The sequence below is a fragment of the Oreochromis niloticus genome, linkage group LG15, assembly GCF_001858045.2.
Source record: "Oreochromis niloticus isolate F11D_XX linkage group LG15, O_niloticus_UMD_NMBU, whole genome shotgun sequence".
Classification (NCBI taxonomy): Eukaryota; Metazoa; Chordata; class Actinopteri; order Cichliformes; family Cichlidae; genus Oreochromis; species Oreochromis niloticus.
In genome coordinates this window covers 3,127,207-3,270,614 of record NC_031980.2, presented here as the reverse complement: position 1 = coordinate 3,270,614, position 143,408 = coordinate 3,127,207, and the positions used below count along the sequence as shown (strand labels likewise).

At 40.9% G+C, this 143,408-nt stretch overlaps 6 protein-coding genes and 4 long non-coding RNA genes across 17 annotated transcripts; 5 read left to right on the top strand and 5 right to left on the bottom strand.

The window, feature by feature from the left end:
• Window positions 1-2,506: 2,506 nt before the first annotated feature.
• On the bottom strand, window positions 2,507-11,988 carry tbx18 (T-box transcription factor 18). Its single transcript, XM_005449785.4, has 8 exons — window positions 11,314-11,988; window positions 9,946-10,105; window positions 9,463-9,564; window positions 7,246-7,417; window positions 6,678-6,845; window positions 5,617-5,681; window positions 4,218-4,312; window positions 2,507-4,008 (listed from the first exon to the last, which is right to left on the bottom strand). The coding sequence occupies exons 1-8, from the start codon at window positions 11,546-11,548 to the stop codon at window positions 3,467-3,469; spliced, it is 1,539 nt and encodes a 512-aa protein (XP_005449842.1). The 5' UTR covers window positions 11,549-11,988; the 3' UTR covers window positions 2,507-3,466.
• Window positions 11,989-14,986: 2,998 nt separating this feature from the next.
• On the top strand, window positions 14,987-16,172 carry LOC106097908 (uncharacterized). Of its 2 annotated transcripts, none has more exons than XR_001223960.3 (2): window positions 14,987-15,128; window positions 15,261-16,172. It is a non-coding gene; the product is annotated as an uncharacterized LOC106097908 (long non-coding RNA). The 2 variants fall into 2 exon arrangements; XR_003214330.1 differs by having other exon boundaries at window positions 14,987-15,183.
• Window positions 16,173-42,198: 26,026 nt separating this feature from the next.
• Window positions 42,199-55,261, top strand: LOC100702431 (hormonally up-regulated neu tumor-associated kinase homolog A). 2 transcript variants are annotated; one of them, XM_003440812.5, is made up of 11 exons: window positions 42,199-42,866; window positions 44,625-44,747; window positions 44,940-45,109; window positions 48,222-48,277; window positions 48,392-48,530; window positions 48,681-48,808; window positions 51,789-51,924; window positions 52,490-52,667; window positions 52,786-52,869; window positions 53,686-53,962; window positions 54,052-55,261. In XM_003440812.5, the coding sequence occupies exons 1-11, from the start codon at window positions 42,609-42,611 to the stop codon at window positions 54,813-54,815; spliced, it is 2,313 nt and encodes a 770-aa protein (XP_003440860.2). In that variant the 5' UTR covers window positions 42,199-42,608; the 3' UTR covers window positions 54,816-55,261. The 2 variants fall into 2 exon arrangements, with proteins under 2 accessions (XP_003440860.2, XP_005449843.1); XM_005449786.4 differs by lacking the exon at window positions 42,199-42,866 and adding an exon at window positions 44,303-44,446.
• Window positions 55,262-62,982: 7,721 nt separating this feature from the next.
• Window positions 62,983-73,831, bottom strand: selenoi (selenoprotein I). 3 transcript variants are annotated; one of them, XM_013268806.3, is made up of 11 exons: window positions 73,717-73,831; window positions 73,284-73,563; window positions 71,223-71,291; window positions 70,713-70,821; window positions 70,019-70,093; window positions 68,328-68,590; window positions 68,132-68,240; window positions 67,997-68,045; window positions 67,720-67,900; window positions 66,337-66,516; window positions 62,983-65,818 (listed from the first exon to the last, which is right to left on the bottom strand). In XM_013268806.3, exons 2-11 carry the CDS (start codon window positions 73,338-73,340, stop codon window positions 65,711-65,713), a joined length of 1,200 nt encoding a protein of 399 aa, XP_013124260.2. In that variant the 5' UTR covers window positions 73,341-73,563; window positions 73,717-73,831; the 3' UTR covers window positions 62,983-65,710. The 3 variants fall into 3 exon arrangements, with proteins under 3 accessions (XP_013124260.2, XP_013124259.2, XP_013124258.2); XM_013268805.3 differs by having other exon boundaries at window positions 73,673-73,776; XM_013268804.3 differs by having other exon boundaries at window positions 73,648-73,775.
• On the bottom strand, window positions 67,200-67,713 carry LOC112842393 (uncharacterized). Its single transcript, XR_003214142.1, has 2 exons — window positions 67,529-67,713; window positions 67,200-67,435 (listed from the first exon to the last, which is right to left on the bottom strand). It is a non-coding gene; the product is annotated as an uncharacterized LOC112842393 (long non-coding RNA).
• On the top strand, window positions 73,609-75,237 carry ost4 (oligosaccharyltransferase complex subunit 4 (non-catalytic)). 3 transcript variants are annotated; one of them, XR_003214141.1, is made up of 4 exons: window positions 73,609-73,626; window positions 73,757-73,867; window positions 74,492-74,629; window positions 75,108-75,237. XR_003214141.1 is itself a non-coding variant. In XM_019353523.2 (3 exons), exon 2 carries the CDS (start codon window positions 74,493-74,495, stop codon window positions 74,604-74,606), a length of 114 nt encoding a protein of 37 aa, XP_019209068.1. In that variant the 5' UTR covers window positions 73,752-73,867; window position 74,492; the 3' UTR covers window positions 74,607-74,638; window positions 75,108-75,237. The 3 variants fall into 3 exon arrangements, 2 of the variants coding, with proteins under 2 accessions (XP_019209068.1, XP_025754556.1); XM_019353523.2 differs by lacking the exon at window positions 73,609-73,626 and having other exon boundaries at window positions 73,752-73,867; window positions 74,492-74,638; XM_025898771.1 differs by lacking the exon at window positions 73,609-73,626 and having other exon boundaries at window positions 73,786-73,867.
• Window positions 75,238-75,405: 168 nt separating this feature from the next.
• On the bottom strand, window positions 75,406-94,709 carry agbl5 (AGBL carboxypeptidase 5). 2 transcript variants are annotated; one of them, XM_005449787.4, is made up of 17 exons: window positions 94,592-94,709; window positions 93,504-93,788; window positions 93,246-93,417; window positions 92,947-93,113; window positions 92,638-92,815; window positions 91,708-91,886; window positions 89,571-90,102; window positions 89,222-89,391; window positions 88,884-89,019; window positions 85,191-85,408; window positions 84,906-85,093; window positions 82,615-82,794; window positions 78,881-79,023; window positions 78,695-78,747; window positions 78,322-78,509; window positions 76,803-76,936; window positions 75,406-76,689 (listed from the first exon to the last, which is right to left on the bottom strand). In XM_005449787.4, exons 2-17 carry the CDS (start codon window positions 93,716-93,718, stop codon window positions 76,615-76,617), a joined length of 2,928 nt encoding a protein of 975 aa, XP_005449844.2. In that variant the 5' UTR covers window positions 93,719-93,788; window positions 94,592-94,709; the 3' UTR covers window positions 75,406-76,614. The 2 variants fall into 2 exon arrangements, with proteins under 2 accessions (XP_005449844.2, XP_013124257.1); XM_013268803.3 differs by lacking the exon at window positions 82,615-82,794.
• Window positions 94,710-97,918: 3,209 nt separating this feature from the next.
• On the top strand, window positions 97,919-106,953 carry LOC100702969 (poly(A) polymerase type 3). The gene is made up of 18 exons (XM_005449791.4): window positions 97,919-98,270; window positions 98,519-98,680; window positions 98,809-98,875; window positions 98,984-99,065; window positions 99,248-99,357; window positions 99,436-99,489; window positions 99,598-99,709; window positions 99,832-99,921; window positions 100,297-100,435; window positions 100,556-100,628; window positions 100,734-100,854; window positions 101,081-101,165; window positions 102,457-102,510; window positions 102,680-102,799; window positions 102,892-102,998; window positions 103,076-103,305; window positions 103,886-103,965; window positions 106,876-106,953. The coding sequence occupies exons 1-18, from the start codon at window positions 98,263-98,265 to the stop codon at window positions 106,886-106,888; spliced, it is 1,707 nt and encodes a 568-aa protein (XP_005449848.1). The 5' UTR covers window positions 97,919-98,262; the 3' UTR covers window positions 106,889-106,953.
• Window positions 106,954-121,260: 14,307 nt separating this feature from the next.
• Window positions 121,261-126,599, top strand: LOC109197773 (uncharacterized). Its single transcript, XR_002058839.2, has 4 exons — window positions 121,261-121,508; window positions 122,105-122,283; window positions 122,772-122,877; window positions 126,225-126,599. It is a non-coding gene; the product is annotated as an uncharacterized LOC109197773 (long non-coding RNA).
• Window positions 121,618-130,404, bottom strand: LOC109197774 (uncharacterized). The gene is made up of 3 exons (XR_002058840.2): window positions 130,134-130,404; window positions 122,786-122,903; window positions 121,618-122,157 (listed from the first exon to the last, which is right to left on the bottom strand). It is a non-coding gene; the product is annotated as an uncharacterized LOC109197774 (long non-coding RNA).
• Between the last annotated feature and the right edge of the window lie 13,004 nt (window positions 130,405-143,408).

Below are 143,408 nucleotides of genomic sequence, written 5' to 3'. Positions count from 1 at the left end.
AATTACAAATGAGGCAAATTTGTGTTTTTCTCATGAACAGCGTTTGTGTCCCCCTTAATTTGTATTTTTTTAATTCAGTAATTGAAATTGAAATCCACTTATCAAGTTGTAATTCTTTACAAACTTTTTGTTACATTTACCCTTTTTAAAAACCTTTAAATAATAAAAATGTGACAAATATTATATTTGTACTTTTTTCGATTTTTCTGAATTTTGATCTGTGACACTGACTGTGAGAAGTTTTTGAGTGATTTCCAGCACATTTGGTTACAAAGTGTGCTGAATAAACATGTGAGGAAAGATAAGCTGTGGTTGTAGATTTCATAGCGCTTTGGTTTAAACAAACTTTTGGTTTTAGCTGACAAGGCGTACAGGTATTCATGGTCGTCAAGGGACTTTGGCCTATTTCGTTTTTTGTTTTTTAATTGGCACCTCTGTGTTCAGGACATTGTAAGTCATGGTCATAGCATGAAATATGCTAAGAATGCAGGATCTGGGACGATGAGATCGGAGTAAAATATTTCCTCCTGTGATGGTGTTACAGATGTAATCTTCTTTAGATCCTGTCTTGGTCCTCTTGTCTCAGCATCAGTCTGTTTGATGTGTGGATACTCCTACACTGTGCTGACAGTGTTCTTCGTCGCCAGATGTGACCTACTGGCCTTTCTACCATTGCCATGAGATCCACTGACATGTTACTCAGAGCACCTGATTAGCATTTGGGAAATGCTACTTTGTAATAAAAGTGAATCTCATGGAACATATTTGTTTTTTTGTGCATGTTTAATTTCTGATTAGAGTTTGAATAGATTTATATCAGGATTCCATGAAAACCTCATGCTAAAGAGACACATACAGGTCTTAAACACGCAAACACACTGCTCCCTTCATCCTCTGTCCTCCCCTCCTGTTCTCTTCCCTCAGGCAGATAGCATCAAAGATCTGTCACGTCGGCACCTGGTCTTATGTAAGTGTTAATGTCCCCACCTCAGCTGAGAATCACCGGAGCACTGACGCCACGCTGAAGTGTGCCTCTGTGATTTGGTGTATTTTAGCTTTAAATGTATTTTACCATTGCACCTGAGATCAGAAGTCTAGTAAAGCGTTCAAAGTTTTCAGAAAGAAGGAGATTTAAGCAGCATTGTGTTTAAATATCCGTGTACGCACAAGGCAGAGTTCCATTTCCTGCCACTCGGACACAACAAGCCAATCATTCCTCAGTTCTAAAATAAGCTCTCCTCCCCCCCGCCATCCTCCTGCTCTCCCTTCACATGTGCTCCTCTCGTCAGCACCTCTCACCTTCAGAGTGACAGGAGACAACTGATGAGGAGCTGAGGAGGAAATGGGTGACATCAAGAGGGAGTCAGCAAACTTCGAAAGGGGAGAAATGGGGCCGAATAAATCAGTTTTAAATGGGCGGATTACCTTCTATCTATCACAGCTAGCTGCTAAAGAGGCTATTGTAGTTGTTGGCCTCATGCGAGCTCAGACAGTGGACTTACACAGTAGTTACAAATACCACCAAATTTATATTGTACCTTGAGTGCATTCTGAACATTTCTCCATCCTCCATTGATCGGTGTTTTCTAAGTGTGTGTTTGCTCTCTATTTTAGGAGCCAGTGCAAATAATTTCATTGTGTAGTTTTGTCTTAAAGACACACAGCTCACGATGCAAGTTTCCCATTTTGGGGCAGCTGCTACAGTTTCTGATGTTTGTGTAGCTTTAGTATTGACAAAGCCTCTCAGTATTAAGATTAGCTTAAGAAAGCTGTAGATGTAGTTCTCTTCTCACATGAAACCCTGCTCTGTCTGGCTTTCTTGGAAACTCTACTTTTTCGGGTGTTAGAGTACATAGAAGACTAAAAATTTTGGCGTGTGCTTTCACACACAGGGTATTATAACTTTGTGTGTGCTTGTGTGTGTGTGTGTGTGTGTGTGTGTGTGTGTGTGTGTGTGTGGGAGAGGATGGGGGTGTCAATTCTCTGGGATCTACATGAACTTTGAGACTGTGAGGTCACATACTCGCTGACAACTCAACCACCTGTTGCCCCACACACACACACACACACGCACGCACACACAAGTGTGCACAGGGACACACATATCCACATCCTTACACCCACATCCACATTCATAGCACACCCTCTGTCGTAAGATTAGTCACTTCTGCAGACTTGGAGTTGTAATGAGTGGTGATTGTGACGATGGTGTTTGAGAGTTGTGCTTTCTCTCTTTTGTTCTGGGATGTTTTTCATTTTTCTGTGGAAAAACCAACTACTTTGTCACACAGACACACACACAGACACACACACACACACACACACCTGCAGTTATATGCAAATACAACTAGGCGTATTTTCTTGAGGAAATACTGTATTGTGATTGCTTTGATTTTAAAAAAAGTGTAAAGAAATTGTCGTGCCCACACGAGCATACATTGAATTTCATTACAAAACCATGTGAAATCAGTTAAATTAGTAAGTTATTGATTACATTCAAACATCGTGACATGTATACATATATTTTATTTGGCTCAAAAAGGTCACAGAACATGTTAATGTCCTCGGGCCAAAGGGCTTGTTGTTATAGCGTATTTGCAAAGAAAAGCTTTTCAGTCAAGTTCAGGGCAGCGTGTCCCACACCTGACCCAGTCTTAAGAGCAGAAGCAGGTGCATTGGGGTTTTTACGTGCGAAGGGTTGCACAGCCCTTTATATACAGAAATCTCCTCCCGCCCACCTCCCCCCTTATATATACAGAGTCATGTACTGTTGCTTCTCTGACATGAAAAAATACATTTAAGCCTTAAATCTTTTCATTATCCACACCTCTCTACAGTTTTACCATTAGGCCTCGACTGCCACCAGGATAACTCCTATGGTCTGTTGTGGCTATGACGTCATTAAGTAATTATACGTCAGACCCCGAGTGTTGTATGTAAAAAGTGTTTTTGAGTGGTGAACAGGCCCTGCCATTAGTGCATAGTGATCGAGGGAACAATCGTGCATGTAATGAGAAAAAGTTTGATGGTGTTTAGCAGTCCCACCCTGTGTAGGCAATGATAGAGACAAAGGCAGCACTGTATCATGGTGACTGTTTCAGGGCAGGGGATGAAGTGCTTGCTTTGATTCTCTGGGCCACAACGGTTTGAGCCCAGTCCAAATTCAGTCAGTGTGTTCATTCGTCTGGACTCCTTAACCACCACTGCTGCTTCTTTAGTGACCACTGCAGGTCCACAGGCATGTCATAGAAATCGTGCGTGAAAATAAAAGTAAAAATTATTTCCTTCAGGTAAAGCTTTAACAAGCTCATATATTCACAGAGGCAAAAAAGCCTGCTCTGTCACTTCTTTCTGTCTTCAGTTCAGCGTGATGCTTGATCGTTAATTCAGAGAGTGTTCTGGAACAAAAGCAGCACACACCCAATCCAGGGTGTCACTGTGTGTTTGTGACAACCCAGAGTCAGAGTCAGCCCATGTGAGCAGTGACCTGTGAGGCCCCGCCTCCCGACTGGCTCCCTGCCAGTCCTAAAGTCCGAGAATCGAACAAGAAGCCCTGCTGTCCTCCGCCGAGCACACCCAGACTGTCCGTTAAAGTCCCACTGGGCGACGAGCCAAGGAAGGCACTCTGATGATTGGCCGTGGCAGTGGCGGCCATTTTATCAGGACTGGCAGCGAGGCGCGGTGAAGAGGGAAATGTGTAACCATACAGGCTGTAGGGCGGCGTGTGGAGGCGAAGACCGGCATAGCCCTGTGAGGTGGGGTTGGAGAGATAGCCGAGCTGAGAGGCAGGGAGAGGCAGGGAGCAGAATCCTTCGGCTTCATACGCAGATGGACCTCTGGGTGGGGGGAATGGCTCTGGGGCGTTACTGTAACGGTGGAGGGGGTGTGCGGGCCGGCTACAGGTGTAGTCCGGTGGGCTGAGAGGGCAAACTTGGAAAGGAGATGAGCACGGGGATGTGGAGAGCAGGTGAGACGATGCTCCAACCCCTGCGTGAGTTCCTGGGACTCCTACAAAACAAGAGCAGGATAAATGTTTACAGGCATGGCAACCTGTAGTTGGTATTACCATAATCTTTTTTATGGTCTTATAGGATGTGTGAGTGACTGATAAACACTTTCATGGCGTGAATAAGGACGCCCATCACAAACAAAGATTTTGTATTTAGGTTGGATGGCTTATGTTCACCATCCAGAAGCATCCTGTTGTTGAACTTTACCTTGCTTGGTCATGCCAGGGATGTCCTCAAATGTGAGTGTTCGCAGGGATGGACGCCAGAATGCATAAGACTCAACCAAAGCCTCCAAACCCATCCTGCAAACACACACAAATGCACACATTAACACTTCACCGTGAGCTCTACCAACCTTTTCATGTCTGATGCAGCGGGAACCTCTCTTTCTCGCTCTCTCTCAGCATGCCTCACTAAATCGTGCAACCACCTGGCGGCCATCTTAGTCGCCTGTGGGGCCCTCCTCGCCATCTCCATGGAGACCGCAGGTAATGAGGGGCATAAACGCCAGGCTTCGATTGGCTGCTGCTGGTTGGGTGCTCGTGTGTAATTGCTTTCACACGGCTTTTACGGGCGAATCAGGACGAAGGAGCAGGAAGCCGCAGCAACGATTTATGAGGTGGGACTCTCCTTCCTCCTCCTCCCCCGCCCCAAATCTGAGCCTCCGTGCTCCTCTAGGTGGGGCGGAGGGTTGCTGTGGCGGGTGGGTAATGCGAGTGCTCTGTTACCCCTCGTTAGCGTGAGGATAAAAGTCTTCCCCCCTGCGGGGTTGTAGCCACGGTGATAATTTAGACAAGCTGCCCGGAGCGGTTCTGTGTGCTCCAAAGCAGCCTATCAGAGCAGAAGTTTATTTAGCAAACTGCTAAACTCTTCCTGTAATATTTAAGAGGAGGGTTTTTTTCAGCCTTCCTGAGTTTAACTTTTATAGGGTCAGCTGTCAAGGTGCCTGGGTTATCCAGTTTGCCGTTCTCTACCTTCCTCCCTCTCGCACATTCCCTCTGCTTCCCTTCCTCTGGCTCTCCTCTCCTCTCTAATGATTTCTACGAGGCCTCAGGGGAGTGGCTGTTTGGAGACTGCTGGAGTTTTACTGCTGTGTTGTTTTAATGCTGTGTTTATATATGTTTAGAAATGTGTTTATACAGATTTTCTTTGGGACACTCTTGACTTTTATTATTTTGCTGTTGATGTTTATGTTCCCGAGGCTGGCTGGAATCTGACGCTCCATTTAGGCTCGCAGACAAAGTTACAGCATGTGCCTGTAACAGTGCAATTGCAGGAATTAATTTGCCTTTAAAGTTAGCACATTTGAACGAAAACGTATCACCACTCTAACCATAATGCTACGTGCCACGTCTTTTTTCAGCTTAGTCCATTTCTTTTTCCTTTTTTTTTGCCCTTCAGGACAAAATTTAATGGGAGGCTGTAGCACATTTTCCATTAGGAAAAAAATAAATAAATAAATACATAGCTTTGCTCCCCATAAAATCAGACTAAAATAGCAGTGACAAAAACCACATGCAAGCCAAAATATGAAGCAGTCATGCATCGCTCACTACCCCTAATGCACCAGATAATGTGCAAATCTCTGCGGTTTAAATGAACTCACCGGTTTCTGCCAGAGTCTCTGAAGCCTTTGGCAAACGGGTTTCTGTCAATTTTCAGCCTTGTAATCTGAAAAAGCAAAATAAGACTCTAATTATTTCCCGAAACTTTGTTATTATGAAGTCAAAGATAACGCACTGCGCTATATAATACTGCTTCCAGCAAAAATGTTTTCTTTCTCTGAAATCTTTCAATCAGGTCTATAAACACATTCATTCGTGAGCATGCGTACTTGTATGTGTCTTTGCACATTTATGTGACTTTGTGTGGGTTCATGCATGCATACATGCATGGAGTTAATGTCTGTGGGCCTGCTCAGACTGTGGGTGGTGTTTAAGGCCCAGCTCTGTGACCCTCATCCAAAAGGACTTTTATAGACATCACCACCATGTTCTGACTTCAGCCATCATGCACTGCAGGCCAGCAAACCTCAGCTAACGTCCTACTTCAAAGCTCACATGAGTGAACATGTGCAAAAATACAGAAAAGCTGCAGCTTTCCTTCACTGAAAACAGAAAATATAACAATCTTAAGCTATGTGTGACAACTTAAGCGAATATCACTATTATTTCTTAACAACCCGTCACATAAGCCTTTATTTGGTAAACTGCTTTAACAGCCTGCAGAGGAGTTTCCAGAGGACTTTATTCTGTTTATTTTGTAAAGCATGTACATGCATAGACATACATGCCTGCTGACAGTTAGAGAGGAATCTGCCTTTAAATGCAAAACATACAACATGTGTGATGTATTTTTAATATCCCTGTAAAGCGCTTTAAAATAGATTATTGTCTTAAAAAGTGCCATATAAATACATTTTACTTACTTACTTATTAGGAATTAAAATAGCTTTTCTTTACACTGCATGATGAGCTGCACGAATGTACAATAAACTTCTAACATCAATCTCTACTTCACAACCACAACATCCAAAATTACATCATGTGTTTTCAAATTCACAGCACATTGTAGCAGCACACACTGGAAATGTGAGTTTCTTGGCGACTGTGGGTATTTTGTTATATTTAGTTTATGGGTCTCTACAGAGGAGTTCAGCTGAGCTACCTGTTGGTTCTGATACGCCGTGACGGTGGTAAACACGGTCTCTGGGAACGAGAAGGTGCGCGTGCCTTCCCCGGCAGGGATGGTCCTCACTGGGGATAACTCTTCTCCGCACTCCTTACGGATTACGTGGACCCGCGGCTGGTATTTGTGCATGGAGTGCAGAATGACCTGAGCCGGGGGAGGAAAACACATTGATTGAGGCTTGGGTTATGTAACTGCTATTTTATGTGTTTCATAAAGCATGGCTGGGGTCAATGGACATATAGGCTTGTGGGTGCACGAAATGTACAGACCTACACAGTAAAAATAAATAAAGAACATTTAAAAAAACATAAAAATGCACAGAACATTAAGTCATGTTCAACTCAGACTATGAGACTTTTACTATTTCATATAAGATGAGACTTTTTAATATTAGATTAGAAATTTACATTTTGAATAATAGCTCATTGTGTGTTGATTGTAAATATTATGTAGTCATATTATTTGCTACAATAGTAGTATGTCATTTCATATAACAGAGCCACATTAGAAAAGTGTCACACAAGTGTGATGTGCTGCTACATACATGTCCTTGGTCATCCAGCTCGTTGTTGGTCAGTTTGAGTTTGTCGAAGCTGACCACCTGACGCATCCACGTCTCTCCTGAGGCCGGGGAGTCCGGATGGATGTATACTCTGGGAGGCACAGGGGAGTCGGCATTCCCCGCTACCATCCACTTGGAGCTGTGATACACGTACCTACACAGTTCACACACATGACAGTGAGTGAGCACGGTTTCTGTCTGAATGAACAACTCATTTACAAATCAAAAGATAGACTCGATACCTCAATAACTGATGAATAAATATACAGTAATAAAAAATAACAAAATGTTTTGTTACAAGGGAGCGAATGTACAAAAGCATAAAACCTTAAAACTAAAATCTAAGTTGATATTTTACTCTTTATGACTTTAGGGCCGGATTGGACACCCCCCTCCAGGCCACAGGTTACACTCCACTACAGGATTAATGCTCTTTTTAAACAAATAGTATTTTCCTTCTGTTTGATCCACGGCGCTTTGACACCGGACGTTCTTAAGTGCGCCAATGCGCACCAAAGTTTACATAATGCATTTGTTATATGTTCTATAGGCAGATGGACCAGTAACGTGCTATCCGGCATATCATTCACTTTAAAACGTGGTAGCCTAAAACTGAATTTTGAACCTTTGAAATGACACCCACGCGGTTTATATCACGCAAAGACTTGGCTGCACGGATACCGCTGCAATAACACGCCGTTTTCTTCTGCTTTGTAACGACTTTTGCTGGTTTGACCTTCTAGGGTGGAGAGGTTAGGTATCCAAACGGTCCTCTCCAAAAGGGACGACAAAACCGCCGTGACAAAACACCGGTGCCAAGCACCATTTGTGGAGGGAAAGCTGAGGTTGCACAATTGAAAAATCCTGGGTTGTAGCAGGAACAGAGTGTATGGAGTCTAAATCAGGACTACATGCTAAAGAAAATTGCTGTGCTGTTCCCATTTATACAGTACACGCGTGTGAGAGTGTATATTTAAGCTACAGCGCTGTAGGGTACATTTCAGCTTGGGGGACTTTTTTCGCGATTCATTTTTTCGCCTCAAAATCGCTTTTCTGACATTGGTTAAATCACACGACGCATTCCCAAATTCCTTATATAGAATGAATTTGTTTTTTCAGGGCTGGATGACACAAAACTATTGAACTATTTTACGAATGACGTGTTTGATTGCTTAGTCCTTTAAATCCTAACAGCACATTTAAAATAATCATAATCATATTAACAGTTGTTTTTGTTAACATCCAGCGTGTTTGCTTCACATGATGCATTAGCCTAGTTTGACGTTTTATTATATCTTAACAGATTATTACGTCAATAAATTGCCTTCTGCTCCATAGTCTTGGCTATTGATAAAGGTGTTACGTTGATCCAACATGTTTAAAAAAATATGCAATTTTTACAAATATTTTCTAGAGTTTTTTTTATTTTTTATTTTTTTATCAGTGCATAAATTCATCCTCTAACTTTTGGCATTGAATATATCCAACCAGTTCATTATCATGCCCAGTGATTCATCAAAACAGTTGAATATAAGGTTTTAAGGATTAAAACAATTCAATTCGACATCCAATCACAAATCAGTAAAAAGTCTGACTGTAGTTAAACGTTACGTGGGACTAGAGGATTACATCACTGCCACACTTAATCTACCTTTTAACGTATTACTTTATCTGAAAAGTTCAGTCAGCAAATGAACACCAAGATTATGCCCTCATTTAAAAAAAGTAAACATTATCTAAAAATACTTTTTAAAATATTTTGTACACAATTATAAAATCAATAAGATGGTGTACATGCTATAATTGACATTATTACATATTATTAACTTAAAAAGTCTATCTTTTTATTAAAATAAAGCTGAATGTGTTCTTTTAGTTCACATTTAATTTGTTTTTTTGGCGCCGACCACAGTCCCTCACGTGACGTCGCAGGACTTGTGTCATGTGACTTTGTTATATATTTCGACAGGGATTGCTTTGACAAGTCAAAAATAAAATGGTGTTTCAGATATCCCAGTGTACTCGGATTCACTGGCACTCTATTCTGTTTTTACTTTTTCCTTCATTACGAGATTTGAGAAATAGCTTTTAAAAATTCTGACAGCAGGATCTCAAAGTTTAAGAAGCAGCATCTTTACGATTTACGAGCTTTGGAGTAAGTGTGCACAGGCCTGTGGTGGAGCTTTTTGTGGGTCTTACCTATATCGTTTATTGTCCACGGGGATTATATCCATGGCGATGTAATACTGCTGATGTGGATCCAAACCCGTAATCTTCACACGCATAGCGGGGAACATCCGGCTGCCAGGAAAACCAAAATCATTCTTTTGCAACACTCTGTCATTTTTAAACTGGTGAATAATATATTATTCCCCGTCACAAAAATGCATCAATAATAGCTTAGTTAAAGAATTAATGCCATAGAGTTTTGTTTGGCTTGGTTAGCGAGATTAACTCTAAATAATTATTTTAATAGCAATTTTGCTGGATCACTTTTCAAATTATCATCTGGTTCAGTGCCTTGCTCATCTAATTTCTACGAATCGTGCGTCTTATTTCTTCTTATGTATTTAATACTGTTTTCATCCTTAAAAATGTTTTTTTTTCTCTCCTCAAGTTTCTCATTTCTTATTTTCTTCAGTCACCCATAAAGTTACGCATTCACGCGAACCCCTGTCTCACCGTCCGGCCTTGGTGATGATCATCTCCGTGCCAATCTCGTGGAACCTTTTCCACAGGTCTGATCCCTGCAGGTCCACGCGGGTCTCCTCTCCGGTCCCGGTTACCGGCGCCGTGCACAGAGCTGCGGGCTGCGGGCTCTCCAGCAGCGCGTCCTCGCTCTCTGCCGCACCGGGATGAATTGAGATTGGCACGTGTTAATTGTAACATTCCATCACAAGCCAAGCGTTGTTCACGAGGTGTTGCATTTCACTTTTGTTTTGTGATTCATTAAAACAAAAGAAAAAGAAATCTGAACGGGGTTAAAGCACGGTAACGTCACACGGTAACGTCAGAGCAGAACAAAGGAAATAAGTTAAAAGCCTTATGCATACATTAATTTACAACACACAATTATTTCAAAAGGACAAGAGCGAAATAAACGTTTTAAACCTCTGGTAGTTATTTCTGTCTCTACGATTTAATGTCACGCTATTGGATATCCTTTAAAAAAAATTAAAACTATGAGAAAGTAGAAATATCTGCATGCTTAAACACTGCCTCACACTCAGTACTGACCTCAAAAATTTACAACGATTTTCACGCCAATGCTTGAGTTGAAACCTGTTTAAATACTGAGGATATGTTCAGAGGAAACACTAACAGCGGTGTTTATGCGTCTCGCCGCTGTTGTTATTTGTGCTATTCAGCACAGGCCTCCCCAAGTGGTAGAAATTTATGGACATTAGACATGGGCCTAACGAGGCAAACTAACACAGAGACAACTCCTCAGCCAAATGCATTGTGAACTTACAGCGGGTTTAAATCCTAATTTGTCCGGGCCAGTCGGTTTATTTCGTTTGCAGACCTCTTAGTATCCTTTCCGTGGCAGTTTCCCGGCCTTTATACGCTGCTAATTGGCGTGTTTATGATTGCAACACAACTCATAAAGCCTCTCACATTAGTCACACTCACACCGCTCATATTTACTAGACCAGAGCAGTGATGTATCACAGTCTCACCGTGCGGCCCCGAAGGAAGCCTATTGTTGCTTTACTTTATAAACTTCATCTTTTTTTAAGGCTTATGACCGAATTCTAGTCGGTGACGAGAAGAAGAGAATATGAATTATTATGCAAACAAGGGAAAAATGCTTATGAATAAACACATAAGCGAGGATCAGGATTTTGGTCGTCTGATATAATAACAGAATAACAAGTGTGCGCGGGCAGCAGTTGAACAGTAATTAAACAGCTTAAACAAATGCATCTTATAATGATGGAGTATGAGCGTCATGTCATCATTTTATAACGCTGACATGTCAGACACCTATTTCTATTTTACATTATTATTATTTCTATTATTACTAGTATTATTATTATTATAACTTACGGGATCCGTCACTTCCACATTCAGCTTCACTGCCCCGGTCGCCGGTACACCCTCTGTCCGCTCGCAGTCCCGGGCTCCCGGTTACATCAGTCACATCTGTTTCGTCCTCGAAGCCGGGGGACACGACCTCCTCCCCGCTCGTCCTGCGGCGTTTTTCCGCGCCGATCAACGCTTCTACTGAGAATGCATGCGCCTTGACGCTCAGCGCGCACGGGGACCTGCGCTTCTCTGCCATTTCTCCGTGTCTCGGGACAGAGGAAGGAGACGAAGGAGACCGCTCACGAGCTTGCAGGCCGGGAGCAAGAAAAGCTCAAAACCAAGGAAGTCGCAAAAAAAGGTGATCCACGCTGACAATCCCGCGCCGAGGGCAGGGTAGTTTCTCCGTGCTTGCACGGAGCAGCTGACAAGACGGAAGGGCCTGGGACGAGCTGTAATGGTGTCTCCGTTATCCGTAGGTGCTTTGCGGAGTTTTGGAGAGTGTCAACAACCGAGCTTAGAGGAGAGTCGGGGAGAGGGACCTGTCAGTCACAGCGCAGAGCAACCAATCATGAGTAATCACAACCCCCCGGAACTTTTCCTTTGGTCCCGCCCGCTGTGGGGGCCGCTCGTGCCGCCTTATGTGGTAAAAGTAGAGCTGGTGAATGAATCATGTCTTCAGGCCAAGGAGAGCTAGGAGCGTCTCTCCGGGGCATTGCGCGCATTTTGACACACCGGCCCAACATGCTTTGCATATCTGGCCATTAGTAGCTCCTGCACGACTGAACCCCCCACCCCCAATAAAAAAGTCCTGACAGAACTACCATACAGACTGAATCTTATACTGATTATTTACCTCAAAATATGCATGTGATGATCATAATACGAGTATGGAATTAAATTTTGTTGTGTAAAATACTATTTTTGTGTCTTTAACAAGTCTTTGAAAAATCCCAACTATGTCTATTGAACGAGCCTCACCGAGCAGCGAATGTTTAGAATACACAAGAGCTTTGTTGTGTACCATTTCACGTGTATTTTGGCATAAATGTCATGGCAACAGTGCCATTAACTTTAGTTAAATTTTGTTTTTTTCTTTTTCTACAACAACTCAAATATGCAACTGTAAAAACAGAAACTAGGCAATTGCTGCACTAAAAACAACCGCATGATAGCTGTACACATAACCCTGAATCTATAGACTATTTAAAGGCTAATGCAAAAAGTATTAGTCTCTTAGTCGATAACGTAATATCAGATATGATGATGCCATTATAATGATCATGATCTGATAGGCGTTTTTGCTATTTTCTTATGAAAAAAGTAAATCACGAGGTAATATTTCCGTCTCAAACTGAACCCGAGTCTAACATAGCTAAATGAAATATTTGGGAATATGCTTGAAATACAAGGGGAAATGAGTGAATGCAACCAGCTGGATAAAATACATGGATGAGTTTGACTTGCTCTTACTGCACGTGTGGAAATAATCGTGCGCACTTTCAAGGCCGTGTTAACGAGCGCGGTCACGCCGGGAATGCGCGTTGGTGTGGCGGTGAGATATGGAGGGGAGACGCTGGCTATAAATAAACAAAGCACTGAGCCTACGAGTGTGTGTGTGTGTGTGTGTGTGTGTACGGGTTTCTTTAGTTCTTGATGCTCTTTTTAAGACCTAAACACGCCATTTATTCCAAGTGTAATATGCACCGCGCGTGCTGCAGTTTGCATAAAATGGGCCAAACCGAAGGCCTAATGAACCTGCTCATTTGTTAGTGTGTTTATTAAGCCGTTGTCGGAGTTAGAAAGTACAAAATGCCATTATTCACAACAGTATTTAAGCCTCCCGCTTACCTCCCCGGCTCCTTCGCCAAAATCAGCGTGAACATCGGGCCTCTGCTGGCTTGTTGGTCACGTATCCGCCGTTTGTTGGCGTAAATTTAATGTTAATATCTGGACATCAGGAGAAGTCCCTTGCCTATATACTTTTGGGTTATCAGATCAAAATCTGCCTCTTTCACTTCCTCTTGGCGTTTTCTTTTTTTAAATTTAAATGTGGTAGGTTATTTATAATTCCGTCACATTTACAGAGGTTAACATTTGTTTAAAACAAAATTTAGATTGTAGTCGATGCCAGGCCTCCCGACTTAACCTGACACTGTCAAAAAAAAAACTTCAAAAGGAATATTTTTGCTCCCTTACCAGCCTTGGAACCAATAAAAATGCATGTAAACAGATGTACTTAAGAAAAAAAAAAAAGACAGGGAAAAAACGAAAAAGGGGCAGAATTTAGTAACAGCACAAAACGGATTTTTCCCTTTTTTCCAGTTTAACAGGAATGTGTTCACAACTGTAATCTCAACATTGTTTAAGTAGTAATTTAAACTGGTTTAAGTTTATTTATCTTCACTCGTGAACAAAGGTTCTGTATGAATTGAATTTTGAATTTTTTTTTATTAATGCATTTTAGATTTTATTTGTAAGTTAAATGTTTAGTTTTTTTTCAGAAGAAACTAACATTACTGTATTGGCTGGCTGATTGTTAACAGAGTGTACATTATTTTCCCATCATTTTCATGAAATACATAATATTTAATAATAATAATAATAATAATATTTCGATTGGTATTGGTGATTTTTGAAACAGTCATTGCGTGCATGTCGTTGCTTCCAGAGCACTGTAACTATTATTATCACATTATCGTAACTTTATTATGTTTCGTCGCAACAGTGTATTTAGGAATACAAAAACGTCGGTAAGTCATGTGATATTTATTTATTTACGAAATTATTTTTTATATTATCTGATGCTGGTGTGATATTCTTCATAATAATATCTTCGCAAAGAAATTTTTCTGCACATTTTAGTGACCTTTTTGTTTTTATTCGACGGGGTTTTAAAAAAATGTATTTTATGTATTTGTTCATTTTTATTTTCCCCCTTCTATCCGGCAGCTCCACACGTCCTTTAACATTACTGCGTTTTGTATACAAGTCAGGCTACAAGATTAAAAAATAAATAAATAAATAAATAATGTATTATTTACGCTGTTTTAACTAAGTTTGGCAGCTTGCCCTGCTAGTTTTGTTATTTGTTTCAGTTTTTCATCACCCGAGGCTGATAGGATAACCTGTTCAAAATGAAATACAATAAAATAAATAAAGTAAAAACCGAATGTAAGTTTTAAGCATCAGCAAATATTAACGTGTGGCCATTTTCTAATGTAGCTTTTTTTTAAAAAAATAAAATAAATAAATCAATAAAATTTCAATATAAATCACAGGTTGCTCGCGGCAGGCTTCGCCTTCATACATGAAACGCTGTCGGTGCCGCTATAATAGGCTCAAGCTGTTGCTTTGATTTATCATCCTTCCCTTTAGTCTCCAGTTTGTGAGATATTGAACGAAGGTAATTAATTTGGGAAATAAACAAAAATAATAATAATATTCAGTCCAGTTGTGATTGACTATATCCTTTAGTCAAGTTCAAAGCATTATCCTTAATTACCCGGTCACATGCAGGTGCGGGGTTACCTGGTGGCTTTTAACGACTTTGAGAAGACTTCAGCCAATCAGAGCCCTGCGCATTTGTAACTTTATCTAAAGGACAGATTTTGCCACTTTGAAGGTGGGCGTAACCCGCTGCACCAAGTAGCCTCAGCTGTTTATTAAAAACCTTTGACATAATTACCTGTGAGCTTTGAAGGGACCCGTGGAAGGGTAGAAGTGCCTGAACAGGGGAGTCTGGGTAATACATTGTTAACAGTTATTTAGCGCCTGCTAATGGGCACGTGGAACACTGCCAGGCATTTTATGGCGGAAGTGGCATGAGAGCAGGGAAGGTGTGTGAGTTTCTTTCTGTGTGCGTGTGGGGAGAGACCTACATACAAGGCAGCGGTAACGCAGTGCATTTTATAGGCTTCGGGAGTGATAGCTTTCCACAGTTTTGTAACGTGTCACACTGATCTTTCCAGAGGACATGGTTTTAGTGCTGCAGCTGATCTGAGGAAAAAAACAGACATCACACAGATGCAGTGTGGATGTCGTTGTACGGGGAGAAGTGCAACATTCATCTTCAGCCATCTGCTTCCCTCCAAAATCGAGGGTCCCTGCTACACATCCGGCATGTCCTGGGGAGGCAGACCCTAGTCCGAGAACTGCTGGATCCTCTGCATGCCTCCACTAAGAAAAGCCACGACTTGAACTCCGTGCCTATCTGCAGTTGAAGCAACACTGCAAAGTAAACGACCGGGGCCCCTCCGAGCGTATCCTGCTTATGCTGGCCCAGAATCACTCGTCATCCAAGTGAAGTGACCCCCGCGTTCTTTCATAAAGTTAACCTTCCATTCAAAATGTGGTATTTACTGACACACTTGATAGAAGTTGACGGATCTATGACATTTATTGATTTTCTTTTTACGAGCCGGTTCTGGTCTCGACGCCGTTTATTCAGGCCTCTGTGCGCCTCGGATGCTATTCTAGTTGAACTCCTGCTCTGGCTGCAATAGCTTGTCTCATTTGCACAAGCGCAACAGACACACAAAGACTGAAAGAGAGAGAGACAGATGGCTCTGTGCACCTCTGAGTTACAGCCCGAAGCAGCGGGAGTCATTTCTTATTCAGAGATAAAAAAAAATGCTTTGCTCAGCTTACTAGGCTGCTGCTACACACATCACATTATTGCTTTCATGCTATCAAACTGAAACTTATTTAGTATAATTATCTCACTGTCTACAGATAAAACGAAAGAAGAGGGTTCAATATAAGAATTTACTACTGTAGTTAAGAAAAAAAGGAGTGTTTAGAGTAGGGAGGTGAGAGGAAGCAAAACTGGAACAACGATAAAAATTGTAACTAAAATTGCAACTAGTCTGAAGTCTGTCCATGATGAACAAATTTAAAGTAATTTATATCAAATCCTGAAGGACATCTAACTGTTTGAACCTCTTAATGCATATTTTTTAGACATAAGCTGACACTCACAGGTGGTTTGCTGACCTGGTTTGACCTTCTTTAGAGGGATTACATGCACGACTCATTGCTAGCTTTTGTCATCATTTCTAGCTGTTGATGGTAAATACTGTGTCTCAATGGATCGAGAACAGAAGATTGCAGCCTCCTGATAGGCTGGAACGGGCAGAGGAACAGCCTTAAAACTATTCTGTAGGTGCGATTATGATTCCGTTACACAAACAATATGTTTTTGATGGTGTTGTGACTTTTAAACCACATTGTGAACATACATTTCAGAGACACAGATAAGAGAGATATTTTGATCTTATTATCAGCAGAGTTTGTTGGATTGTTGGAGGAACGTCATACCAGGGATCACCGCTTTATAAAAGAGCTTCAGTGAGTGATTTATCCAGTGAGAGCACATTTGATGTGCCATTACTTCTCAAGATTAGACGGGGTGCTAAAGGACTTTTTTAACTTTAGGGATGTTAGCCTTTTGCATCTTGGGTTTATACTTTAAACTTAGAAAGCTAAACGAAGGAGTTTAACAATGAAAACGGTCCTTCCTGATTGTCTGTTGAACGCTTTATGTAGCGGTGCTGTAAGTAATTGTCTCTGAGCTCAAGGGAGGTCAACAGAGGTCAGCAGCTCCGCAGGATTGGCTCCAGTCATATTTATCCAAGTCAGCAGGAGACGCAGTCATACGTGTTTCTCGGGCTGATCTAAGGTCTGTTAATTACAAAGCATACTCATAATTTGCGGAAGTAAACAGTTCATTTTCTGGCACTGAACACACTGTTAAACAAGCATCTCTCGTATCCAAAAAACAATCTGGTCCAATTCCACAGCGATGCACCAGTGATCTGCGTGTTTCCTCACCTCGTAGCCTTCACATGTGCAGTGATTGGTGGCAGGGTGCCCTACCGCTTGACGATATTTGAACTTGGCAGGTTTTATTGACCCCATCTTGTGGCCTCGAGGAAGACGCCAAACCCTTACCTGTCCAATCAATTTTAAGATGCAAATGTAATGTTTTTAATGCCGTTAGAAAGCGGCCAAACAGCTCGTCTCATTACCTCACTGCCTTCTTTTTTTTCCTCCCTTCAAAGACAGACAGACAGATGGAGGAGGGGGAGGGCGGGAGGAGCAGTTGGGATGGAGAGAGAGAACGAGCGAGCAGGTGCTGTTTTTATGGTTTTTCTTCATCCAGCGAAGAAGAGGTGAAAACTTTTTTTCCTCTTGTAACCCGTGAAAGCACGTGAACATCTGAGCGTGCGTGTGTGTGTTTGCATGGGTGTGCATGAGATCATAAGAAGGAAGGATTGTGTATGTAGTGGTTTGATTACCCTCCTTGTTTCCTGCTACATAATTTTGAAATATATAACTTTATGTGTGTGTGTGTGTGTGTGTGTGTGTGTGTGTGTGTGTGTGTGTGTGTGTGAGTGTGTGTGCATATATAGATAGTCTATCATCGTGTGTAATCACCACTACAGCTTCCTGCGATCAGTCTGCATAATAAGCTGCTAAAAAGCACACAGATTAGAACTATGGTTAATTAAACTCAAAATACTCGGGTCGTTTTTCTTTTTTGGAAGTTCCTTTCTCACTCACGCACGCAAACGCACACACTCTGCTAACGAATGCAAAGCTCATCATAGAAACACCGCAATTTGAAAATAACAACAATCATAAAAAACCATACAAACATCTGCAGCTCGTAACTAGCGTCTCAGGCCAAACCCAGCACACGTGCCTCTTAAAACTGGAGAACAACGGTTATTTTCATCTCTTAGAAGTTGGAGTTTTATTTCTTTTCTCTTTCTCTGGCTCAACTGGAACCATTTAAGCATTTTTTTTAATCAAAGAGCAAAGTCGTTAAAATTGAGGATTGGCGGCGAAGGCGTCCGTTAAGCCTGCCTCTCGTCCCCGCCTGCGCTCGGCGCTCAGGCCAGCACTAACTAGCATTTAGCGCAAATGTAAGGAATGCTGTTTTATTACTGTATTTAAGGAATGTCTCCATTATAGTGCACAGAAAGCATATATATGTATATACGGGATTTTATTACCTTGTTATAAATAAGCGTTTCAGTGTTTTCGGTGTTTTTCTCCTGCTGCCTGGTGCTTACTATTTTTAAGCGTTTCTGAGGCTTCGAATTACACAATTTTAGCTGGAGAGAGAAAGAACAATTTCTAAAGTAAATTCAACACATCAAAAGGTTTAAGGAACTTTTATCCACACCAGTTTAATAACCCCCCCCCCGTCTCTGACATCCATTTTTCCTCAGTGTGGAACAACATAGGCAATTTCTTAGTTGTCAGCTGCAGGTTAATACATTTTGTAATCTCTGAGCCCAAATTGATCAAACTTCTTAGAGCTGTACTCAACAGTGCTTTGAGGCAGCTCTTGATGGTATAGGAGGGACGATAAGGCTCTAGTGCTCCACTTTCTGGTTCTGTGATAGGCTTACTAAAGACATAACAGGCAGTGCCAGGCTCAATTATGTCCTTTAAATCCAGTTATAACCCTCACAAGTCCTCCAGTTGTTTGATTCTGTTGTCGGCTTTTTTGGGAGACAAAAACTTGAGTTTTGTCTGTTACCAGTTTTAAGTTTCATTCACTTGCTGCTTACTTTTGTTTGGTGTAAGAAAGATCTGTTTTCTGTTTTTTTCCAGGCGCAGAGTGAGTTTCGATTAGTTGAGGCTGTGTGTATACACTGCCCATATTGCAAAGAGTGAAAAGTGATTGCAAACAAAAATAGTATCAACTTTATCCTTGTTTGCATCCCAGAAAATGCACGATAAAGGAAAAACAATAAAAACTGGACTGAATTGTAAAAAGAGGGGCAGATATTTTATCATTAATATTTTCCTTTTAAACACTTCTCAGAAGATGTAGCTCTCCACTACAAGCTGAACTGAAGAGCATTTTTAAAATATACAGACTTTATCAAATGTCACAAGTTAAAGTCCTTCGTTTATTCATTTATTTGGCTCGTTGATAAATAGAGGGCCTTAATTTGTGACAATACCTGTCACTCGATGTACCGCGGGACCTTTTACTGATAGTGACCAATAATATCCGACAGTAGATTTTGGCGTGCAAAGCTTTCACATTCACGCACGAGTACATAAAAACGTATGCCTTTATATACAGTGTGTGCTGGGTTCGTAGCCGTGTGTCTGCAGTGATACAGCCTCGGGTAGAAATGTGTTTTTGATATAGAGTCTCTTCCTCTCCCTGCATGCGTCTAATACGCTCCCTCTTCCCAGGATAACAGGGTCACAGCATGGAGACCTCAACGACTCCACACCTGGAATAACACCACCCAGAATATCCGCTCCGCTCTGCCCGTGAGCTTGTGTGTGTGTGTGTGTGTGTGCTTGTGTGCGCGCGTTGTGTTTAAGGGAGATCGAAAAAAAGGAAGAGAGTGAGGGAGGCTTTATGAATGACAGAAGGGAGGTGGTCGTGCGGCGCTTTCAAGTCATCTGTCTCACTAATTTCTTTTTCCTTCTCTCTCCGTCTCTCTCTTTGACACATACTCAGACACAAAAAGAGCTCTGGTGTTTTTTTGTGATGGTCTGTTTTGCAGCAGAGGAAATATGAAACACCCCGAGGCATTTGTCAGTGGTCAGTTGCATGTTCTTGGGCTTTCTTGTGTGTGTGTGTGTGTGTGTGTGTGTGTGTGTGTGTGTGTGTGTGTGTGTGTGTGTTTTTGAGTGTGTGTTCACGGAGCACGTTTTAAACTCACAAACCCATGTGCGTCACTCTTCCCCCTGACACACTGCTGAGGTCTGATTAATAAAAGATGAGTTTAGGGGAAGTATGACTGTTTTGTTTGCCCCCCCCCACACCCACCCCGCTGCAAAAAGAAAAGACGGGATGAAAGATGGAGAGAGAATGAAAGCAGAGCGCGAGAGGGCAGGGTCCACTCTGATCACCCCAGGACCGCACTGTGAATGGGCCGCTGACCCAGAGTGAGGGATGGATGGAGAAAATAGAGGGATGCAGCGAGGACGCGGAGGAAGAGTGGGAATTCATATATTCACAACTGTTTGATGCCTGCGGTGTGCCTGTGTAACTATAGCTCTTTTTCTTTAGCGCGCTCCTCCTCCCTGATCCCTCTTCTCCCCTCTCTACCTCTTTTTTTTAAATACCCCTCTCTTTGCCCTCTTCCTGCTGATCTGTGCCAACCACCATGAAACCACCGCCACATTAGAGCCTTTAAAGGGCACTGCCTGGCATCCTGCTCCCACCAAACATATTATAGCCTAGTCGTGCAAACACACACACGTAAGAGTGTGTGTGTGTCACATAAAGTTTCTGAATTCACATCTATAGGGTTGCAACATATATTAAGTGCTGGGGGATATTTTTCATCCCTACAAAACTGCCACGTGTTGTTGTGGCTCCAAATAAACTCCAAAGATGTTGACTGCTTCTAACAGACTGTGGACGGGGAAGGCGGCAAATAAATGGCTCACATATACCGACAGAAAAATGATATTAAAGCTGAAGAATTTACAAGGAATATGGTTTGGACTGATGTTTATAGACTGGAATATTGTTATTACATTCCTACTTGTATAGTTTTATGAAACAGAGCAGTGAATAGGACTGAGCTTTGTTTTGGCGTTTATCCATTCGGCCCTTCGTCATTACTCAATCCACTGCTTTATCAGTCAGCTGTTTAGTAGTCCATCTGTGAATCTGTGACCCATTTATCATTTATATAGCACAGAAGGTTGTGAGTGGTGGATATGATTCTTCTCACACACCATCTGAGACTCCAACAGCCCGAAGCCCTTTAATTACCCCAGAAAGCTCGGCGTTTTGACTCAGTTTGAGCTTCGTCTTTCATCTTTCTCATGAACTAACCCTCTGAACATTGTCTCGCACCCACACTCTTACACAACAAACACAAACACATAAGCCACACATGCCCATGTGAGGATTTTATGATTTGTTAATGAGGCAGTGAGGATGTTGCTCATGCCCCGCCAAGTAGGATGCAGCTGGATGGCACTGACCACACCTGCTGACATCATGCTACCATGATGTTTGTTTGTGTGTTGTTTAATTTGACAGAGATGAGATAATGGATTATTGGACGGGTTATTTTTGTGATCTGGCAAACCTGGGTAGTTAAGTGAGAGTGTTCACTTACCTGTACCCTGTACTTGATATTGGCCTTTAACCTCCATGTGGGGTGAATAAAATCTGAACTTTTCTTTCTTGCAGTGATAAATAACAACAAAGTTGAGATTTGTCAGCTGCATATCTGTAATGCACATTTCCCGTTTCCACTAAATGCCAAAGGTGGTCCGTTGGATTGAGATTCAGTGACTGTGGAGGCCATTTGAGGGCCATTGGTTGTCAGGTTCAAGATGATTTGAGGTTTTTGACATGGTGCATTATCCTGGTAGAAGTAACCATAAAAGTTTGAGTACACTGTGATCATAAAGGAATAGGCATGGCCAGCAACGATACTCGGTTAAGCTGTGGTGTTTAAACTGTGCTCAACTGAAACTAAGGGCTCCAAATTGCCAAGAAAATATTCCCCACACAGTCACACCACCGGCAGCCTGAATCATTGACAGAAGACAGGATGAATCCATGCTTTAATGTGGTTAGCACCAAATTCTGACTCCACTATTGAGACTCATCAGACCAGGCAACATCTTTTCAATCTTTTGTTGTCCATTTTTCGTGAGCCCGTGTGAATTGTAGCCTCGGTTTCCTGTTCTTAGCCGACAGGAGAGGCACCCGGTGTTCATCTTCTTGTACATTTTGAGATGCTCTTCTGTATATGTTGATTGTCATGATTGATTGAGTTACTGCTGCCTTCCTAACAGCTTGAAGTAGCCTGGTTATTCTCCTCTGTACTCTGGCATCAGCAAGGCGAGAACTGCCGCTCACTGAAAATAAACTCAAGAAAATATCAGTAGGTCAGCAGTTGGTGTCCATCTGGCACCAACAACCATTCTTCTCCATTCTGATGCTTATTTTGGACTTCAGCAGGTCATCTTAACCATGTCTGCATGCCAAAATACATTTGATAATAGCACGAGTGAGCAGCTGAAAAGGTCTGCCCAGTAAAGGTGAGTGTATACTTCATACATACAAGGTACCAAATTTCTAATACTGGAAATCTCCACTCTCAGAATTTTCTGTTTCAAAGCAGGAACGATACTGCAAGATACTCTGTGAGTGGGTAGATCTCCTAATGTAAATAAACAAATTTCAAAAATTTGACAATTGTTCTCATCTTTTTAGTATTAATCTACATATCTGTCTACAGATATGAAAAAGAGTAAGACTGACATTTAATTTTGTAACTAAATTTCTAGTATCTATGAAATGCATTGTACATTAAACTAAATAATGCTATATTCACAAGGTAATTCATGATGGAGAGATCTTAAGACCTGCGAAGAGACCGAATCTATTTTGCTTGTATATTTGATGGAGAGGCCAGCAGCGCCTGTGTGACAAGTACAAACACTCATGCATACGCACATCTTCTACCAAAGAATCCCAAAGCTGCAGCTCAAAAAGAATCTACATCACAGATTCCTAGCCTAAATCCGTCCTGACCGTGTGGTACTATGAAGGCTCAGATTCAGAAAGTTCCTTCCATCAGTGAGCCAAGAAAAAGTGTTTTGGTTAGACGGACGAACAGCAGGCATTACTGTCAGGGAGTATCACTGTCCATGTCTTCTAACTTGGCTATGTAAACAGCATTTATAGGTTTATTAAAAACACCCTGCATTACTAGAGGCCATAGGAACAGTTACTGGTGTATGTGACAGTTTGTTTCCCTTTCATAATGGGCTCCGAGTGGGGCAGGTAATTATGACAGGCAGTCTCTTGGGCTGCACATTGATGAATGAGTGTTTACAGTCATGAGACAAAGTACAACACGAACGTTGGAGCCTCGGAGTATCTGGGCATCTTATTACTGGCAAGCACAGCCTTTAACAACATAATGATATTTTATCCCTGCTCTTTATATTGTCTTCCCCCTGCCTTTTCATTTATATCCCCTTCTACGCCCATGTCTGTATTACACTACATTTTCCCATCTTTTTCGCCAGTGTTCAGTTTCACCTATTTATCTTTGTGCTCTTCTCTGCAGTTTTATTGTTTTTCAATATAAATACTTTTTTATCCTTTCTTCCTCCTCTCACCCCCAACTGGTCATGGCAGCCTGGTTCTGCTGGAGGTTTCTTCCTGTTAAAAGGGAGTTTTTCTTTCCCACCGTCGCCAACTGCTTGCTCAGAGCGGGGTCCTTACAATGTAAAGCGCCTTGAGGCGACTGTTATTGTGATTTGGCACCATATAAATAAAAATGAATTTAATTGAACTGAAAATGAATATTCTGCAGGACAGGAGTGGCCATGCTGTCAGCGGCTACCCACAATCCTTTGCACCCAAAGCTAGTTTGAAGAGACCAACGCACAAATAGACAGACTGAGGGCTGGTCTGGGCTTTTTTTCTGTCAACGTAGCACATCACATTGACTTCTCTTTTGAAGCTGGGGCCACGGTCCGACCTGTGATTTACAGCTTGGACTCTTAACTGTAGTTTACAGCCTTAAATGGGTCATGCTTCTTTAGTGCTGAGTTTTAATGTGATTTCATCAGCCTTGGCCAAGCAGGCACGAAACACATTTTTAAAATGTGGGCCTGATTTGAAAATGTTTGGAAACCTTAACTTTATGAAGCAGTCGACTTAAAACTTAGCAACGGAGACCAGTCGGGATGTTTTCCCCTGTGAGTTGCTCGGCAACTCAACTGTTGTATGAGATGGTGATGAGTGAGAATAACAGTGTTTTCAGCTTTGTCTGAATAGCTGCACTTCGTGCTAAATATACTGGAAGAGTAGAGATTGTTATTTGGTAACAGTTAACAATGAGAGAAAAATAATATGCACCACTGCAACGATTTACAAAGTCAAACGCATACGTTTATGTAGCACATTTAAGTAATTTTTTCCTTACTTTGAAATGTAAAGACCAACTCGCTCTGACCTTAGTGCAGGAGTGTGCATGCCCTATGCTCTCCTCACACACTGCTTCAGAGAAAAACCCACAATGCGTTTGTCACATGTCAGCGATGATAATGTAGCAGTCTGCTTTGGTGTACAAAGTTTCTGTTACCTGTAAGCGATGTTAGCTTAGCTTTACATGACACTTAGGAGTAAACACTCCTTAGTACAAGATTACTAGCAGGCAGATTGTTTTGTAACCTTTGAAGTGAGGGCCAGGGCTGCTGTTTTCTACTCCAGTAGTTTCATATTGATAGTGGCAGGATATTCTCATGTGATTCAGCAAGAAAACAAAGAAACGTATTTCTCCAGATGTGAAACGGTTACTTAAAAATAGCCGGATATGACATAAAAAATGCTGCAATGCAAAGTAAACCAAAAAGATCCAATAACAATATTAAATCTGCAGATTTGCTTGTGACCAATTCCTTCAGATCGTTACACAGTGCTGTTTTGTCAGCTGTGTCGCCTTGTTACACACAAGTTCTCATTTGGCATTGTTGCCTTGATGCTTGGCTATATTGAGTGCCAAGACATAATGGTCCCGTAATCTACGGCCAGCATTATGATGTTACAGGGGGTGGCGGTGGTGGCATAAGTCGCAGGTTTGTCAGCCAGGACTGTGGTTTGTGTCCTGTTGAGACCTTTGTGTTTTGCACTTTTTCATCCACTCTTTAATTTGCTTTTTTCACTGGCTGTTTAGGTTTAGGCACTAAAAACTACTTGGTTAAGTTCAGGAAGAGATTGTGGTTTGGGTTCAATTATGGCACTTCAAACAGTAACACTGTCAGGAGTCAGGAGTGACACATCACTAATACCATCCCCAGACACCAAAGGACAGCTTGTGGGTAAATGTCCTATGACAGTAAATATAGCATGGTGAAGTTTTCTTTGTGAATCCCTGCTGAAGCTGTGGATTTACTATTATGGCCTGTCGCCATCTTGTTTTGGACAAGATAGCCAAATTCTAAGTTATCAGCTAACTTTAGCAAGCAGCGAAACAGCAGAGCTTAAATGACTAAAACAGGAGCACGCTGCACGCAACAAATCCTAGATTATAGTATTAAAAAGTCCACAACCAGAGGCAAGAGATGAAGCCTTAACAGAAATCTAGCAGGTAAACCACTTGTTTTGGGATCCAGCTGTCAGAATCAGAGCAGCCCACGCCCCTGAAAATGCCTTAATTGACAGCATTAAATCAGATGAGTTTAAAAAAGATTCCCCCAAACAGCCCATAATGAAAGTGGGAATTCTCTGCAGAGCTCAAATCCATTATTTCTGCCAGGTTGAAGTAAATTTGGGCATTTTCAACATAGTAGTCTAGTAGTAGCCTAAAGTGACAAAGTGTTGGCTTTATTTTTCAGCCCTGGAGGTTGACTTATACACGTCACTAAAACTGGAAAATATTGAAAACTAAATTGCTGAAATAACATTTAGTACACGTGCAACTGTTATCTGAAGGATCCAAGGAAAACTCAGAACACTCTACAAGTGATTGAGTATAGCTTTATTTCTCTTTTTCTTTTTTCTTTTGAAAACTTACTCAGGACTCTGCTCTGTAGCTGGTGTTATTGTGACTTTTTGCTCAGTTTTAGCTTCTTGTGTAGGCTCCGAGCCTTAGAGAGAGCAGCAGAAAGCAAAGGAAAGAGAAGACGACACGTTGGAATGAAAACCAATAAATGCACCTCTAAAGACAAACAGGAGGAAAATGGATCGGGGTGCACTCACTTGCTCGTTTGGAAACCATCGGCTGATGTTATCTGTCGATCAGAACGCTGTGTGGCTGATGGTGGCAGCTAAATCCTTCTAAATACGATGAGGTGGTGAGAGGACCAAATCCAGTGAGCAATCAAAACACAGAGAAAGGGGCTGAAATGGGAAAGAGAGAAACAACTCTGTGGACACAGCAAATTTACTCCTAATAGACTATGACAAGGACCCATTTTTAGTCCTGCGGTTTTGGTTTTGAGTGTGTGAGTGTGTAGACAGTCCAGGAAAAGAGATCATTGTCTTGCGATGAAAGATGAAGCCCCTGTATATGTGTGTGTGTGTGTGTGTGTGTGTGTGTGTGTGTGTGTGTGTGTGTGTGTGTGTGTGTGTGAGAGAGAGAGAGAGAGACACTCTGGTCACATGTTCAACGAGTTCAACGTTTGATATGAAGGTTTTCAGCAACTTCACATCTCTCACTGTCCCTTTCTCTCATAATATGCAGCGTTGCGGACTTCCCTTTTTCCGTTGTTAAACTGTCTCGTCGGTATCAGCTCTGACTCACAGAGTTGGGCTGCTCTCGTCTTATGCCTCTTCTCTTTTTTTTACTTGACTTTTGTCAACAGACCACTTAAAAGGAGAACAATAAAGCGCAAGAATTTTAATCGGGTTTTAAACTTCATTTATTTGTCCCCACCAGGAAGATTTTAACCCCTCCTCCACCTATCCCTCCATCATCTCTCATCATGCCCATGCCCCTACACCTCCCCGTTCTTGTTGAATGCACTCATGCATGATGGTCTGAACTTGATAGACATTCAGAGGGCATAGGAAATAGAGCTGTTAGCATGTGCATGCATGCATGTGATAAATAGAGCATGTGTGGTCTCCCTGATTGGCCTCCATGCGTGTTTTCCATTTCTTTCTTTTACATACTATGTTTCTAAACGTAAATCAATCTAACGCTCAGATCTTGCTAACTTTCATCTCCAGCTCTTATTTTATTTTCATCAACAGCGAGGAATGTGTTAGTTTTATGTGAAGTCAGTGCATATGCCAACAGGCCTGTGATGTGGATGCCAAAGTATGACGACTCTATTCGGGCTAGCTGTCAGACATTAGCTCTAGATGGATGTAAACGAATAATTGTGAGGAAGTTGAGCTGTGAAGGAAAAGAATGTGGAGGGCAGATAGAGAAGGAGAGTTTGGGTGCCTACAGCTGTCATTGCCTAGTAACTGTTTTCTTTTCTTGGTGATCCTGGGAAAAGGACTGGAAGCAAGGTAGGGGCTCAGATGTGGGGTATGTAATTTAGGCGGAGGGATTTTTAATGAGTGGAGATCTCTGCAGGTAACTTCCTCTGCACCCTCCTTCCTCCCCTCTGTCTCCACCATCTCCCCCCAATGTAGGGGGGAGAAATCCATCTGGTTGGACTAAACAGCAGATTAGCACATTAGCACTGGAAGAAGGGAAGGCATGCACCACGGGAAAGACCCAAGCTTACATATGACATTGGCACACATGGTGTATGACTCATTAAAGGCAGACATAAAAGTTGCACTAATTTAAAGGCGAGCTCCATCCGCCTTCGTTAACAGATGGTAAAAGTTTCCCTCGTGATTGTAGATTTTATACTTCGTACACAAGAATGCTGCACACATCTGAAAAGAGTGCTTTTGTTTCAGCACAGTAGGAGGAGCTAACCTACAGTGTTTTTAAAAATCCCTCCTGCAAATCACAGTTTTCAATCATCTGGAAACTACAGTGGAAGATGGGCGAGGATTAGATACACAATAACCTTTATATACGTTTTCATGTGCAAGCTACATTAGAAAAATGAAGCACATATTCTAATTTGACCTGGCAACATGTTGAGGTATCCTCCTCTGAGACTTTCGCCACCTTAAATCCAAATGTCTGAGATTTTCTTTAGTAGTTTAGTATCAGAATTCTCAGAATGGCACAGCCAAAGTCTGAGGGATCAAGAGACATACCACATGGGCTAAAATGGCCTTAGCAGGTGAGCGCTTGGCATCTGGTAAGCACTGAATGTCATTTCTCTTCTCTCTTATTTAGGTTTTCTATCTTTTTCCAAACCTATATCTAATATTACAAAAAAGTATTAAAAGAGACGTGACAATAGGAAAGGGTAAGCTGCAAAAACAAAAAACAACAACTTAATTCTGAGGAATGCCTCCAAAACACTCATTTGTCTCTTTTGGAAAAACTGCTACCAGTCAAGAATGTGGATGTTGGACAATTCAGCAAAACACTGGAACTTTTTAAAATTCTTTTTTTGTGTGAAATTTGTGCAAAGGGGCTGCAGTGTTACTGTGTACAGAGGTTAGGGAAAGATTGTGGTCACAGTTAAAACAAAGCAAAACAAAAAGCAAACATTGGAGGTTATTGTGATGGGATGCAAACTCTGGTCTGGCCCAGCTCAGGCCACATTTGTTTGCATTGGAGCCGAGATGTAGCTTTGTCCAATGTGAGCGTTATTGTTAGGGTAACTTGGCTGGAGAAAAACACTGGTAGGTAGAATGCAATGTATCCCCTTATAATGTTAAGTCACTGAAGATGCTTCGCTTGGTCTATGTCCTAGTTGACTGAACTGAAGTTACTTGTTAAAGAAGAGTTGATGCAACATATACTTTTAACCTTCTTGTCACTTTAAAGCAGGGGTGTCAAACTCCAGGCCTCGAGGGTCGGTGTCCTGCAGGTTTTAGATATTACCCTGGGCCAATACACCTGAATCAAATGATTAGTTCATTAACAGGCTTCTGGAGAACCCCAAGACATGTTGAGGAGCTAATTCAGCCATTTAAATCAGCTGTGTTGGATCAAGGACACATCTAAAACCTGCAGCACACCAGCCCTCGAGGCTTGGAGTCCGACACCTGTGCTTTAAAGGGTGGAGAGTGGTTGAAACATGCGACAGGCAACTGTGTTTGATTTATTTTTCTTCTACTCTCAGTCATACCTGTAGTTTCTAGCTGTGAGAAACTACAGGTATGACTGGAAGGGATGCAGTTTTGCAAAGGGAAACCGGTATGTGAAAGAAATTTCCCGTGCACTACTGGAGATAGCTCGGATTGAAGAAAGTATAATTCCATCCATCCATTCGCTTCCACTTAAATATTTACAAAGGTTTGAGAGATTTTTTTCAGTCCTGTCCACCAGTTCCTGAGCACACAGAAGAGACAGAAATTAGTTCTTTCTTGAGACAAAACACAAGAGGTTACCTTTAGTGAGAGCCAGGGTTGTAGCGCAACCACTCTGTTAAGTAGTGTCCCAAAGATGAGATCGACAGCTGCAGGTGAGTGTGATTAGCTGCTGGTGTGCATGGCTTGAACTCCGCCAAGGTCCCGACGTTGGCACAAGAACAAGAATACATGTCCACACACATACAGAGAAGAGGGAGAGATGGGGACACAGGACGGAGGGAGAACAAGCACAAAATGTCTGGTCTTGCCAACGAGGACATGAAACCACAATGCAGCAATTGGCATGCATCTTTCAAGCAGACTTCAAATGGACTTGGAAAAAATCTAACAAGAATAACTATTCATCCACGATGACTCCCCTTCCACCTTCACCATTGGCCTTAAACATTTAGCTACTTAGCTCTTTGTAGTTAGCATAACTAGACAAATCACAGACTCTGTGCAGTTACTTAGGTATATTTTACTGCCATTAGTCTCCCCAGGAGTGGACAGCCCAGTAAATTCAACCCAAGGCCCGATGCTGCAATGCTCAGAGAAACTACAAAAATCCCAAGACCTACATCTTCACAGGTCTGAGTTAGCATGTTAAATGTTTGACAGTACAGTTAGAAAAAGACGGAACAAGTTTGGCTTGTAAAAGAACATGGCAGCACAGTTTAAGTTTGCAGAGTTGCATCTGAAAAAACCACATAACCTCTGGAACAAATGAGCACAAAGAGGACATCCTTATGATGCACAGCCACACATCTGGTAACAACCAAACAGGATATCAGCCAATGCCAACTGGAGAGGTGATCATTTGGGCTTTTTTTGCAGCCACAGGACCTGCCAATGACCTTCTCTGTATACCGAAGTACTCCAGAGTCAATCATGAGGCCATCTGTCTGACGGTTAAAGCTTCGTGAACATTTGGTCCTGCAACAAGACAGTTATCATAAGTACATTATCAAATCTACAACAAAATGGCTTAAAAAGAAAAGAATTAAGATGTTGCAATGGCCCAGACAAAGTCCAGTCCTGTCAAAACGAATGTTTTCACGGGTCACAGGTTGTATCGGTTCCTCTGACATAGCAAATAGTTTTTTGCCAGCTATGAGTGTTTTATTTGTGCATTAGTTCGCATTGCACCTTATATCTTTAAATAAATAAATAAAAATATAGAATTTTCTCTTTTTTTCAGCTTGTATTGTGGTGTAAAATTACACTTAAATATTTATACAAATATTTATATTTGTATATGTGATTGAGCCAATTGCCAATAGCAGGACAAAAGGACTATAACTGGTACTGCCCCTTCAAGATTTCGAAGTGGACCACAGCAGTCTGTTTGTTAATGGCTTTTCCATGCTAACTTTGTAATCATGGTTACTTTTGCTGACTTACCAGGATAACATCTTACATGCTAACGCAGCTGCATGAACGTAAAACAGTATTTATTTACACACGCACACACACACACAAACATATGCATATACAATCCATACATTGACAAATATAAGCCTGCCTTTGTTAAGTGTAAGTACACAAGCAGCACAGTTGTACACCAGTTTAATGACCTCATTTTGTTTGGCCAACGAGGTGTGCTGTTAACAACATAACACGTGTTTAAGAAACGCACGCTCACACGCATACACTCCAGCGCATGTTGTCTCAGCACCTGAAATATTACCTAGTTAACAAAAACACCATTAAACTGACCTACACCTAAACACGCACACACACAAACTAATTTCGCCAGGCCATTTTACCACATGCTAATGAAAGGGAACAGACTTTATTAGCTCTTTTTAACAGCCAGCACCCCTCCTCATCATGTTCGCCCAGACTCAGACACGTGTGCATTTTCCTACACAAGTCAAAACAAAGATATCAGAGACATGCAAATTGAGATTTTAGCTGGAATAATAATCGCATATCCTGCTGGTTGAGGTCAAAGAACCACAGGGCAATCCAACAAATCCATCGGATTTCTGTGTCCACTCCATGTTTAAACTGGTCCCAGCAACACCACTGTTACTGATATTACACCCTTTGATATTCCAACATGATGTATTTTTGGTCTTTTTAGACGATGGAAATCAAATTAAAAGATATGCAAAAGTAACGAAACATCATGCACTCCTAATCCCAAACTGGCAAACATTTATGTGCAATTTTATTGCAGGACAATAAACTTGCTGCAATTTTAGTAAATTTAATCATAAATGGATTTAACTAATCTCTATTTCCTCTAATTGCATTCTGCTATTTGCTTCACTATATTGCGGCCCTTTTTCTGATGCAACCACATGGTTTTTCTTCGGAAACTGTTTTAGTTCCATCCAATCATGTTGCAGCTTATCTCATCCTCTGAGGCAGAGTCAGAGGTGCTTGTAGCCAGCTGTCAGCTGGGACAGCAGAGGGCCCGGAGCGACTGAGAGGGAGTGAGAAATTTGCTCATTGAATACAGAATGGAGCCGGTTCCAACATAAGACTCAAATTAACAAAATACCAGGGTGCAGATGACACAGAAAAAAACAACAGAGAATGCACTAATCGAAAAGTGTGACTGCTTTGATTAATTCAGTGCTTATAAATAATCAGATGTAATATAATAAGAAGAATCTTCGATGATTTTTCTTTAAAACTAAAAACAGAGACATCACAAAATCTTTTGTCCAAGCTTCCAGCTGATTTTAAAATATAGTAAAGTTATGAATGTTATATTTATCATCCTTAAAGCTCTCCGGGGTCTGGCTTTAGCTTTTCCCAGCTTTTGCTCCACACATACCCACACAGATCCTGTGGCAAATCTTTACTAGCAGTTCCTCAGTCTAAACTTAGAGCTGAGGTTGTACAGTTGCTTCTGAGGCCCACAGTCTCTGCAACAGGCTTATTGCTTAAGTTTGTCTTCAAATGTACTTTTTAACTCATTATGTCATTATATATATATAAATATATTGCATTAGGTTTTTCTGTGTCTTATCTCTTTTAAACTTTTGATTAACTTTTTCCTTTGTATTGTCAGTAAAAGCTAAAAAAAGGATATAAGTTGTGGTAGTGTTTTGGTTGTTTTTTTAATCTTTTTTTGTCCCTATTGTGTGTTTTTTTTCACGCTCCTTTTAATTTTTTTGTTACAGTTTACTTGCACTTTTAAAAGCCATAGCACAGACACAGAGAATGACTAAGGTACTGAGCTTTAGTTTACGATGCTCCGAAAAACACAGAGTAATTTTCGGCACATTATTCACACCCTTTAAACAAAGACTCGTCACTCGTGACACACCGTGATTTTGGAAAAGAAATTGTGAGCTGGGCTTTTTTTATGGACACAGGGCATAAAAGAAAGTTTGCACATGTAGCAGTTCGGGGAGCATGGGAACGGAGTTAATATTTAGTGGTCACGGAATCATGGCGGGTAGACCTGGCAGCGCCTTTACTGTCCAAATTAAAACAGCAGAAATCACCACAACAATTGAGAACAGATTTTCACCAAAGGTGCCTTAATGACACTGTCAGCCACTCACCCTGCAAACACACATAAACACAAAAGTGCAGCACATGCTAACGCTAATGATCTACCTGCTTAAAGCTTAAAGGATCAAAATCTTATCAGTGAACAGGTCTTTTACATAATCAGTTGGGAAGGGGTTAAATGTGTATATTTTAAAGTATATATGTACTGTGTACATACATACATATATATATATATATATATGTATGTATGTGTGTATATGTGTGTGTGTGTGTGTGTGTGTGTGTGTCTAGTAGGCATCAGAAAGCACGCACCCGCTGTTCCAGTCTGTTTCCTCCCCATAAAAAGCAACACTTAGCACTTCATTCTCGAGCAGTCCTGACAACATTATACAGGTTAGTTTAAGAGAAGAGAGGAAAAAAACAAAGCCAGAGAAAACAGAGGGTGAAAAAAAAAGTTTGAGGGATGGAAAAAAAAGAACAAAAACGGAAGCCTGATCACTCAGCTGGGAATATTCAGAGAATTGTTTTTAACGAGTTAAATAAATTTTCCCACAAATGAGGTGAGGGAAAGCAAGAGGGGCAGAGCAAGGCGGAGAGAGAGAGCTAGGGTGTGTGTGTGTGTGTGTGTGTGTGTGTGTGTGTGTGTGTGTGTGTGTGTGTGTGTGTGTGTGTGAGCGAGAGGGAGGGAGGTGAAACTGAAGTGAGTGTTTGGCGTGGTGTTGGGAATATTTTACAAGCTGCATTAATGGTTGTCCTTAAAACGCAGCTATTAAGAACCGTCCATAATGTTGTATATCATGGGCGATTATGTTCACATACGCAGGCTTACGCAGCTAAACACTCTCTCATTAGACACACACACACGCACACACACACAAGCCAAAGCCCTTAAACGTGTGCTGGTCCAACACCTTTTGTGTAAATAGCTGCTTCCTCCTGCCCAAACAAACTGCACCTCTTCTCCAGAGCACACAATGCAGCAATTCACGCTGGAGTGTGGGTTAGAAAATTTAAAGACAACAGTTGCTGACACGGGGTAACCCCGGTTTCATTCGTCCTGTTAAAAGAACCGGCACACATTGCCACGTGTGGCAAATGTGAGGCCTGTGCGTGGCTGCCAGATTTGGCTCTGTTTGGGGTTAGCTGGCTGTCAGCTGGTGTCAAAATTAGTCATTAGCAACAATACGGCCGGCATGGTTCATTGTTAGCTCCCAGATGTGAACCAGTTTCACCAGTATCACTTTCTGCAGTGTTAACTTGGACTCATTATTGAGACACTCAGATATAGCATTAGCCATGTTTGACATTATAGTAGATTTCAACATTTTGCAAAGTACAGTGTGGTTTGGCTCTCTGTCCAGCAGTGAGTTGCGTATATGGATGGCTATATGGATTTTTTTTTTCTCTTTCAACATTTAGCCTATAAAGCCTGTTTGGCTTAACAAGACTGCGGCAAACAGCTAGGTTGGCATTAAACATAGAAAAAAAAGAATCAGTTTATCATACGTCTATGATTCTTTCATTCATACGGTTGATCTAGTACACACTCGGTTCTCCGTCCAGTGCAGGGATGTCAAACTCATTTTACCATGTGGGCCTTGAACAGCCTGCTTGATCTTAAGGAGGCTGGACCAGTGAAACAACTCTGTCTGTCAGTGTAAAAAAGTTTAACTGCATATTTAATCATTGAGATATTTTAATATAAGAAAAAGAAGTGCAATTTCAACAGTGCATCTCAGGTTTTTCCACAAAATAAAGAAATTCTGCTTTGGGCTTAAATTGTGAAAGGAATAAAGCTCATTAGCTCATTGCGCAGGCTGTCCACCAATTATGTAATTATATTGTTTATTGACAAAATGTAATTTTATTATCAATTTTTTTTTACTGTGAATCCACTGTAAAAATCAAAAAATCTTTAGCAGATAGTGAAAAGCAGGAACTTTCTGTTATTTAAATGTATATCTATTACTTATTTACTTTGGAGTAGCATGCATGGCTATGAAGGAGGTCTTTATCAGTAGGAGAAGCTGTAAAACTAAAAATATAGTTTAAAGTCTAAAAACTGTGTCCTCCTCTCCATTTGCTAAAGTCTTTGACGAACCAATTCTGGCCCTGGGCCTTATGTTTGACACCACTAGTGTTTGTCTGTGTTCTGTGACATCCCAAAGGTGAAATAACCCAACACCCCCCCAGCTGTCCACAGAGCCCATAACATGTTCTGAAAGTGTATTTTTATTTTCTTCACACATTTCTGTTTGTTTAGTATTAAACAGCCTCTCCAGCTGTATAATGCTTAGCATAATGCTATGCTACACTAATTGCTTCCTGGCCCTAACGCTGTATAATTTATGCACAGCCATGAGGGTCAGTACAGTTTTATCCCATAATAAATATGTCCCACTGTGTATTTACTGTCTCCCCAGTTAAAACACATAGTATACTGGCCTTAGGAAATCTGCAACACGCCTGCTTTATTTCCTCCTGCAGTTACTTCTGAAAAAGCTTTATTGAACTGGCAGAAGGATCACTGGAAAAGGATCTGATTGTATTTCTAAGTTATAATCCATGAATCATGCGTATATGAGAACAGAGGGGTTGGAAAAATTAAGACATCAGACAGTATGGAGCTGAATATTTTCTTTGTTATTCTAGGCGCCAGGGCTTGCTCCCAGAGGAAGTGGCGGGCATTGTGGTCAGTAGCTGACTACAGTATGGAATAGACCCAGTGTTTGTGTGTATGTGTGTGTCTGTGTGTCCTGAGTGGCGATTGGAGGTGTGTCCATCAGTCTGTCAGCTTCTCTTGCTCTTTTTCGTCTAGCTCCTCCTCTCTCTCCTTCCTTCACTTTCTGCAGTGCTGCAGCCTCAGAAACTCCAATAAAAGCAATAAACCACACTTTGCGTGTATGTGTGTGTGTTTGATGCACCCCTAAGAAGCACACACACACAAGCTCACACATTTCCTAAGCAAAAACAAATAACGCGCACACATATATTTATGCATGCAGGTAAGCACACATGCGCAAAACCCCCCCGCGGTTCCTGCCACCCTCCATCTTCCCGCCTCCCCTGGTTAAATATCCTGGTTATTAAGCAGAAATGTGCTGCAGAATTCTGAGGCTCTGTGTGCAGCACATCTGGCCCGAGCCTTCAGGAAACGACTGGTTCACTTCACTCTTGTCATCACCTTCCAACACATTTCTTTCACGTTTCAATTTGGGAGCGGCACAGCAGGCAGCTACAGCGCACACAAGCACGAATCTGCACATAAACACACACACACGTCCATGCGCAGCCACACATGGACACACATCTGGGCATAAGCGCTCAGGCACTGACACACACGGACTGTATTAGCAAGGGTGGGAGTGTACTTTTAGCTGTTACAACGCACCATTTTCAGCCTTTCAGCTCAAAGGGGTGGGCTCCTTTTTCATCCTTTTCTTTATGTATTTTCATTAGAGCTGTCCCCCTCTCTCCCACTTTCTCTCTCTGTCTCCTGTCGGTGTTTTGTTGACAGTAGAAAACCTTTAAACCACCCGTGACACAAACTCCCATTTCAGGCTTGGTCAGGATTGTGTGGGATTAGCAGAGTGCGATATACTGAGGCTCTGGGAAAGGAATTTTTTTATGGAAATGTATTGTGTGTATGTCTGTGTGTGTGCACAAAAGGACTTTACTGTCAGTAAATTCTAAAAACAAAAGCCTACTTTTCATCAAGAATTTAACACAGCATAGTCTTCATTTTCAGACAGATTTTACACATTTTCAAGTCTGACTTAAATTATTTAAAGTCTTTAATTTTAACAGTTTGGGGATAAAAAATGAAATTTGATAAAATGATTTAGCTTGGGCGGTACTCGTGACATCTTTTTTTTTTTAGACTGCAACTCATTTGTGATACCACAGACAAGACTGCCTGACATTGAAATACTTCAGCATCTCTGTCTTTGTGTAGACTTTAGTTAAGAGTCCAAGACAGACTTAAATCCAGAGTTATTTGTTTTATCCGTCCTTCCTTTGTTCCAGTTTTTCTTGGCGCAGTATTTGCTCACCAAACACGTTTCCCCCCACTGTTCGGAGACGTAATTTAGTACAATTTCTGGTTGAATTCATTGCTGAAGCAACCTGATCTCATTGAAATGTTTCTGTGGGCAGCAATGGTTTGGTCTCTGGTCTGCTGTCACAATATGTATGATGTGGGAGACACACGGCTTAAAGTCTTAGAGTCCGGCTCGTCGTTGTCTGTTTAGAAACCGTGCAAAACCATTTCTAATCGTCGTCACAGAGGAAAAGACCACAAAACATGTGAGGTTTAAACCACAGCAGCATGCAGGCGCTGACTGATGACACGCTAAGCCTGCTTCGCTGCACTGACTGATGACACGTCAAGGAGGCTGCTTCCACTGATGAAGTCATCTGGGATTAACAGCTGTTTCCTCGCCCCCACGTAGTGACAAACTGAAGTGATAATTCAGGATTAGACAGTGACATCATCACAAAAGGTTAAATCCTTAGAACAGTGGATTGAAAGTGTATGAATAAGACCTTCTTAGTCTCCTGTTTTTGACATTTTATCACTCCCTTGCAATCTGATCATTGCGTGCCATTAAACAGTATGAGTAAGTGATGTTTACTCCTCCTCACAAGCGGGACTACCCTCCTGTACTTCCTCAGATGATGAGTGTCATCATGTGAAACACTGGGTTCAGTCAGCTGTGGGTATGCAGGTGGTGAGTGTGAAAGCTTGTAAAGATTGAAACAGACACTAGCAGTTAATTTTCTCAGGGTAATCTTAAACACATTTAGACTCCATCACTACAAATGTAACTAATGACTCAGGATTTTTTGGCTCAGGAGGAGGAAAAATCTGTTATCGAAAGACAGAGACAAAGAAAGAAAGCAGACAGATTGGAGAAAAAGAGGAACACTAGTCTTGTTTCTATTATCTGCGATGAAATTGCATGGATGGATTTGCAGGTGGGGCTGTTGCACGAGTTTCCTACATCCACTTGGGGGCAGACATTGACAGCAGCTCTGGCAACACTCACAGAGGTGAGACAGAGGACCTGTTGGAATGTCTTAACTGTGCAATGTCATGTTATTTTTATTACACATGCAATTTGAGAATCACATGACAAGCAAAAACTCAGTTTGCAATCTCTGGAGCAATCTGTAGCTCAGTGCTTCTTCCTACATAGGACAGTGAAGAACTATGTGAGACCAAATTCTATATTTCAGTCCTTACGGCTTCATAAGACCAGTCAACAAATCTCAGGGGGGTTAACTTGTGACTCATAACATTAAATCATCAAATATCACAAACAGTCTAGAAGCCGCAAAGTCTATATTTACACGCGAGAGCTGTCGTGTTTTATATTTTACTGCATGTTTGGACACATGCAGTAAAACACCTTGAAATTGATTAATTTATGTAGTGTTAAAATAATAAATCATGAGTTTATTTTTTTCACGGGCAATCTGTGGCATATTCTCAAGTGCACTCGTTTTTTTGCACAAATCTACAGTTGTAGTTCAATCATTTGCAGAATCCATGTGATTTTTTTTTAACTTTAATCATTTACACACTTTCCAGTCTTCCTTTCAACATACTCTGTAATTACATAAATGCATTAGCATCACATGTTCGTTGTATTCTTCCCTCACAATTTAGACGTGTTGCTTTCTGCCGTTTTCCTCCACATTTTGTTTGTTTTTTGCATGCAGATTTTTGTATTGTGCAATAAATGACTTGAACTTACGGAGATAATATGTGCATCTCATGTTCTTTGTAACGTTTAAGCCTAAAACGGTCTAATTAAAACATTTAAACAAGGGGCAGTCAGTGCAAGAACAGCCACCGTCATGACTTTCATGAAACACTCAAACTGTGTGACTGTGAAGTTCATCACGCAGGAGCTTATTTTTACAACAAGTGCCTTTTTTGTACAGAAGTGGCAGCGGTAGTAGAAGAAGTGAAAGAATAGGAAACAGAGTGAGGAGTGAGGAGATGGTGAGAGGGTGGGGGTCGTGTCTGTTCTAGTGTGGTTTTGGGGAGTTATTTGGTGTTAAAATATGCCTTAATGGTTGCTGGGGATCCATTTATTACAGGCAGGAAGCAGAAGGGGGTTTCTCTTCTCATTTAATGTGACCGCCGAGAAGCTCGCCAAGTCCTACAGGCAAGCCAGCATTCCTGTGCACCAACGCTGCACACACACACACTGGACTATGTTATACACCTAATTATACTGCAGTGCATGTAAACGAAGTTTATGCATGCATGTGTGTCGATGCACAGATGCATCATTTTAAAAACACACACGCAGCGCGGTACTTCTAGAAAACTGGCAAATATGTGCGCACTCATAAAAGTGCACACACACAAATAGACTGTACTCGCTGGCAGTGAGAATGACCTTTTCTGAACCATGGAAACACACACACACACAAACACACACACACACACACACACACATATACGCACAGAAAAGCCTCTGCAAAACATTTAGGCATGGCAGGGGCTGAGGTTATATAAAAAGTCTCTCGAGGGCTTATTAATTCACATTTGTTTTGCAGTTGTGAAGCTTGGTTTCTCTCCTTCTCACTCATCCCGTCTCTGTGTCTAGTTGTCGGTCTTCACTCATTTCTGGTCCGTCGTCCTTCACTTTCTCAGGGATGTATGCAGCTTCCTCCCGTTGCCACACTTTCTTCCCTTCTCTTTCTTTCCCTGTGTTCATCCAGCACAGAGCCATATCCAGCTTGACACCCTTTCCCAGCGTTAGGGAGGGTGTGTTAACACCTCGTCCCGCACACATGCCAGGGCCTAAAGACCCGTTTATGAAGTGTAGTGCTCCTGGCGTGTAAGTATGCACAGACATATTTATGCATTGATGGGCTTTGATTTCATATTTTTTGTCTTGTTTTCAAAATATTCTAGAAAAAAACAAAACCTTCATTCCAGTGTAATAACTATGCGCCCCCAGTTGGCTCTTTTAAAAAAAAAATGTTGTCATGGTAACCTAATGGGAGACGAGGTGTGCTGATTGTGATCACAGCGAGTTTAACGACAGGCTGTCATGTCGTTTGGTCAAAATGCCAAATCAAATTATACAGTGTAACCACTTTTAAGGCAAGGTAACCATAGAGGCTTCACTTGGTTACTGCAGTCGCTCATTTAAAGGTTGCGTAAGGTTGTGTGTGTGTGTGTGTGTGTGTGTGTGCGCGTGCGCAAATGTATTGGGTTACATGGCCGATCTAAGGCTATATCCCTGTTTTCATCAGCTGAGTGAGGAAGAATCCAGTGCCAATACAGTGCAATCTGACCCCTACGTGCAAACAGACGTGCGCTTTAATGCACACAGTAGCAGAAAAGCAGACACACACTTTAATGATGACCTTTTTCTTTAGCAAGTATTGTATCACTGAGTCAGTACAAGACTTGAAGCCCTTCTAACTGCTGTTTTCACTGGAAATCATTGTTCTCGTTTATGATTTGGTTTCTTACACAGGCTTTGATTCGATTCGTGGGATTTGGCCTGTAAATATCTTCTTTGATTTAGAGATTTCAAGAAAGCCATTTGGCGAAAGACTGGAGGAGAGGGGGCAGGAGGGGGGGATTTGTTGTTGACTTCTCACCTCTCTGTGCCAAACAAAAGACCTCGAACGTCTGATTTACACTTTTGCAGGGAATCCTTTCTCGAGGTAACCTACCTAAGTGGCCGATGACGTTACCAGCATTCATACTTTTGCGTGGTGTGTTATGTGTTAATTACCCTGTGGTCGTGTCCCAGTGTTTTATGTGCACAACAGAAACAAATAAAATCCTGGTATTTTCCCCCCCGACTCTTTGTTGTGCTCACTTTGTTTCTCTCGTTTCTCACGTTTTGTCACGTTTTACATTCCCTCACATGCACTCTGATTTGACTTCAGCAGACCCCTCCAACTGTATCTGTGAGTCCTTACATTGAGGCAATGATTGTTATTTCTCACTGATAAATTCACAAATAGGCCAATCACAGCAGTTGCTGGCTATGCTTTTAGTGATGAGTAGTTACAGTTCCAGGTCGGTGCACGTCGGGTTATGGCGCCGGGTGTCAGAGAGGTTTGCAGATACAGCATGCCTACAGTGTAGCTTTAGCACAGATTTCCTGTGAGAAGTCAGTACTGATATTAACAGTTATGATTGACAGGGGATGTTTTCGCATTGTTAACTTGCTCTCTCTAATTAGCCAAAATGAACTGGGGGATTCCCATGATGCATTGAGTGTTCCTTCTTCAGTCACTTTTCTCACTCACTATGTGTTAATAGACCTCTCTGCATTGAATCATACTTGTTATTAATCTCTGTCTCTCTTGCACAGCATGTCTTTTGTCCTGTCTTCCTTCTCTCACCCCAGCCAATCACAGCAGATGGCCCCGCCCCTCCCTGAGCCTGGTTCTGCCGGAGGTTTCTTCCTGTTAAAAGGGAGTTTTTCCTTCCCACTGTCGCCAAAGTGCTTGCTCATAGGGGGTCATATGATTGTTGGGTTTTTCTCTGTATGTATTATTGTAGGGTCTACCTTACAATATAAAGCACCTTGAGGTGACTGTTGTTGTGACTTGGTGCTGTATAAATAAAACTGAATTGAATTGAATTCACTAATGTATCAACTACTGTATGTGACAAGTATTTTGACACATGTTGCTGGATATTTTGGGGAACTAGGTTAGTTTGATTCTTGGCTTTAATTCAGTTCAATTCAATTCAGTTTTATTTATATTGAACCAAATCACAACAGCAGTTGCCTCAAGGCGCTTTATATTGTAAGATAAAACCCCTACAGCAATACAGAGAAAACAGAGAAAACCCCAACAACCATTTGACCCTCTATGAACAAGCACTTTGGCGACAGTGGGAAGGAAAAACTCCCTTTTAATGGAAAGAAAACTCCAGCAGAACCAATCTCAGGCAGGGGCAGTCGCCTTAATAAGATGAGTGATTTTTCATGTCTTATATTATTTGATATTAACATAGCTTTGATAAGCTTAGCAGAGCCTAGAGCCTAAAGACTGAGACCAAGAGAGAAAGCTAGCATAACTCTGGCTAATCTACCTTGTGGCACTTCTAAGACGTTCTAAATTCTGCTCTAGCTTTGTATTTAGCATGTAAACACATAAAGAGTGTCTTCTAATTTAACTCTTAGCATCAGAACAGTTTCTCCAGATCTTTACAATCCATGAAAGAACTTGTGGAAACAAATTAAAACAAATTCTGAATCATCAATTTTCATCTAATAATGAATCTTTAGGCTTCCAACAACTATGACTAATTTAAACACTTACAGTCAATCCCCTGACCTTTTTGTACAGTTAACACAAATTTTTCGATGTGCCTGAAGTAAAACTGAAATAGACTGAAGTAGAAAAAGAGCAGATCAAGAATGCTAACTAAGATCATTTTAAACGGTTACTGTGTAACTGCGAGTATCCGTGTGTACCTTGGTGCAGGAGGGGGGGTAATTTAGGTGTAGAATGTCTTCCTCATCACTGGAGCTGACCTAAGAACACAACGGTTAATCATCCACTATCGGGCAGGGACAGGCAGAGTGAGAGAGCAAGAGAGGAGCCGGTTGAGCAGCTGAATGACACTTTGAGGCATTTGCACTTGTTAAAAGGCAAAATAACGAAAGAGGAAAAGAGGAGTCGTACATCAGACAGTTGGAACAAAAGGATCTACTCACCTGAGAGTGGATAATAGAAATCTGCATTTGAAGACGCCTCTTGCTGATTAAGGATTTGAGTTTTACTTTAGTCTTGCCTGCTGCGATTAAACTCCAGCATTGTGTGTCTGCTTGTGTGCATTTGTGTGTTAGCATGTTCGTTCTGTAAGGACTGTCCTGTTTTTGGATTCAATTGTGAGCACAAGGGGAGGCCACATGGGGCCCGGGCCTTGTCCGGGATGCCAGCTGCTGCGGTGAAGCCTGCTCTGGACATGGTTGCCGAGGGAGGGGACGTAGGGGAGCGCGGGGTGTCCCAGTGGGAAGCCTCTGGGCTGGGCCGGCAGAGGCTGCCTCTGCCCTCCCTGAAGGTCCCCAGAGAGCTGCTGCGAAGCTTCCCCCACTCCAAACGGGTTGGATCCTACCTGGTGGGAAAAATGATCAACAAGGGCTCATTTGCCAAAGTGATGGAGGGGCTGCATATCAGCACAGGGGAAAAGGTCAGTGCTTTCTCTCCAATTTGACAATTAGAGAGCAGACATGAAGTGACATGTCACTGACTGGTGGGGTGGCACACTGGCAAAGAAAAAGATCACACACATACAAGATTATGATTACATGCTTACAACTAGTGCCTTGTAACTGATAATTATACACTCTTGGGTTTAAAGAACGTAGTAGTCTGTTATTATTCTTGTTATGTGCACAGAACTCAGTCAGATTCATCCATAACTGCTTATTTCATGACTATGAGGGGTTTTACAAGACAACATTTGCTCAGCAGATTTAAGAGGTCTGAAATGCATCTGTTTCTGTGCAATATGTCTGACGTTAGGTCCTTTAAAAAGTGCAAACTGATGTTAGAATCGGCGCTCTTTCAGATTAACAAAAAACATGAATTTGCATGTTTGTCAGTACTCTGTGTCTTCCACATCTATTTTTGGTGATATGGCAATCCATCTGCACTCACTGTGCAGGCGAGACTGTGCATGTGTTTCATTAATGTGTTTGTTTGTGGTTTTGTGTATCCATAAGTGTAACTTTCACCGGTCACCGAGTCGCTGACCCTGGCAATGTCCCTGACCTGGTTGCCTTAGCAATGGCCAAACTCATCTGGGGGGTTGTTGTTCCTCTTAACCCAGTTTACCCTCTGCAGGTAGATACTGTGTTAAGGTGAAGACTGTAAACCTGCAAGCATCCACTGCTGGGGGCCTTTGGATTTCTCTGGAAATGTTTTGTTGACCTAAGCCATAAATTTTACATGTTTATAACACAAACTCGCGCGTGCAGTATGAAACAGATTTGGTAATAAAATGAGCCCTTTTGATCTTAACTGCTATTTAAACCAACGGTGTGTCAAAGATGCCAAGATGCCTCATTTTTTAATAAATAAAACATTTACTTTGTTTGTCTTTGCAGAATATTTTGGTTGTTTAGTTTTCAAATGTTCTTTTTAATTCACTTTCAAATGTTTTTCTTTTTCATAAAAAGAAAGAGTGCAGGATATTGTTTCACTTAGTTGTGTTTTTTGGGGGGAGGAGGGTATTATTTTATTTAATTTTAATTGAGGTTTTTATATTCAGTTTTAGTTCATATTGTTTAATTTTAAATGAAAACGTCCTTGTTTACCACGATCGTTATTCTGAGGAAAAATAGTTGTGCCGAGCACAAATGCTGTTGTTATCAAATATTTAAATATTTGTTCTCATTTCCAACTCAGTGTTGTTGTTTCACCCTATTAAAGTAGTTTTATATGAGTCACAGTTTACAATAATCCTTATTAATCTTACACTGAGTCTATGTGTAGCTTTCCCTTCATTCTCCCTTTAGGCCAATTCTTTTCTGTTTGGCTGCTTCTTATACTGAACAGCAGGTGGGTGGAGCTGCAGTGCTCACAGCCAGTTCCTGAGATCACCATATTAAGGATATTCCCTCTCTGGCATCATACTAAGTGGCAAAAATCTAAAATCGAGCATTCAGAACAGTCCGTATCCTGAGCTTTTGAAGAGTTCATGACTATAGGCCGTTGGCTCAAACCTCTGGATGAGTGGAGAAAATGCAGACACAAAAAGTGACAGAAGTATGCACCCTACTAGTGTGTTACATGTTGGTCAGAATAAATATCAGGTTTTCTTACAGTCACCTGTAAACATTTTAATCTGTTTTATATATAAAGCAAAGTGTCTTTATGTACATTTCTGTTGATTTCTGGCAAAAACAAAACAAAAGAATGTGCATGTGTGCATGTCTGTTTTCAGGTAGCCATTAAGGTGATAGACAAAAAAAAAGCACGACAGGACTCCTATGTACAGAAGAACATGAAGAGGGAGCCTCGCATTCATCAGATGGTGCGACACCCTCATATTGTAGTTCTGCTGGAGGTAAAGAAATGAAAATAAAAAATCACAACAACAATTACATATTCACCCATCAACCATTAAAAGCATCAGAAATACACATACATGAATCCAGAGACATATTTCTATCTCAGTGGTAGATGTTGATTGCAGACAGTAATTGAAAGGTTATTTTATATCTGCTGTGAGCCACATATGAATAACACTGTGCGTCAGACTCTGGAGACTGAGAACAGTTACTACATGGTTATGGAGCTCTGTGCTGGAGGAGACCTGATGGACAGGATCTGTGAGAGGAAGAGGCTGGAGGAGCGGGAGGTGCGGCGCTACACCCGACAGATCCTCTCTGCTGTGGAACACCTGCACAAACACGGCATCGTGCACAGGTCACTACACACACACACACACACACACACACACACACACACAGGAAGAGCATGGATGCAATGCAGGGATGTATGCCTTAGAGGCAGATGTCATCTACAGTTTTAGAAGGCTTCTAACTCTGCTCCATGTCTTTATCTAGTCTTCATAGTAAATAGATGGATTTACTCCATTGCATTGTTCACAGTTCAAAAAGATCAAATGCTTTTTGAACAGTTGTCAAATTGTTATATTGCTACAATCGGCTTTAAGTCTCTCACTACGTAAAACAGATGTCAAAGCAATACAACAGATGTTATTTAGAGCTTCTAAACATGCTGCAAATGGTATCTGTTTATACTAAAATGCAACCAATGATGTAATGATGATACTAATGAAAATGATGATGATGATGAACAATCAATAGCTTAGCTGGTGATAAAATAATGACAAATGTCATTCTTTCACTCTGACTGTGAACACAGTAGGTCCAGGTCACCTGCTATATAAATATATATGAAAAACATGGAACAGGAACCTCCCTGTGATTAGGAAAATGATTGCCTGGTGATTGCACTAAATGTTTTCACATTCTACAACCAGTTACAAGCAGTTGCAACAACAAACTGGTTGCAACCAGTGTTGATCGCACAGCGACTGCACAGGTCACCTGCTGGGAGGCAACGTGTCTCTAAAGAATTGTCTAACTTGGAGTGACTGCAGTCACTCTCAGACAGGTTGGCACAGGTTTGCAAATAATTGTTGCCTAATTTATAAATGCAGATGGTTCCCAATATGTTCCCAATAACTTGTCTGCCTGTCTGCTCTTTGCATTAGGGAACTGGTTGCCAGCTGGTTGTATTCTACTCTGTGCTCTACTCCCAGTAAAAGCAAGGTTGCTGTACATGTACCTCATTTAGCATTTAAATCACAGTCCTGCAGCAACTGGGTATCTACTTGTGGAGGAAATTCTGAATTTCCCTTTCAGATCACTGAGTTTCTGGCTGGAATTTGAATTTCTGTGTAGATGGCAACAGGTTTGCAATGTTCACAGATTTATCACAGTTTAGTCACAGATTGGATGTAATCACTCAGTCAACTGATAGCAGACTGATGCTATCTTATGACCGTTTAAGTATCTTGTCACACCGAAGCCACTTCAAGGATGGCAGCTGCCTGCAAGTGGTATTAAACATTTGTTCATGAGGGAGAGCCAGTCAGAGGAAAGTTGGTTTTAAAGGAGATAAAATGGCCTGTGTCAGGTGGACAGTGAACTCATGGGGCTATATAAAGACCCATTATAAAATAAATATGGATTATTTTAAACTGTGAATCATGCAAAGCTACTATAGTAGAGCCCGCCAATAAAATAAAGGGGGCGGAAATTACTGTAGTAAGTCCACTTTAACGTTTTAACTCATACCGTGATCTTTTCCCTTACCTGGTTTTGTGCCCGACTCCAACTAAAAGCTCAGAATCACAGAAAGAAAAGAAAAGAAAGTTTTTGGGCGAACAGCTGTGAGGCCACAGTGACCCCAAAACACGATCGGATCACTTTTGAATACATTTAGAATTTAGTGCCAAATTTGAATCTCAGATGGCCTTTGACATGTGATCTACCAAAGCATGTTTGATAGGTGAGCAGAAAATTCTACCAATTGAAAATAACTAAGAAAATTATTCTTGTTGAGCCGATTGGTCAAAGATATTTATTTTTAAAAAGGTGCAAAAAAAGAGAGAGAATTGAAAAACAGATCAAAACTATGGCAAAAAGTAGTTTATATGGCTCAAAGCTTTATGATTCATACACACATCTTGAAAAAGCATACATATACACACAGAAAGAAGTTTGCAGGCATTAACAGAGGAGGAAGTGCTGGGCACAGCTCAGTGTGGGAGATGAGAGTTTTATTTTAGTGGTATTTAAGTACGTGTAGGTGTTAGAGACTCAATAGGCTCTCACACACACACTTGCAAAAGAGCCGCACAGCACTGTGCTTTGGTTTAAGACCTTGGCTCCTCTGAAGGTGGGAATGTGATTACCAGGCAATGACCTCATCATCCTGCGCCGGCGCCATGATTCACACATCATCACAATATCATGGACTTCCTCTCTAATGAAGTCCCTCAACGACGTCGCTCTCAACCCTTCAATGGCACCTCTTTCTGTCACACACACCCACGCGCTCACCTACACGCACGCACTCGCTCACTCTCTCTCGCGCACACACACACACACACACTGCACCACAATGCCACACAGAGATGATTAAACTGGAAATAAATGGAAATTTTGCACTTAAACGCACCTCCTGCCACCCACGTTCAATAGGTTCACCGCATACATTTTCTCCTTTATGACAATGTCTGCTCTCGCTCTCTCTTGCTCTTTTTTCTCTCTTTCTTCCTCTGCCTCTCTTTGAACTTGTCTCGGGTTGTGTGAGCAGGGTTTTCTGGATTTTTGGTTAGATGAAGGCAGATGAAAGGAGCATGGCGGATTCCCAGGCTGTAGTTTATAGGGGCTCTCTCGCTCCTGACCACAGATTTTCATTTAGCTTGGTAGCTTTAGTGCATTCAGTGTGGTTGGTGGTGAGGCTGGGGTACTTTCAGGGGAATGAAGCAACTTTTTCAGGTGAACAGAGATATGGTATTTTGGTAAAGAATAAGAAATAAGTCAGAAAAAGGTGACGTGAGTTGATTTGAAAATCGAGTGCAGGTTTTTAAGTTTGGGCGATTAGCTTCTTTTCTAAAACACACTCATCCTCCAAATCACCAGAGGAGATTATTCTGACAAAAACTCTCTTTTTGAGAATTTTTTCCAAAAGCTTGAGCTCTACCCAAACCCAAATTTAGCGTTTGGGTTATTCTTTTTGCTTCTGTGGGTCCAGTCTGATCCCATCTCATCTGGTCATCTATAAATACACAGAAAAAGCTTAGTGTTGGAGTTCTGAGCAACCACTACCATGTCTGTCAAGTAAATTGCCCCAGAACACTCATCAGCACTGTGTGGAGAAAAATAACTAGAAACTCCTGTAGGATTAACGACAGAGCCTTATAAAAATGCTACTATGAACCACATTCTTCCTTTGAGACCTAACTGATTTGTCTCTTATTTTCCTTCTCCCCTATTTTTAGAGATTTAAAAATCGAAAACTTCCTTCTGGATGAACACAACAATATAAAGATTGTGGGTATGTTGTAGTTTCATCACTAACATACTGATTTCAATTATTTACGCTAAACTGTTTTAGCTGTCTGCAATTTCTGAAAAGAACTTTGCTGTAAGATGATGATTTCTCCCCCAGACTTTGGCCTGAGTAACACCCTCAAGGCTGACTCTTTATCTCTGGAGCTCCTCAGCACCCAGTGCGGAAGTCCAGCCTACGCCGCCCCGGAGCTCCTTGCTCACAGGAAGTATGGACCCAAAGTGGATGTGTGGTCTGTGTAAGTGAGAAAGTCTCAGTGTGTCTATCAGAGAAACTCTCTGCTTGGATATTGAACACATTTTTCTATAGTGTTGTAACAGATTACGTAATGATTTTCTCAGTATTTTTCATGTAAATGTGTTGACCGCCCCGTTGTGTGTATCTACAGAGGCGTGAGCATGTTTGCAATGCTGACAGGAACTCTGCCTTTCACTGTTGAGCCGTTCAACATCAAACAGCTGCACCAGAAGATGGTCAACGGGGAGATCAGCAGCATCCCCAGTGACATCAGCAAAGGTACCTATCAGAGTGACCGAAACAAAGCTTCTATCATTACCATATTTAACTCCAACTCCAAACAGAATGCAATCATTTGAAAATCTCATAAACCAAGATTTTATTAACAGTAGAACAGAAAAGAATGGGGCGGGGTTATGTTTACCGCTGTGTAGCATCCCCTCGTCTTTTAACTACATAAATGTCTGGGAACTGAGGAGAGCTGCTGTTGGACTTTAAGGAGAAGAAAGTTGCTTCATTCATGACTGAAATAGGATTGTAGCCTCTGAGCAGTCCTGGGTCTTCTTTGCCATATTTTGGATTTCATAATGCGGTAAATTTTTTCAGTTGCACTGCAGACAGGTCAGTTCAGCGCCTGGGCTCTTTTACTACAAAGCCATGTTGTTGGCATAGATGCAGTATGTGGTTCAGTGTTGTCTGGCTGAAATATGCAAGGGTTTTTTTCGTGAAAATAATGTCGTCTCTATGCTCTGAAACCTGTGTATATATCTTTCAGCATTGATCACGCCCAATCCCACAGGCATTGATTGACATCCATGCTATCAGAGATCCAGGGTTTTCAACTGAGTGCTGATAACAAGCTAGATGACTCCTTTACTCATTGCGCTAAGGTGTGCGCTGTCCATGCTTTCCAAAAAAGAATTTCAAGTTTCAACAGGTTTCCACTTTGTCTTCGTCCATTTTAAATCTTTGCATGATAGAGATTTTACCTGCATTTGTGGATGGCACGGTGAACTCTGTTAACAAACGTGATTTCCGGAAGAGTTCATGAGCCCATGCATTGATGTCCAAGACGGAATTGTGCCCGTCTTTAATGCAGTGCCACCTGAGAAGCCCAAAGATCACAGCCATCCAGTACTGATTTTCACACTTGTCCCTTGCGCACAGAGATTCCTCCAGATTTGCTGAATCTTTTGAAGATGACATTTACTGCGACTGATGAGGCATTCAAAGTCTTCACAATTTTATGTAAATTGTTTTGAAACTGTTTCCTAATTTGCAGACACAGTTTTTTGCAGATTGGTGAACCTCTGCTCCTGATTATTGGGCTTATACTATTAAAAAGCCACTGGGTTAAGTGTATCTTTGAAGTTGAGTCTTGGTGAATTAAGCGAACGAGAATAAGTGAGTAGACTTTGACATACCAAAAAAATGCCAGATTATATTATGAGCTGATGTAGCTGAAAGTGTTTATTCATTCTGAAACCAATATAAAAACAAGTCTACATGATGATACTATTCAAACTTTTATGGAAGTCGTGTTTTTGCCTTTAGACATGTCGTAGCATAATAAATCGGAGGAAAGAAACGTTTTACAAACTTCTTACCTCTACCACTTGTCCTCTGCCAAGTCCACAGCAGCCTCAGTGTCCTGTTTCTCTCTACTTTATTTTGGTCTCTCTCTTACACATAGTCCCATCATTACGCTCAGTCATGGCGCCATGTCACCGCAAACAAACATAGCTCCTGTTACTGTGGGGAAAACCAGCACAGCTCCGAAGCTCTGAAACTGTGACAAGATCAGATTAGTGGCTGTACCGCTGCCATGGGCGGGCATCTGAGCCATTCACATTAACTTTTAGACTTTATTCTGCCTCCTAATGGGGCTGTGTGCTTCTGCAGTTTTTAAATCATGCATGGCTTTTACCGATTCTTTTTCTCTTCAGCCATGGTAATTCATGAACTTCATAATTTTGTGAAGACTGGCCCGTTTCTTAGCTTACGCGCTTGTCTTGCTTGTTTCTGTGATATCCTTTAAATTATATATCTTTGCTTTCTAGGATTTTCTTTCTAGGCTTCTCTATTTTCATCTTAAGTATGTATATTTTTTTCTTTCATCTGTACCAGTTTATGTGTTTGTTGTCTGGAGGAATGACGATTCCGCAGGTTCACTGATTAAAATTCATCAATCGTGTGTCTTCCTTTGATCTGTTACAAACAAATTGAGTTGTCCCTGGCTGAGACAGGCGCTCTGGCTCTGACACAAAAGTGAACTGATAGCAGTAAAGTGAACAGAGCAGTCTTGGCTGATGTGTCTTTGAATGTGGCAGCCATCCCGCTTGAACCCATCTGCTCTTTTACACTGTGAAACGTATCTGGAATCCCCATCTGGACTCAAACTATCATCCATGCTTGGCTGCCACAGAACAGCTCTATGTCACAGGATGACAGGCTGAATTGGTTCTCCTGAAGGGAAACCCTGCCTCTCTCCTCGCTGTCTGATACAGTTTCACAAGTCACAAAGAGCGAGCAAATTAAGTCGTCAGTACTCTAAGTATGTATCACTTATAAGGTTGCAACAGCAGTGGAAAAGACGGTTCTCAGCCCTGGGCTCGTCTGTGATGAGATGTTTATCAAACAGTAACCACAATCCTGCCTGTGATTAACGACCAGCTGATGCACACTGGCTACACAGGACCTCTCATTTCTATGTCTAATGCTGCTCTTTTCTCTTAACCACAAAGCAGAAAAAAGGAAATTTTAACAGTTATCACCTCCTTCATGAGAGTCTAACCATGACCTTCCTTTAAAGGCTCTTTTAGTTCAGTTTATTGATCCATTAAATGTAACCTCGACTTGAATGGAATCGCGTGGCAGACCTGCTGTCATATCTTGAAGGATTGATCTACTGGACATTTTCAGAGTAAGAGAGTGGATATACTGGAAAAAGGATTTTAAAGATGGAGCTGCAAGGCAGAAATAAAAGAGGAAGACCTCGGCGAAGATTCATGGATGTAATGAAGGAGGACATGCAGAGGGTTGGTGTGACAGAGGATGATGCTAGGGACAGGGTGAGATGGAGGCAGATGAGCTGCTGTGGCGACCCCTAAGAAAGTGTCTGTCTGTCCGTCTGTCACATTAATAAATTACAAGTTAGAAAATGCTTGTAAATTTCTTCAGCTTTTTAAAAATGGGCAATAAGAATTTAAACTCAACCAAATATAGAAATCGCCTGTTTTAAAAAGATTCATTTTTGCAGGTGCTGTGTCATTTGTGTTGTCTCTCCTGGAGCCCGACCCAGCGAAGAGACCCAGTGTTAGAGCTGCCATGGAGGAGAGATGGATAAATGAGGGCTTTTCCAAAAAAGCTCTGCACACTCTCTCTCATGAAAACAGGTACAAACACGCCTTAACGCATAAGGTGCACATCCAATTCATCAATATACACAAAAGACAATGACAATGTGTTTGCAAAAAGTGGCGCCCTTCTTGTAACGATTGAAATGATTTATACCATTATTATATTGTAACATAAGAATGTGCATCTGTTCCATGAGAGAGAAGGAGGACACAAAGCCTCTCCTCAGGGAAAGTTCTGCTGCAAACATTACAGTGTGGGTAAAAGAACCAAGAGGGAAATCACTGCGTGTCTGAGAACAAAATGAACATTTTTGTGGTCTGCAGTGTAACAGCTTTGTGTATTATAGCACAACTAAAAAGCTTTTATCACTTTACGCAGAATGGAAATGCAATCATGTATGGCTCCTGCTGGAAATAATGCGTTTTCCGAAATCCGCAGGAATGATGCCACAGTCTGTGAGCAAGAGCCATTGCAGCTCTGCTCCAAAAATCCTTCAGCTACAAGTCTTTCTTTGCCACACAGGCCTGTTAGATCCACTTCTTCTTCCTCCTTCTACTTCTCATTTGTGAGCCTTTTCCAAAGCTTTCTCTTGTTTTCCAGGTTGTCTCCAGAGGATCTCAACTCGACCGTGCTAGAATACATGACAGAGACACTGGGATATTCCCTCTCTGAAATCATGCACACGGTCACCACCAACCGACCCTCGGCCCTCATGGCCTCCTATCACCTGCTGCTCAGCCGGCTCAACAGGAGTCAGAAAGGAGTCAAAGCCAGCAAGGTATTCCCGTTACAACACACAGATATACACACAAAGGTCTGAAAATATGAAATACAAAAAACCCATCAGTACAAATGATATATTCATGGTTTGGCATCAACAATGATTGATTTGTCAGAAGCTAGAGAATAACGACTGGAGTCTTCCCAGCAAGAATACATGGAAAGAGAGGAATAACACTGAATCACAGACGCCACAACAGGTAATCCTGAGGTCACTGTAATATTCTGTTATCAAAGGATGGCACGCCCATCTCACTACTATTATTACTCTCCCTGACATATTGGTTGCAATCAACATTCAAATAAAGTTTCGATCCATTTTAAGCGATAAACAGAAATTTGGGCCACTCGTGAGTCTGTACAGTACATAATAAAGGAACATATAAGTCAAAAACAGCCCACACAGAAAAACTGACCATGAATCTCGTTCATTTGATTCACATAGACCATATATAATATGACATGGACATTACCAGCTGGTTTGTGAGCCAATACTAAAGCCTAACATTAGCATTACAGGATGACATGCTAACATATCTGCTATCACCAACAAGCTTGTTTAACAGGCTGTAAACCACACAGACACAAACAGCTGCTAATTATTGCTACTTAAAACACAAAATGCAGCCTTTCTCTCGCCATCTCTTTTGTACAGACTTCTTAAACGGTTGGCTCTACACTGACGACACAGCAAGTCGTATTATCTAACCGTTGCATAATTGCACTAAAACCTCCAGAAAGGCACAAACAACACACACGTACAATCAAAAGGTCCAATTCAATCTCAAAAACTGCAGAGTTGAAATCTAGCAGAAAGGTAGAGGCACCTGTCAATCAAAGTAGCCATGTCCTAAATAATGTAATGCTTTTTGCACTTGCTTTAATTTTTTTTAGCTTCTAAGGCAACATTGTGGTACAAACTAGTGTCAGGTAATATGTTTTAGTATCATACATGTATTGTTGGTTTTATATTCCTCTTTCATCATCCTGACAACCAATCACTGATCAACCTTCAGAATGAACCAACCAACGAAAAAAGCTTGAAGCAGCTGAGCAAGCCTCTGAGGAACCAACAGACACGTGAATGTAAGAGCAGCAGAAAGAGGACTGAGAACCTGCACAGAGAGGGTGACGAGAATCGGTCACCGTCTCCTTCTCTACCCCAGCCTCCTCACTCTGCCTCTCCGTCCTTACCCCCTCGTCTTCCCTCTCCTTCCCCTGCACCTCTGTCTGCAGAGGATAGGGCTACTGATGAGGAGACCTTAGATGCCAGAGAGACACTGTTTGCGGAAGGTGAGGAGGGCATTAAATACAAATGCTGCATGCAGTGACAGTATAATACAATCTCAACTATATTATATTTTTATGTCGTTGTATTCTAGTAACTGTTTTTGGAGACAGGGAACTCGTCCACCTTTCTCCTCCTAAAAACTCCACATCTCAGCTCTGTGACTCCGCCCCTTGCCAAGTTCCCTTACCTGCTGAGCCAATCAGAGATAGCAGCGTGTCAAGACCAGTCCGAAATACGCACCTGCTCAGGACTACTCAGTCAGATGGCGCTGCGGACCCCGGGTCAGACTGCTTCAGAGGCACCCGACGCCAGGAAGATTCTCATCACCTGAGCATCAATGAGCGACTGGAGAAGCTGCAGACGTTTTATTCATCCGAGAAGAACGGCACGTCTCCCAGGACGCTCCTGGACACTGACGCGCGCACCACACACTCCTTAGACAGAGACCACTTGGGTTCTGTTGAGGCGTCACAGACTTCGCCCTCTTCCCCCCTCCCACGCCTACACAACGTGGCGCTTAAAGATGGGCGGGGAAGGAAGATGACATGGGCAGGACTGACCCGACCCGGGCCCCCGAGACTCCTAGTGAATGGGTCTAAACCTCCTGCTTTGCCCTCACAAAGACAGCATACTCTGGTCTTCAAGAACCTCAGGCAGGAGAGGGGAAGGAGGAAAGAGCTGTCTGCAACACGAGGAGAGAGAGTAGCAGGAGGGATAAATGGAGCCAAGAGGAACTCCGTTCAGTTGCGCTCGTCTCTCCAGCGTCGCGTGGCAGACCTGAACCTTCCACTGCTTTCTGCAGGCCTGCAGGGGAAACCTGACAGGAAGAGTCAGCTACAGAGCATGGACTACTGACACAAAGATGGCAGGATTTGATAGAGTTGCAGGGACAGTAACTAAAGAAGTATTCAGTAAATACTGGTGTCAACAGAAATAATGGCGAGCGTCAGAATAAACATTGCACACATTTTTGGAACAGCTTTAAATGGCAGCTACAGAAAAATACAATCCTAAAGATATTACTTTCTCACTCTGCTGTTCTGTTCATGCCTTTTCTCACCAGCAGGGTCAGTGCTGCAGTGCCAAAACTCTTAACAATAGTCACACAACTCCAGTGTCCATCAACAAGACTTTGGTCGAGCACCTGTCAAGCATGTTGTTCTTGAATTTCAATGTGCTGATCTCCACTGATACAATGTCAAAGGCAGAATTCAAACTGATGCTTTTTGCTTTGTTTGTATTCACTCTTCTGAAATAGATTTTTGTACTGACATTGAAAGTAAAAGCAATCCTGGATACTGGTTAATGTTTTTTATGTGCTTTCTTTTTCAAAGTTATTGTTGCCATAACAAAAGAAAAAAAAACAGTTAAACAAAGAATACAAATATTTTTATTTATTTATTTTGTGGCATGTGTCTTTAAAAGTCAGATGTACACTAAACAACTATCATGGTTCAAAGAAGTGATAATATGAAAACACGATGATCATAACATGAAAAATATTATAAATCTAATTTAGGAAAAAATCTATCCCTCAAATTCATCTTTAACTCTTCGTACTCTTCTGCTTATCCAGGCCCAGGTCGTGCTTTTTATTTTAACCAGTGTCTCGCTTGGTGAGAGAAATAAAAAAATGTTTGTGAGCACAAACAAATATCAGTTTGTGAATATTTGATTGACAAATATCTTGCCAATCAAATAGTCAAGGTTGACGAGGGTAGTAGAAAAAAGCATAGGGGTAATACATTGTATATGCAAGTATATGTCTATTATTTTAATAAATTGCTAGTTGGTTGCTAGGCAACATTATAACATCATAACACATCATGCAAGTTTTGCGGTCATAAATTAGACATTATTGCCATGAAATTAAATGCTATTATAAGGTGCTGTAAGTGCATAAAGACTACACATTTTAGTGTATTATGCTATCAAGTTGCAACATGATGACATCATAATATCTGATCTAGATAAGAACCTTCAGGGGCCTACTGACCCAAAGATGAGAAGACTTGGAAGTGCACCTGTGTGCCACTTTTGGTCGCTCAACTCCTGTATAGTAGGAGTTCACAGACAAACAGAAAGTTTCTGTATTATGGTAAAATTATAGGCACTAAGCACCCATATGATATACGGCCTGACTAGTTTAGTATCGGGCTGACAGATGCTAAAGGTTACTGTGCTTTAAAATCATACAATTTAAGCTCTTACATGACACAAAGTGTGATAACATTAGCTGTTCTTCTGAATGCACCTTCACATACCGAGGTATCACCATAACTAGACTGAAACACGTCATTAGTCCTTCCCCACATTAGTCATGTACTGATTAACCGAGTTTAACCGTTTAATTTAACTCTGTAAATACTCCTGGATCTTTGAGCTGTGCAAACTGATGAGCTGACTCTTCTGAAGTTTTGTGGTACAAGCAAGAACCAGAACAGCTACGGTGAAATCGTAATAACTTGTCGTCAAAAAGGATGATTAACGCAGAGGTTTGAAGCTCCATCTTTTACTGGGCTTTCTTTTTTGGAAAATTATTTTACTGTTTTTTTATATGAAAGAAATTTCAGCAATGTTTTCCCCCCAAATCTCTGGCTTGTGCCACCTCTCCTTTCCCCCCCTCAAGTCTAGGATCTGCGGATCATTAATATTCAGGGCAAAGATGTGGAAGAATCTGGTTGCTGCTTGGTGGCTCTCAATAATTCAGGGACCGTCATCTGATACTTTTGTTTGCGAGTGTGTGTATTGGTGAGGTGGATGTTCTGTGTGTGCCCACTATGGACAGATTGAACCCACTGAGCTGGATACATTTCTAACTCCAGTTACCTCTCTGGCTACTTAACAGTGATATGAACCAGTAAGCTCTGATACTGTTATCAGACATGAGCACACATTCAAGCTGTACAATAGTAGGGTAACGGTAAACCTACCAAGTAAAGTAAGCCTATGTAAATAAAGGTGCATAACATTGAAAACAAAATATGTCATTTCAGTATAACTCTACACTGAAACTATATTAGCTCTTTGGATTAAATTAACATAAAAAAAGATCCATAGTGCTTGTTTTTGCGTGCTGGAAATGTTGGTGTGAGTAAAAAAGCATCGGTAACTCGTTTAGAAATGACTTCAGTCACACTGATTCTGAATAAACCATGCGCACAACAATTTGGATGAACATGGTATGGAAATTCAATTAAAAATGCATGCTGCACCTACAGATGTATCCATAGCTACTGGAACATTGCATTTGCATGCATGCCACAGTAAACATCATGTGATGAGCATCATGCCATTAACAAAGGCTTTCAAAGGTGTTAGAGAACACAGAGTTCAAGCTCTACTGGCTTCATGCAGGAAAAATTAGACTTTCCACAACCAGTGGTTTAAAAGGGTCCATTTAGGTCAGAATGACATCCGAGGGTCAACACAAAGCGTTGTGGGGTCTATTTCAATTTGTTTGTGGTACTTTTGCACTAACTACACACACTTTCTCCAAGTGGAATGGGAAATAGTAAAAGATCAAGATGATTGCTTGAGATCATTGTCCTGTTGTATTACAGCCAAGCTTTTGCTGTTGGACGTCATGGCTGACTCAAAAACTGCAAGCTGCCCAGATCCTGTGGCTGAAAAACAAGCCCAAATCATCACCACTCTGCCACCGTGTCAGACAGCTGGTAGGAGGTATTTGTGCTGATATGTTGAGTTAAAACGTGATGTCGTGCATGATGGACAAACATCTCCACTTTGGCCTCATCTGTCAAAGGAAAATTGGTCTACAAGTTTTGTCATTTGCTTACTTGCTGCCATGTTCTTTCTCCTGCCAACCCTTCCAACCAAGCTATACTTGTCCAGTCTTTTTCTTTTAACTTTAACTTTTAAAATGCTAACTGTAGAGTCTGAGATGTAGCGCCTGAGTTTTTAAAAAGCATTGCATAGTCTGACCTTGAAGTGAGTTTGCTGGGACGTCCACTCCTGGGCCACACCTGAAGGCTATGGCCCATTTGGTAAGATGCTATAGAGATGGTCGCTTGTGGTCAAGGGCAGTTAGTCATCTGTGTGCTCATTTAGGTAAGATTGTTCGGACATCTACATGCCTGGACTTGTCTCCCTGCAACCTCTTTTCATGTTTGCTGTTTTTTGTTAAGTTAGTTAAATATTAGAGAAGCATTAGTACAAGCAGCCGTGAGCTTTCTGAACCTGGCAGATCGAAATGCCTCCTAAATCTTTTTTCAAACTTTTTCACTCATCATTTCCCTCCAGTCTCCCCTCTTTCCTCATTTGTTTTTGTATCCATTCATAAAGTCATTGTAAATTCTGACATTTACCCTACTGCCTACTGGTGTTGGCCAGAGGGGCCAATGGCGCGATATGGCAGCCTCGCTTCTGTCAGTCTGCCCCAGGGCAGCTGTGGCTACAACTGTAGCTGCCTCCACCAGTGTGTGAATGTGAGAGTGAATGAATAGTGGAATTGTAAAGCGCTTTGGGTGCCTAGAAAAGCACTATATAAATGCAATCCATTTGTTCACACCACCCTCTGTGGATCCTTGTCTTTGTCTTTACTAAACTGGTATGCAACAAAGTGGCCTTGATAGATTGCTTTTGATTGTCTGTGCACAAAAAGTTGTCTACGTGCAGACTAATCCTGAGGGAGAATCGTGTATTTAAAAACTGCAGAAAAAAGCCCACAAAAAAACCTAACGTACCCTGACTGTACTTGTAAGCTGAAGCCTACATGTGTGTGTATGTGTGTGCCTGCGTGCGCGTACACTGTGGACGCATGATGCCACCGTCTACAGTCTACAGCTCAGTTCATGTGTTAATGACTGATGAGAGATGTCCCCAGATGATCCCAGAACAAATGCAGGATTAAGAGCTGATACAAAAGCACAAATATGCTGTGTCTATATACAATAGACAAGAATACTGTATCGTTATCATGCATGAAAGAGAAGAACTCAACTACTCAGCTACCCCCCCTCGAATATCATGATATGACACAGATTTTTAAATTGCTAGTAACAATGACACTGATATGGAAAATGCTAACTGGTGGTGACCTGGAGGCCACAGGGGTTACAGGTGCAGTGCTTATGGAATGAAATGGATGGTGTTACTCCATTAGCACTTCAATAGTCTTGGGTGTCTCTGAGCATAATCGCTGTGTCCATCACAGTGTTTGCGTGCGCGCCTGTGTGTGCCAGTCTGGGTAACCCTGTGTTCCGGCGTGTCTAGTTTCTAATGATGGTCATCCATAATTGAGAGTCACCTCGCAGTGGAGGGCCGTGAACAGTCCAGGGTGGCGTGGTGGTTAACTGGGCTCCAGCTGCTCACCGTGAGCGTCCGTATATGAGTCACGGGGGGTCAGCGGTGCACAAAACGCCCTGCACCGCAGGGCAGCAACCTGAGCCCACGGCAGTTTAATTGATGCCACCTATGATTAACTGTCAGTTGGGGATCAACACCAGCTAATTCACTAAAAGACGTCCTGAACAGAGACGTTTTAACCTCAGCACGTGGGAGACACGTGCTGAGGTTACACATGTTGACTTTCAAAGCATGGTAGCTCATCGGAAAACGGAGAAAAATCCAGTTTGTGCACAAAGCACATCAAAATCCTAAAATATTTTATTGTAAAAGTTTAAGGTCAGGGATGGATGGACAGACACATTTAATATCTGCATGAATTAGGTTCTGTGAGATTCACAGCTGTCTTTTAACTTCTCTCTGCCACGTAAAGCTTCAGTTATCTTTCCTGCAATGAAAATGAAGGCTAATGAAACATTTTTACTAAAGTGGCTTATCTTCAGCCTACATGAGAAAACATGACATGAAAAAAGCTTTGTCGTCATTTATATTTATATTCACTATACATTCAAACAGGGCTAACAATTAACTTACTAACATATTATCACATCTAAGCCAATAAAAACTATATCTTAAGTGAACTGTTCTTTATAAAATATTAATGGCACTCATAAACAGTAAGAGATACCTCTACAGGTGCATATTTTACATCAACCTTTAATAAAAGTCCATACATTTGTTTCTAATAAGCAGACTGTTAAAACTAGTCAGTCATCTGTTTTACATGTTCCTAGGTGGATTTGAGAACAATCAAGTTTGCAATTGTAACTGTTACTCATTCATTAGCAAATATAATTAAAGGCAAAGTGTTTTTTTCCACCTTGTCCCACAGAAGCTGTGCTGTTTAATGGATTAGAGCTGATCTATGAAGCAGCCCCTGCTTCATAGATCAGTAGATTTCTAAAGGAATTCTTCACTGAAAATGATTTTAAAATTCATGGCTTCAGAAAGTGGCCCCGAGGACTCACGTTTTGACAATAGTAATAATGGGACTGGAAGACTGAGCACATGGATCAACCCAGCAGAAGTCCCCTGTGCTTTAGGATTAGGTTCAGGAAACTAAAGCTTCTTTCTTTGTAACTTCTTGGTCTTTTTTCAGTTTGCTAATGCTGTGAATCCACCACAGCTATCAAAGAGGCCAGCTTTAAACTTTTTTAGCATTTCAAGCAAAAAGACTGTGAGATTTTTAGGGATTAATATATTTCTCCATAAAGTGTGGAACTCGTTTGGTGCACAGATGTTAATAGGTATACATGATCGACTGAAAATGAATGCTCATCTGTAATTTATCCCCCCCACTCTTCTGTAACACTTCTGCAACCGGGCCGTTGTTCCCAGACAATCAAGTTGATCTCGTGTTTAATGTGCCAACAGTCCCCCGGCTTGCTCTTTGTTTGGATGAATCATTGCGTCGTGAAAAAGATCTTGGGGAGCTGCCAGCTGTTTTGACAGGCAGGACTCAGCACCTACACATGCACAATGGAGAGCCGAGCCCAACGCGCCGTGCCTCCACATTCAAACATACAGCTCTGTGAGCTACAAGCGTTTATTAAAGGCAAACTTGCCACGGACTCTGCCTCTTTGATGTTCTCTGGCAGCTCCCTTAATGATTTTTTTAAGCATCTCTGATTTTTCTTTGTTTGAACATTTTCATTCATTTTCAATCAGCACTCTGTCTCTTAAACTTCCCCGTGAGATTTACTTTTACAGTCTTTCTGTGAGCGCAAAGCTGATAAAAACCAAAAACACACAAGCTTTTTGCTGTCAGACAAACTTGCATGCAAGGACACGTCGATTTCTAATGAAGTCTGTAAGAGAGCAGAGCCACATACGTCAGGGGTGTTGAGTTCGGCACATTTTGTTCATTCTGCGAAGAAGACTTTAAAAATGCCAACTGTTGTGATACGTGTGAAGCTCGTTTTGTGGAGAACTGTGTGCTGAAACAATGCTTTTATAGTTCTCAACTGTCAGGTCCACAGCTGTAAGAGCTGGAAACAGCCAGTAAAACTGCAACATCTGCTGAGCTACAGCTCCATCTGCTGGATGAGCTGCATAACACATAAGGATGGGCCAGTTCCTCCCTTTGATATTTCATCTCTGAGGCACACGCAGCACTAGAAATGTGCAATGAATTGAACTCAGTTGAACAGCATAACTCCGAGGTATTAACCAGAGGAAACTAGTGTATGATTAATTGTTTTCTTTATTCCACTCCAAAATGTAACGGTGTTGCAGATTGTCTGAATTCATTCGACCAGAGTTTGACTGGAGACCAGCTGCAGACGTGTTGAATTCATTGCATGGGCAATCCACATATTAGTTCATTCCACTTCTTAACTTTTATTTTCGCTATTTTTCTTTCCACGTTAACTCAACAGTGTAGCGATTTACATATCTGCCTATCAAGTGAACGATCGCTGGTTTGATCCCAGGAGAAGATACAGATTTCTTGGGCGTTGTGTCAGAAAGGGCATGTGGTATAAAAATCTGCCAAGCATGTGCTGTGGCGACCCCTTGTGATAAAGGAGCGGCTAGAAGTAGCCTCTTCCGTTCATTTAAATACGTTCAACAGTATATTCTATTTTAAAGCATCTTCATTATTTAAATGAGTGAAACTGAAAACAAATGATGTGGTAAAATGCTCATTTTAATGTGGCGCAATAATGGAGAGCATTTTTCTACAGCTGAGGTCTCGTTCGATTTTTATTTATATTTTCTTATTTTAGCATAAGACACTTGAATATCAGTAATTATCAATTTTAATAGTGCATTTTTTCTTTTTGTCAGATTAGATCTGTTGCAAAGGTCAAGTGCTTCCCATTTCTAAAAATATACTATGAGATGCAGCTATATTTTTCTAGTTACAATATATACTTCCCTGAGTTGTGAAACTTGGAGTATGCAGTTTGCTTCAATGAATCACAGCAACTATTTCCATTTAACCAGCAAAATATTAAAAAAAATGACTGGTGGCCTGAGACTCTTGCACACTACTGTGTGCAAAGAGGATTGGCACATATATTAAAACAACAGTGTATGAAGTGCTGCTCAAATCTGTTAGATGGGTCAGCTGTAATACTCACTGCTTTTAACCAATGAATAAATTTGCGCCGACACCCAAAAGCTTCAACGACAACAGTCGGGATACTGTGGAAAGTTCCTCTGAATATTCTGCGTGCAGCTAATAACATAGTACTGTGTGCAATCACAGCACAGGTGGCAGCTAAGTACTCTTACTACATGAGGTGATGAGTGAATGCTGCTCTCTGCTACCCTCAGGAGGACACTTAAGAAATGACAGGCGTCCAAGCCCTGAAGTTCAAACTCCAGTCAACAGCAAAATGTTAAAGAAAATCTATTTTTATTTGTTTCCGTACAGTCCTTCTTTTACTGGTTAAGTACAACATCACAAGAAGCCACACTGAGGCTCTGGAGTGTTTGCCAGAGCAGCGTTATACAACAGCTTGGTTCATTGATCTGAGGGTGGGTGGGAGGGTGGGGGTTAAGACTTGTGTGGTGGTGAGTGAAGCTGAAGAACACAAACTGGATTCTAAAGAAACTAAGGAAGCAGCATGACAATTATTTTGTTTCCTTCTTTAAATAATAATTTTTAAAAAAAATCCCAGATAACATTTTCTCTGATATGAATTCCCTGTTTGGATTGAGTTTGTAGTGTCTGCAACCTGGAGAGGAAATCCTACTGCTCCTTTCCACAGGATCCCAAAGAAAAGACGTGGAGGAGATCCGATCATCTGATAAAGCAGCACAAATTTAAAAAAATTCCTACAATTGTTAAAACAAGCAAATCCAAAAAAAACCCCCTTAACATTGACACATTTAAACACTGTCCCATAGACCATTTTGTGTTTTGTACCCGCTGACTGGCATCACACCCCATCACGAACTATGAGACAGTCAATCCCACTTGCTGTTTAAACAAAAAAAAAAAAAAAAAAAGGAAGAAGAAATAATAATATGTATTTACAGAGATATTCACACATACAGCGTATACACCCATACTTAAACAGACATGTACTCATGGAGCTGTACATACCCAGGCAGTGCATAAACCCACCAGAGACACAGTTAGCTCGCTGTGCCGGGCTTAAATCAGTCACAGTTGTTGCCACATTACTACAATCTACTTTATGAAGCGGGGCTTCATAAACCTCATTTATAAAAAAACAAACAAAAAAAAACAGGTACTGCGAATCACAATCATCTACTTAGTTGTCCATTATGTTCCTCCCAGCCATACAGGGACACTAACTAGGTTGTGCCTGTGGTCTCAGTGTTCAATGATGCTCAGTAACAGTTTACGTGCAAAACCTCTGCACAAGTGGTAAAACTGCAGAGATGATACCAGCGTTGTTTATATATCCCCAGTGCATGTTTCCTATGTATCCTTTAAATTAAGAAGACTGTATAAAGAGAAGATGCTTACTATGACTGGAAATCGTATTGTCAGATAACTAACAAACATTAACTCCTGACCTGCCTGACTGTTCCTAAGCCCAGTACAAGGTTTTCCTATAATTCTTATTCAGTGATGAGTTTTGTGGGTTTTTGTCCTTTTATTTTCAGCTTACTGGTTCTTCCTGTTCCACCTTTGGATAAAGAGTGAGGTATCCCACGTAAACAAGAACTTTACATCTCATACTGTTTTTCTTCTGGTTTGGCTGGTTTTCAAAAATGGTGAAGATCAAACTGGTGGAACAAACAATCGTAGCTTAACTGAACTACAACAAGCCTGCCCCTCTTCTCTCGGCATGCTTTGAAAACCAGTTTGATGAAAATCAGAGTGCTGAGGCCATGACTGAATGTTCTTCACACTGGATACATGGTTACAATCACATGAGAGGAACAGTTTTTACAGGACCGGAAAAAGCAACGAGACAAGTTATCAGACACACCGCTGAGAAAAAACAAAAAAAGAGGAGGTGATAATATCTGTGCGAGGAGGGACCACGGAGCCAGGCGGCGCTGTGGAATTTGCGGTGTCCTGTGCGACGACTTGTTCCCTCAGAGTGAGCCCGCTCCGTTAGCGGTTTTTGGACCCACTCTTCATTCAAGTGCTACGCAACTTTACCACACACCATTGCCATGGCAACAGTTGAATCAACCCCCCCCCAAAAAGACATGTATGTTAAATTTTTTTTAAAAAACTACAACCAAAAAACAAACAAAAAAAAATGTTTAAAAAACAGAAGAAGAAAAGAACGAATCAGCATGAAGACACGACACCTCAGATAGTAGGTAGAGTTGGGAAGCCAGTGCTCAGACAGAGGTCAAAGTGGAAAGTCAGTAAAAGTCACCTGGGTTTGCTCTATTATCAACTCTGTTCTAAGACGACAGAGCAGACAGTGAACTTCAGAGGGAAGTTTGTACAATGTTTTCATTTAAGTTAGAAAAAAAGGATGCCCCAAATCCCCTGACACATACCGTTTATATATATATATATATATATATATATATATATATCTATTAACATATATCACAGAGATGTCCAACCGCAAATCATCTCATTAAAAAAAAAAGTGACAGAACCTATAAACACTGGATCCAGCTGTGGAGCCACATGTGGCCAGAGTTTGATGGTTTGGTCACGTTCAAGAACAACACTACTTGAGGCATTCCTGTTAATATAATAAAACTGAAATGGCATTTCCCCAAGGCATATGATACATTCATAATACTTTTAAGAGTACACGTGTGTGCGCGTGTTTGTGGCTGTGTCTATAATGAAATATCTGCCACAAAGTATTTATTCATCTGCATTAAACAGAATAATGCATCTTTCTGTGTCAATTAGCTTGTATGTCTATCTTTGTGAAGACCTCGGGAGTGAGGGGAATTTCTGCCTTTCCTCACTTTGAGTCGGAACTTAGAAGACAGGCTGTGTGAGGGTGGAGGCCTGGAGTAGAAACGTGTGCGGTTAAGGGTTAGGCATTGACTTGTGATGGACAATATAGGGGGGGGGGGGGGTCTGGGCACTGCGCTGGGACAATGAGGGCCCTCACGAAAGACAGCAGTACAAACAATGCGAGTGTTTATCTTTGCATGGCTCGTCTGGGCTCCTGTCCTCGCGACTGAAGCACATTTCCGTAGGAAACAATTGCACCTCATTGGCTCAACTGAGTCGGCCAATCATCAGTGACGGAAGCCAGAGCCCCTGGGCCCACCACATCGCTGACACCAGAGTTTGGTTGGTGGATAGGTTAGGGAACGTGTGAGCGTGTATGTTCAGAGTGACTGTGTGTTTTTGAAGACACTGGAAAAAGAAAACCCTAGTCCTTTCCACTTGCAGTGTCGTCATGGATGGAGGGGATGCGGTTTCCGCGGTGATGAAAGTGAAGTGTCGGTAAGCAGAGGAGGAGAGAAGCTTAAACCTCTGCTCCTTTCAAGCCGATTCGTTCCTCCTCCTGTCAGTCGCTGTTGGGCTTCTTGAGGGAGAAGGCAAAGATGCTGAAGTGGTTACTGAGCTGTTTTACCTAGCAACGAAAAAGGTAAAAATAGCAGTTAATTCAAATCCAAAGGCCTTCAAATATTCTGATTCAGTTCAGTTTTGTATTGAATGCAAAGTTTAGAAACAAAAAGAAAATCACTGGTCTCCTCAGGGTTCATGTTTTGGGCCATTGCTCTTTAACGTGCACATTTTCTCTCCAGGTTAAATCATATAGGACAGAAACATTATTCATCACAGCTATACAGGCCATGCAGTAAGATGTATTATGTATAAAAATGGCTACATAAATGAAGATCTTTTCGATTTCTGTGTTTTAACGTCTGTAAGTTTTGATCTAAATTAACACAATCACTGTTTTTGGGGGCTTTTTAAGTGTCTTCTTAGCCTCAGGAGGCTGCGTGTTACTGGCACTGCTGCAGTCCTGGTAATCAGGATAAACCAGAAGGCAGAGCTACAGCAACAAACACATCTTTGTCTTTGGAACAGCTGCAGCCTCTTTGCACAGCAGGGAATCAAACATGTTCTTTGCATGTGTGCTCTTACCACTGACACGCCGTAGTGTATGTGCGCTAATACGACAGCAGCTGTCCACAAATAAAGCAGAAGCGTCTCGTTGGTGAAGACCCTGGTGATGGCTAACACCACCACCGCTGTCATGGGCAGTAACAGTATGCTCAGTGGCTGGCAGCGCGTGTTACTCATTTGACACACAATCAGCTTACACTGAAAGACAAAGGCATTCACAAAAAACAAGCTTTAACTATGTACTTCATCAAAAGTAATATGTATGGCACGTTTTGATTTCTGAAAACATTACAGTACCTGTTTGTTTTTTGATTTTCTAAAATAGATACTCAGTGAAGCATCTTACAGACTGACACCCTTCTATTTCTGAGGAATTTCCCGAGGTCAGTAAAGCTGCTGTTTCACCAACACTCAAGTATTAAACATAAATGTTAACCTGGCGTGCATACACATTACTGTTAGCCTTTATACTGTTTTAACAGTCACATTAGCCATCTGTTAAGTTATGGTTTAAGGCAACAGTCAGCTAGTAACTGTGGCTACTTGATAAAAGGATAACATTATTGTGGGAGCTAGGCAGCAAATGCTATTAGTCTTGCCCGTCTGTGAGGTTAACAGACAGCATTACTTAACAGAAAAACACAATCGGTGTCTAAAAAGTGTTGTGTTGCTCTTAAAGTCTCACACTGAAGTTGAAAAGTCCTGAGTTGAAGTCCACCAGCAACTAAACAGAAACAGTGGCAGTCCACCTTAACAACTCATTTTAGAAAGAAAAATATGGTGCCAAGTAGGGGTGGGCGATACATCGAATATACCCGATGTATCGCGAGTTTTTCCACATACGATGGTTAAAACGGCTTTATTGTAACCATCCAGTATAAGTTGCCATGGAAATATTAAGCTGTCTGCATGTAACTCAATCTGATTTTCTTTTCTCCCACATGCTGTGAATGCATCATTAAGCCAGCTGTGATACGAGCTACAACAGCTAATGGCGAGAAAAATAGAAAAGCGGCACGGTAAATCTGATTCCAAGTTGTTGTATATTGGTGGTCTTGTTTTGCGGCTGGTTCGGTGAATGGTGGTCGGAGCGTGACGAAACTTGCGGTTTCAGAATCTGTGAGATCAAATGTGCCGTTTCCTTGATTAGATGAAGTCGAGTGAGTTTGTGGCTTTGTTGTTTGTGTTTAGGCACATTTTGCAAACTTACGTAACTGCTCTTTTAATTGTTGCTTTTTCCTGTCTTTGGTGGTAGAAATGGTTTGTATGAGCTTTTAGCTGAGATTCTGAGGTTTCTGTACATACCACACATGCCAATTTTTACATTAAAACTTTAATGTAAATTTTACAGAGGCTTAAACTGCAGCTCACCCCCGAAAAATGTAGAAATCACACACTTACCGTGACGTTGGCAAAAGCTGTCCCCACCATGAGGTAGAAGATCCTGGGCTGCAGCTCCAGGATGTTGGATGGAGAGTAGATCACCCAGATGGTGGACAGGACAAACAGAAGAAACGGAGAGAGGAAAGGCAGTAAACCTTCATACAGGCTGCTGTGCTTCAGTGTGTTATTCCTGTAACCCCTACAAAAGCACAGCGGGAAAACAGTTCAGAAGACAATTAGCAAACGCAAGAGAAAAAAGAAAGAATGACCTAAAGCTGATATAAGTTGTGCTTACTTGAGGACATTGTAGAGGCTCATAGGTAAGGTCACAGTGAAGGAACAAGCTGGAAATCAGCAGAAATTAATTTCAGTAGCTGCTTTGGCTAATGAATGAACATATTCAGTAACTGAGTAATCAAACACAGCTCACCAATGATCATAAAGGTGAAGAGGTCTCTGTAGAGAAGGTGAAAAATGACTGGTTGGTACCAGGTTTCCACACCCACTGCAGCAGTAACCAAGTAAACAAGGGAGATTGTCTACAAGGAGACAGGACACAAGACAGATGTATAGAAGTCTAGAGTAGTGTCTTACACTGTCAATCATCCAAACGGCCAAAAACTTACCACTTGGCTGATATCATATCCCCAAGGCAGAAACAAGATGCCAGTGTTATATTTCTCCCAGTGGGACAGTATGAAGGAGAACAGCACCACCCACAGTATGTAATAAAGCGTGACCACACCGACGCCACTCTCCCCACGCCCAAATATAGAGTATACAGTGGCCACAAAGAAGACACAGGCCCAGCTGTCCAGACCGTGGTCAAAAAGCTCCCCTAGCGGCGTGGAAGAGTTGGTGCGACGTGCCTGTTTGCCATCAACACCATCTATAAAAAGCACAGACAAACACAGATCAGCACATACAGTACGTGTTTATGGGGATATGTATATATGGTGACATCTCTGCTCAGCTAAGGCTTTACATAACTGGTCAAAGGGAGCAACATTCCTACTTCCCACTTCACTGTTACACCAACACAACTGGGCTTCACTCAGTTCACTCAGGAGCACAGCCTCATATGAAACACCACAGTCGCTTCATTTTAATGGTTCACAGAGTACGACAGAAGGATAGATAAGAAGGGATCAGTTTAACTAACTAACACAGATCATGTCAGCGGGAGAGCAACAAACAATTATAAAAAGATGAAATTCACTTGTGTGAGCTGATATTTATCATAAACTGTGATGAGAAAGTCAAAACTGAAAGTATGCCCAGAGATAAGAGGCTTCGTTCATGTCCAAACGTGCACACTTAATGTTACACGCAGTGATTACTGAGGTCATCAGTCATTCACTAATGGTGGACAGGACAAACAGAAGAAACGGAGAGAGGATTTAACTCTAACCAAACTCTGCAGTCTGCGATAGGTGAAATCCGCAAAGTAGCTAACTTTATTTTTTATAATTATTATAGATGTTTTATGGCTGTAAAACCCCTCACTACACACTTTATACACGTTCCTCCGACAGGCATGAACATTTTCCCACTTTCCCTCTTTATGGTTTAAACACTCTAAAAGTTCAAACCTTTGTAGAAAAATAAGTCCAATGTTATAGAATAAAACCAAAGGCACCCACGTTACCTTAGACGGTGCGAAACGTTTCATCGACATTTTTGTGTCTCAGCGAGACTGCGAAAGGTGAACCGCGTTATAGCGACCACTGTACTTATGTTATAGCTATTAAGTGGGCGGCCAGTATGTACTGAAATCCATTTCCCCAATGACATTTTCTAGCCTGGATTGGACGACAATTTTATTTTAAATATGCTTTCCTTTAAGTTTTTTTTAAAATAAAATATATAGATATCAGAATTGGGAGTGGAATATATTTACTCTTATAAGGTTGTTGCAATGGTGATTGGTCCCTTATATTTCACACACATACATCCAGGATGTCATGTATAGCTTTAGACAGACTAGTGCAGCTTTATCTGATTCAAGTAACAAATAATCTGATAACTTTTATGATTTCAGTTAGATACTTCTAAAAAAATGAAAATATAATGCTATGAGATGTAACGTGAGCGCATATAAACAATCCAATTATAGCAAAAACAGAAAAACAGGTGTCTGCGTGCCTCATTCTATAAAGTAAACATCCAAAACAAAAACAGAATAGGGGCCTTTAAGCTTTCGAGAGGCACTGCACTTCCCCGTGAGTTTCTCTACTTCCCATGAGTAAGAAGGGAAAAAAAAATGTACAATAAAAATAAAAACAAGCCACATGGAGTTGCAGAGGTCAGAACTTACCAAGTGTATAGGCTAAGAAGTTGAAGATCCCTGCTGCAACCCAGACCCAACTAGGCACGTGTTGATGTCCTGCAGCTGAGAAACAAACATTGTGAGTATATGGCACGACACATGGAGATCATGAAAAACCTAGACTAGAGTAATTTTCCATATTACTGATTCCACTCATTAGACCAATGTCATCCAATCTAAAAAAAAAAAAAAAAAAAAAGTCAATATTTTAGAATAAATGTTAATATGGGTGTACTGTGTGGATTAGCTCTTCCTATAAGAGCTCAGTACTGACAGAAAAAAATCTTGACTGGCCCTCATACTGACTGTACAGGACAGCCTTTTGTCTCCATGAGTGTTTCATTTATGTGTGCAAAAGGTAAGCACTTAGGTTGGACAGCAGGTGTGCTAGAGCAAAGTATCTTATTTGCAATACAGAGATGTAGACTGGGCATGTTAACAGGAACAGCTCACTGGGTGTTGTTGCCTGTGTGAATGATGTAATGGGTTAGTGATTACCGTGAGCCACCATAGGCAGTCGAGTGCTGGACTTTGCCTTCCATAAACAAACTTGCACATGTCTGAATCTCTCTTCCTACTCTAGACAACAGCGATGGATTCAACCCACGTCTAGTATGTTTTAGGGAAAACAAACTGACCAACCCTCCCCAGTTTAAGAAAAAAGAAAAAGTGAATGACCTACAAGATGCATTGAAGTCAAAGTCGTAGAAGGCCAACATGAGGAAGTTCAACACAAGGAACATAAAGCCTGTAAATGTAATGAGGTTTGGTGCCAACCATGTGGGTAGAAACTGTTGAGAAAAGAGTGAGAAAAAAACAAGAGGCTGTGAGAACGACAATTCATGATCATGCCACTCAGCTCTCACACACAGTTTTCTCGTCATAGTAATGGCATATTGAATAACTGGAATTTAATAGGTACTCCTGAATAGAAGATTTATGTATATTAATATGAACCTTTTCAAATGACTGTCTGGTTACATGACAGCATTAAAAACAACAACAACAAAAAATCCTCCCAAGTATAAAACAAACCATTACAATCAGTGACTGATGTGTTCTGACACTGGCAGAAAAATGAGCGCTGGTAATGCATCAGGTCGTCTCGCTACTGTATCACAGCACATGGCTGGAAATCTCATTAATGATGTAGCCTGGAACGGACACATTAAGCTGGATGGGTCTTCCTCACCTTCACAACAAAGTTCCAGAAAGGATGCATGACGTAGATGGACAGGGGATTCGAGTCCACTGCGCTGTACTGCAAAGAGACACAGAGGTGTGATCACAAGCATGTCTTTGATCCTGTATTTCATTGCAGATGCAAAAAAAAGCAACTGCCTTGTTAACAGGACCGTATTGGTACTAAATAAGAATAAAACTGATTGCAGTGTGCACCTTTATTCATTGTAGGACCCAATGTAATGCACTTAGTCATAACAGGTTTATAGAATTGAAAAGATATATTGCATTGCACTGTGTGTTTTATTTTGGTAGGCTTTCCTATTATGAGTAAATATTGACTCTTTGATATCAATCCTTTGGCACAACCATCTCCTGTGATAGACTTTGATCGCACTGTCACTCCTAGATACATGGAAGAAGGGTGGGATCTTCACTTTTAGGGTTAACTATTGTTTTGTTTTTTTAAATACACTGTTCTTACAAAAGCTGGGCTCCCCAGTGTTCACTTCCAAGTTCATTGTGAATACAGTGCAGCACTTAATACTACAACAGCCAACTAAGGACATTTAATTTTACTACACAGTGCTCTCACTCAAGCCTACACAATCATTTATCTAACCTAATATGAAAATTTGTATCTACTGCTGCAATACTGACAGCGTGTTCACTGTAGATAACGATGATTATACTATGTAATGACAAAATAGGTTGTTTATGTAATAAACAAGAATAACCTGTGTGATTATTTATAACCACACATGGAAAACAGGCACTATAATCATAGTCTGTGTGCATTAACAGATACGCAAGTATGTCACTTTCACACCAACTAAGGTGGCCCTGCAGTCTGTGACCTGTTACAAAGGAATGTGAGAAGTGGAGAGACAGAAAAAAAGAAGTGAACTGATCAGCTGAGCCATCTCCACGCTCTTGTGTTCATCCCACTTAAAGCTCGTCTATATGCATGTTTATTCCCCTTTTGAGAAAGCAACCTCTGTTTTCAAGGAGAGCGACAATCCCCTCATTTGCTCTCATTTGTCCTCCTCTGCTGTCTACTAGACACCAGTGCTTGGGTTACGGCTGCTATTAGACAGAGGAAGCCACTTATAAAGCAAATACTGGGGAAAAAATGGTTTCTTGTGATACTCAGAGATATATGACGACTCTTGCTTTTGCTGCTGTGTGAAGCAGTAAAAACAAGAGGTATTAGGAATGAGCCTGAATACCCACACTAGGGTTTTAAAGGAAGAAGAAACTTGACTGAAATAATGCAAAATATATAGAAAAAGTTGTAATGTTATAGCACATGTTAACAAAATGAAGATATTCAAAGATCAACTTACTACTTGAAATACTCCATGACTTCCATGCCCTTACAGATGAGCGCATTTGTAATAGTCCAGTGAAGCTCATCCTTATGAAAATTAACTAACAACTAAAATGCTATTAGTTGGCAAACACAAAGTGTGATTCCGTTCAAAACCCATCAAAAGACAATGTTGTACACCCCAGATTGTTTTTTAATTGTATTTAGACGTTTTTAATGTGTGTCTTTGTTTCTCATATCCTACTGGATCCAATTGAATGGTTTCCTCTCCACGCTACCATTACAGCTGTTCGTTAGCAGTTTATTTCATTACAGTGGCTGAAATAATAAAAAGAAATTAACAGCTGGAGTCCAATAAAAAAGGAAATAGATAAAGTCTCTGAACTGTGGGGTCAAAGCAAAGAAGCCTCAATTCAAATACAACATAGGCAGAGAGGAGTCGCTAGCTGTTAGCGCATAAGCACCAAATGTAAAGTAAAACACAGAAAATAAGGACACTTCCGAGCAAAATTTTCAAAACAAAAAACGTACCATTGGTGAATATGAGATAAGCTACGTTACGGCTTTTATTTTCAACAGGAACAATGGGAAACATCCGGTATCGTTCCGTAAACTCCGAGTACCTTTACATATTTTTCAGGGGAAGCACCCTGCAGATCGTGACAACTAGCTGCTAAACGCACAGAACCTGTCCGCTCAGCGGCTAGCTGCTAGCATGCCATTGTAACCTATAAATCATACCTTATATTTGTCGAAGCCCGCAAGCTGCTCCTGAGTGACATATTCGTAAAGAGCCATGGCGGTACGGTCTGGCTCAAAGACGAGATAACTAAATATCTCTTCCTTTGGAATTGCAAATCCCCAATGTTAGCTGCCGTGTTCAAGTACCATCTAGGTTGGCCGCCTTCGTTCACGCCGGGTGAGGCGATGTCGAACCATAGGAGCCACTCCTACGGAGCGCAACCCCCTTCCCGGTTAAAGGCAACCGTAGCTCACTACCGCCACGCAGGCCTGGAGGACCCTGAAAAAATAAACCACACAAAATATCATGAAATTCTGTTGACTGGGTCACTCTTCCACTATGGTATGGTGATTGTGGTCTCACCTGAGAAAAAGAATGCTAAAATTACTTTTAAAGTGCCGGAAATAGTTTTGACTTCTGTTAATTGCTCACCAACTCCTCATCAATCAAACCGCTTCTATGGCGCTCCTAGATGTGACGTGGCTTTCCTCTTTGGCCGGAAGAGACGTCACTGCGCTTACCTGCTGTTGGAGAGCTGAAGTATTGCTCGAACCGGGAGTTAAAAAGCAATTTAACAGAAAATGTGAGTGATAACATTTGGTAAACTTGATTGCAGTTGGATAAAATTTGTAATTTTGTTGAAATATAATATGAAACGTTGCTTATTTTACCTAGTTCAGTCCGTAGGGGTGTTAGTAGTTAGCATGCTTAGCATTGCTAACGCTACGTTGATTGTCCACTTAGAAATTTTACTAAAATATATGGTAATTTGGAGGATTATTTTGTAACTATCCGATCACTCGTGTCTGTTATTATTACTCTGTTGATTCGCATAAAAATCCTAATATGCAAACTGCGGCAACGTGCAAAATGTGGGCACTTAATTGTAATAATACAAGAAGTTGTGCATCTCGCTACTATTTCATTTTTTCCCAACTTTCTCTGTTAATTCGTGACATCATTGTCATGCCTTACCTTCAAGTCGCTAGTGAGAGAAAATAACATTTATTTGAAACTGGTGAAAGGTCCTGACATCCATTCAGATATCTACCAAAGCTGTACAAATGAACACAGAATATACAAAATAAAATAAACATGACTTTATTTTAACCTTTTGAAAATGCCTTTTCTCCCACTACCCACTGATCTAACACTCCTTTTCTTCAACCCAGCACCTGCCTAATCCTGCCTCTGTGTCCTTTTGCAGAATGGTGACAGACGTGCAGCTGGCCATATTTGCCAATATGCTTGGCGTCTCCTTGTTCCTGCTAGTGGTGTTATACCACTACGTTGCTGTGAATAACCCCAAGAAGCAGGAGTAGAGTTGTACAGTGTGACTGCAGAGGTCAGTGAGGTCAGACACTGTTTGTGTTTTTTTTCTTTTAACATTGTCATTTCTGATGTTGATCATCATAAAATAACAAATTGGACAAAAGCAGGTTCTTTCAGTTTTTCTTTTTATTTTGTTTCTATTATGTATACCCCCTTGTATTAAAAAAAAAACATGATTCAAATCCATCTATAACTGTTTTATAGTATGGTAGCTTTTACATTTAGTTAGTATAATTTTGATGCTGTCAGTGCTACATTATTCTATTATTGAAGAAAAGTCCCTTCTACAGTTTTCAGTAAGTGTCATTAATAAAGGAAAATGCACAGAAATAAAGGTTATTGGGCTACATATATAGAGTTAATTTGTTCCATCTGAGTACATGGCTGATCACTGAGCACTACTAAAAATCTGGAGGAATAATTCCAAACAAACAGAATTTTAAGGTTTAACAACTGTGAAACGACTGAGGCTTTTTTCCTCCTCCCCACAGATGAGATGGACATCAAAACCACCACCTTGAACACATCATTCCCCTCATCCTCTCCTCTTTCCAAGAGATGGAATTTCTGTTTGCACAAGGATCTTTTTTTCTTTTTCTAATAAACATGTTTGAATTTGAATTTCTACAGTCTTTGAATTTTTTCACCTGCTCTATACACATGTAAACATTTGTTATGCAACTTTAAAATACATGGAGTTTATTGCAAGTTATTTATACTTCCAAATTTAAACACAGTTTTGTTCATCACAATCTTTTTGGCAAAAAAACCCAAAACATGAACGCTATATGAATAAATATACACATGTACATATAAAAGGATATGTATAATTGTAAATGATTTGTTCTCATTCATGCGAAAAAAGGAATGTGACAAGAAAAGTTAATTCAGTACAAACAGGTTTCTATTTAGGTTTTTACTCTGGTTGGATATATCACGTTTCCTTCATTAACCTCACTGAGTGCATTTTAAGGAAGGGGCAGTTCACTACATCACAGAAATCAGCTCATGCCCCTTCCTTAAGCTGACTTTCTTCTGATTGGCTGTTGATTGCAAACAAAAGATCTGAGCAGCAAGTGGGTAGAGCTTTCTTGCTCAGAGACAGAGCTATGTGCCTGGGTTGACCATCATAAATTATATCTTTTTCCATTCTCATATATATCACTCTTATTCTATTTTGCAGCATTAATTTAACCCTCTACTTCCATAAGCCTCACACAAAGCTTGTTTCAGCGTACAGCTATGATAATTTTGGTTTCTTATACACATAATACATTATTTTAAACCTGCACGCAGAAGGATTTTATAATGCGACATTTACTTTTTTGGTGAGTAGAATCACAAAAACTAAAAAAGAAAAAAAAAGCCCAAGTAGGTGAAAACCATTTTATAAACAGTATGTGCAAAGCACAAAAGTGGAATAAATACACTCATCTCACATTTGTTAAACATCCACAACAGAGATAATGAGATTATAAAGGTGCTGTTGTGCTTACGAGTCTAAATAAAAATCAGCCTTTCCCTGTAATTGTACAAGTGGCTGCCTAATAAAATATTTAGCAGTGCATAACAGTATTGGTCGGTATCTGAGGGGAGCAGCAAGGACAGGAAAAAAGCAACTTAAATCACAAAAACAGGAAATGTGAGGTACAATTATGGTAGCTGAAATGTTCAAGGATGTTTCAAGTCTGCATTCTTGAGCAGCTGGAAAAATATGGAAAGGTTGAACCACTCCCCCAATACAGCTGCTAATGTAATGTCATAGAGCAAGGCACTTAACCTTCAGCTATTCCAGTAAAAACAAAAGCTGCTCAGTAGTTGTCATGGGTAATTCTAGGTTCTAAATGTTGCCCAAAAAGGCTAAAAATAATACGATTAATCATAAAAGATTTATATTGCACATCATCATGCCCCAACCAATCCTCCACTGGTGACAAGCCCCTCTCGCATTTTGAAGTATTCAATTGCTCAATATGATATTTTTAGGCTGTCGGTTTCCTAGGCTTCTCCACACAGGGTTACTGTCTCACACATGTTCACAGTGTCAGGCACAGTCACTGGAGTTTCCTCCACCTTCAAAGACAACATCATACAGCCTAGTCATCTTTTAGTTATTCATATTAAATAATAGCTTCAGTCTAAATGTACATTAACGATTAACAAGAAGTGTGCACATCGGTTTTCACCTGTTGTTGTGTTCCCATGGCCTCTGCTGCACTTTCTATGATAGCACTTTCTTTGTACGTGATACTTCTGTCTGTGCTTTTCTTCATTAAAGCTTTAGAGGCCAGCTGTATGGCAGCTTCTTTCTCAGATACACCTGCAGAATGGAATAACAGAGGGGAGTCAGCAAAGAATATGTGAGGTGTCCACTGTAATATGGGAAATGGGAGTATTAAGTAAAACTTGATGGTGACATTGTGGGTTTAAGGACCAGTACTTCAGAAATTGTTATATTTTAATGGACACAAAATTTATGTAGTGCAGTAATAAAATGCTCCAGCAGGAGGCAGTTTATTAAAGTCTATTTCTGAGTCTAAAGACTGATGGGTTTCATCTGTTTATTTTTACTCTTGTGTCTGGTTGATGTGAATGAGAGGGGACTGCAGTGTATGGTCACGGATAGCGTGTTCCCTGGATTAAAGAAGACCAGTTACACTCAGTTCAGCTCCATATTCCAAAGTTTTGAAGCTGAAATGAATCTTTATTTATGTCATGCTGGGCCTTGGCACAGCTCTTCAGTTCACTACATCACAGAAATCAGCTCATGCCCCTTCCTTAAGCTGACTTTCTTCTGATTGGCTGTTGATTGCAAACAAAAGATCTGAGCAGCAAGTGGGTAGAGCTTTCTTGCTCAGAGCCAGAGCTATGTGCCTGGGTTGACCATCATAAATTATATCTTTTTCCATTCTCATATATATCACTCTTACATACACGGGCCTCAGAGAAAGTTTTACCTATATTTATTACCAGCATTCGGCACTGTAACGGTAAAACATGTTGTTTAAGATGGTGGATAACCTGAGGGACTGTGTCAAGGCCAGGTGTCACTAAAATAAGCATGTGTATCATTCAAAACTATTCTACAAGAGCTCAAGAATAAAAACATTAAGCTAATGTGCCTAATAGGTCCACTCTGAAGCATTACTATGCTAACATATGCTAATTACCACTAAAGTAACCGCTACATCTACGGATCAAAGCCAGATGGCAAACACCATAGTAATTAGAACGGGGAAGTGTATGACTGCACCAAAAACAGCTGTTGAAATATTTCACTCAAAATCAGAAATGTCCACCTCAGATTAGCCAGTGTCAAAATCAGGGGGTGACTGAAGTCATTCTACCAACTGGGGATCCTGAATGTGTGTCCTTTATATGAATGTACAGATTTGAGCTTCAAAAGTGGTAGCTGAAAAGTCAGGGGGACTCTATAAGACTCATTCTCTGGATGTCATTCAAAGTTATCGCATTACATTTCATGCATTCTGGGGAAACAACACTGTGGTCAGATGCACAAATAAGCACAATCATGAGTTCTATGTTGTTGTTTCAGAAACAATTCTCCTTTAATATCAAGTAAAACATACTTTTATGAGATGCCTTCATGTTACTTATCCCCATTTTAATTGATCATTGGTCAGGTCATCTCTGTAATTTAGGTCATAAACAGCTCATACCAGAGCAACAAGCAGGTGTACATGCCTGACAATGACAGGTGTCTGTGGAGGCCAGGCCTGAGCAGCTTCCACACCTTCATGGTAGCAGACACCTCTTTACCTCCTGGTGGGTTATTGCTAGATGGAGATGCTTTATTGTTGTGTTTGGGAGGTGCGTCAGTCGACCCCATCCTTCGGATGGGAATGCGGCTGACGTGGGGCTGCAGCTCACACCTGGGCAGGCGACAGAGAGGTTAACATTTTCGCTATTCGTGAAAGAAAACGTCATCATGAAGAATGGGTTTCCAGTGTGGTTTTCATTTCATTTTTCAGATCCCAGCCTTTGTTGACTGTTTTGGATTGAAATTATTACAGTGCAAAAAAACAAAAAAAGAAAACCAAAAGAAGATGGGGCTTACTTGCTAAATTTGATGGAGGAAAGGATGTGTTCAGGCCCCTGGTCTTTAGCAGTCTGTGACACATGGAGACATTACAACAACACATCATAGTCTAAGTGTATATTAATACGGGAGATCTTTTGCAACAAAGTGTTAATAATGGAAATGTGAATTTGCTCAGTGAGTGAGCCAGCAAGGTAACCTAACCTCTCTACTGGCTTCTGTGGGGGGATGAGTGATTGTAAGAGTTCGGCACCCTCTCCCTATGTGCCCAGGACGTATAGGTAGAGGCATTCTGGACCAGACCGCAGGACTGGGTCCACCAGTCTCAAAGTCCGGGCAGCTAATGCCTGTCAACCAGATGAAGACACATAAATACACAGAACAAAGAGAAGAAAGGAGAAACAAAGAGTGGAAGATGAAACACTAAGAATCTGATTTATAAAACTTAAGATTTAAGCCATTTAACATGTGCGTACATTTAAAATATCACAGTTATGCTGTCAAAAACCAAATATGTTGAAATAACCGAATGTCCTGTAATATCTCATAATCTACATTGACTCCTAACTAAGATTAAGTGGTGAGAGTTTTGGTGTTGATCTTTTCCTCGAAGTGAAAGTTGAAAAATAAAGATCACAATCAGAGTCAAAAAGAGAGCAAAAGGACCCACACTCTGTAGCTGCTTCACAAAGGGATAGTTTTTATTCCAGAGGTTAAACAGAGAGGCGCTAAAAGACAGCAGCACATTCAAGAAAGGTGACAATTGTAGAGACGTTACACGGACAAACACATAACTGTAGTCTGGTATAGAAGGTTAGCACCACATTGAAGGAAACGGCACAATTCTCATAAGGAGTATAAAGCCGAAAGACCTACTGAGAATGTGACTATGCATACAGTGTTTTCACCTAAAGCTGTGTTCGTCATTTTCAATGAAGATATAGATGCTTTAGGGCTGAAACAACTGGGACACAGAACATCATAGTTCACAGTGAGAAAGCAGGAAAAAAACAAAACAACTACAGAACACTCCTTCGCCATTTAGCAGGGCACTGATCTAAACTGATAGATCGTAATTCCACTGAGCTGAGGCTACACTAAAACCTTTAGTACAGTAATATTAGATGAGACCATTGTCGAGTGAGCACAAGACAACCATCAGATTTCCGGGGTTTTCTGAGCTTCCTCTAACTTAGAGAGCTGAAATTTGAAGCTAATGCCGTGTTCAGACTATACGATACCAGGCTGGTCAGATCTGAGTCACATAAAGCATCGATTGGAGGTTGGGAACAAAAATGAGAGTAACGCATGCCAATAGGGTGTGATGATAGACAAAAAAAAAAGCTATGTTGCATCTGGGGCAACCACAACGTGCCAATGAAAGGGCTAGCATACAAGGTAGGTGTACTATTGCATACATTACAAAACAAAAGAGAGAATGATGTTCCAGTATAGTTAGGAAGAAGTGTGAGAAGCAGTAACATAAGATAGCCAGTGTCATAGACACTCGTTTGTTTGCTGTTCTGTTAACAATCTTTTATTGAAAATCACCTGCACCTCCAATGATATCACACTGATTGTGAAAGAAGAGATGAAGCAAGATTTTAGAACTCTTAATCAAGTAATCTGACACATCGACCACTGCGACAGACTGAAGTATCATTTAGTCTGAGCCCAGCGTGAGTATGAAGGACTGTTTCTACAAGAGCTTTTTATTTGGCTTAACAATGCTTGAATTCGCAAGATATTTATGTTGTGAGATCACTGCAACTTAGGCAAGTCACACTGAATATGAACGACAGATGAAGAAGAAGGATATATACCCTATAAGATCACAATAGGAGCAGGACCTTCAAAACCTACTGCTTACAACAAAGCAAGGCACAGCTTAACTACAATGTGTAACAGCACTGGATCAGACAGTAGCTACAGTGAGCAAAGGCCAGATATTCTGAAAGCTATTTTGACCCCTCAATGATCTGGTTTGTTTGCTCCTTCTAAAAAAGGAGAAAAAATAAATAAATAAATAAATAATAATTCACTTCTGCATGTTCAGTGCAACTAAAACGGCCGGTCCTAAAACACAGACCATCATCAAGTACTTGGATAACAGCACGCAAAAAACGAATTACAGACAACTTACTATAATTCCACAATAGATGAGTAAAATCTTAGACAACATGGTAGCTTCTCATGACTGCTTACCACAGGATATATGAACTCTAACCGTCGACAGCCTACTACACACCCGCCACGTTCGATTTACACAAGGAACATGTCTATCTGCTTGAACAAATTAGGATAAATATTGTCTTCATCAGTTTAAGGAAACATATAATACACAAACAAACAAAAACTCTTCACCATATTTACACCTAACCCAGTGTTATGAGTCATATTAGAAAAACGATAAACACCTGCCAGTCAAACTGGTTGTAAGCTAAACTAATTCTTCTCATATAATACTACTTGCTGTCAAACAGCCCCACAAAGCAACCGTAGTTATTCCAAAGCAGCTACAAGATTGCAAAATCCATAATGGGGTCTCCACACAGGAAGTGAGTACCACTGACATGGTGACCAAAGTCAACGATAACCAGCGACCACAGGTGGGATAACCACTGGCGATGAAAAGTGGGCGGGTTCAGAAATAAACTTTTCTCGACTCTGAGACGAGAAATTGTAGCAATCACCAATGAGAGGGAAGGATGCCGTTTACTGACGTATGAGAGGATGGGAAACGCCAACGAATGAGCCACAAAGCATTTCCTGTGTGGATGCCTCTTAAGGACTTAATAATGAGGGCACACAGTTTCTGGCAGTAGGCTATCCTGTGATCATAAGGTCATGACCAGTGTTGGTCTGACACTGGAATGATGCAGGTTTTTGTTTTTATTTATTTATTTATTTATTTTTAATGGTATTTAGATAATGAATCACTGACTTGTGTCCAAAAATCTAAAAGCAAACCTTTAAATCTCACCTTGAATCATAAGAAATCAAAAAAAGCTATTTAAATGTTTAGTCTTAAATGAAAGTATAATGTGATCGACTTGTGACATTGTTTTACAAATCAACATTAAAGCGAAACCCAAAGACAACAGAACAGATCAGAGGGTGCTTTGGAAGGATTTTACAGAAAATAAAGTCTGACTATGTTCAGTCTATAAAAATATGTCTCAAAAGTCAAATAAAACCAATTAATAATTCAAAAATTAAAAGCATCACAACAGCAACTGTGCGAATAAAGAAGAAAATCTCCCGGCTACTTTCAAATGGTGAGCACAGTAATGTGGTAATTAGCTTTAGCTTATTACTTGTATACACAAAAAGCTTCGTCTGGATGTAATCCATATTATAATATTATGATGTCTATGGATTACATCTACTGTGTGCTCTGAACGTCTTTTAGGACAGCAGATATTAGGTACCCATGCAAATATCCCCATTTACTAACCAGTCTGCTATGTTCATCAAAGAGCCAGAGGACAGTGCGGCAACCAGCACTTGATTCAAGGTCAGTGAGAAAAAGCATTTCAGTCATTGCTGAGATCTGAGGAACACATTCGCTCGCAAGTGAAAGTGTTATTTACCTTAAGGTGCTAAAACTGTAGACATGTAATTACTGTGCAGAAAGAAAAAAATATGCTAGCACCAGTGATGTTTTGCAGGCACGCACACACACTTTGACCTACATGGACTACCAGGCAGGTTTCCGAAAAGACAATCTCACTCAATCATCTCGCACAAGCACATGCGCCCAGCGTTTCGTGGTTTAAGTCAGATTCAGTCCGGGGTGGGCCCAGTTGGACTGCTGGCGGCCGGCGGTAAGCTCTGAAGGAGCAGGGGACTCAGTTTGGAGAGCAGCCCAGGGCGGGGCAGGGCCTGCAGGGATGGGAGCAAGGTGGAGAGGCTGGGGGGCTGGAGGGAGTACAGACCTGTCATACTGACGGAGGCCGGGAGGGGACAGGAGCCTGCTGCACACACTGAGGAAGATGAGGAGGACGAGGAAGAAGGGGGTGAGAGTGGGGGGCGGGCGGGTGTGTGGCTGTTGCTGGGAGACCGGAGGATGGAGCGGTGGTGATGGGGGGGGCGTCTCTTCTCCTGGGGCTTAGTGTCTACAGAGAGAGAGACACATACACCTGCTCAGAGACGTGCAGGGACCGTAGGGATACACAAAGCGGCTAAAACTACCCTTCATGCACGGAGACCAAAGTCATCACAGGTAACGCAAAGTAAATGCAAAAAAACTCATTAAAGCAAACTGAAATTCTCCAATTCTTTTGGTACACAGGGTTTCTGCCAGGAAAGGGAAAAGGAAGACAATCACTAGATCTTCTTTCACACTTCCAGCATGAAGAGAAAGTTTAAAAGCATGTATGCATATACAAGCTGGAGAACACCAAAACATATTGAACTCTATTGAAATGAAGTGATGAAGGATATATCGTACAATGATTAGTGGACAGAAGTGGATGAATATGAGCAGAATAAGTAAAACAGAATAAAGTCATAACATTTGCTGGGTTCTTTAATGCCCTTTAATAAACTCTCATGATGTGAGAATGTAATCAACCGTTGATGTGAGGGAAAGTAGTTTAAACGTGTTAGGACACTAGAGTCTAATGTTAGCTGGCATGATGGCATGAAGATAATGAAATTAGATTATGAAATAATAAATGTAAAAACTTTCAATGGTCAAATATTATTTGAAACAGATACTCGTAATTTTAAAATGTAATTAACTTATAATTGTTATACTGTTTATCTGATGCCTGTATCTGCCAACTTTACTTTCATATTCTTCTATCTGAAACGACAGGAAACCGGTTAAAAAGATTTTTTTTTCTGTCTTTGATGATTGCTGCACCCAACCATGTAGCAGAATACAGGCATTGTGAGGAGCCAAAAAAGTAGTGACACTTATCACGTCCAATATGGCGGACAGCTCGAAACGCCCATGATGTCATGTGCAAACCCTTTATACACTGGTGGAAACCCTGGTACATGTGTTACTGAGACTGGGATGTGTGTCCATGTTAGAATACTACGGAGCCCCTCTGATGACATGGTCCAAAAAAATAAATAAATTGTGGCCACAAAATACTACTTCGTGGGCACGAAATGGGTATAACATGCCCATGAAATACTTTGTGCCCACGAAATACTATTTCGAGAGCAAGAAATAGGTATAATGTGCGCACAAAATGCTAATTTGTGGGCACGAAACACTTGACTGATAACCGTGATCCTTCCCAGGCCCTTGCAGTTGGTTGACAATAAAATCTATCCCAGCGTCCAGGTCATACTTACGTCTGTAAAGCAACTCTCAATATCCTGTTTAAATGTCTCTCCGTAATAATGGTTCCTTGCATTACCAGGTTTTTCAAAATGCATATGTAGCTCATTCCCAGCCTAAAATAAAACTCAATCATACTGTCTCTGTCCATGCTGTATAGGTTTAGCCTACTCTTATGCTTATGTCTCCACGCAGCTGTCCAGGAATTGTATCAATATGATGTGCGCACGTTATCTATTTCGTTGCCACGTTATACCCAATTCGTGCCCACAAATTAGCATTTCGTGCGCACGTTATACCTATTTTGTGCCCTCGAAATAGTATTTCATGGCCACAAATAAGTATTTCGTGGGCACGTTATACTATTTCGAGGGCACGAAGTAGTATTTTGTGGCCACAATTTATTTATTTTTTGGACCATGTCATCAGAGGGGCTCCGTAGAATACTGTATTATCCATACTGTACAAAATTTAGAGGTTTTAAACCAAAGTTTACATTTAAAAAAGTAAACTTAAATGTCATGTTGAGATTTTTCTTTAGGGTAAGGACACAACAGCAGGAAGAGGGGTCATGCAAAGGTCATGCGGGGGTAATGTGGGGGATGTTACAGGTCATTAACATCCAGGACACCAAGCTAATCCCAAACCTGTGGCCAGTTTCACGTCACGCGCAGCAAACCAGAAGGTAACATTCACACAGACAATAACACATCAGCCAGTAATGAGACTTTCTGAACAGCTCCAACAGCAACGAACAAGAGGTTGAAGAAAAGGAAAGAGACGAAAATGAGAAAGAAAGAGACCACAAGAGAGAATTTGTGATACTGAGAGAAAGAGTGGAGCAGAGGACCACTAAACGAGATGTGACTTAAGAAAAAAAAAAAAAATAGGCAGCCGGCGCACAGGCAGATAGTTGGGAGTTCAACCTACCCCTGACTGGCCCGAGTGTTTTGTTGCCACCGCGTCCGTTGTGCTGTGTGTGAGTTCGGGGTGGGGGGCACCCAAAAGTAAAACTCGGGGAATTGTGCATCTTCGGCGAGGGTGTCTGGCTGCTGCTACTTTGGCTGTTGCAGCGGACGCGGCTGAGGGTGTTCTCCGATGCAGATCCAGACAAACAGCTAGTAGGAAAATGAAGAAATCACACAAATCCATGACCCAGCTGTTATCTTTGGACAAACTAAAGGCATCTAAGTTAAAAAATGTGTGGGAACTCACTTGTTAAAGCTCTTTGGTGGTGACACCTTGCTGCCATTGTGGTGTATTCGTGGAGGAGGGTTGGCATGGATGTGTGTGCTCAGTCCTTTGGTGTTGCGGACGTGCTTGAGGATCCAGGCTCGGAGATTTGTCAGGCAGGTGTGCTCAGAAAGCACCAGACGCGGCCAAGGGTTGCACTCTGCCATGTCCAGGGCAGAGATCGCCACAGCACGCCCCACCTGATGGCATCACCCAAATTTACTTCAGAACTGATATAGATAGGTGCACTTTGCCAAATTGCCAAATTTCTTTAATGCGTCAGGGTAGGTGTTCAGTACTGTCTTGAGCCACATCTCATTTCTTTGTATTTTGCTAGAAAAATGGGAAACAGGTGCAGTGATTTATTAAAATGTGCAAACATACAGGGTGGGCCATTTATATGGATACACCGTAATAAAATGGGAATGGTTGGTGATATTAAAGTCCTGTTTGTGGCACATTAGTATATGTGAGGAGGAAAACTCAAGATGGGTGGTGACCATGGTGGCCATTTAGAAGTCGGCCATCTTGGATACAACTTTTGTTTTTTTCAATAGGAAGAGGGCCATGTGACACATCAAACTTATTGGTAATGTCACAAGAAAAACAATGGTGTGCTTGGTTTCAACGTAACTTTATTCTTTCATGAGGTATTTACAGGTTTCTCTTTGTTCACAGCCATTGACATGTCGAAGAGGTTAACACGTGAGGAGCGGATCGAAATTGTGTTGATATCTGGTGAATGCAGTAACCGGGTCATTGCAGCAGATTTCAATGCAAGACCACGAGACCACCCATCTCCCATGCTACAGTCAGCAAACTGCTTGCTAAGTTTCGTGAAACTGGTTCAGTGTTGGATTTGCCAAAATGTGGACGCAAGAAAACTGTCACTAATGAAGAAGCATCAGTGGCTGTCCTAGCTTCATTCAGCAAGAGCCCACAGCGTAGCACTCGCTGCATGTCACTGGAGAGTGGCATTAGTCGAACATCCCTTCGGCGGATAGTAGCTACTCACAAATGGCACCCTTACAAACTCCAGCTACTGCAGCATCTCAACGAGGATGACCCAGATCGGCGCACAGAATTTGCAGAATGGGCAAAACAAAAATTGGAACAGGACCCTCAGTTCACGCAGAAGATTTTGTTCAGTGATGAGGCAAACTTTTATGTGAATGGTGAAGTTAACAAACAAAACCACCGCTATTGGCCTGACACTAACCCACATTGGATGGATCCCTCCAAGACTGTTGGAACAACAAAAGTGATGGTTTGGTGTGGTATATGGGGTGCAACGATAGTGGGTCCATTCTTCATCAATGGAAACCTCAAGGCCACTGGATATTTGAAGTTGCTACATGATGATGTGTTTCCCTCTTTATGCACTGAAGCTGGCACGTTCCCTGAGTTTTTCCAGCAAGATGGTGCACCACCACATTATGGGTGCCAGGTCCGAGCATTCCTAGATGAACAGTTTCCTGGAAAGTGGATTGGTCATCGTGGGCCAGTTGAATGGCCCCCAAGGTCTCCCGATCTGACCCCCTTAGACTTTTATCTTTGGGGTCATCTGAAGGCAATTGTCTATGGTGTGAAGATACGAGATGTGCAGCACCTGAAACTACGGATACTGGATGCCTATGCTGGCATTTCTCCTGCGGTGTTGCTATCAGTGTGTGAAGAGTGGGAGAAGAGGGTTGCATTGACAATCCAACACAATGGGCAGCACATTGAACACATTTTTATAAGTGGTCAGAAACCTGTAAATAACTCATGAAAGAATAAAGTTACGTTGAAACCAAGCACACCATTGTTTTTCTTGTGACATTACCAATAAGTTTGATGTGTCACATGGCCCTCTTCCTATTGAAAAAACAAAAGTTGTATCCAAGATGGCCGACTTCTAAATGGCCACCATGGTCACCACCCATCATGAGGAGTTTTCCCCCTCACATATGCTAATGTGCCACAAACAGGACTTTAATATCACCAACCATTCCCATTTAATTACGGTGTATCCATATAAATGGCCCACCCTGTATATCCGGGTTCTGGGGAGCCCAGTCAATGACTGATAGTGTTCCACTGTGTTTTTCTGTCCAAGTATGTTTTTCCTACACTTTCCAGATGGTATTGCATGGTGAATCCAAACCACAACAGAGCCTTCACCATGTTTTCAACCAGCTGTAGACACTCAAATTTGGATTCATCACCTGATGCCTGACCTGGTGCCACTGATTTTCAGTCCAGTTCTTGTGTAATTTGGCATACCTCAGCCTTTTCTGCCCATTTCCCTCTTATAATAAAGGTTTCTTGAAAGCTCCTTCCACCAAGACCGTTTATGATGAGGTTTCATAGGACAGGGACCAGATGTATCTCTCAGGTCCTGTGTCAGGCCTTTAATGGATTTTTTTTCCTATTTCTTAAGGACATGACTTTGAGATAGTGTTCATCTTCTTCAGATTTTTAGGCCTGACACTTTTCTTCTTTCCTCACTTGTTCAGCTTCCTCAAAGGACTCAATGCACACCATGCTGAGATATGCCAAGTTTCCATTAATAGCTCTCTGGGCATCACCTTGTTTTTGGAAAAATATAATTTTATGCCTGTCAAACTGTGTTATCTTTGGCATTTTTCATAAATACAATTAATAATATTGAAATAAATGATGTGTTTTTGCAAAAGTCTTCTAGAAACAAGGTGCCCAAAGTTATTATAAATGGCCAAAGAATTTTAATTTGGTTCTTAGCGAAATTGTCTGCTACGTGTAGACAAAATACTAATCCATCCCTTGAGCTTCATGCCATTTCTATGCTTGAACGAGTCATAGGTCAGTATTAACAAACTAAAACATTCCGCTGAAAATGTTCAGGTGCAGGACTGGACTAAAAAGACGAGAAAGACCTTCGGAAAGCCCACAGAACTGTAGCTCAGTATCAATTTAAAAAAAAAAAAAAAAAAGTTGGCTGCTTGGAAGAAATCAGGGGTGGCTCAAGACTTGACTGTACTGTATGGACACTATTTCAAACTTGTTCAAGGCAGCACAAGAAAGTGACAGTACAGGTACAAAGATGTTTCAAAGACCAAAGTAATGCAGTGTTCTCATAGATTTAGGTTCTATTTGTTGGAGGAGGAGGGCCGGTGCATACAAGTGCTTTATCGGTCATTAGCAACACAGTTTCTCTTTCGAAATATTTGATTTCCCAAATACTTGGTGACAGTAACTAAGTAATATAATCTGCTCTCTACTGAGTCTTTCATCCTGCCGAATAACTCTAACTCCATTGTCTTGATGTGAAGGTAACCTTGTTTTGCTCTGTAGCCTCAGTGAGCTCGTCACACATGTGTCTTAGCTGGTCCACATATGCTGCAGGCTGTGGTTGGTGTGTGCTTTCAAAATAAGAGCAAGTAGGCCTTGTCTTTGTGATGTTGCTCTCACTGATCAATGAAAAAATGAAAATAGAAAATTCTAATGTGAGGTGACGAAGTATGTTTGAAGGGGATGGTAATACACTTGGACATACCTCCCAAGTAAAGTCTATGGGTGGGAAATAAGTCAAAGAGTAGTGGAACAAATGACTTTCTATGGAGAGTAACTTTATTAGTAATGGCCACAACACTTGTTATAATATTGTATTATATTATATTATTTGTATTTGTGTGTTACAGATGTACTTCCTACCTGCTCAAATATTTCTGGAGTGTATTTTGGAGGGAAGGATGGAGGTGGAGGGGGGGTAGCTCGTCCGTTGTCATGGCAGGCAGGTGGGATTGTATTCATGGTTTTTCCTGTGTTATAGTTGCACTCCAGAGTGTAACTGGTCGGTAGCCAGTTGCAGAAGCAAGATAAAATATAAAATTAAACACAAAAGCATGACTGTGTTTCTGAGGCTTTTTGCAACTTAATTTGTACTGGGCCCACAAAATCTGCACTTGGTCATTATAGCTAATTCAAAATGACTACATAAACTTCCTACACTGAACACAGACTGCAGTAATGTCATAAATCTAATGTCTGACCTGTGAAGCAGCCCTATTGCCTTGTGAATGGCAACCCGACCACTGCCTTCTTTAGATTGGCCGTCTCTCTTGTCTCGTGCGTACATGTTTTTCTCAGAGAAGTTACAGCCCAGAAAATCAAAGTGGGCAGAATTCACAGCGATCAGCCTCGGATACAGCATGTTCTCGACCTGCAACAAGAAGTTCACAGACACACGTGACAGAAAGTATTACAAATCAAATGTAAATCTAAATAAAATAAAAAAATTAAATGAAAGAAACCTACTGCTAGTAAAAAACAACTTTGAACGTTATTTGACAATTTTGCAAATGAACTGCAAAGTAATGGATAAAATGCATTCATTATTACCTGCTGGCTCTCATCAGGAAGGCTATTTCCATACATGAAACACCCACGTTTAGACGCGTGCCCATGCAAGTCGACATAATATGCCACACCCCCCTCCTGTGGTGGCACCGACTCCTGTTCCTCCACCTGTGGTACTGCTAAATCTACAGCACCTGGAACTACAGTCTCTGCGGAGCTCGATGAGCTGTTCTGATCTCCCTTCCCCGCCTCTGAGGTAGCCCAGGCGTTTTCTTCCATCATCATGGGGACCTCTGGCTGCGCAGGATTTGCATCTTTCTCTGCATTCCGTTGGTTTAAGGTGACTTCGAGGGCAGTGAGGGGAGGTGCTTCATGCTGATTTGCAGGTTTTGTGTTAGCAGCTGGGGGCTCTGTATGGGTGGGGCCGTTAGAATGAGTGCTTGGCTGTGTTTTCTGCAAGCGATTGTGTGTGTGGTGGTAGAGCAACAGTGTTTTGGCTGCATAGATGGACGGGTGTAACTCGGGGCTGGGGTTCAAGTATTGTCTATTCAGGTTCACACCCCTGGAATCCGTCCTTTAAAATAAGAGAAAGTAAAGAACCTTTTAATTATCGACAAGCCTAAACCCGGCAGACAGTCTTTTGTACACTTCACCTCTGCTACATTTAATATGTGAGCTGTTTTATACTTTATTGCATGGTGATGTTTAGATTAAGTAAAATTGTACAGAGAAACACAGGTCTGGGAATCAAAAGAAGAGGCAGCATACCCTAACATGCCAAGAAAGCAGCGCCACCATTTACTGACACCTCAGTGCATCATTCTCTGAACACAGGGACATCTGGTAGAAAGGTCACCACATCTCACCTCTGCTGGCTCTTCTAACCTCCTTATGACTAGTAGTAGTGATGAGCCTAAACTAAACTCAGCTGCAGTCGACTTTCCCTTCCAATTTGATTTCCAGAATGTTATCATTTGTACCAAATGCAGTTTCCATAACCAGAGTAGAGCCAGGGTTTCCATCACTGTATTTTAAATTGTCACATCTTGAAAGATATTGCTTTTTTATTTATTTAACACAAGCCATTTATCGTCTGTACACAATACTTAAACATAAAACACCTCAAAACTGAAAAAAGTTAAAATATTAAAGAAGAACCAGGCTAAAACCAGATTATGACTTAATGACATTTTACCTATACGGCAGATTGGCTCTCTGTCTTCCTGTGTCCACTAGGTCTACCATGATTTGGTGCTCTCTCATTGGTGTAGTCTAAATATTTGCTGGGAATCTGAAATAAACTCTCCAGTGTCTCTTATTCTCTCACCCCCTGTGTCAACACAGCAGTAAGGAAAATTGGAACCTACATATCTTCACAGTGTTACAGCAGATAGCAGGTGGGCAGCTTTCCATTAACTGAGTGCAAATGCGCATGCACAATTTGCATGTAAGTTCTGAGTAGGTCGTAGTCACTGGGCTTTTTTTCCCCTGGGTAATAACTGCATAGGGCTTAAAGAAACCTAATTTTTCCAGCTGGATTTCTTGGTTTCTCCTAAAACGAGGAGGTTCATTGGCCACACGCATGCATAAATTAGTTCTTATATAAGTTTTAAATGTATGCACATGTTAGCAGAGACATTCAGTTGATATTGACAATGACTGTTGTGAAGGCAAAGTAAGAGGAAGATATGCACATAGTAATACAAAAACTAATGGTCATTGTAAAAATTCAGACACATTTGCACTGTAGCATCAGGTGCCATATCCCCATTGGGTGCCTGGTCTTCAGACAAACTTTCTATTCAAATCAAAATTTAATTAGGAAGCCAAAAAACAAAGATATTGAACACACACAGAATGCTTATTTTTAATAGGATATATCCATTGTATTTGCAGCACATATGGGTCTACAGTTGTAAGACTTCCTATGCAGAAACACATAGCTAATCATCTTATACTAGCAACTGTTAACTGCTGTGTCGGCTTTTAACAGGCTCAACATCAAACCGACTTGCTTTGTGACAATAATGACAGAACAATGTAGCACAACAATACATTATAACACGTTTCCAGACTATAATTGTGGTGCACAGTCACACACAACTCACATTATTATTGAGAGGAAACGCTCTCATGTCTCATTTAAGGATGTGGATGTATATGAATGTGAAACTCTTACCTGTAGTGTCCACGGACAACCCCGTCTGGGTTCAGCATTGGGATGAGCTTGAACACAAACATGTTGCGCAGCGCGTGTGCACGCGGGTCGTCTCGTCTCAGGATGAAGTTGAGGAAACCGTTGAACACAAAGGATGAGGGAGTCTCCCCAGGGTGCACCCGACTGCTGAGAAAAAACACCTGGGAACACACACAGACACACAAATGCCAAGAGTGAACGTTCCTGTTTTAGCTGTTATTAATGTCACAATAAGCTCAGAGTCTTATAAATCATCATTAAAGGTCCCAATCTACAAAACACTGGAAGTGATTCACAGCCATGCGGCGACTGGAGATCACAGAAAGTCAAGGACATTCAGACTTTATGAATACCAATAATTGATATTCATACTGGTAGTAAATACATTAGGGGTTTACCTCGGCAGCCAAAACCTGGAATTTCTGCAAGTGAACAGTCTTCAGCTTGAAAGTAATGCACGATGAGCAACTCACTTCCAGTGTGGATGCAGCTTAACAAAAAGCCAGTTAAGTTTACACTGATATGATCATTTCTTTACTTGTGGTAAAACAGTCCTTTCTGAGGTGGGAAAATTGCTGCTGACCATCCACGTTATTACATTTAGCATCTACGTTAGCAGCATGCTATAACTCGCTGCATCACACTCACCAAGGAAGAAACAAGCAGCTAAGGGTTGATTATGTGCGAATGTACTAGTTTACTCTTTTCTTCACGGGGGAGGCTAACTGCTCGGAGGCGGTCTAGTTGCCAGGTTTTTGAAGAACGTGTATTAAGACTTTGCTTCACAGATCATACTTTACACACGGGAATGTATTAAAAAAAAAAATCTCGTAATGGTCTAAAACTAATTTTCATGATAGGGGTCTTTACAGAATAGTTATTGTTGTGTTTTTGTGTTTGATTAAATGATACCCTTTTGCCAGGGAAGCGGTGTGGTCTTGGAGTGTTGGTGTCAGGAAACAGCTTAGGCAGACGGGCTTCCCGTTCATCCTGCATCCCGCTGCAGTTGGTCACAGTGAGAAGGTCCACCCTATTGCCATCTAGAGAGTGGCACAGCAACTCCCTATGATAATACACAGTGCCTGGAGTACTAGCAGTGGGAGCAGTGAAGGAAAGAGTTTAAGGAAAAAAATGTTAGAGAACTGTACACATTTAAGGTACTTTGACAAAGAAAATATTCAAGATTTGTGTGTACGTAGTTGTGTCATTTGTGCACTTTACCTGCTCGGACTGAGCTGAGCAGCACTGGGGTAGCTCTGATCCAACTGCTGCAGCATCTCCTGGCACTCTGTGTAAGAGAATGGGTAGCAGAAGGAGAAATAGGTGGTAGCCCCTCTCACCTCCAATAGCCGGTGAGTGAATGAAAGGATGAACTGGTTATCTACAATCTGAAAAGCAGCAGAAGAAAAGAAGAATGATATTTATAGATGGATAATAATAGCCTGACAGGCAATACTCTGCCTCACAGAGTCCTGTTGCCCACATCCTCTCTCTGACAGGCTCAGAGAGCGAATATCTACCTCAGATGTTGGTCTGTCTCGTATCCTTTCCCAGCGGGTTTTGCCCGGTAAAGTGCGTACGAGAGGAGCCATGCCTTGGCTGTAGAGCTTCCTCTGATTGTTCATGTTCATCACATTGATCTTCAGTAACTTCCCAGGTGCTGCCCCCTTCACACTGAAGTAAAACCATGATCTGAAAAACCACAACATGATACGGGATACTTTAAGTCATCTAATGTGGTAAAGTTGGTGTGGCACAAAAAATTTAATTTTGGTTACCTGTTTCCGTTCTCGTGCTCTGTGCCGGCACAGTCTGGCTGCGTCCACACATTGAACTCATAATCAGGGGTGAGGCTTGACCCAGAGGAGGAGCTTCCACTAGAAGGTGTGTCAGAAGAAGGGCTGGAGTTGCCTTTCTCCACCTTCTCCACACGTGCCAGGTTCCCTGAGTCAAACTTGGAGCTAAACACAATATTCCCAAAGCGAGCCTCCATGGCTCTGAACTCTGGCCTCTTTCACTTTTCTTTTCTATGAAGTGCCCGTCAGAAGTCTGACACAGATCACCTGTCATGAAATTAGGAAAACAAAAATATGTTAACACTGGGCAAAAACATAAAAAGGAAAGGAGGTATAACCGGCTGCAACAGGGGTTTTATGTATATAGAGCCAAAAACACACATGGTGCAGTCTAACACTGTAAACGCATATTAGCACTGTGGTTCCAATGAAAAGTTATTTCTCAGAAACACAATAAACAACGAATTTTATACAGATGTAATATACCATAATGCTAGTTTTTGATTGTAAGCCTAAACAGCGACATCCCGAGGCCATCACAGAAACTACAACCATGGCCACAACCAACAATATAAAACATTTTCTACAATTACAAGCTTTATTTGTGTAGCCATTCGCTGTACACTGGTTGCTCGACTGCTTCCTTATCGTTAACAAAAACGCGAGTGAAAGTCTGTCCAAGATGAAATAACGTTTCAGTGTATCAACAACAAGCAATAACAACAACAGCTGAGCGAGAAATCGAGGGCAGCGTAAAAAGGGGGAGTGAACTAACGGCTGCAAGCATTACAGTCGGCTCATAAAAAGATTTCACATGATTTACGGCAAATTAGCAACCGCTAGCTAAAATCGATTACACAGCTAATAGCCAGTGTTCTACCTATAATGTTCCACACAGCTAGCGTACCTTTCTAAGCTACGGAGGCTAACTTAGCAACGGAACTAGCAGTCATTGCTCTGAAGGAACAATCTGTTTTTTAAAAATTCTTCTGCGTTTTTGGTCCACATACAACCTCGACCCCTAATCTGCACCAGCGTCTTTATGTGAAAATATAAAATGTCAATTTTACCAGGCTATTTTCGATCGATGTCCATTTTTGTTTCACCGTCCTTCTCAACCCTCAAGTCAAAGCTCTGTATGCTGCGTTCAGGGTTCTCTGGAGAACTGAGACTGCCTGGAAATTTCCTTGCCTAACAAATTGCAGGATGTATTTTATTTCCACTGTGGCGAAAAGGTTGTTTCTTTAAAGTTTTAAAGTAATTCTGTGCATTTGGTCTGCTTATTACAGTGGACATGCAAAAATGTAATCAAAATATAATTAGATGTATCCAAAAAAACCAGTAATTAAAGTTACCAACTTTGCTGTTATTTTCCTTATGAAACAGCGCAATAAGGAAACTTAACCTTAATGTAGGCTTACTTTATTTAAAGGTCTCTAGCATTATTTGGCTGTAGCATTGCAGTAACATTATGCACCCAGAATATCTAAAACCTGAAAGGCCTGTTCTACAAAGCAGACCTGGGGTTAATGGTCACCATATCCTCCTCGCCTCATCCTTTACCAAATTTGACACGTTAAATGTGGTTCTTTCTATTAAAGGAAAAGCTACAAAAAGTCTGAATAGTGCTTATTAAATCTTTATAAGATAGAGACTGATCGGAAAACTTCAACATTTTGCTGCACATGTTGAAAAATCTCAGCTTCCTTAGGAAACAAAACCTGTTAATCACCTATTTTGTATATAGCCTCTATGTCGGTCTTCCAGTTCAGCCTGCTGTTGTTGTGGACAACCAGCTACTAGTACTTCTCTATCACATCAACATCCTGTCCCAGGATAGACATGGGTCATGTACAGTAGTTGTCCTCTGATGCTGTCTTCCCATCACCATCTCTCTGGTATTAATTGCATTCAGAAGCCAGACAAGTGTTTAGCACAGGTCCTCAGAACTTGGAATGATGCCATCAGAGCTTCCTAACTCCTAACCCAGGCCAGAATTCGCAGTCTATCAGGGCTGCATGGCAGTGGGTGGGGTGTGTGAGTTGGGTGGAAAAAGGGTGGAAGATCCAGTAAAGGGCTACGGAGTAAAGCTGCCGAAGAAACTCTTCAACTCATTTACTCTCTCCAGGCTGCCAAGTGGTTGTCTGTCTGTCACCTTAAAGTCAGTGATTTTCTATTCCAAACATTCTTCATGTGGGTCTGCTTGAGTTTGGCCTCCAGCTTCCGTCTGTGGGACCCATCACATTTCCCCAGCTTTACCCTCTAGGTCGTGCTACACCCTCGTCTTCCTCATTCTTCACACCTGAAGCTTTTCTTCTTTTTATTAAGCAGTTCCTACATGTTAGCCTGAGATATCTGTAAAAAGGGTTGCATTTCATTATTTACTATGTTTTGAACAAGTTAATGAGAACCAAAAATACTCCGTATACATTCTCACTCCAGAGTAGTAATACTGGCATCAATTCACTGCAAATCTAGCAGTTAATTGTTAATGACTTCACTGCAATTTTCACACCTGCAAAACCATCCAGTGGGCCAGATTAAACCATTTGGTTGTCTGGTTGTGGCCCACAGTTGTTCAAAATAACTCCTTTGTCACGTAATTTGTAACTTTGTCTGGCAGATGGAACACCTTAAGTGGAGAGATATCAGTTAATGAACTGATTGGAGGATTAAACTTGTCTGACCTCATTTCAACCTGAAAAAAGTGTTTTTTCTTGCCACGTGTGGGCAGCAGAAGCAAACTATAAGCATTAAAATCATCATTTTTAATTTAGCAATGTTAGCAATCAGTTGAAATCAGAAGAAATGGCATCAACTGAGTTCAGTTCAGGTTTATTTAGATAGCCTCAAGGTGCTTTATGATGTGAGGTAAAGAAAACAACAACAGCACTTTGCCTCTTCTTAACTTCCAGTATTCAGGGAGTTCTATACAAATCACAAATGTATATATATACAAATATAAAATCTACTTATGTACATGTCATTATCTGTAAATAACATCAAAGTGAAATGCTCAATTTCACAAGGATCATATATATACACATTACATATGGTCTGTGAAAAGCTGATGTTCATTCCTAATCTGCAGTAATCTCATCTGCAATCTTACTGTTTACATCCTCCAGAACTACATATGTTTGTGTATAATGTATACATAATGTAGGTATATGCATGTATAAGCCCATATATTTTCACAGACACACAAATACACATTTTAGTATATTAATTGGTTATGTAAATATTTTTGCACCACGTGAGGGAGTATAGGTGTAATTTCGTTACGCTTGAATAATGACAATAAAGACTTGAATCTTTAACAGTGGGAAGGAAAAAGCTCCGGCAAAACTCGGCCCACGGAGGGAGAGCCATCTGTCATGACCGGCTGGGGGTGAGTGGAAAGAGAAAAGAAAAAAAATAGAGCAAGAGTATGGGGTAAAGTTTTGAGTCTAATACTAAAACCAGAGAGTGTGTTTGTCTCCTGAATCCAGACTGGAAGCTGGTTTCATATGAGTGGAGCCTGATAGCAGAAATCCCTTTCAGATATTCTCTTTAATACATGATGGGGTCTAATTAGGATTTTGTAGGTAAAGAGAAGGAATTTTAAATTTAATTTTGGATTTAACAGGGAACAAATGGAGAGAAGTCAATATAGGAGAAATATGTCTTTCTTGTCCCTGTCAGAGCTCTCACTGTGGTGTTTTGTACTACCTGGAGGCTTTTGGGGCTTTTTAGAGCAACCTTATAATAATGAAGCACAATAACAAACAATTATTTAATTATTGTAAACAAAAGAGACTTATTGCATAAGTGATAATTGTATCAGCTTTATTAAACATAGTTAAACACTTAATGATATTCAAAACAATGAGCTTCGTTTGAAATAAAGTAATATTTTAATGTAATACCACAGGTAATGGACAAATATTTTTGTTATGTTTAAATATCGAATTAAAATATTTTATATTGAGACAAAACTAATACCCAGTTACTCTGACTGCGCCGATATAAATTTAAAGTGGACATGATCTACACATATTAATTCTAATTGCACAGCTCGGCACAGCTGACCTGGACACCCAACCATCATTGCTAACAAGTGGATCTTCCCGTTTCAGTGCAGCTAGCCAAATAATAAAAAACGACTTACTGCCTAAGCGATAAAGTGACAGTCTAGCCTTTATTATTTTTTTTTTTTAACAAAAAAAACATATATATATATATATATGTATATATATATATATACATATTGTTGCAGCCAGGGGTAATAAAAAGTGACTCTCTTAGGCTGTTTTTATTTTTAACAGCCTTGTTTTCCACTCAGTAACTGGTTCTGTTATTAGTTCGCTAACATAATGTCATTCCATAATCAGCAACCAACCCGGTGAGGTCACTTTCTGTACTGACACAAGAGGGCGCTAAACATGTTCAAAAAACTTTAGGTTTGAACACTTATTTCTCAATTCCAGTTTCACAGACAGAGTTAAATTATTACTGTTTATCTATTACAGTGTTTTTTGTATAAATTAACCTTGATACTTGTAGTGTTGCATGTGGACTTTAATGCAGCTTTAAAAGCATACATACCTGGGGCTCACGTCACGTGTCACTGTTCTTCTGCTGCTCACCTTCATTGCTGAACATGGAATGTTGGAGGAGCGTGTCGTTATTAGCGCTGTTTTGATTTGAGAAAGCAAGCAAGCAAGATATACTTGACTCAACTAAAGAAACAAGTGCAACAATGTTTCAGTAAGTACTTGCATCCCATTTTTTTCCTGCTTTTTCAGCAATTTAGCTAGTTAAAACACATAAATATCATTGCTATCCGGTCTTTGTTATGGTTACGAATTTGTTATGGGATTAATAGGAATCATATTTAAAATTTCGTAACAAAATAGTATATTTTATACATATTTTTAGTTTTCTCATAATGTTATTTATTTTTAAGGTTTCCCATTAGTACACTAGCATGTACACTTTCCTTTTAATCCAAACAGGAGCCAAACTCCCACATGGTCAAACATGCCGAAGACCTATGGACTCACTGGTCCTATCAGCGAGGATCTACCTGAAGAGGAAAACTTGATCCAGACCAGAAAACTGTTAGACACTATGAAATCCTACAATGTATATGAAAACAACTTAGAATTTGAGCACAGGTGTTGTACATATTTTTTTCCAGCCCTGTTTAATGTTGCATCACCTTGAGAAAGAGTCAGTGCAAGCGGTTGACTGCATAGCACCTCTCACTTCAGAGAAATTTCAAAATGCTCTGTTTCATCTGCAGAGAAAGGGTTTTCAGAAGACTGGAGTCCCTCTTTAGGGATTGGCTCAAAGAAATATGCATAGAAATGGTAAGAATTTATCTAGCATTTTTTTTTTTAAAAGAGAATCTCCAAATCTGAAAAACAAAGAGAGTTGCACAGGGTTTATTTTGATGGGTAATGTCATTTGATTTTTAGAACGTACCTGAAGTGGTTACAGAAAAAGTTGGAGGCAAGATCTTCCCATTTGGCTCGTATCATCTGGGAGTTCACTCAAAGGGTAATTACCCAGACATTATCTAATGTTGTTGTGCAATTAAATCTTGCATGTCTTTGTGACTGTACGGCATCTTTCAGCGCTAACTTTCTGAAAGAACATGGTGAAAATGATAGCCCAGGGCAGGACAGTAGTTAGCTCTTTCCTTGGCTTTGCTTTTATCTGAAATAGTGCCGTTTTGACAGGTGCTGATATTGATGCTCTGTGTGTCGGACCTGGATTCCTTGAGAGAAAAGCCTTCTTCACGTCCTTCTTTGCAAAGCTGAAAGCTCAGAAGGAGGTCAAAGACATACAGGTCATTCACATTACTGAGTTATTGTACAAAAGTTGAATGACATTTTGCTCTGCAAGCTGACGGTATCATTGTCCTCAGGCCATCGAAGAGGCTTACGTCCCGGTCATCACACTGTCCTGGGAAGGGATACAGGTAATTTGTTTAGAGAGCAAATTTAAAAAAAAAAAATGCAGGATGATTCAGGGACAGTGTTTTTGTATCTGTCTTAATCATTGTCTTTGTGTTTGTCTTTTTTAAAAGATTGACTTAGTCTTCGCTCTGCTGTCTCGGAGGAGCGTTCCTGATAACCTTGACCTTCTCAATAACAGCATAGTGAAGGACATAGATATACGCTGTGTCAGAAGCTTCAACGGTAAGTGTCTGATTAAAATTTGGTAATTAAATTGCTAATTAGCACCTGACAGATCTTCTTGGCCTCCCCCCTTAAAAAATAAATAAATAAAACAAAATTCTGCTTTTATTTCTTGTCTGTAGGCTACAGAGTTACAGAACAGATTCTCAGGCTGGTACCCAATGTTCTCAACTTCAGGGTTGCTTTGAGAGCCATCAAACTATGGGCCAAACGTGAGTCGAACTTTCAACTTGTAGGATAATTACACATTTATATTCATATTGTTAAGCCATGTTGGCATTTCATTCAAGCACGAGCCTTACATTCTGAAATTAAAAATGTAGACCTTGAGTAGTTTACCTCCTGACACATCTGTTAGTATTTTGACATAGTCTTCTGTCCACAGGCCAAAAAATAAGTGATGATTTATTGTTTGGTGGCACAGTGACTAGTACCTGTCCAAGTACCAATTTGAGTATTAGGAATTAGCAGGAGAATTAGGAAGCAGCAGCAATGCAAACTATAAAAGTCTTATCAAATACCTAAAGGGTGCTTTGAGATAATAATATAGATGCTGAAGTCTAATGTTTTCTGTTGTTTCCCTTCAGAGCGTAACATTTACTCCAACAAGCTGGGTTTCTTGGGCGGTGTATCGTGGGCCATAATGGTAGCCAGGATTTGTCAGGTGTACCCAAATGCTACCACTTCTACCCTGGTGATAAAATTCTTCAAGATCTTCTCCATGTGGTGAGTTGTCTCACTTTTTCCCCATTTCCTTGATGAAAAAAACTTTTATTTTTAAAATGAAGTGTCAACACCCAATGCAAACAAAGATCAGCTGTGAAACTCTCATATGTTTTGTCTCAGGGTGTGGCCGATCCCAATCCGCTTGATAGAAGTAGAAAAATGCAACTACAACCTTCCTTTTTGGGATCCCAAGGTATGCCCAGCTAAAAAAACACATCTGGTGGAGTCACCACTGCCAGATGTTTAGTAAATGAACATTTTCAAAAAGCACAAGTAAAACGTGCTTCTGCGTTTCCAGGTCAATCAAAGTGACCGCTGTCACCTGATGCCCATCATCACCCCAGCGTACCCGCAGCAGAACACCTCAGTCAACGTTTCTCGGTCCACGCTCGCCATCTTGAATGAGGAGATTCATCGAGGTAGGAGATTATAACCACCATAAATACAAGCGTAATTTAACGGTCTTTGAACCTCTCTGTTTGCTCCAATGTGAAGTCAGTTGTTCAGGTGAAACTGTTCACTGAGTTGAGCTGGACTGTTCAGACTGTTTCACTCACAACATCAGGGATGTTCTTCTGTAAGCAAAGCGAGGGGGTTTAATTATACCTGGACTCTAACCAGTTTTATTTCCTTCCTCGTCCAAAGGTCACGCCATCTGCCAGGAAATAGAGCAGAAAAAAGCAAAGTGGTCTGAACTCTTTGAACAAACAGACTTTTTCCAGAAGTACCAGTATGTATTAAGACATGTAAAGATGAAAATCGACATTGCCACACACAGAACACAACTGTCTTCCCTCATTTCTTAATATTTTACTACACACTGTGTTGCTCTTTTGTACTTGTGTCTTCTGATTGTTCATTTGTACTTTGACAAAGAAAAGAGTGTTGTATTTGATGATGTTTGACTTTTTAAATTGTAATAATAATAAATTAAATTAAATTAACAGCTATTTAAATTTTGATATCTTTGCTGTATATAAAAGGCAAAATAAGAATGTTTTGTGCACACTTTGTAATCTTACTCTGTGTGCTGTGTAAATTTAAAGTGGGTGATTAAGCCAGGCTGTCTTATGTTATTGTTTTAGGAAAATGTCTGGGATGCCGACTGTACGATGATTGTACAGAAAATGCACTGCTGTTATTCAATTAATATACAGGAAACCTGATTGGTTAAATTTAAAAAGTGGATCCGCTTTTGCTGAAACTGTGACAAACTTACGTTTGTACCTGACTTTCCTGAACTGTGGTTGGACAAGTTTGGCTGTTTGCTGTTATTAATTGAAAAGCGTTCAGTGAAGTCTGTTTGAGTCATTTTATAGGAAGCGGATCGTCTGTCAGTTTTTGTGAGGATTTTAAATTATTTGTTTGCTTTCTAAACTCTTGGTATGCTGCTTCAGACATGCATTTGCATAATGGTGGAGTGGTGGGTTTGTTGAACAGATTTTGCTGTTTTCTGTCCATGATTCAAATATAAACTGAAACCTGTTGGGGTATTTGAAGTAGTTTCTCATTTATTCATCGCTATATGAGCTGTTGGATGGTTTGAGTCATTTTTGAGCTCCTGATATTCGCTGATTCTTTAATGCTTTCTCTAAACTCTTGTGGAATCTGTAGCTTCTATCATTCCTGCTGCACTTATATTGCACTGAATTTCCCGGAGGAACCCACATTAATAAAGTTTCATCTAATCTCCAATCTTGTCCTGTCTGAATAAAATCACAGTGTGTTCTGATTTTCTGGGTTACTTAATAAAATGGCAAATAAAAGGTTAATGGTGTAATCATCAGCTGTTGCCTGTTTGTTGTGAGGGCTACACCGAGTGCAGTAAAGGGGAAATCATCAGTACGTCAGTATTCTCTCTGTTATGTGTACAGCGTTGTTACCCACTGTCCTGTTAGGCTGCCTGACTTGCTTTAAATATTGATTAGACAGTCAATCAGCTTCAAAAACAGGAAGCATGATTAATGTAAGATTCCAGCATGTGTGGAGCCTATCGCCATTGTTCTGTCTCATGTTTCAAGGCACTACGCTGTGTTGGAAGCATCTTATACTACAGAAGAGAAGTGTCTCGAATGGTGAGTACATCGCGCAAAGCAAAACTGGAACATCTCATGACTTTGGGTATGAATCCTTCTTATGTGTTCCAGCACTTCTCTTAAAGGCTGAAAACAGTTTTAATATTTCATTCCCGACTGCTGTAGCGCTGTCCTCTTTCTGAAAACTCTGTGTTGTTCGCTCTGGCAGGGTTGGCCTCGTGGAGTCGAAAATCAGATTACTGGTGTCAACTTTGGAGCGAAATGAGCTGGTCTCCTTGGCCCATGTTCACCCACACGCCTTTCCTGGGCACAGAAAAGCGAATAAAAAGTAAACACAAGCGATGTTCTGGTTACGTTTAAACTGTGTTTATGAGTAGCGTTGTCTTTGTTAACTCGTGCCTGTTTTTCTGTCTGGTTTAGAGATGGACAGAGCACAATGTGGCTCATTGGACTTGTCTTAAATGTGAAAGACTCTGAAAGATGTAAAATAAATCTAGAATGCAGCTTCGAAACCTTCACTAATATCAGTAAGTTTTTCTTTTCTTTTTTTAATTAGAAAAAAGTAATTCCTGAAATTATAAAATGTGTTTTTATTTTGTTGAAGTCAACAGCCTGGCCAGGAGCTCTGACATATATGATGAAGGGATGTCCTTATCAGTCGCATGCCTAAGGAGGGAAGACCTCATTTATGAGCCACAGCAGAGAGCTCCCCAACCCTCTGAAACACTGCCGCCTTGTCACGTCTCACCTGTCAGCGCTGACAAACAGGGCACGAAAAAGAGAGAACTACTCCATAGATCTGAGACACCATCCAAAAAAATCAAAGATGACAAGGTTTGCTCAATCATCCATCCAAATTGCATGTCTTAGATGTTAGATTGGTTTTCTTTTTTTGTTTTGCTTTCTTAAGTGGTAAAAAAGTCAAACATTTTTTGGTTTTAAGGTGGATTAGATACTAGGCTATGTCACTTCCTAGAGTCTGTATTAGTCTTGTACACTACCTTAACCCAGGAGTGTCAAACTGCCTTAAGCAAGTTGGGCTGACTGGTGAAACTATATAATAAAAATTTAAAGGTTCTGGTATATCACTGCTTAGTAAGTTAGTATCCTGTAATTACAAATTGAGACTATGAAGTTTTAATTAATTCAGAGAAAATATTCTTGTACTTTGGTGTGGCATGGATGGCAGGGGGTGAGGATCTCTATCAATAGGAAAAGCTGTAAAGGTTATGAAAATACTGCTACAAAATACTGGGCCTGATTGGAGTCTTTGCCCGGCTGATACTGGCCCCCTGGCCCTATGTTTGACACCCCTACCTTACCCCTAACATAAAGACATCAGACTGTTATCAGTTTTCTGAGACTGTCAAGAAATATTAATATGTTGTGAATAAGTCTGTTCCTTGTCTCTCAGAGTCTGCCCGTGGACCAGCTGTCCAACGTCACTGGACCTTCTGCATTTGCGAAACCCGCCGTCAGCCTTACAGCCCCCAGGTACAGAAGAACACGAATGAACAGAAACCTCTCCCTAGTTTCCTCCAGTTCATGTCTTCCATGCTACACTTACACACTTTGATGAATTTCATCTCTTTACCACAAGAGGGCAATGAAGCCTTTCTGCTCAACTGCAGTGAAGCAATGTGTGAACAGATCAACTTTTCAGACGCCAGTCAGTGGCTGATAAAGAAAAAAAATGCTGCAGATTAGAGTTATGGGAGCAGCTTTGGATTCAGTTATCTCTGCGAATATTCTGCACTTTGAGGAAGGAAATTAAAGAATCCGAATGCTTGCATTTTTCACTTTAGTGTGTCGATTTGGAGACCAGATAATAGTAGTGAGGTGCTAATTAATACATTGGGGGTGATGATCTATTATGTTGTGCATTTAAAAATAATTTATCGTTTCTTTCTTTTTTCCTGGAAGCCCTGCTCCCAGAGGAAAGTGTTTTGTCTGTTGACCTCTTCCAGCTCTTTGCTAAGTGGTGCTTTTAAGTCATCTGCTGTCTTTGATTAACTGCAATTAATGACAGGGACAAACAAACATCACTTATTATTGGGCTGTAATCTATTTGGATAAAGAGGCTAATAGGAACTATGCTTAAGATTTTAGTACTGCCAAAAAAAGAAAAAGAAAAAAGGGGGAAAAAACAAAACAAAAATAAGCTTTCAATTTCAATTCCTCATAGGCTTAGGAGTTTCATACTTTCACTGGCTTTGAATAGATTTCCTCACTCTACACCAAATGCGACATTTGCGTCGTTCAGCTTATGATATGAAACTGATTCCGAGTGATTGAGGGAGAACAGAGCTTAAAAGGTGAGGCTGACCACTTTGTGGCCATTTGTGAGCACAAAGTATCCGTTGTGTGAGAACTTGTAAAATTATCATGTGCTTTTTTTCTTTTCTTTTAAAGCTAGCTCAAAAAGGTACTTTTGTTCTTTTTGACATTTAGTCATAATGGATGTTGGAACGTTAATTGTATGATTTGTAATCACTCAAGTAAAAATTTGAACGGGACTAAAACCGGGCTGAGATTTTGATTTTGCAAAAATACCACAAGCTGGCTCTTTTCCTCTTTACTGTATTTTGTTGATATGCAATATGTATCATTTTGGGGGAAGATTTGTGCCAGGCGAGACACTGAGATACTCAGCCATAGGGAGCTGTCTCATAACATGGCCTAGTTAAAGGTTTTCTGTTGTTTGCATCCCAATCCGGTCAAAATTTCCCAAGATATGGCTTGTAAGAGTGTGTATGTTGTTGCTAAGGAACAGTTTTTTCTGCACTCTCAGTAGGTGGTCTCTTTATGAATATCATTACATATCCTTATTCAGGGGAGGCAAGGCATGTTTATTCTTTGCACACCGCGTTTATCACTGTTTTCGTGTTCGTGCTCTGTGTGGCCACTGTTTAGACCTTGATGTATTTCCTGATATCTACAATTGTGATCCAGACTAATCACTGATGATCTGATATATTTTTAAATAGGTGTCTGATCTGACTGAAGTTAAAAGCAAGCCTGTTTTTCCCTCACTTGCATTTGCTTGTAATTAATCAAGGACAACATTAGGACTCAATCCAGAGGTGTATCCACAGGAGGTCCAGTTTAAGGTCTGGGGCTCCCCTGTAGTTGTGGCCCTGCTTACTCCTGCCGTGTGCACTCTGTGTGGGGCTGAGGCTCAGGGCACGGCCCCCTGTCTTCCTGCTGGGCCTCCATCTGCTGTGGTGGTGGTTAGGTCCCCGGATTGATGGCAATACAATGATTTTATGACAAGTGTCGCAGTGAGTGACAGAGGGTCTCGTCCTAACCGGGCCTCCCGACGACCACGGCTCTCACATTTGTGGTCGGCTCTTTGCCAAGGCTAATGGGAGGAGTGATCCTCCTGCTGTGGAATGGGACTTGTAGTTTACAGCTGGCTGGTAATTCAGGACAAGGAGTAAATCTCTCCGGCTTCTGTCTCTTCTGGCACCAGCATGGTTTTTTTCTCAAATAGTAATCTTTGGTAAAAAAAATAAATAAATAAATCAGCTATTCTTAGAAACTAGCCTTCAGTGCTAACTTCTGATTGGTACATGAGTGTTGGTAGTTGCTCTTCTGCCAGAAAGCCTAGCCCACTCTTTCGAGAGACTTTTGTTAAGCCTTCTAAACTGGTCTCTGAAGTTCCCCAGTTGACCCAGCAGCACTCCTTTCACACACCTGTCAACACGCTGTTTCTTTCCACTTTGGTGGGTCCAAGTTAAAAAGAAATTGTTTCCTTCATCTCCCACTACTCTCCTCCTTGCCCAAAAAACAGGATGATAAAAGCTAAGAAAGAGTTTCACATCTGAGCAACAGCAACAACGCTACTGTGCCTTCAAAGGGGAAGATGCCACATTGTGAGATGACAGGGTATTGATATGAAAGTGTTGTCTCCTTCCTGGGAGAGATCAGAGGAGGCCTGGTAGATGTGTACTGTTATGTTGCTCTGAGTGATCTGACCAGTGTGGTGGAAGAGAAGTGCCATTCACGGGGAAATGTGCCTGTGTCAGTTTTTCCCTGACAGGATCCAGTGTAATACTTCGGAAAAGGCATCGGATTCTTTTTCTTTTTTGCTCTCTTTAAAAAACGAAAAAAGAAATCTTGGCTTGAGTTTGTTGTTAATTACTTTTTGGGGCTATAAATTACTTTTAATATCTGGAAACTGACATTTCTGGGGAAGATAACACAGTTGATACCAATACTGAAGATTTTTAATCTGTTACACACATTTTAGTCTTTACTTTGTGTACAAGACAAATCAAACTCCATGAGTTATTTGCTAAATCTTTATGATATCTGTTGTACTTGTGCATGCTAGTCACAGATGATTCTACAGAGGGGGGTGTTACAAGCCTGACCACTAACTTAGTGCTGTTTCTCTTACAGGCAGACCACTTAATTGCCACCGGTTGAATCGCTTTCTGCTTGCAAAATAAATACATAAAAATAAAATACTCCATCTCCTTTAATTGCCTGATTTCTGTGTGTGTTAAGCTTACATTGTACTGAAACTATAGTGCTATACACACATGCATCACTGCATGTAGAAGAAAAAAGCATGTAAGCACATAAATCAGCCCCACAAGCATCCAAGAGCTTCTGCTTTAGAAACTGAAGTGCTGCTTGTGCTAATTGACTGACTGACTTTTGACAGTTACGGGGCGGAAACCAAGGGAGGAACTGGCCTTTTGATGGTCACTTTAACAGCAACGCCACACACGCAACCTTCCTGACTGACAGCTTCGGTTAACTGAGTTATGGTGAGTTACAAAGTGGCAGAAAAATGACTTTATATTTGTGTTTGCTCAGTTAACTGAAGCTGTCAGTCAAGAGGTGGGGTTGTGTGCATATTATTTCTTTGAAAGTGATCACTGATAAGAGGGTCAATCCCTCCTTGTCACACCCCACCCCCACCACCAGGAACTGTCACATCCACTTTAGCAGCAGTTACCTGTAAAAACATACATATCCACAAACTCTCGCACACCTGGTTGCTGCTTAATTCCACACCTGCACCTATTGAATTTGTGCACATATACTGTGCGAGGGGAAGTGAATGCCTGACGCCTCAGGAAACAAACTTAAATAAGCAAATTTTTTTTACACATGGAAAACTTTCTAGTTATAAACAATGTAGTTTTTTTGTTTTGTTCTACATTGCAGCATTTGAACAGTTACCTTCAGAAGACTTTATGATAGCAGGGATTCAAAAACTACACAAAGTGTAAATGTAATGTCTTTCGGAAGCCCATTAAAGTTTGGACCAAAGCCACATTTTCAGCACCAAAGAAAGTAAATTAATGAAGTAATTAATACTTTATTTAAATGTGAACTCCCCAAAGTCTCAATATGCTTTACAAGAAGAAAATGAGCCCATAAAACACACCGATATCAGTAACATATATTCTAAATTGATGCTAATCTTTGCTTTCCAGGTTCTGGTCACAGCGTGCCTCTAATTTATATGAGTCCGAGTCTTTTTTATAAGAAAAATTAATGTCTGTCCTCTAAATGTCCCCAAGTAAGGAAATTATAGGACAAAATAGGAAACTTGGCTAGATTAAAGCATAAAAACAGTGAAAGAGAAATAAAAGCATTTGGCTGTTTGTGTTTATGGATTGTAATTTCTGCATTAATGAGAGTAGATATCAGCTTAGTGATTCTGACAGTCAAAATATTGTCTGTTTGTAAAGTGTGACCTGCTTATGCTCCACAAATGAAGACAAGAGTGTTAATAATAGACTAATATCAGGATGTATCTAAATTATTCTGACAGTCATCTGGAAATTGTGGAATTGGAAAACTGTCCTAAAAAGCAAAGAAAATGCTCAGTGTCTGCTTTGCAGAACAGTCTGACGTATAAATCTGGACAATAACGATCTTTTAAATTAGTCACAGCCTGTGAACTTGCGTCAAGCAAAATTCTTGAAAACAGGTGAAGTCAAAATGTTAGTCAAAATGTCTGATACAAAGCTCCATTCAGACCTCTTTCTGAAGTCTACTTATTACTGTTGACAATAAACAACTTTCATATGCTCCTCTAAACACTTTTCAGCCACATGTAAATGAGTGCAGCGTAAGACTTAATGTAAATATCTTGGTTTAAAAGGTGGCTTAGTTTTGATCGACACGTGCCAATAACTTTAATTAATATTATTTAATATCATGTAAATGATTTCAGCAATTACTGTACCAGTATCAAAGAGGAACCCTGGCACTAAACACAATAGAATAGAATAAAATTAGAATTGATTTCAACTTTATTGTCATTGTACACGTCACAAGTACAAGGCAACAAAATGCAGTTTGCATCCATCCAGAAAGTGCTTTAGCAATAATAGAGATATATTACAGAATATAGATCTATTATAGATATGATACAATGTACACGGTATGAAGGTATGTTATGAATGTACTATATAGCAGAGATGGCACGATACCACTTTTTTATGTCCGATACCGATACTGATATCATAAATTTGGATATCTGCCGATACCGATATGAATCCGATATAGTGTATCTTTTAATCAATAAAACAGTTTTTTTTAAATATCTTTCTGCATTTTGTATAAGTTCATACTCAAGTAAAAAAAAACAAAAAAACACTAAGGCTATTCTGTTATACCTGTATGCAAAAAATACACTGCACCCAAAATATTTCATAGTTCAGCAATACTGAGCTAACAAACTTAAACCTGCTCCATCCTCCCTATTCTGCAATTTTAAAGAGTACTTAGCAGAAATATTAAACAACCTAACTAACAGGGTTGCAAACTCCCAGCAAAAAAAAATAGGGAAACACCCCCACCCTCCGCATCGTGATGCTTAATCAACGTAATCAACTTTAATTTAATGCATGTGTAAAAATAATAATAATAATTAAAAAAATAACTGAATAAAAATGCACAGAAATCAATTATTTTTCTACAATAATTAAATAGATTCAACATCTTTCTTCAACAGAATTGCAGACTGCACAGATGGTTCCAAAGGAAAAAGTACTATAGCTCACTATACATTAGACTTAACAGTTACTATATACAGTAATGGACTTCTATACATTTTACATCAGATTAAAACTTTGGGTGTAAGATTCATATAAATATTTATTAAAAGCTAGACATTTTAAATGAGAATAAGAAAGAAAAGTATGTCTTTGTGCCCCCTTTTCCCTGTTAATGCCCTATCGGCCCCCCTGGCTACACTTTGCTAGATCCGCCCCTGCACAGTTACCAGCCGTCAGCTACGTAGAAAAGGATCCTGGTGTAGAAAGTAATATTAAATATATTCTAACAGCAGCTTATCAAGCTTAAACGTGCTGCTGTTGTTCAGCCGCTGGTTTCCTCTTTCTGGTGCAAAGTGGGCCAAAAACAAAGAAGGGAGACGGACTCGCGACAGAAAAGCTGATCAGCCGATCATTGATCAGTTTCATGATTGAAGTAGCAACAGGAGAGGGAGAGAATGAGAGGCAGTCGCTCCATATATCGGTTGTTAAGCTTAACGTGGGAATGCTTTACAAACATTCAGAGATTAATTTAAATAACTTTCTCGGAGATGAAATGCTGGTTTGGTAGCGAGGCTCCAAATGCTCAACCAGACCGCCGACAGCCGCTCTATCATGTGACGCATACTGCTCCGACGTGCCAAGAGCTGAGTTACGCCATGTCGCAAGTTTTGTGAGGTGCTTTTGTGAAAGTTAATGGATCGGATCACATTTTTTATTTCTCTCCGATATCCGATCCAGTAATTTAGGTCAGTATTGGACCGATACGTAGTGTGTACAGGCTATAACTGAAGTGAATGTACAAGTTATGAACAGGTTTGGTATAAATATGAAAAGCTACAGCAGATTATAGATATACAATTGCAAGTATTAATAAACAGTTCTAAAACTATAATTATTGTATTGTACAGTATGAATACAGCATTTACAGTAGTGCAGTCGAGATCAGTGAGATATATGGATACATTTTACAGTAGTTATATAAAGTGCCAGTGGTTGTAAGTGGTGGTTCAGTCCATGTTATTATTGTGTGTATGAGGGTACGGTCGGCCATTTGTTTGTCTTTGTCCATTGTGTGTGTGTTCAGTTATGGGTGGTTGTGTATGTTCAGTCCATGAGTGGGTGATGTGTCAGGAGGCAGAGTTCAGGAGTCTGACAGCTGTAGGGAAGAAGCTGTTCCAGTACCTGGTGGTCTTAGTCCGAAGGCTCCTATAGCGCCTCCCAGAGGGCAGGAGGGCGCAGTGTTTGATTCAAGCTTCACTGCAGCATGTGCGCCACAGAAAACCCACAATGTAAATCTGTGCACCTCACCACATTCTTTTAAAGCTGTCCAGTGGGCCAGACTGGAGTCTTTGCAGGGCTGATTCTGGACCCCAGGCCTTATATTTGGCACCCCCGATGTAAACGTTTTGTAAATGAACTGTTCTTATTGAAAGAACATCAAACACATTTCAGTAGAAAAAATAGTCTCAAATATAGATATGCAGTTATAAGGAGTCCTACTGTATGACTGCTTTTTCTAATGAAGTTTGAAAACGCTAAAAAGAATAAAATAAAAGAGAAAAAAATGAGTAATGAGGTCGGTCTGTCACTCCCAACTCAGTCCTCACACCATTTTCTGATGTGTGTTTAATCTTGGGAAGCCGTGTGCTTTAACACAAACTACCATTTTTTTCTCAACCTAAACTAGTAGTTTTTGGTAACCTTTTCAAATAGTTCTCAATGGCTAAATCTAACCAGCAAGTGAAAGGGAAAGTACCTACCACACTCAAAAAAGGCTCAGGAGTCAAAGGTGCAAACGTGACACGAATCACGGTCTGACACCTTGTACTTTTGTCTCATTGGACGTTCTGGGATGAGAATATGTTGCCACCTGTTTAAAATTCTGTGTTTACACCTTTTCACAGCACAAGTCTACAAACACTGGCTGGTGTTTATACCTGTAACTGTAATTGGTTGAAATGACCATGTTTAAGCAAAGCTGAAACAAAGTAATTGTACCTTTTCAAAGCAACCATGCTTATAAAGATTTCCAGTAGAATGAAGCTCAAATGTGATGGCGGTCATAAAAAACCAACATAAATAAATATAAAGCTGTCAGGTACCTCCATCAGAGTTCAGTTGAGTTAATGGCACCTCTTTTGTTTCTGCAATGGAAAATAACTTTTCCGCCAAATTAAAACAAACCCTATAGCCAAGTTTCCAGCAGGGCAACAAAGTGGTAACTGAAGTCAATGTCAAGCTTTGAAATGTGTAAGGAGAAAAAGTTAAGCTCAGAGCAAGGCGCTGAACCCACTGGGATTCACTCAATTCAAAAGCAACCTGAAGGATGTAATTGAGGCCTACGGACACCATAAGCACAACATGGAAGAGCACCTGTTCCTGGATGGCACCCTGCCATTGCTCGCTGTCTGCCTGCTGTGGAGGCTAGCTACCCACTGATAAGGAATTAGAAAGTCATTAAGGAACACAAATAGCAGGATGGCACAGTCGCAACCAACTCCAGACTAAATTTGTGTCTTCATTTGTAGACTTATGAGCGTGAGGGAAAAAAGACTTTTTTCTCAAGTCATTATTAATCATATTTACATTTGAAATTCAGATTGTCTCACCAGCTTTGGCCTTTTTATTAAATCTCACTTTGAGATCATTTCCAAATTGCTAAAAAAAAGATTTTAAAAAAGGAAAACAGTTCCAATTAAATTCAATATTTGTTTTCCTTGTTTTTTGAAAGGTCACCGTGAAACATGAAACACAGAACTGAAAAATGCTACACTGTTTCTATTTGGTCATCCATCTGCAAGATTTTTAGTACAAAAAAAATCTTCTTTGAAAGCTATTCCAGCGTCCTACTCCAGGGTCTTTTATCAAACCCACCAGGGTGTGAGCACTCTGCAGAGTAGTTTGGTTTTGTAGAAATTAAATGACGAACCAAAATATTGGATAAGCTGAAAATCTGAACAGGTGTTTCCATGTCTGGACGTTTTCACCTGGAGGTTGGGCTGGGGTTATAAAAAAAACTCTGATGCCTCTTTTATGATTTGCCTGGAGATAGGTGGGCTGTGTGTGACAGAAAAGTGGTAAAAGTTAGTTCTTGTCAGTTACAGCCTCTGGACCAGCTGTTAAAATGCGACACAGTTACACAAAACTATTTAAATATCCAACGGCTACTATAAAGCTTTCCTCTGGCCCTGCATTTCTTGAGTCTTTGAACCTTAGCTGATTTCCATCTGTTAACACAAACGCAGTCTCAAGTCACTTTGTCAAAATACATCCAATATAGAATCTATTGTTCTTTCTACGTTTATGGACATAAAGCTTCCCCATTTTTGGATTGTGCGTATGTGTGTGAGCACATACACACAAATATTCCCTGAGGACATTAGGTGAGAAAATCAGGATATTGAAAATTCTTATCCAATTCTACAAAACAGTAGTATTGTAAGCTCCTTGCGGTTTCACAGCGCTACAAAAACAGCATCAGCTGGCTCATCGCTCATGTTAAAATGCACTTCAGAGACTTTATGTTCAAATCCCACAGATAGCTGATGGTATTTATTTATTTATCTGACTTTTAGCTTTAAATTTCAGTGTTTTCATTCACTGTTTACCAGCTTTATTACCCTGGACTGATAAATGTCATGGGGGCAAACAAGTTAATTGCTGCTCATTTACGTGAACAAACAGACTGCCTTACTAGTTCAGGTTTTTCCCACGCCGTGTCCTCTGGGGCCGAAAATAAAGTCAATTCAGAAGGGACAGAAACTGCCCTTTCTGTATTAACCACATGAGTGTTTAGCACAAAACGTTGGTCTTCTGGTCATCTGTCCAGAAAAACATCGAACAAACCAACAAAAGCAGTAACTGACTAATTTCTAATGACTGACACGTTTGGATTTTGTTAAAGCCTGGAGCCAAGGGTGTGGTCTAATTTTGTACTTTATTAGCATTAGCTGATGACTCATCATTTTATGTGCTTACCTATGTATGGTCACTTCTGTCTCTAAAAAGCCCAACATGGCGGTGGGAAAATAATAATAACAATAATAATAATAATAATAAAAATAAAGAAACCAAGTTGTGAGCGTACATCTTTTTATACAGGCTATGGTTTTCTTATGCTTCTTGTACTTTCGATTTAATGACACTTCAAAGACTTTGACTGTAGTCTTTTTTAAACTGTTGTCTCTACATATTCAAGCAGAATTACCATTCGATATAATATTAATAAAATATTGTATGTCTACTGTTTCATTTAAAATTTTAAGCTCAATTTAAAGGTGAATACTTTAATGCTGGAAATTAAATGCAGTTATAAAGGTTTCATTGCATGAGGCATGAGAGAGCCTCATACACCTCATTTAACATATTTTGGTGCTCCAGCACGCAGCAGTTTAGTTCTCATGAACCTTTTTTAAAAAAAAAAAATACTGCAGTTTGTGTTTTTAAAGTTTTTATAAAAACTCTGTATCCTGACTGGCTATTAGCAAAAACGTGCTGGAAACATGAACACAAAAGAATGCTAATCCTGCTCTAGGTGTGCTGGATGTGGAAACCCTGGAGGCAAAACTTCTGAGGGGCCAATTTTTTGCCTTTACAACTTGACGTTTTATTTGTAAGTAACCAAATTAACATTTAAAAAATGAGAGACTTTTGAAATATTCAATGAATGAAGCATAATTTCTTGAAAAAAAAAAGAACTTTGAGAGTCTCTCTGTGTAAAATTGAGTTGTACATCGGTCAAGTCAGAGAGAATTTATGTCTGACCTTTGCATGGAGACAGCTGCATGTGCAGACTTGACTGCAACCATCAGTTAAGTCTGCATGTGTAGCTTTTAAGCTGGGGCTTTAAGCTTCACTGTTTTGGCTACACGGTAGCTCGAATTGACCACATGTACAGTAACTTCAGCAGACTGTGTCTGATGACTACGAGATGAATCTGTGTTTCACTGAGGTCCTCAAATGCGTCAAGTGCACTAAAGCCCATTTCAGGCCGCGCTGCTTGAGAGGTCAAGGCATATGGGAATCTGACAGATATCATGAACATGGCAATAACTCCTATCTTTTGCACTTAAATTCTGGAGCCATAATGCATTGTACTTTGAGAGTTACCCCAAGGCTCACTAGCCGTGTGAGTCATTGACACACCAGTGACTCTGACTGCACAGTCAATTACCCATCTACCTTTCATGGGACAGGAGTGGAAGACAGGGAACGAGTTCATCCATGCATTCAACCTATAGCAGCCATGCCTGTACCAGAGGTGAAACCCATATGCAGACTGAAGAGACAAGAGGATATTGGGTTAGTTTTTTTTTTCTAAGTGGAGAATAAAGGTTAATAACAGTCCTTTCCTGTGTCATATTTGACATGACCAGTCATCGCAGTAATTACAATCATTACACTCCAAAGGATGTCTAGTTATCCCTCTTAAACACAGGCCGCACAAAGGAAATCAATTATTCAATCAGAGCACTCCCATTCATCCCTGCCTGAGTTCACTTAATTTTGGGCCTGGGTGAATCTGCCGCAAATAAACCCCACGACCAGAGAAGAAAAGACGAACAGGCCCCTAATTTGTACCCTTTCAGACGGTCAATCACTTTTCAAAGGAATGCAAGCTTATTCTGACAATCAGGCCGACGTGAATGGGAATGGGTTTCATCTGCTACTTTACATAAGTTATCTGGTGATAAAGAGGGCAGAAGAAGAGAGGGAGGGGTGAGCTTTCTGTCTACAAGTGCAGCCTGTGGCCCCCTCCGCTTTTGCTCTCAGCCCCCTCTCTCCTTTCTCTCATCCCCCTTTCACCTCATCTCTCACCCATCCTCCGCTCCTCATCTTGCCCGTGCCCACTAGGATTGGCAGCATGTAATTTAAGAGCATGGGCACAAAGACCAAATGCCAAGCCCATAATGGAAGCTGGATGTGTTCTGATTTAAATGGGCTTCTCTGCACAGGGCCCAGGGCCTGTAATTAAGATCACTGGGACAAAGGCGAGGAGACAGTTTCACAATGCAGTCGGGACCTGGTTGAAGACGAGGGAGTGAAAATATCAGCTCCTTGCACCAAAAATGGAAAAGAAGTTTTTTTTTTTTTTTTAATGGACACTTGAGTAGTTAGAAGAGGAGAAGAAAGTTAAGGTTAAAGTTATAGACGCTGTCTATTTGTTAGTACTTTGTTGCGATGATCTGATAAACATACTCGTGCCAGTGGTGTCCATTCATTAAAATGTCAACTTGGACACACACTCGGCTAACTTTCAAGGATCCGCCACAGTACATGCATCTCTTTGATTGCTTATGGAGCATGTCACGTTGCAAAGAGCAGCTTAACTTCATAGAGAATTCCTATTACCAAGCACTGGCTCCATCAGCATTCCTGTAGGGGTATTTGATCAATCTGAATGATGAAAAGACTACGAGAGGCCTTCATATCCGGATAGAGGGTTGGAAGTCTCGTCCTCCATAGCCATACACCCTCCATCACTCTCTCCTGAGCGTTTTTTGTTCCCGAGGACACACTCTAGCTCCTGGTGCTCTGGGTGGTTGTGTGTTCAGACCTTTTTCCGTTTAATTAGATTTGTTAAAACAATTTTTGGAGTGCTTTATTCGGTAAAAGCTCTCAGGGGTTAATATCCGCAGAACACTTCTGTTCAGCTTCTTTTCACCAATGGAGCATAAATTATTTAAATTATTCAGAATTGTGCGACCTTTTATCTCACCCCCTTTGAAGGCAGCAAATTAAAAATGCAAATGGGCTAACTAATTAATATGCAAATGCATTCATTCCCAGTTAACAATTAGCAATTAAACCTGCAGTGTCTAGAAAGAGCACTGACAAAATTAGCAACTTATTTTTTCATTTGAAAAATAGTCCGTTCGAAAAAAAAATTGATTGACGAAATGACTTTTACTGACAACCACCTGCCTCGATATAAACAAAATTAATAGGATGTCATGTTGGAGACACAGAAATCTGAGTAGAGTCATGTCACAAACAACCAAAATGTGTGTCATTTTTTTCATAGTTTGCTTCCAAGTCTTGTATATTTCATAACTTGTTCAGCATTAATTGAAACATTAGAGTCTGAAAGGGATTCTGTGCATGTGTGAGGAGTTTCTTTAAGGGCACTGAGACCCACCACATTGCATAACACAAATTACTGCAGGTCCTACTTTTTAATAGCTTTAGTCCAGAGCAAAGAGAGACCAACAGGAAACCATAAAACACCAAAAGCTGTCAAACAGTTTCCCATTTCCTTCAGCGTGCTCATACGCTATCTTACACTTCACACTATCTTCTGTGTTACACTTTATGATAGCTAATGTTACAAACTCGACATCAATCATGCATGCCAAGCCCCGACCGTCTCTCCAGTGTCTGAATTTAACCACATCCAGATCCTTTGATGTGATAGCAGGAAGGTGCGGGGGCCGGGAGGCGTGAACTGCACCTCCTGTAAAGGTTATCTGTGATACACAGACCCGGGGGCACCTGCCTCATGCAGAGTATGCGCACATTTCGGCGGAGAACATACAAAGTGATGTATGTGTGCAGATCACTGTCAGCTGTGGAGCTCTGACAATAGAGGTCAGTCAGCCAGTCAATCAGGAGCAGAGAAAAATGATTTGTCCTTTTCTCTCTCTCTCTCTCTCTCTCTCTCTCTCTCTCTCCACAAGACCTTCTTAAGCTTATATCCTAATAATTACTGTCAGTGTTCAACTTGATCTCTTGTCAGCCGGCAACTTCTGCCAGAGGGCTCAGCAGCACGATCATCACCTTTCGACAAACGCTCAGCGATTGCCGAGCCTTTAAACGCGATTCTTGTGTTTCATTAACTTGCATTAAGTGCCCACGTCCCCTGATACTTGAGCGCTATATTGCCAAAGAAGGTTCATATTTTATTTATTGCGGTTTAATATTGTTTTTGAATATTTGCGCTGCCTTTTGGCCTGCCTTGCAGTCACATTATGTTCCTTAATTTCTCTTTGGAATTGACTTTCTGTTGCTCGGAGTGACGTGTGATTAAAAACATTTTCTCGCATAAAAATGTAAAACGAACATGAAGTTAGTCTCCACGCTGCAGCTGTTTGCTACAATATCTTTAGATTACGCCCACGTCTTTATTTAAAGCACTTTTTAATTGGGCTGTTTTTTTGTTTATGTTGCACAAACCAGACTCAGCCACTTAAGAGCAACTCACCTTGCTGACCATTTATGCCGATGACAACCTCTAATTCGCTTGCTGGTTTTCATATACATGCTGGTAATATACTAGCAACTGCATAATTACTGCACTCGACACAAGACACTCCACATGCATCTCTTTATCCACTCATTCGTGGAATAAATAGAACTAAAACACAAGAAATGCAGCAAAGAGCCTCTTTCAAGCAAATAGGCTGGGGGTGGGGTAGATAATTAATTCTGAGATTAATGTACTGTAGCAGTGGTGTGTTATTAAAACGCTATTTTTAAATTACAGCTCAGAAAGCACCCCCTTGGGATTAAGAGTGTTAGCCACTGATCTCTGCTTAAGTTATGGATGGAAAAGGAGGGGTGGTCTATTTTACATGCCCAGGTCTCATCTTATGGCTCATGCTGTGGGCTGACACGGAAAATCTTTTTGGTGTTTGTTCGCCTCAGTGACTCACTGAAAAGCCTCTAGTCCCTTTATCAATGGAGTCAGAACTTGTGCTTTTCAATAAGTCTAAGTGTTTGATAGGCGAGGGCCACTGCTGGCTTACAAGTGGCATTTGATTAATGGATCTCGCTGTGCCTATTGTAAAACACTTGTTTGCCGAGCAGGGGAATGTTGGGAGGATGCTGTAAGATAGAGGACAGATGTTGTGGTAATATGGCACTTAATAGACACCCAACTCAGTACAGGACCTACACAGATTAAAGGACAACAGCAGCCAAATGTAGACTTTTAAAACATGTTTTTCCTTACGTTCATTATAAAAGATATTATTGAGATCTATGGCAATGTCACTCTAAAGAGGTTTAATTAGCCAAAGAGAAAGCTAATTTAAAAATTATATGTTGTAACTCTGGCTTAGATAAGTTTTACTAGTTTATTTTGGAGCTGTGCTCTCATGAAATAGATATCAAATTGAAATGGAAATCATATGTCAATATTATCAGGAAGGTTTGTGTAGAGTTTGTTTACTGTTGTTTATTTTTCCCTTTATCTTGCTTGGGAGTAAGGGGCTTAGCTAAAACTACTAAATTACACATTTATATCAATGATGTGTTGTTGCTAAAATACCTTTAAACACGAGTAATATTTGCGTATTCATCTAGTTCTGTTTAGATCATCACAATGGAGGAAAGCAAATGATTATAATTACTATGCTCACCATTTAGGTGCTGACATTGCTGTTGTCTGGTGCTGAGCCGGTAGCATTCAGTTTCTTTACCTGTCCTTGTATTTACTTTATAGTTCAAACCATCAGGGCAATTTTTAAAAAGATGATAGCGCGGCTCCACAAAGTGTACAGCATTTTCACAAAGCACATACTCATGTAATCCACTGATAATATGAAAATGTTATCGCTGCTTTAAAACCTCTGCATTTTTCTGTGTCCTTGTATCTGTTTGTTACAGTAATACTGTTTGTAATTTGCCTCTAATGTGCCAGTCACGGCTCTTGTTTTGTGCACCGGTGCTGTGTTCCTCATTTTTGTTGTTGTCTTTTTTAATAGACAGAAGCCCTGAAGATTATACAGCTGTCCTTTTGTATCTGTACACTTTTTTATTAGATTTATTCTTGTGTATTTTCTTGTTTTTGGGGTGTAATGCATTCCAAAGTAACATGTTACTGTAATCACATTACATTTTTCAGTAACACAGTAAGATGTTAACGCGTTAAATAACAATTTGTAACACATTGCTGTACTAATCACATTACAGTTACAATGTCATGTAGTTAAAGTGTGATACAGAGGTCCTCCAATTATCTGAATGACAGGCTGATGAAAAGGGAAAAAACAGATTTAACATATATATATTTAAAAAAAACAACAACATTTTCTTCCTGCCCACTTATCCTGCCAGTAGCTGATTTCAGTGTACTACTTAAGAAGAGTGGTGATATGGATATTACTGTTTTCAACAGCACGGTGGTAAACTGGAAACTGTATCCAGGTCAGAAAAAACTGCTTGGATCCAAAAACTTGGATGTCACCACAACATCCAAGTTTTGGCAAAAGTAACGTAACATGTAGCGTTAAAAACTACTTATTAAGTAGAGTAATTTATTGCTTACTCAAGTAATGAGTAATGCATAATATCGTGGCTTGTGTGATGACCTCAACACTCAATATGCCTTTAAGACAGGTTTTTTTTTTTTTAAATTTCGTGATATACTCTGATAATTTGGGTTACCCTGTATTAAAAGACAATATTGTAAAGTTTCAGTATGAAAATCAGACTCAAGCTTTTTGGTGCCTAATAATTCCAACCACACAGTAACATATTCATTACTAACACAGCATTGTTCATTTTTGGTGTATTCTTCCTGCTTTGCAGTGACATTTGTTTCTGCTGATTGTGCACTCACTGACTGACCCTCAGCATGTACATTAATTAAAGAAGACGTTAACCCTTACTCAGCTGTGTTTACGAGCCTAACAGTACATCTATACCTATTGCTGAAATGCAACTAAAAATCCATCTTCCTCTTTCCCAAAGGCACAACTTGGTTGTTTTAAAATTGATATATGCTGTGTTTACAAAATGCAAGTGTTGAAATTAGTTAACCTTTTCAAGAAGTTCCCATTCGTCATAATACAGGAAAACACCTTACAGGAGAAACCCAGTTCAACAAAATAAATGGCAGCTCACCGATGAAAACTGCTTCAGACTGACAATTAAAATAGCAGCAACAGGTAGAAAGATGCATGGCAGGTTGACCTGAGCCCTTTACTATGAACTGGGCTTTGAGAAGTCTTACTGGCGTACTTGTTAACTTATGCCTATGCAGATCTAATCTGCTTTGGAGCAGATTATGTTAGCGATTAGAGATCGGCAGATATGAAATCACTTCCTACTGACCAGTCGGTTCTTTGGAAAATTGCATCTACATTCCTGGAAGATCCGTGGGACCTCTATAGGATGGTAAGACAGTAAAAGGGGAGAGAGTGAGAGTCTTTAAATTGTTTGCCTTTTCATGATGATAATCTGTAGTAATTATAGAATTTTTGATGCAAGTTTATTCTTTGATTATTCTTTGAAGCTTTTACAGTTTTATTGTGTACAGTATCCTAAACTGTTTATATTTTTCTCTCAGATCTTTAAACACCACCAGGGCTGCAGCTGAAAGAGTGAAAGCTAAAACTGTCCAGTGCACATCTAAACATTAATTTAACGGAATAACGTAACACATCAGATTCTCTTGTTTCTCTGTTACGACAGAGTTGTAATATTTTATAAGTATGTAAACTCACACAGTCAGCACTTTTGCTGGCTTTGCTTCCTGACTTCAAATAGGCTAAACTTTAGTAATATACAAGATCTTGTCCAGTGTGCATACCCATTTTAATTCTTTGCTGCTGTACATTTCCTAAAACACACTCTCACACTGCAGATTTGTCCAGAGAAGCTGTGTTATTTTTATCTTTTAATTTGTGCTTAATTGGTCGCACTTTAGTAAAACTATACTTTTATGTTCCCTTTTAAAACCAGTCACTGCGCTGACAGTAAACTCCTTGTTCGTGATTGGTCACTTGCTGCTGACACCACCCTTTTCATGTGAACATGATTTTAGCTAGACGGTGAAACTCTGGATTAATGTATTGAGGTGATATCTACCTTCATGTGACTGTTTAGCCTGATTGCCAGTGTTAGGGTAAGTGAAGGCAGGAAATATATCCTGGGTATGTTGACCTTACTTCATACAGAATCTGGCGCTATTGTTGTCTTGGCTCTTAGTGTAGACGGTTTTCCTCAGCCTGGAGCCAATCATCTGAAAGCCACGAAATGCCCAACTAGGGACACAAATAGCCTGGTCAGGTACCTCTACATCTCAGCAAACACACTCATTTATACCTACGACACGTCATGCAGATATTTTTAATAACTGGAAAGAAACTGACCAGACAAACACACAAAATCAAAACAGTCTTAGCAACCAAGGTGGCAAACTCAAAACAGTTAGCCTAACTAGAGTAACCCTCCAAAAGCTACCTGGTAGTTTTTTCTTCTTTTTTTTTTTAACCGTTATTTGTGTTGAAAGTGAATGCAGTCCACTTTCAACACATGTGAAGTCCAATTTTGCTTTTTGCAAAATACCTATTTCCTCAAACTAGCTAGCTCGCTAACTATTGACAAAATACAACCTCACTTAGCTTAATATAGTAAATGTCTGTGTTCATGGGTGGATGACTGAATTGTAAGAAAAGGGAGAAAAGATTATTGGAATGTTTCCAAAACTGATTCTGGGCACAAGATGTTCCAAAGTAACACGTGACTGTAATTACGTTACATTTTTCAATAATGCTGTAATCCAATGAGTTACTGCACTAAATTCAGCAATCACATTACAGTCAAGATTAGGTTGTTACATGTGTTGCAAAAGTTCTTCTGTTTTCTGCACACCGGATGGATAGAAAGACGAATCAGCTGATTCCTCTGTGGGTAGGCGGACAATGGGTGGAGCGGTCTACAAGTTTCGAGGAGAGGAGACATGAACATTACTGTTATTCGTACTGCACTAAAGGACAAGAGCGCAAACTGCATTAAGGACAGAAACAGCTGCATGGTTTTGCTAACACAACAGCAACTCTTTGTAAGTATCTGCACAGACAGCATGCTAAGCTAGCAATGAATGTAGCATGACGCTAGCAATGAATGCAGAGTGATGTTAAAGCTGAGTGTATGCTGACCCCAGCCCAGCTGCCAGAGCTTGACTGTAATGAATAATCAAACTTGTAGTCTCCATTTCTACTTGCACCTATTTCTGCAGTAGAGACACTGTTGCTCTGAAGTCTCTTTTTGCTGATTTTCAGTTTTGCTTTGTTTAAGTGTGTAAGTAATAGGTGACTTCTTTCAGTAGGAATACCTCTTTCCTGAGTTATGAAGTGCTTAAATTCACACAAATATGTAAAAAAACAAACAAACAAAAAACCCCACAAGCAAACAGAAAAGACAGTGGTGTGGCCATCTGCATGAGATGACCGCTACATGATAGAGTTGATATTGGTGTCTGCATGTGTATGTCCCTGTGTTTGCATGTGTGTGTGTGCATGTGTAATGTTCTGTTTTTAACATTGGCAGTGAGTGCTTTGCACCTGTGGCTGCTGGCAGACCATCCGGTGTGTTGCAGCTCCGGAGGGACCTTGAAGCCCGTCGCAGTGGGAGAGGGGAGTCTGTCCTGCTAACCGTAATTAGCACAGGCCTGTTGATTCACTGATAATGAGAGGGAGTTCATTAGCGCTACACTAATTGCTGCCTACTTCACCACTGCCGCCACCACCGCAGCCATGCCAGCCCCCCCAAACCCCTTGCACTCAAAAAAGTTTACCCGTCTATCACATTAGTAATGAGAGAAAAAAAAGGAAAAAACATAAAAATCTGTAACTTTTTCAGGACATTGAAGTGGAAGCAGATAGAATACGGCCTTGAATTAGTTTTGACTTATTTTTGTACATATGTGGTGAAGTAGAGCAAAACCTAGTTAGAGGTTTTTTTGGTTATGAAATTTCACTGCGATAAGCATTCGCAGTGTTCTCCGGAGGCACAGATGCACGTAGGTACGACGGTTCTGTCCAAGGACACGATGGCGGTTCAGAAGCTAATTGTCAGAGCAAGCAAACAAGAAAAAGCACAGGTTGCTGACTCAGCTTAAAGACGACCTCAGCTGTACCTGCATTATATAACAACTGTGTCACAGGCATGCTTTAGTCCAGTTTTACTTACAAACTGCAATTACCAGGGACAACTGCACATTTTCAAAGAATTATGTTCACTCTGAATAAATACATCAGAAAATCCAAAGCAATGACCGTAACCACAATAGAAGATGAATGTATCCTTACAACCAACACTAATGTAATTCAGGTAAATAGATCAAGCGGAGCGTCCTTGATAATGTTAGCTAAGATTTAAAATGAATCCCTTTGTTAGTGGATATTTTGTATCATGATCATGAGGAAGATTTAAGTCAAACATACATGTGGTACTTTTAAAGCCTGCAAATGAAAAATTAACAGAAAGAAAACAAACACACATAATCAGAACTTGCCACCTATAGCTATTGTCCTTTGCTCCATTTTTGCAGATGTGTACTAATAGCTCCTTGTTCCCTAAATGATGTCACTAAAATACGTTAGCCTAGTACAGTATAATAGAAAGCTTATTTGCAACCTATAACTCTCTAAATTTGCCTTTAGCCACATTAATTTGAATATCTGTAAGTGCCAAAATATATGTAGTACCGTCGTATGATTCCTGTCAACCGTAACACTTGAGCTGTTCACAGTAACTGTTGCTGTTAAGACAATTGTTTTGTTCTGTGATCTTTCATTTGCCTGCCATTTGCATCTGATATTGCCGTAAGCCGTCTATGCATGGCCCCAGCTGAGCTACAAAACATCTGTTTCGTCCCGTAAAGCAGCGTAGTGTATGTAATCAAGCAGTTTTCTGACAAAAGCTGTTGGCACACATTGTAAAACACCAGTCTTAAGGCTGATAAGGCTGTCTGTTTTCCAGATCTGCAGTCACGCTCTGTGATTTTTCAGTCTTATCAGCGGAACCAAACCGAGTCATGAAAAAACACAGGTTAAATTCATTTCATGATCTCATGAACGCACCAATACTGAACTTATCATTTAATTGTTTTTGGTGTTTTTAGACTCAAAGCTTTTGGGTGTACAAAGTGAAGTGAGGGGTCGGGCTGTTCGATATAACGATATATATCGGATGACGATATAAAAACGTCTATCGTTTCCTATTATGCTATCGTTTGTTTCGTGGTGTCGTAAAATAAACTGTTTACAGCAATATTTTTTCATTGTTTTGATGGTCACTGTAGTGGCTATATTAATTTCTTAAAGTTCTCTCTTTCTCTTATATTTAATATAACCACACTACGGACAGACAAGCGCCTGTTTTTACGTGTTGTCGTTAGCAACAGCGACGGTAAAACCATTGCATCGCTCCGCTGTCCGCTTGTTTGTTTTCCACGTAAACCTTTCACAATAAAGCTCAAGATCCTGTTGAGACTTTTCAAAATAAACTGAATCACGTGAAAGAGTATGCAGAGAGTTTACGGATGATAAGCAAAAAAGAGCCGTCAGGTGCTAAAAAATAAACCTTAGACTCAAAGTTTGAAAGAAAATGGTGGCCAACTTACAACTTATGTCTAAAAATGTATAGTTTGTATAGTTTCTATAAATGTATAGTTAAAACACTCGACTCCAGGTAAAGGACGCCCAGCTGGAAACACTTCATGCAAGTTGAGTTGCCCGAGATTCACAGAATTGACAGAAAATGTTACATTTTTGTGATTTATATCATTGTCAGGACGATAAATGTTATATCGGGATATGAGATTTTGGTCATATCGCACAGCCCTAGTGAGGGGCATTCAGCATTCTGTGATCTTAGTCAGCGCTTTCCTGAAAACTTTCTGGATTTCTGCTAGTTTAAGTTCATACTCACAAAGTCTTCATTTTTTTAAATTATGGTCATTAGAATCACGAAGGCAATTTTCTAGATTTGTTAGTGAACCAATGCAGTGTCCTCGGTTTCGCAGTCAGATCCACGCTTTGTTCGGCATGTTCAAAACACGAGGACGCCGATGGCAAAATTAAAGCTTTTTAGCAGGACTTCACCAACCACATAATGATGGATAGGTCCATCTTTTATATGTTGGAAGTTAACATGCTAATGTAGCATTACAGGGAGCAGCAGGCCTTATCTATCCCAATTCTAAGGGCTTCATGTGACTGCGCTCTGAATATCCAATCATATTCAAAATGGGTTTTTGTAATTGTAAACTTGGGTGTTTTTGCAAAGATGGATACTCTTCCCTCAAAACTTCTCTCCTAATTGTGAAGCTTTAATCTCTGAAGCCGTCTGCAGCGTACAGTCCCCTGAGAACACTTCGCATTCGACCGCGGGTAATGTCAGAATAGATGGATGTAGCTATGGATGGAGGATGGAGGGATGACTAACCAGTCCGAAAGTGCCATGGCAATATCCGTCAGTGTTGTGTATTTCTACATAACAAGTGTCCATCCACGAGGCAATCTCACCTCGAGAGAGTGATCTGTCTCTCCTCTCCTCTCACTAAGAGGCTGAGGCTTTATCAGTGAGGCCATGATGAATTCTCAGCAGACACCCACTCCGTATGGGCCCTGAGTGAGCATGCATTTAAATGAACCCTCTCTTCCTCTGCCTCGTACTACACAAGAATTTCTAAACTCTATCTTGTCAAGCACTACATCAAACACAATAACAACAACCGTCCTAGCCCACCTTCATCCCCTCCCCTCCATTTTCTACTTCCTTCTTTAAGTCATTTTCTTCTCTGACATTTTTCTTTCTTGGTCCACATCACCAAAGACTCCTTTCATCTGCTTTTCATGATGGACTCATTTACATTTTTTTTAAAGCACTTTTACGTCATATCCGAGTTTGTTGCTGCTCTCAATCAAACCACAAAGAGTCGGAAGCCATCACTCTTAACCACCTCGTTTCTTGTCTTCTTTTTTTCCCCCTCCCCAGGTTTTGAACCATAAGGTGAGCGAGGTAGCGTACTGGTGATCAGAGCATCAAAGCTGCCAGTCAGCCCCAAGCCTGGCGCATCATTCTCGAGGTGAATTACAGCACTACGAGAGCCCTTTTGTCCACGGCCACTGCTGTTACAGGCACAGCACGTCAATCGGCAGCCTAATTACTATGAAGACGCCCCGCTCTCACCTGGTGCTGCTTTCAAACACTCAGATTAAAGCAGCGTCGGTTAAGTTTTGGCACGACTTTCCTTTCAGTGGATTACAGTGGAATAGAGACATTAGCAAGATTTTAATTTGGATTATCAGTTTTTGGTAAGTTACGTGAGATATATCATTATTAAAGGTAATTACAGCATTTTAAATATTCCTTAGCTGCACAGATAATTTATACTTATTCTGCTTCTTAGTTGTGTTGGTAGGTTCAAGGTCGAGTGTTACGATAACTAACGGTAACAAGCTTGGTTAGCAAGCTGCATCCACAAACTACACAGGTCAAATGCAATAAGATATTTTTAAGCATACTATATTATTTATCAGATGATTCCATTACAATTTTAATAATAATTACATAATAATAATTCATATTATTTTAATATATTCTTCATTTTACATATTTACATTGTTCAGAGTGCAACATCTAAGACATTCTGGTAAATGTATCAGTGTATGGCTCTTGACCCATTGCCAAAGCAAAATGTTTGCTGGTAATACTAAACAATACTTGACTAACACTGAAACTAATGCAAACTAAACTAAACCTAAAAAAGTTCAAACACTCAAAACAAAATTGAAATGAGCGAGCTGACTCTGATAACTGAAAACAAAAAGTCAAAATGCAGTAATAAAATCAAATTATAAAGTATAAAACTAAAATAACTGTGGAGTGGACGTCAGGAGGGCTGCCTGTTCTCTGCGACCGCGCAGACTTGTCCGTGGAGAATTTGTTGCATATTACACTGCACCCACTGTGCATTGTAGACGACTACAAAGACGTAAAACATAAATGACCTTTCGGCCAAGTTGTCTCCATTTCCACAACATACCAAAACCATTTTTATACCAGGATGTAAAAAAGCTTTTTAATGGTGTTTAGCTGGCATTTTGATATGGGAGTCTATGGGGATTTGCTCTCTTTCGGGACTAGCCTGTGGTCAAGTGGTCATTCCAGGAAGTGCATCTTTCTCACTTCCTTTTTTTCAGCCCCACAAGCTGCCGCTTGGTTCAAGTGCCCCATGACCAAGCTAATCCACCAGACCAGTCTTTCCACCAAACCACAATGGTCATCCCACTGAGCACTTTGCACTTCGCTCTCACACTGCAGGCCTACTTGTTGTTCCTAGAGTATTTAAAAGTAGAATGGGAGGCAGAGCCTTCAGTTTTCAGGCCCCTCTTCTGTGGAACCAGCTTCCAGTTTGGATTCAGGAGATAGACACTATCTCTACTTTCAAGATTAGGCTTCAAACTTTCCTTTTTGCTAAAGCATATAGTTAGGGCTGGACCAGGTGACCCTGAATCCTCCCTAAGTTATGCTGCAATAGGTGTAGGCTGCTGGGGGACTCCCATGATGCATTGGGTGTTTCTTCTTCACTCACTATGTGTTAACAGACCTCTCTACACTGAATCAAACTTGTTATTAATCTCTGTCTCTCTTCCACAGCATGTCTTTATCCTGTCTTCCTTCTCTCTCCCCAACCGGTCGCAGCAGATGGCCCCGCCCCTCCCTGAGCCTGGTTCTGCCGGAGGTTTCTTCCTGTTAAAAGGGAGTTTTTCCTTCCCACTGTCGCCAAAGTGCTTGCTCATAGTGGATCATATGATTGTTGGGTTTTTCTCTGTATGTATTATTGTAGGGTCTACCTTACAATATAAAGCACCTTGAGGTGACTGTTGTTGTGATTTGGCGCTGTGTAAATAAATTGAATTGAATTGAATTGAATCCCCAGGTAATGCATATTCCTTACAAGGAAGCGTTACTTGGGATTTATCTGTTTGGTTACTTGTCAGTTAAAAAAAAAGGTAATCTCATTTTTTTGAGCAGTTTTGCAGCAGTCTGACTTTGCAGTTTTGCAAAACATTATAAGTAAATTGTATTGTTACTTTAGCTAAACAAGATTTAAGATATATAAGCCATAAACATCTGTACTGTGTATGTCAAATAATTATCAAAGTTTTCCGAAGAGATGGCAGGTGTTAGTTCAATTTGATTTTATTTATATAACACCAAATCAAACAATATAAGGTAAAGTCTCTACAATAATACAGAGAAAACCCCAACAAATCAGTTGAACCCCCGTTGAGCAAGCGCTTGGTGACAGTGGGAGGGAAAAACTCCCTTTTAACAGGAAGAAACCTCAGGAAGAACCAGGCTCAGGGAACCAGCACAACCAGTTATGGGTAAGGGGAGGGAGACAGGACAAAAGACTCATTGTTGAAGAGAGACAGAGATTAATAATAACTAAGAGTGGTGTATAAACATGTAGAGTGTGAAAAGAAGTGAGAGAAGAAAGATAACAGAATACCCATTAAATATAGGGAAAAATGGCTGTTACTACTGACTCCTTCCTGCCCACTGATTCAGCATATAAAACTGCTTGTTGGTAGCTCGTACACCGAGCCATGAAAACACAGTAACTTCACACCGCGTTTGGATTTTCCTCAATTAAACCACTGAAGTCATTGTTTCTGACAAAAAAAAAAGAGGAAAGTTCCAGAAAACGTGCAGTAATTATTCATAATCCCAACAATTTGAGTGCAGCTACCTCATTTGGCTCAGTAATTTTGGCTTTTCTGAAAATTTCTTGCATACATTTGCACATTAATGTGGCCTGTTGTATGTGGAGAGGGCTGCGTTTTCCTGTGTGATGTCTCCCACAGTGGTGCGGCCCAGTCGGGAGGCAGGGCCAGCTGAGACACAAAGATTGGTTTTGTTCTCCTTTCGCTGTGGAGCACTTTAACACATTCAGCGTTATTGCCTCTTGTCAGTGGTGTTGTGATGGTAAACAAACACCTTTGCGGGGCGTGTGTATGCAGGTGTGTGTGTGTGTTCTCTTCCACGAGACTCTGCGTTGTGCCAAAATCCCCCCCCAAAAACGAATGCACATAAAACCCCTAGCTTTTTGTCATTGCTTCTCTCACTCATTAATTGTTACTTTGCACACACCATTTAATCAAGGCGCCTCGTGCATCTTTGAAATGCAGAGAAAACAGCACGCCAAATCCCTAAACGCCACACACCTATCTGTATCACTCATGCATTTTATTTACCATAAGCTCCATATATTTCTTAATCTCCTTGACTTTGTCACTCCAATCCTCCTCTTGCCACTCAGTCCACATCTTTCATGTTTTCCGCACTATTTCTTTTTTTTTTTTATGCTGGTGGCGAGATATGGCCACCGGTGTCTGTGGCCGGCTCTGTGTTGTGCTGTGACTGTCTCCCTGAGATTTGCATAAATAAGCTCCCAGTCCCAGCATGCCCACGCTGTTGCCCAGGTGCAAGGACATTTGCATATAGAGCTGTGATAGGGCTCCCCTGGGTCCCCTCGGCAACTGCTGAGCGGGTAGGGGGCCGGCAGCACCACAAATGAGTTCTGAATTGGAACCTCACCGCTGCCCTCCATTTTATGTGTGTGGAGGCACGGAGCACAGCAGAGAATGACCGGAGAGAGGGAGGGAAAGAAAAGGAAGAGATAAAAAAAGGGAGTGAGAAAAAGATAGACGCAGGGAGATGGGTAGCATATGGCAGACGGCAACAACAGCAGCAACACAGGCTGTGAATAACCTGTATTTGATCTGTAACTTGGTTTCTTGCTGAATTTTCACACCAGGGTGAATGAATCAGTTGTTTATGCACATCATATAATGAATCCCATAATGACTATCAACAGCTCTCCTGATATATTACCCCATATTATGTCAGACGCCAAGGAAAGCTACATCAGCTGCGATACTTCTCGACTTTCTCTGATTCCCATCATGCTTTCCCATTACCACGGAGTCTCAGTGGCCTTTTGAATCAGCAGAATAGGGTTTGGGAAGCAGGGAGCCGAGCCCAGACCTGATTAGTCACATGCCACTCCTCTGACAGCGCTCTCTCCATCTGAGCACCATCGAGCCGTCTCTCCTTGAAGAGAGGAGTTCTGATGGGACGACAGCCAAAGGAGTCCTACGGGATCTGCAAGGAGATCCTGCAAAGAACATATGCAAAGAATCATAGAAAAGCACAAATATTATACAAACAAAATCAAAGTATTTCATTCTATAGCTCCGTAGTAAGCACCTCAAATCTTTCTTTCTTTCTTGTCATTGGGCTGGTTGAGAACAGACACATTGAACTTTGGTTCGATGTGTCTGTTCTCAATGTATAGCAGCTGTTCTGTATACTTTGTAATGAATAGGTTACAGTCACAATGGGAATGACCAGGCAGAAGCAGAAAAACAACCTCTCACAAATTACGTTCACGCTCTAAAAAGGCTTTTGCACCTGGTCATCACTTATGAGATGAAAGAAATATCAGCGCAAAAATCAGCACATAGTACAACGTCTACCGTGGCGAAGACATTCTGACCCCAATTACCAGAGGACGTCTGTCTAAACAAGCGAGTGAGAACTCAAGGCCAAACAATGAGGTGGTCTTCTTGTCAGAGATGCTCAGGGGTCAGTGCAAACTCTCATTAACAGTTTCTTTATTCTGGGCTGTGAATGTTTTACATTTAAAACACTGGTGCAAAGAAATGAAGGTGACCCGTCCAACCTAATTGTAGCTGGGGTCGCGTACGCAGTGAAATGTTATAACATAAAGAGACGACACACAATAAATCACCCTCACTGGGAAGAAAAAGAAGCAAGCTGTGTTTGCTTGAGCCAAAAAAAAAGTTTGCATTTATTTCAGTCCAGCAGCCTGCATAACTAACCTTGGTGCTTTAATTATATAATTAACACCTCTGTGACATCACGAACAAAAGCTGAAGGTTATAGGCATCGTAAATGCAGATTTTATTGGACTGTCCAAAGTTCAGATGTTGAGGAGGCAAGGATGCAATCATAGAGTCTAGAAAGCAAGACTACAGAGATTTTACTTAATTATTTAAAATATAACTGAAGTATTCTTGTATGTAACAAGTGCAAGAGCACCTGATTCTGTCTTTACAGTAAACTGTACAGTTAGAACTGCAGCACTCTAATGTGGTCCAAAGTGAGTTTTTGCAATTGATTCCACAGCAGCAGTAAATTTACACAGCAAATTAAGTGAAACCAAAGATAATAATGCAGACATTTGTGTAACGTCATGGCTGACCATGCATGGTTAGCGTGTCTGGTCAGGGGAGGCTTAAAGACATGCTAATGGCTCCGTGAGTCTTTTTTTTCTACCCCACTGAAAAGCTTCTCTCAGACACTGAATATGCACAACTGAAGGAAAAAAAACGCCGTCGAATTTGAAAACGTAAATAAAAACGCCGCAAAGTTGAATAATCTGTTACATCAGGGCTGTGTGTATTTGTTTAATCATGTTTGATTGAGAGTGGCGGGCAGCATGAGTGCATAAATAAACAACCCTGCATCTCGGGGTAAAATGTTGATGAAAATGACGGTAAAGTGTGATTGGTGCGTGAAACCGATATCTTTGGACTGGAGACAAAAATGACAACGCTGTTTAAACTGTATAACAATGTGGTCATGTAAGACCCCGTTTCTGCTTTGATTTTTGAAAGCTTCTCAAAAGTACACACGTACACGCAAATACATTTGAGCATTTTAATGTATTTCCTGCCTTTCATTGCCTTTTTATAACCACTGCTAATGATTGAGGCCCCTGTGACAAAGGGAATTTTTCTAATCGCTACCATACGCTATTTAGAAAAGTTGGATGTAGCCTCTGGGTCAGACAAGTGAATGCAGAAGAGTCTTAAAACGCCATTCTCGCTAAAGGCCAGCAGAGGGCGACTGCTCTGGTTACAGAGACAAGTCTGATTGTATAGAACACTATGGGAAAGCCTATAACATCAGTTTGTTGAATACAACTCGACGTTCATTTTGTAAACGATGGTCCCAGTTAGAGTCGCAAAGGATGATAAAGACGCAGTGTTCCCTTAGTTTCCCAATTAGACTCGTCCAGCCAAGAGTCAGAACATTAAAATGTTCCAAATTGCTCATCAAGGCTTCAAGATAGGACTTCTCAAAGCAGTAGGTGATGTCACAGTGACTACATGCCTCTTTTATATACAGTTTATTATGGCCTAGCACTTACAGAGCACTTTCCTGCTCTAATTGAGCACTTGAAGCTCGACAAGCCCCATTCACCCACTCGCATTCATACACAATCTGTGTCTAAATGCCTTATTTATCTTATCATTCATGCACATGCACACGCTCGCACAATGCATCGAGGGCAGCTCGAGGTTCAGCATCTTGTCCAAGGATGCTCTGACATGTAAGCTGGGGGATCAAACCACTGACCTTCTGATTAGTAGATGACCCCCTAACACAGAGGTGTTGATCTCAAATCCCCTACCAGCCAAACCTCTGCAGTGCACCTTAACTCAAATGGGATCACAGGTTAAAAAGAAAAAAACAGTGTCGAATGATTTTTTTTTCTCCACAGGAGTCAAATGAATTCATAGACCCTCATTGTTTAGCCACATAAAACACCTTTGTTTGATAGCTGTTTGTATTCAGTATGCACATTTTCTAGGATTAGCTAGAAGGGTTTTACATAAAACGGTCAACTGTGTATGATTAATCAATTTACTGTGCACGATTGATACAGTATGTTTTGTTTTGTTGTTGTGTTCCAGTGTGCCAACAGGCTGAAAATCGCTGGTCTAAGGGACACCAGAAGCGCCGCTATTGATGTGTCTGTGTGGCTGGCATGACCTCCACTCCAAATCTATTCAGGGCCTTTTGTTTGCTTCTTTGTCTTGCTCCAGGCTCTAATGGCGATCAAAAGGGACGTGGCGGCCTTTCTCAGTCCTCAGCACTAATGACATTGGCACACAGGCACAGAGACAGCGTTCATCCTATCCGCTGGCCTCCCAACACGGTCTCGTCGCCATATACACCGTGCTTTTGCGGAGTCTCTTCGGAGAGCTCCCATTTAGCCATTCTCTGTGATTTCCCTCTCAGGAAACAACCAAATCATTTTCTCGTAGACACGCTCATTAGCTGACAGCCCGTTCTCTGCCAGTTTCAACATTTGAATATTCCCGTGTGGACCTCGGCAAACATCGGAGGTCTCATCGTTTCCAACCAAAGCCAGAGCCGACTTGCCAGCAATGCACTCCAAGGAAAAAGATCTAGATGCCAAAGCAATAAGATGAGGTAGAAAGAAATAATGGCTCAAATGTTATGATACTCAATTACAAGACGCGAATATGTCAGAATGTAATTAGACATTCGGTTGGTAAACTGATGAAAACACCGGATGCTAGGCTACCGTGACGGTTCACCTAAACCTGAGGATATTAGGATGTTTAACAACATTCAGGGAAAAGCGGATAGACACACCGACCCTCACTCGCATGCTGTCGGTATCACCGAGTTTAGTGGCTGATTTTTATTTCCCTAATATGTTCTGCAGTAAATCTGCATTGTCTGCGGCTATTGAAATACAGAGAAAGAGAGATCAATATAATAGGTTTGGCACCTGGCCAAAATCATCCCTGACAATGTGCGAGGCAGGCATTTGAAATCATCGGTGCATATCCACGTGTTTGGGGGATAAAAATAATTCCTCGCCTCTTTGCCAGGGAGCGAGAGGCACAATGCCCAGGTCTGAAGGGAAGGGTGCCACATGGGTCTGCAAATTGGCTCAGGCGATCAGACACGGGCATCTCATTTTGTAGAGGAGAAGAAGAAGAAGGAGGGGTTGCGGGGGGGAGAAGAAGGAGGAGGAGAGGGAGATGAAGATGGGAGGCGTGTGTGTGTGTGTGTGTGTATGCGTGAGGGTGGGTGAGTAGCTGGGGGGGGGGGGTAAACAATTCCAATGATTTCCCCAACCTGGCACAGTCCAGGATGTGGATGGCTGCACAGGAGAGGAACTGCAACGGGTTTATTTGGCTCTCTGTTTGTTTCTTTATTGGGAGAAGAGAGCGAGAGAGAGGGAGAGTAAAAAGAACGAGGCGGGAGGAGGAGGAGGAGGAGGGTGTCTGTTTCTTGTCAGAGCAGTTAGATGAGGGAGGATGTTCAGAACAAATTATTTCATTCAGATGAACTAAAAAATCATTCTTTCACATTTGCAAACATTTGCTGTCGGAGTTGCCAGTCCCGAGCATAAACCGCATTTATGAACACACAAACCTGAACGTCGGGGAAGTCATTTGCTTTGTGGAGGCTGGCTGATAACATTAACCTCCGGAGTGTGATGTCAATTTTAATGTCAACCGTTTTAACTTGAGGCAATTACCGGCGTAGTTATGAAACAAATTCCAGATTTTAAACACCCGATAGGGTTGAACCGACTGCGCGCAAACACGCAGGCGCACGACTTAAAAAGGCATCCATGATTATTTTTTTTTTCTTTTTCTTTCTACGTGTGTTGGCTTTCGCGTGCACGCGCGCACGCACACCCACACCCACGTGCTTCCCATGCAGGTACCTTTGGCACCCTACAGACTAGACTGCTCCCGAAGAAGTCTCAGCGGGAGTGCTAGATTAAAAATGACAATCACTCGGGGTGCACGGCAAACACCACAGGAAACGCAGGTGCCTTTGTTAAGAGACACCCAGCGCTCTAAAGGGCCTAATTATCTGCTGTTATTTTGGCAGTTATCAGGCAGAGAATAACTCCCCTGCTCAGACTCAGACTCACACAGCGAAAAATTACTCACTCGCTCACTGTGAGGTATTATATTTCACCACTGACACGGTATGAATATTATATACTGTGTAGGAATTTCACTAGAATTTTCACAATAGAGTGGGGTTGTTTCCTGTTTTGAAGGAAAAGAAAATGATTAGTATCACCCCTGATGATTTAAAAAAAAAGAAACATTTAAATGTATCGACTTTGAATTGGAGGCAGCGTACTTTCCAAAACAACTGCCAGGTGTAAGAGATGAAAATTTGGCACAAAAATCTGTCTGAAAACACACACACACACCAATAATAGTGACTTCAGCGATTTCCTCATGGATCATAAAAATGAAATGCAGAAACAAGAGGAAGATATTAAAAACCGCTCCCCCTCTGCTCTCAAGGGCTAGGTGGCACTGTTGGGCATGCTTTCAGACGCATGCATACATATCCTGCCCTCAGCTCATGAACAGATAATTGGACAGTTTTATGGAGGATATGAACTCTGAAGGGGAACTTAAGCCATCTAATCATTGGCATTCAGCGTATGCTATTCATATGCATAAATACAAATAAAACACATTCGCCGCGTGCACAAAGAGAAGCCTTGCTGAAAAGGAAGTCACACTACAAAACAGCCATATTTCTCTGAAATTGAGCCAAAGATTATAGGAAGTAAATGACTTCAGGTAGAAGAACCTCTAAATATCTTTTTCCTCCTTTGGAAAGGATGTCTGAGTTGGAGATTAATCGATACAATGTGTGATCCACGAAGACGTAAAATCTCAATCTATTTTCTTAAAAAAAAATTCTGCACTCGAACAAAAGAAGCGAAACAATGCTTCGCTCGGATTGCAGTGTGTGAGTGTGTGCAAGTTTTTACGCGTGCCCGCGCGCGTGTATGTGTGTGCGTTTTCCACCCGCAGCGCACAATTCATATGAGAGGCACATTTTGCAAAGCATTCACACCTCAAGTGTTTGCGTCCATAAATCAAAGCATTTTGGGATCTCAAATATATTTAAATTCAGCTTCATATATTTCAAGTGGTGCTGCTGGGTACTACTTGAATCCAGAACAAGGTGCATCAATTGCAGTCCCGCCATAAATGAAGCATTTCTATAGTAGTGCTCTAGATGCGTTAAACCAATTTGTCTTGTGTGTGTGTGTGGTTTTTTTTTTTATATCTGCTGTTTACATGTTTACATCATCACTTAAGCTTCTTTCACCTTTCAGCTAAGACTTCCTGCCTGTTTCCCCCACATGCTCTAGCCCGCTAATGTAACCGGCTCCATATAATATGCAGATAATGGTGCATCAGCGTGTCTTCGCCGTATCGCCCTCGCTGCGTTACAGTGGATCACACGACACGGCCTTGCCCTGCAGGAATACAAGCCCCTTGTAATTGAAATGAATCAGAGAGGGAGGAACACGTCTACAGAGAGCCCAAACTTCTTGCTCTCTCGTCAGCGTATTCAGTGGGGATCCAGCTTTTCAGCCGGCACCGTCAGTCTCGGCAGCTCTGTCGTGGGGGCTGAGGCTCGTCACTGTGGCTGATCGGAAGTGGCACGGTCGAGGAGAGGAGGCTCTCAGCGTGGGGTGCAGGAATTGGGGACAGTCCCCTACGGTCTCCTGCTCCCCTCTCCCCCTCTTTCCTCTCTCTTTCTCTCTCCCTCTCTCGTGTGCAAATGCATATCCATCTCTTATGATCTTTGGGTCTTCTTCTTTTCCCTCGCTGTGATCTCCCTCTTCCTGTTTCCCTCCCACTCTTCTCTCTCCCTCTATCTTTCCTTGTATCTTTGTTTCTCTTACTCTCTCCTTCCCCACGGCCCGTCCTCCTTCATCTTAATCCCTCTTCCTCCTTGAGTTTTCAACTTTCTGTTTTTTGGGGGTTTTTTTGTTCTGTGTTTTTTTTGAAAGTTCAGTTTCACAGTCATAAGGAGAGGAAAAAGTAGCCCCAGTGTGGGTATTGCAGCACCTGTTAAACTTGCTGCTCTTTGTAGAAAGAGTAATTCACATCTTTATCCCTTATGCTTGTTTTGGACACATGCACAAAACTCTTTATCCTCTTCTTTTTTTTTCTTTTTTACTTTTCTTCCTCTGCTCGCTGAAGTTTTAATATTTCACTCTGACATTTTCTGTTTCCATTCCACATGAGATGCGCTCTTAAGTCATTTGCTTGAGGTTTACTGCAAAAGCCCCAAAAAAAACAAAACACATACAGTAGTTGGTGCACCCATGGCACACACACTTGCACACACACTTGCTCCCCGCTTCTTCCACACACCCGCCTCTTGTCTCTTTACACTTCACCCATCTGTGTGGGGGCAATTATGTGCCCCCCTCTCATCCCAGTGAAGCCACACACACTCAGCAAAACCACATTCATCCCTCAGTGCACCTGCATCCCTCATGTTTCTAACAGTCCCACAATGCCCTCCGTCTACCGGCCTACAACGCCCCGTGTTCCTGTGAGAGCGCATCGCTGCCATCTTTCTCTTCTATCTCTTCCATCCGCTCCCCACTTTGGTGACACGCACATTATTTATTTTATGACTGAGAACTCAATTTAAATCCCCCTTTCTCCATCAGTCACATGCCACACAATTGCTTTCTCCTTATCTACTGGAGTGTCCTTTTTACAGCACATCAGGGCACCATAACGCACCAATAAATTCTACTGTTTCTGTATTGTTACCTACTGAAACCTGCGGTTTAAACTCATCTTGGAAGGGGGAACGGGTGGGGGTGGGGGGTGTAGTGGCTATGAAAAAATATTACAGTTTGCTCCTCTGTATGTCACTGACATAGCTGTAAACAAGTAGCTCCTCCTCAACTTTCATTCTTTTCTTTGCAAGTTTTGTAAGGCTTCCCGCCGGAGCGAATAAACAAGCTGATTATTTTTTTTTTTTGTTATTCTGGGGCTTACTCGCTAACTTTGCCAAGCGCAGAGGACAAACGCGTACACGAGTCTGGGTGACATTGCTGACCATGTCCAGCGGCCCAATTACCTCTCTCCAAATACGGCGTACAAAAGCGGGGCCGGTGTATCTGTACACATGGTGTCTGTTACTCCCCAATTATTCCTGCATAAGCAGATTGTGTGGAACATCAAACTGGGGATGTGATGGCTCGTGTGCGGGCTGCCTCCAGCAGAGTGCTCTTTCTTTCCTATCATTTGATCTCGTATTGTAATCCCAGGTGCTTTGAATAATTTATAGGATACAGCTTCTCGTTAAACAATAATTTATATGTGTCTATGAGAATTGATTCCACAGGAATGCACATCTAAATAATGAGAGAAACTGCTGCATTTCATCTATTAGAAGAAGCAGAGAGATAATAATAGCAAAACAAAGGCAATTCAACAACAACAGCAGCAGCACCAGCAGGAATAATAATAATAATGCTAATAGTAATAGTAATAATAATAATAATAAGAGTTAAGTAAGGGGATTTTATCCACTGTTACCGGAAACTAAACAAGTTCAGCTAACATCCTCTAATGAGGACGCTGTATTATCGTTAAACTCGTGCAGCTGGGTATAAAACTGAAGATTGTCAAACATCCCTCATGAGATTCGTTATGACGTTAGTGTCCACTTTGGACTTTGCGGCTCACTTGTGTCACTTCATCCCTCCTCCACTTTTCAAGCCAGCGCCGCATTATCCTATTCACATCCACTTATGAATTCGCAGGAGAGGACCACACTCATGCATGATAAATTTATTGTTAATGCAAAAGGCTTGTACCGCCCAGTGCCGGAGCCCTAGGAGAAATGATGCAACTGATTCTCCTTCTCAGGCGGAACAATCAAAATGTTCATCAGAGTAGAAGACGTGAAAGGGTGGGGATGTGCCGGCTGGATGAACCCATACACTCTACAGTTTTTTTTGGAGTGTAAAACACCTCATGAAAACCCTTAGACCTGAAGTAACTGCTCATTTTATTTATTTATTTCTTCTTTAAAAAAAAAAAGTAAAACAGTGTTAGACTCATTTACACACACACAGAGAAAAACAAAGGAAAGACAAGTTTCAGATTACATGCCGTCACCTGACACGTCTGTACTCACACTTTCTCAGAAACTGACTGACTGAAATCTGTCAACAAAAAAAAAGAAAAACACTTCCTGTTCAGTTTACATTACGGCTTAAACAACGATGTGGCATGCATAACAATGAGTCAGAAACTGTGGTGTTGGCTAAGGTGCAACGCTGCGAAGAAAGTTTTATCGGGACCTTTGTAAAAAAGAGGAAGTTTGCCTGCTTTTTACAGGAAGTGCCAGAGACCAATTATCCAGAAGTGTGACGCTGTCAGAAGTCTCCAGGTTTTGTCAAGTCTTCTGACACCCTGCCAGTGTTGTTCTCTGGGAAATGGAACTGTTGAGGGTTTTTTCCCCCCCCCCACCCAAAAAAAAAACGGGATGGAAAAAAAAATCACTGCATCCGTGAGTACCCTAAGGGTCTGGATTTAACTTCTCCTGGTCGATACATTTTTAATTATCTTTTTTTCTCTGAATATGCGATAAGCATTCTGTGTTTGTTTGGAACCCCTCCCCCTACCGCCCCCCCCAATTTTTCTTCTTTTAATAATTTTTTTTCTTTACAGTGGCTTGAATTGAAATATCTGACATTAAAACGCGTAAACGTCCCTCATTAGTGACAAGATTCGAGATGTCATCGCTATCACATGGAAATCAGAAAAATAAGATGATAAAACGTAGATTAGCATTTTAGAACTGCCTGCATCTAGTGCATCATTCTGCTTCAAAGAAGAAAAAGATAAATGATGATGCCATTAAAAGTGAACTAATTAAGGAATGCTTCTTTTAAAAACTCATTAACTGCACCCTCATTTACATAATGATGCATATTAATTAAGTTTTAATGAATCTGAGCTTCCATCAAGTCTCTTCTCCTTGGCAGTGGAGCCATCTCTACAAATGAATAAACACTTCTCTTAAGTATATTTCTCCCTGCAAATGGGAAATGGGTTTTAAACAATAGCAACAAACAAACAAAAGCCTACAATCTCTGCTCAATAGAAATGCAACATAATTCAAGGTCAAACTTCAACGGGGAAAGATCGACGCAAATTCCTACTGGTTAAAGCGAAAAAATTGCTCACTGACTGCAGTTCCCTCCCCGTGTAACACATTCATTGAGAGGAGCGTCTCCGCAGTCGTTTCTTGTGGTTTCTTTTTTTTTCTCTTCTTTTTGAGGAAATTAATAATTTCGCACTGTGTCTTTATATATAGAGAGAGTACAGTGACAGGCTATGGGTTGCTTCTAATGAGATGCATTTTAAATTAGAGCGCACCTCTCACATTGCCAGCTGGTGCTTGCTCAGGTGCTTCTGTGTGTTGTGAATGACGGAATGCGCGCGCGCACACACACACATCATCATCATCACCATCATCATCCTTTGGCTCCCCACCGTAAACCCTCCCAAGAAAAAGAGATTTCCTCCCAGTGCTTGCTGTCTGCGGTGTTTGAATGACTTTTGTTAATCCAGGCTTTTTGCCGCACTTTTAATTATTTCATTCCTCTTAGTGAAATAAAAATCATTACAGTAGCGATAGACAAGTTTCCTTAACTAAATGGAAGAGCTGCGGCTTTTTCTGAGAGCAGCAAGGAGAGAAATGGAAAACAGGATTTTAAGATGAGCTAAGTTTTGGGTCGGTTTCTGTCTGCTCCCCCCCCCCCTTCTCTTTTTTTCCACTCGGTATGTGTTCTAACTGTGCCGGTAGAGTCGCAGCTCTCTGAGATAAAAACCTACCTAAGCTAAGCATAAAGGGGAGTCCTCGTTCTGTAAGTCTCAGTCATTTTTGTTTTTGTATGTTATTGTTTGAGAAAATGAGTAAATTCTATCAGATGTTTGGCAGGGACAACAGCCGCTGTAAAACACAGAAGTGGGATGTCTGTCTTCCAGATGAACACTGTCTCATTGTTGTGTTTGTTTGCGTGCCCTTGCGTCTCCCCAGCTGGTGTGTGCGGCAGGCGGCAGGCAGGTAAGCAGGAAGGAGGGCTGCCTGTGCCAGCAGCCAGGCGAGCGAACGACGCAGGCACACTCCGAGGCAGACGAGCTCGGCGGGGTTAAAGGTCATAACGATCAGATGATTGGAACTACAGAGGGAAAGGGTGTAGCCATGTAGGGAAAATGGGGGAAGCAGATGCCCGTTAATTAGGGGAAATGTGACGGACAAGATTTGATCAGCAAGGGGTACGGCTGCCTCCTGCAGCACGGCAGCTGTTGCGGGGGGGATGCTGGTGGGGCTGGTGTGTGTGTGTGTGTGTGTGTGTGCGTTCCCGTCCCCACAGGGCACCGCCACACTTCACAGACATGCCAGGAACCGTCCGCAGGCCAACGCAGTGCCCTACGGAGAGAGACTATTTACAGCACAATACAATTCAACTCATTAAACTCTCAGATGAAGTTGCATTAGTCAGTGTTGACTCTTAGCAGGAAACTTCATTTGTTTCGATAAAAATTCGACATCCACTGCTTTGTTTTTTAGTTTGGGGTGGAAATATTTTTGAGGCACTTCGCTCGCACGTCATTACAAGCGTAATTGAAATCTAATTTAAAACGGTGATCCTATATGGATCACAATGGGATCGAGATTTAGACAGCATCTTATGACTCTGTAGTTACGAACTGAAAATATTGGCTTTTATTTTGCTCCCAAAACCTTCTCGCACCCAATTCTAAGATATTTTCTTCCTCCTGAAATTATACATGCGTCTGTGTGGGCATCATATATCAAACATTTTTCATGTCAGAGCACTGCACACTAGTGAGGAGTATATTATTCAGTATACCACGCAGACTTTTTTTTTTGAATTTGGAGTTTGTCATACTTGTACCTTGGAAAAACTTTCTAAAAATATTACCCATATCTTTCTTTCAAATTTCTACCTTGAGTTCTGAGTCAGACTTTGATAACAACTGACCTAGACATTTGCCGGCAGCCCTCCTCTGACGGCCTCTTTGTCATTCTATTTCTGAAAACACGACGATCCCACGCTATCTGTCACTTTTGTCCTTTTAGTTGTGAAAACAGTAGAGTTTCACTTAGCTGAGTAACTTCTCCACCAATGACTTTCTGCCTATGTGTCTCCCCTGTCTTTCCGTCTGTCTGCATCCTTGTCAGCGTGCTTCTCCTACTTGCCTGTTTCTCTCAGAGTGTTTCTATCTACGGTTGTGTCAGGTGTCCTTGTTCTAATGCTCTCTTTTATACATGTAATTAACATGCTGCGAGACAGACCGACGCGAAACTTGACAACGCTGACAGACATTACTAATGCACACACTCAACTAGATTATGATTCGTGGAAATGTTCGGTGTAGATGAAGCATAAAGAAGTTTAAAAATAGTCCAGCCAAACAGGGGTGATGTTACTCTCGGCATGTCGGAAACAAGATTTTTTTTTTTTATAAACATCAAATTCCTCAAGCTGAAGACGGCAATATTCATTCAAAATAAAAAAAAGGAAGAAAGATACACAACTTTTCCACAGTGCTTCCAAAATGTTTGAATGTCTGGTCATTGTGCGCTCATAAATGCATTGTTTTGTATTTTTCTTAATGCATATTTTATATTACACCAGTCAAATTACAGTCTGCATCAGTTAGAGAAGTTATTGTAGAGGTGGGTGTTTTTTTAGTTTTATGTTTATGGAGGATCAAAAATGCCAAAATCAAAAATTAATAAATAAATGTGTTTAAGAAAATTCAAAATGTCAACAAATACACAAAAATATACCAAAAAATACAGACATTGCAAAAGTGGCTTAAAATATTTCTGTTCTTTATTTAAGAAGCAAAGTTGTTTTTTTTTAAATGAATATGATACCCAGTATTTCCTCTTTGATGTTTAATTTTGCATTGTATTTATTTTTATTTCCTAAGTTGTCTAGAAATTTAATGGAGGCAGCCCTTTCTGCTGCGAGCCTGACGTCGATCAACCAATAGGTCCCTCGAGGTGCTTTGAATGACAGCCTCCCTCATTTGCATAATGAAGCGGAAATGCCTAGAAATTCAAAAATGGAAATTCAAAAGTCTGAAAATTTGGAGAAATAAATGGGCAGAACAATGGAGAGTTAAAAACAAGCTAATAAAAGAATAATAGATGGAGACGTCAGTGTTACATTTAAAAACTGAACGGCTTTATTTAACGCTTTGCTGAGTCATTTCTTTCCTTTTTTTATCTCGTTGCATTTCAGTGTATTTACCCTTCAGTGACAGCAAATGTAAAATGTTCAACTTTTTAAAGTCAAAATAAAAAATGTGGCATGTACCAAAAAGTAAGTTGTCAAAAAAAGGGTGATTACTATGTGCAAAAAAAAAGAAGTTTTTAAAACACCTCATTTGCTTCGATACTTCT

Coding starts and splice junctions, on each gene's coding strand:
- agbl5 (XM_005449787.4), bottom strand. CDS start 93,718: ATGGAGGCTCGCTTTGGGAATATTGTGTTTAGCTCCAAGTTTGACTCA. Junction 85,094..85,190: donor CCACCAAAGAGCTTTAACAA/GTGAGTTCCCAC, acceptor TTTTCCTACTAG/CTGTTTGTCTGGATCTGCAT. Junction 82,795..84,905: donor AACACTCGGGCCAGTCAGGG/GTAGGTTGAACT, acceptor CTCTCTCTGTAG/ACACTAAGCCCCAGGAGAAG.
- LOC100702431 (XM_003440812.5), top strand. CDS start 42,609: ATGCCAGCTGCTGCGGTGAAGCCTGCTCTGGACATGGTTGCCGAGGGA. Junction 44,748..44,939: donor ATATTGTAGTTCTGCTGGAG/GTAAAGAAATGA, acceptor ACTGTGCGTCAG/ACTCTGGAGACTGAGAACAG. Junction 48,809..51,788: donor CCCCAGTGACATCAGCAAAG/GTACCTATCAGA, acceptor TCATTTTTGCAG/GTGCTGTGTCATTTGTGTTG.
- LOC100702969 (XM_005449791.4), top strand. Junction 98,681..98,808: donor AACTTAGAATTTGAGCACAG/GTGTTGTACATA, acceptor TTTCATCTGCAG/AGAAAGGGTTTTCAGAAGAC. Junction 99,066..99,247: donor TCTGGGAGTTCACTCAAAGG/GTAATTACCCAG, acceptor CCGTTTTGACAG/GTGCTGATATTGATGCTCTG.
- ost4 (XM_019353523.2), top strand. CDS start 74,493: ATGGTGACAGACGTGCAGCTGGCCATATTTGCCAATATGCTTGGCGTC.
- tbx18 (XM_005449785.4), bottom strand. CDS start 11,548: ATGGCAGAGAAGCGCAGGTCCCCGTGCGCGCTGAGCGTCAAGGCGCAT. Junction 6,846..7,245: donor AGCTGGATGACCAAGGACAT/GTATGTAGCAGC, acceptor CCCCCGGCTCAG/GTCATTCTGCACTCCATGCA. Junction 4,009..4,217: donor CCCTGGCATGACCAAGCAAG/GTAAAGTTCAAC, acceptor CTTGTTTTGTAG/GAGTCCCAGGAACTCACGCA.